General features: G+C 46.5%; 3 protein-coding genes across 13 annotated transcripts in view; 2 read left to right on the forward strand and 1 right to left on the reverse strand.

Annotated features, from left to right (window-relative positions):
- The first annotated feature begins 6,849 nt into the window (after window positions 1-6,849).
- Window positions 6,850-29,864, forward strand: ZNF662 (zinc finger protein 662). 11 transcript variants are annotated; one of them, XM_045776113.2, is made up of 5 exons: window positions 6,851-7,160; window positions 8,725-8,851; window positions 9,475-9,591; window positions 11,462-11,563; window positions 12,537-29,864. In XM_045776113.2, the coding sequence occupies exons 1-5, from the start codon at window positions 7,071-7,073 to the stop codon at window positions 13,565-13,567; spliced, it is 1,467 nt and encodes a 488-aa protein (XP_045632069.2). In that variant the 5' UTR covers window positions 6,851-7,070; the 3' UTR covers window positions 13,568-29,864. The 11 variants fall into 11 exon arrangements, with proteins under 11 accessions (XP_087726260.1, XP_045632069.2, XP_045632072.2 ...); XM_045776110.2 differs by lacking the exon at window positions 6,851-7,160 and adding an exon at window positions 7,183-7,470; XM_045776112.2 differs by lacking the exon at window positions 6,851-7,160 and adding an exon at window positions 7,183-7,470 and having other exon boundaries at window positions 9,478-9,591.
- An 8,105-nt stretch (window positions 29,865-37,969) lies between these two features.
- Window positions 37,970-115,631, forward strand: GASK1A (golgi associated kinase 1A). Its single transcript, XM_087870131.1, has 5 exons — window positions 37,970-38,048; window positions 96,748-98,043; window positions 113,786-113,908; window positions 114,428-114,531; window positions 115,148-115,631. The coding sequence occupies exons 1-5, from the start codon at window positions 38,013-38,015 to the stop codon at window positions 115,356-115,358; spliced, it is 1,770 nt and encodes a 589-aa protein (XP_087726257.1). The 5' UTR covers window positions 37,970-38,012; the 3' UTR covers window positions 115,359-115,631.
- A 9,541-nt stretch (window positions 115,632-125,172) lies between these two features.
- POMGNT2 (protein O-linked mannose N-acetylglucosaminyltransferase 2 (beta 1,4-)) overlaps window positions 125,173-143,434 on the reverse strand; it is a 20,062-nt gene continuing 1,800 nt past the window's right edge. The window contains exon 2 of the mRNA XM_045776131.2: window positions 125,173-127,153. Within this exon, the coding sequence (XP_045632087.2) occupies window positions 125,306-127,048 (1,743 nt within the window). The 5' untranslated portion in view covers window positions 127,049-127,153 and the 3' untranslated portion in view covers window positions 125,173-125,305. The remainder of the gene's footprint in view (window positions 127,154-143,434) is intronic.

Here is a 143,434-nt window from a genome sequence, read left to right on the forward strand (position 1 = left end):
GTATTGGGCTGAGGCTTAGATACCAGCGCGTATAGTGGGAGAGGATGGAGGAAAGGGGGGAATTGGATTGATTGACCTTGAGCACCTATCCTGTTCATGGCTTTGTGCTGGTCATCCCCATTGTCACTGTAATCATCACTATTCTATTTTGAGAATTTACCATGAGCCAAGTATACCAACTGCATTACATGTATTAAGCAATCTAATTCTCATATCAATCTGTGGGGCATCCCCAAGACCACCCTCACATTCAGAGATTCCCTAGAAGAACTAATGGGACTCAGCATATAGTTGTACTCATGGCTAAGATTTATTACACTGGTGTATTAAGGATATATAGCCAGATCATAAGGGATAAAGACACACACATGGAGTCTGAAAGAATCCACGTGCAAGCTTCCTAATGCTTTCTTCTTCAAAGAAGAAAGCACAAGAGAAATTAGAAAACAACTCGTGATGGATGAAAATTAAAACCAACATTCCAAAATTTATGGTATATAGTGAAAGCAGTGTCCAGAGATAAAATTATAGCTGTAAATGCTTACATTAAAAAAGAATTATCTCAAATCAATAATCTAAGTTTATACCTTAAGGAATTAGAAAAGAAGATCAAGCCAAACCCAAAGACAGCAGAAGGAAGAAAAGTGTAAAGATTAGAGCTGAGGCAAATGAAATAGAGAATAGAAAAACAGAAAATCAGTGAAACCAAAATTGGTTATTTGAAAAGTTCAAAATTGACAAAAGTTGAGCTGCACATTGACTAAGAAAAAAAGGAGAGAAGCTGCAAATAACTGAAGTCATAAATGGGAGTGGAGACATAACTATTGACCTTTATAGAGCTAGAAAGGATTATACGAGAACGCTTTGAATAACTGTATGTCAACACTATGGATAATTATACATAAATAAATTAGACAACCTAGAAGAAATGGACAAATTCCCTGAAATACAAATAACCTAAACTGACTTAAGAAGAAATAGAAAATCTCAACAGATCTATCACAAGTAAAGAGATTAAATCACTAATTAAAAGCCTCCCAACAAAGAGAAGTCCTAAACCAGATGGTTTCACTGGTGAATTCCACCAAATATTTATTTTTTTAAGTGTATTTTTTTTTTTTAGTAATCTCTACACCCAATGTGGGGCTCAAACTCGCAACCCCAAGATCAAGAGTCAATCTGCTATCAGTAGTACCATGATACCAAAGTCAGATAAGAACACCTGCAAGAAAATTTCAGGCCGGTATCCCTTATGAATTTAGATGTAAAAATCCTCGACAAAATATTAGCAAATAAAATCCAACAGCATAGTAAAAAGATAATTTACCATAACCAAGTGGGTGTATATCAGAAATATAAGGGTGATTGAACACAAAATCAATATGATACACTAAGAGAATGAAAGAAAAAAACCTACATGATCATCTCAAACAATGCAGAAAATGCATTCGACAAAATTGAACATCTTTTCATAATAAAATCTTTCAGAAAACTAGAAATAGAGGGGAAGTTCCTTAATATGATAAAGGGTATTTATGAAAAACCTGTAGCTAATATCATATTCAATGGTGAAAGACTGAAGAGTTTCCCTTTAAAATCAGAAGGCCTACGACAAGGATACCCACTTTATTGCTGCTGTTCAACAGTGTACTTGAAGTTCTAGCCAGGGCTATTAGATAAGAAACTAAAAGATCCAGATTGGAAAGGGAGAGAGAAAACTATCTCTATTTGCAGATGACATGATCCTATATATAGAAAGTCCCAAAGAATCCACAAGAGAACTACTACCGTTAATAAATTCATCAAAGTTGCAGGGTACAAGATCAACATAAAAATCGGCTGTGTTTCTATACACCAGCAGTGAACAATCCAAGAAGGAAATTAAGAACACAGTTCCATCTACCATAGCATCTAAAAGAATTAAATACGGAGGAAAAAATCTAGCCAAGTTGGTGAAAGACTTGTATATTGAAAATACAAAACATTACTGAAAGAACTTAACATAAATGGAAAGGCATTCCACATTCATGGATGGGGAAGGTATAACATCGTTGAGAGGTTAATACTACCCAAAGTGATCTATAGTTCCAACACAATCCCTTTCAAAATTCCAACAGGTTTTTTTTTTCACAGTACTGGAAAAGCTGATCCTCAAATTCGTATGGAATTGCAAGGGGCCCCAAATAGCCAAAACAATCTTGAAAAAGAATAAAGTTGGGGGGGTCCACTCCTCCTGACTTTGAAAAACTACAAAACTACAGTAGATAAAACATTATGGTACTAGCATAAGGATAGACGTAGAGACCAATGGAATAGAATAGAGTCCAGAAATAACCCCCACTTATATGGTAGATTGATTTTCAACAGGGATGTCAAGACCAAGGGGGAAAGGAAGCCATTTCAACAAGTTGTGGCGGGGGGCGGGGGTGGGGCGGTGAGGGGGCACTGGGTATCACTTGCAAAAGAATGAAATTACCTTATACCACATACAAAAATTACCTGAAAGTGTATCAAAGACCTAAACAAGATCTAAAACTGTGAAACTCTTAGAAGAAACCATTGAAGAAAATCTTAATGATGTTGAATTTGGCAACAATTTAAAGTATATGACATCGAAATCACAGGCAACAAAAGAAAAATAGGTAAATTGGATTTCATCAAAATTAGCTATACAAACCCCTAACAGGGTAAACCTAAAGAAATTCAGGTCCAGACACAATAATCAAACTTCAAAAAAAATCTAAAGACAAGGAAAGATGTTTTGAAAGTAGCTAGAGAGAAATAGCATATCACCTATAGAGAAACAACTCAAATGACCATGGATTTCTTATCAGAAACCATGAAAGTCATTTGCAGGTGGCACAAATTTTATCAAGTGATGAAAAAAAAAAAAGAACTGTCCATTCAGAATTCTATGCCAGTTATAATATCCTTTAGAAATGAAGGTAAAATTGACATGTTCTCAAATGAAGGAAAATTAAGAGGAATTGTCACTTGCACACCTATCCTCAAATGATGGCTAAAGGAAGTTCTACAAACAGAAAAGAAATAGTAAAAGCAGGACTCTTGGAATATCAATATAGCAGGAAGCATACAGAGGCTTGTGTTGAGTAGCAAAGGAAACTGGAGCACAGAAATAGGGGTATCAGACCTGGTGAATCCCGGCAAATAGACTGTATGGATTCCCTCACCTTCATATGAAGAAAACTGCTGGGCATGGACTACAGCAGACACCCTTTCAGGCTATAACACTACCATCTTCCACACAGCATATGTGGACCATACTACTCAAGGATTCTTAGATGCCTATGTTACACATTTAGCTTCCCCTAACACACCCAATAAGATAATAGTGCTATTTTTATAGCTTAATGTGCCAACAATGGACAGTGACCTGGGACATTAGCTGGACCTTTCATGACCTGAATCATCCCCCGAGAAGGAGGTGCTATTAAGAGAGAGAGTGAACTCTTAAAAAAAATGAAAAAGATAACTGGACAACCAAGGTTAAGCTGTCAGTGGTGTACAAATTAAGATAATTTGGGCTCCAAATGTAATAATTACCTAAAAGTGTACCTTCCATTTAAGTATAATATCTAATTATGAGGTTCAGGAGTGGGAGAAAGCCCTAACTGGCTGCAGGAAACCCAAACCACATAATTAAACCTTATCACTCTATTTTTTCCCTTGTATGCCTATCCCTGGAAAACTGGACTACTAGAATTTACAAGTAGGAAAAAAGAGCTGGGGGCTGGGAGACTGAAACTTAATGTATCTCCCCACCCCAGCCATGCTTGCTGGCTTTGGGCAATTACGGAGAATGATTATAATCATGAATTATGTGGTGAAAACTCAGCCTATGGTGTGGGTTAGACATGGAGAGGACGAGAAAAAGGTGAGAGACTAGTCATAATTGTCATGTGGCTGTGGAAGAACAGGAACAATCCTGGTTGGTAAGGATTGGACCCTGGGAAGTCAGGGGCAGAGGGAGGGACCATTACCCTCTTAGCTTTTGTCTGTAGGATATCTGAGCAGCAACCAGGTTTCCATCACCACTCTCAGTTTTACAACTAGCCAATAAATAATCTTCATTTAAAAACTCTCAGAATCCTCCCCATGGCCACTGACTCCAGAAAGACACAGTCTCAACAAGAAACAAGAGAATAAGATTAACTTCCTGGACATTGAAATTATTCCCTTTAGCCTCATGCTATTGTTGGACTTCTGGTACATTTTTCACAGACCACTGATTGTTCTAAATTCTCTAGCATGAGTGGTAATGGACAATTGTACCACCCTGGAATTTTTGCTGGCCAGTTTAGGTGGGGTGTGTTTCATTGCCAGTATCTCTTGCCTTACTTGGACTAATGACCTATTTAGCTGGATTGGCTTTGGACGAGGAGCCTTGACTATGGTCCAATCTCCAGTGGGCCTGGTTATACTACTGCGTGTCCCTATCATGGTCACTTTTTGTCTGATGTTGCCTAGAACACATGGAATGTATTTGACCCAAGCCTCTATCAGTACAACTAATTAGAGTATCCAATGACCTATGAGGTGGTTCACGTTCCTGAGAATTTTTATGTGTAAACAGTTGGGAGGTCTTGTTGTAGGTGAATGGCTCCACCATGGTGTGCTGGCAAGTTTGCACATCGATAGGCCGTGCAAGCAAAACCTTGAACAGCAGCCACTCTGAGTCATGGCAGATCACCTTGTGATCCTTCTAAACATGAAAGGATGAGAGGAGGTTTACAGGCCTTCAAGCCCATCTTCCACTCCCTTCCCTATATCTTGTGGGAGGCGGTCATGAGACAATTTCTCATTGCCTCTCAGATTCTGAAGAGGTATGAGGCTTTCTGGATATAACTGCTGACTGCAACACTGCTTAGCTACAGTCTAAAATGGGCTCCTCACCAAGGATGTTGCAGTCCTTGAGCTCCTTTTGTTTTGGTGTCATTGTTTTTGGTGCGTGGGACAAGGATGTGGGGACTAGCATATTTGGATACTCTTCCTTTTGCTGTTTACATAAGTAATACATTGTATGAAGCTAAAAGTGGCTTATTGTATCTTTGCTGGTCCAGTCACTTAGGACATGGCCTTGATCTTGCCTGCTGCTGTATGCTTAACAGGAAGAACAATGGAAAGAGTAAAAATATATGGGTAAATATGGGTCAGAATAGACTATCCCTCTCCTCTTTAGTTTTTTTTTTTAAGATTTTATTTATTTATTCGACAGAGATAGAGACAGCCAGAGAGAGAGGGAACACAAGCAGGGGGAGTGGGAGAGGAAGAAGCAGGCTCATAGCAGAGGAGCCTGATGTGGGGCTCGATCCCACAACGCCGGGATCACACCCTGAGCCGAAGGCAGACGCTTAACCACTGCGCCACCCAGGCGCCCCTCCTCTTTAGTTTTGAACCAAAACCCTGGTCAGAACCATAAGAGACCTTCCTTCTGGTGGACCATGACTTAATAATCAGGCATCTGAGGGCTCCTTGTGTTCTGAGCTAAAACTCCCATAATTATTTTGCATCGAGTGCAGTTTTCTCCATCTTGTCCCTAAGAAGATCCTGGAAGCGCTTGTTGTGTGCTTGTCCTCCTAGTGATCTTTCCCAGGGTAAGACTCACTGCTTCCTTCTCGGTGTTCAGTAGCGTCCATTTATGAGCTTCTCCAGTTCCCTCTTAGAAACAAACAAGCAAACAAATTGGGAAGCTCATTTGAAGTCTCCTTCGTTCTGTGATTTTTCACAGGTATGGTATCCGTAAGCTCTCAGTACCTAGGGATCTAAAAGGAATCTGAGCCTCTGGACTGAAAGTTCTGTGAAGTGGACATCTTCCTACTTTGTTCACCCGAAGAGACTATAACTACAAATGGAAAATGGCCAGACCATGTAGAAAAATAGAACTCTGACCCACAGTCTGCAGCAACAGTCCAGGAAGCCAAACCAATATCTGCAGTAACCAGTCTAGGAAGTCAAACTACTATCTTCAGCAACCAGTCCAGGAAGCCAAAACAAACCCTGTAGCAATCAGCTCCAAGCAGCCAGAATTTGATTAATATCCTCCCCCCAAGCACGCATATAAGATGCCTTGCTTCTAGTTAGCCCCCTCATGCCAACAATCTCCAGTCAGGGCATCCCTGAAGTTTCTCCCCCCACCTTTTTTAAACTACAAAGCTTTCCCACTTCTCTCCCGGACTTAGAGTCTCTGCCAAATGCAAGTGATGGCTTATAGCAAGCTCTGAATAAATAGTCTTGGCTTGTTCTCGTTTTGGTGGTCTTCTTTTATTTCCACAATTTCGTTTAAAGGTTTCACTTCCCGGCATGCTGTGTGATGTTAGGTAAGCCATTTCCTCTCTTTCTCCGACTGAAAAACTGGTTCAACATTTGTTCATTCCTTTATTGAACAAGTATTCCTTGGCACCTAAAGAAACCAGGCCGTAAGAGGTGCTAGGCGTTGGGTGGAGATTAGAGGCACAAAGATGATCTGGGCCCTCAGCTGCTCTCTGGGAATGGAGAGCCCAGTAAAGGGATGGAGATCTCTGAGCAGGCGTTGCCAAGAGCAGTTATGTGCTATTTCGTACCAGCATCCATCCGTGCAGTGCCGGGCAGTAGAGGAGAAGGGAGGTCAGTAGGAAGAAGAGGGCTGGAAAAGGATTCCCAGAGGGAGCCTTCTCCCCAACCGCCCGCTCCCCCGCATTCGCACGGCGGCCCCCCGAGGCCACCAGTGCTTCTGGGAGAGCCGGCCGCGCTCTCGGCTCGAGGTTTCTTTGCAGGGCACGAAGCGAGGACCACAGAGACGTGGCGCCCTCCGCCGTCCTAGAGAAGCCGGAGTGGCAAGAGTGCAGCGGCCTCCACCGCTCCCGCGCGGAGCTCTGGCTCGCGCCAAGCGTGGGGAGCAGGAGTGGGGCTGGCCCGGCTCGCGGGGCGTGGAGCCTGGGACTTGCACCGCCGGCTCCTGGGCGCAGGTCCGCTGTCTCCGACCCGCCCCGGTCCGGAGCGTCCCTCCCCGATCCCGGGCAGCCCCCGGTCGGCCTGGCGCGCGCTCGCTGCCCGGCAGGGCGGCCCGGGCCATGGCGGCTGCGGCCCTGGCGAGCGGGGCCCCCTTCGGCCCTGCCCTCGAGCTGCTACCGGGACAGCCCGCGCCGGCCCGGGCGCGCCCGGTGAGTGCGGGGCCGGCGCCACGAAGCTGGTTCGGCTCTGCCCCGGGCTCTAGGCCCACACGAGGGGCGGCGGGGGCAGTGCGGCGACCGGGAAATCGGGGTGCAGCCCAGAGTGGAGGGGCCGGAGGAACAGGCAGGGAGCGGAATGGATTCGACATCCCCCAGACTTGCGCCGGCAGGGGAAACACGCGTGCAACTGTACAGGCACGAGCCCAGCGCTGGCGCAGAGGTGTTCACAGAGCGCTGTGCGCCGCGACGAATGTCCAGCATTTCCATGTCCCTGGTTTTTACAGAGCTGGTTATGTTCGAGGTGGGTCTTGAGATGACTCTGAGTTTCCCGGCGCCGGAGGGAGGAACTGCATCTCCAGGCAGGGGGAGCTGCAGGTGCAAGGACACAGATTTGGGCAAGGAAAGAATTTGGGTTCCTAACAGGACGGTGACAGGACAGGGGGTGAGGGTGGTGGTGCAGGTAAGCGGGGTCTCTGAATAGTGAATGCGATTGTCTGCGGTGCAGAGGATTTGGACGTTCTGAGGTGCAGGCGTCGGTGAGCCAGCCAAAGTCTTTGCGCCCTGGGGTGCTGGGTAAGTCGCTGTGGGGACTTTGTAAGGCAAGGTCTGATGTGAAATGCAGCAGAATCAGCCTCACCATGGAGATTGAGATCCTGAATGAGGCGGTAGCTGGGAATGACAAGCCTTGATGGCTCTACGTTAGCAGTGTTTGTGTTTCTTAAGGGAGAAGGTAAGAGGGGGTGCAGAAGCTTGGGCTCCTAGAGATACAGGAAAAGGGGACATTAACACTGGCAAGTGGGGAAGAAAGAGTAGGGCGGGGTGTTTGAGAGAGAGTGCTGGAGTGGCAGAATGCAGGGAGTCAAGTCAGAGTTGTCTCTGCCTGTTGGAGGACAGCCTCTCTGGTTGGAAAACAGCCTCCAGAGCAGCCCCAGTGTTCTGAGGTGCCCTTAGCTGCCTCTGTGGCTGATGACAGTGAGGGGGAGGGACAAGAGAAAGAGCCTCACACAGGGGCAGCAGGGGTGGCAGGAGTGAGGATAGAAGGCAGTGTGGCACAGTAAAGAAGAGCCAGAGAGGCAGACAGCCCTGAATTCTGTCTCCATTCTGTAACTCTGGGGGCAGTGTCTTCTTCTATAAAATGGATCTAATCCCCTCCTTGTAGGCTGTGAGGCATTTACAGAGTAATAGAGGTAAAGTGCCGGCGTAGGCTCAATAGTTGCACTTGTTTTCAAGGGTTGGTGACCTCTGACGGAGAGTCCACTGTGGGGAAACGAGGGCACCTAGAGTGCAGATAGCTGTTCTGGGCATAAGGATGAGAAGGGAAAACTTGCAGAGACTCATGAGAAAGATGAGAGGATGAAGAGACGTGAGAAATTGATGGCTGATCCCTTATATCTTTGTAAGTAGGGGGTGCAAATGGGCGGAGAGTTCCTGGAGACATTCAGGATCCAGAGACTCACTTGGCATCCCCTCTAGTACCTCTTAGTGCCTGGTCTACCCCTTACTCCAGGCCTGGGTCTGAGATTGTCCTAGGCCATTTAAACACATGTTGTTTCAGGAGTCAGTGACCTTCGAGGATGTGGCCGTCTACTTCTCTGAGAACGAATGGACCGGCCTGGCCCCCGCTCAGAGGGTCCTGTACAGGGACGTGATGCTGGAGAATTATGGGGCTGTGGCTTCCCTGGGTAAGGGTCTTTCCTTTTGGACTCTGCTTCTGCCCTTTAGAATTTCCCGGCTACGTCTTCCTCAGAAGCTCAGGAGTCTTTGATAACCCCACCTGAGGGGCAACCTCAGGCCCTTGGATTGTTAATGACCCAGCCTCAACGGTTGCTGGGAAGTTGGAAAGTCAGACTTTCTTGCCCCAGGGTTACCCAACCGTATGGGTAACTCCCAGTGCTATGGGTAGAGTAGCAAGAGAGCAGATTCCTAGAGCCCACCAAGCCCTCAGTTTCCCACTGACTCGGTTTGGGAGACCCAGCCCAGTACCAAGCATCCTCATGCAGATGTCTGAACTTGAGGGCTCTAAGAGAGGGAGAGAACAAGAAAGCTCCATCTCTCAATGAGTGGAATCATCCACTCGCTCACTCAGACTGTTACTGAACACCTCTCACTCTAATTCCTGACCTTTGTAAGCCTCCTGGCCCCGCTTCCCTGGGTCTCCTGTCCCTTCCCCTGGACTTCCTTTTCTTGACCTCCCTAATTAATTCCCTTCTTTTCCCTCTGCCCCTAAAGACAAAGCCTGGGGGGAGCCCTGGGATTGCTCTCTGTCACCGCACTCACCTGCCTGTCCCATTTCCTTCCCCTCAAGCAGCATTTCCATTTCCCAAACCGGCTCTGATTTCCCAGCTGGAGCGAGGGGAAGCACCCTGGTGCAAGGCTCCTCAGGGAGCTCTGGATGGAGAGGGCCCAAGGGGCATCTCCTCAGGTGAGTGAGGACAGTGCCAGTCATCTGGCCAGTTCCCTTGTCTTGATCTTTAAAATGTAATAGGTATGCATCCTCTTAACCTAGTGCTATAGACACCAGTGGGATTCCTTTTTTTTTTTTTTTTCTGTGTTCCCATGATTTTCCATCTTCTTGAGTCTGTTTATTATTCACCCTGGCTCCTCTTCCTTCACCTGTTTTGCCTCTTCCCCATTTCCGCTGTTCTTATCATGGCCACCATTTATCTGTACCCTCTAACTTTTCTGTTGACACACTGGGGTGGCCTTTAGACATTCCCCGCCTCCTTACAGTCTTCCAGCAGAAGATTCTGACTGCCGTTTGGGGTATCATGGCCACCTTTATTAGAAATCAAGAAGTCTCGATAACCCTGAGCCATATAGTTCCAATTCAGGGATTTCTGGTGGGCAAAGCCCTGGAATTCCTTTAGGCCCAACACAGGGCTTTCCTGTTCCTAATTTCCTGGTGAGAACTGTGTCCCCTTTTTGCCTCCCTGGCCCCATTCCATCTTCTTCCCACTGGAAGAAGGTAGGGTGCAGGTACAGCTTGATCAGATCTTCAGTCTCTGCTCTTTTCTATCTCCTTGTATGTTGGCGTTGTCTACAGTCTGGCTCCTCTTGTGGTTGTAAGATGATTGGTAGTTATAATCAAGGCTCTGCTTCTTTATACCTAGGGAGAGAAATAGGTCAGGTCTTCCTCAGGCTTTTGCAATGTACCATCTTAAGTCTTATGCCAACTCTAAACCAATCACTATGGCCAGGGAAATAGTATGCACTGATTTTCTTGGCCTGGACTGCCGATTTCTGAAACCGTCTCTCATGTAGTGAGTGGGATAGGTTAACCTGCTTGGCTTAGACCAGTGAGGGCTACAGTAGGAACTGGAGTTGGGATCACTCCCCTCCAAAGGGCATGGCTACTTCATAATGGCGGAGGTGGTGGTGGTGGGGCTTGGTGGTGGTAGATTGGTTGTAGGGAGACAACTACAGTGTCCTCTGCCTTCTCTCAGGATCTCAGTGCTTACTGTCCCACCACGCAAGGGAATTTCCCATTTTGGCTCTAGGCAGAAAGCCAACAGCTAAATTATTCCTTGAGTAAAACCCTAGCTCCGTGATTTGCAGCAAACTTCCTTTGAGTACATGTCCCTATTCAAAGTCTGTTTTTGTCTTAAAGAAGAGGTTATCAGGGGACACACAGTCCTTGGCTTCAGCAATATACAAGGTGGTCATTTGGAGGGTGAGGGATTGCTCTGTTTCTTAGGAGGCTTTGGTTGGGAGTTAGAGAGATCTTAGATAAGTCTGAAGAAGAGTTCATTAGAGTGGACCTTTGCGATTAGAGGTGTCTGTCATTAGAATAAGAAGTGACTTCTGGAAATGGCTTAGTGAGGCTGTGAGTCCGTTTCTAATGGATGCCATGGAGAGACCCATCGTTGATCCTTTGTAGAAAGAGAAGGCAATAGATAGGTGGATAGATAGGAAGGAAGCTAAGGGACTGTGGTTTCCCAACATAGCCTTAGGAACAGATCTTTGCAGTTCTGTCTCATCCTGATTCTTTTCCATGTCAGCTGGCTTTTGCCTTCTAGGGGAGGTGAGGAAGAGACCTTTGTCTCTCCTGTTTCTTCTTGATTTTTAAAAACGAGTGATACATTTTCATGTTTTGGGGAACTGGTGGAATCACAACTGCCCTGTGCATCTGTTTTCTGTCCTTTATATTGTTATCTTCCTCGAGTTTCAGGTCACCTATGTCCCAATCTTCCCACCCACCTTCATTCTCCCTTACCACTTCCATCTCTGCTCCTTTCCTAATGGGCCCTGCTCCTCCGACTGAGCCAGCCTTATTTATATCTTGACCCTGGCAGGATGTCCATTTCTAAAGCCTGCTGGGATCTCCCATCTTGAGCAGGTGGAAGAGCCGTTGAACCCGAAACTGCAAGGAGAGGTTCCAAGCCTAGTCTGTACTGGTAAGTGAGGGAAATGAGCGCTTTCCTCCCAGGCACGTGTTTTCCGCTGTCTTTCTTTTGTGAGCTGTTAAAATTCCATTTTTACCATTTATGTTCTAAATAAAATCCCTCTGAGAATCCCCAAGTCAACCATTTAATGAAGAGCAAAATTAAACTCTAAACTTCCAGCTTTCATTTGGACATGATCAATTAATTCAGGTGGGTCTTGCGTCTTAGGCTGTAACGGAACAGATGGCCTACGGGCTGCTATGGTCAACCAAAATTTTAAAAGCAAATGCTGTGTTTTATTCATTCTGTTAGTTTTTAGGGATCAGAAAGCAAGTAATATATGGCCCCTCCCCTGCAAGGGCTCACAGTCTAATGGTACGTTATACGTAAATGTATAATTACAGCCAAGTGTGATGCTGTAACAGAGGTGTGAATAGAGCACTGTGGGAACAAAGAGGATGCAGTCTTTGCCCAACTGTGTCTGAAGTAGTTAGGGGAAGCGCTTTTCATGGTGGACCTGGCAACTGGATTGAATGAGAAGACTACATTTCCTTTTAGTGTTGACCAGTATGAGAAAGATTCTCCTTATTGCTTCCCACTACATGTGACAAGTTCATATTCCCCAGGTATACCACAAAGGATTCGTTATTTCTGAACTGGTCCTCTGCCCCAAAACCTGGCTTGTTCTTCTCATGTTATATAAACTGGACTGCCTAGAAGAAATTCTGACTTGTCTCCCTTAGATTCAATTCAGCTATTTCTGGAGAGCTCCCCTCTGGACTCTGTCTCGTTTTTGCCTTTCTGCGGCATACACTTTGGTTGCTTTCTGTGCGATAGCCCTTTTGTGCCATTTTCAGGTAGAACAGGGCCGCTGAGACACAGGGGTGACACCTGGAGTGAAATGGACACATTAGTACCACTTGGTGGCCTTATTCACTCTGTCATGGATAACGATGACATTCGCAGCTTTGATTTCTTCTTTCAGAGGGTGTGTTGAAGAGTGAGAAAGAAGAGTTTATTCTGAAGGAGGAACGTTTTGAGGAGGCAAAGGATCACATGGTGCTATCAAGCGGACCCCGGTGGCGTGGCTCCCAGGAATTCTGGTTTGGAAAAACCCGTGAGGAGGAAAAAAGCAGGTTAGGGAGGTGGTCTGACTACTCCAATGAGAGAAGTGTGGAGAACACTGCAAATGATATTATAGAAGTGATTGTCAAAGATGAGATGGTCTCAGGAGAAGATAGTTCAGAGAATGCTGATGTTAATACCCACCTTGTTATACATCAGAAAATTCTCAGTGAGCAGGTATTCTATATATGTGAAGAATGTGGCCAGTGTTTTGATCAGAATGAAGACTTTGACCAACATCAGCGAATTCATAATGGAGAGAAGGTCTATGGATGTAAGGAATGTGGAAAGACTTTCAGTTTTAGATCACACTGCATTGCACATCAGCGAATTCACACAGGGGTGAAGCCCTACGTGTGTCAAGAATGTGCTAAAGCCTTCGTTTGGAAGTCAAACCTGATTCGGCACCAGAGAATACACACTGGAGAGAAACCCTTTGAATGTAAGGAATGTGGGAAGGGCTTTAGTCAGAACACAAGCCTTACACAACATCAGCGAATCCACACAGGGGAAAAACCATATACCTGTAAGGAATGTGGGAAAAGCTTTACGCGGAACCCTGCCCTACTTCGACATCAGAGAATCCACACCGGGGAGAAGCCTTACGAATGCAAGGACTGTGGGAAAGGCTTCATGTGGAACTCTGATCTTGCTCAGCATCAAAGGGTCCACACGGGGGAGAAGCCTCATGAGTGTACTGACTGTGGGAAAAGCTTCATCTGCAAGGCGCACCTTATCCGACATCAGAGAATCCATACTGGGGAAAGACCCTATAAATGTAATGACTGCGGGAAGGCTTTCAGCCAGAATTCTGTTCTGATTAAGCACCAGAGGCGCCATGCTAGAGAGAAACCCTGTAATTGTCAGTCCTCTCACCTTCTTGAACATTAGAGAGTGCGTAACGGTGGTACTTGCTTATAGTTCTTATGCTACAGGAACCCCAGAGACAGAACAAGGTGATTGCCTGCAGTTTGTTAGAATGCGAATAGCCAGTGTTACCTTGCCCCTTCTGAACAGATACCCTGTGCTCTAGCAGGACTGGTCCTCCCGTTCGACCATGGACATGCTAGGCAGCTTTTAGTTGAACATCTGCCCTGTCAGCTACTGTGCTAACCACTTTACGTGCAGTCTTTAGTTTTTCTTAATCCTATTGAGGTAGGTACTCATCCTCATTTTACAGATAAGAAATCTGAGGTTGAAAGAAGTTATAAAACTCTTTCAAGGTCCCTTAGCTAATATGTTACAGAATTGTGTTTGGAAGCAGGTCTGTCTGACTCCAGAGTCTACTGTTCTTTATTTGTGCACATTTCTGCTTCGCTCATTTCTATTTGCTCACGTTTCCCTAGGCTAAAAATGTCCCTTCCTCATCTAAGACTCAGCTCCTTCAACCGAACGGACCTCTCTTCCCCTTCTACTTGTAATCAGTACTGTCCAAATTGGTATTTAACTATGTGCTGTCTTATATTTTTCTAATGTCTTATGTGTGTTAGTCCAACTAAATGGCTCTTTGAGGACAAGCAACACTGTATTTCTTTTATGTTTTTCAAATTTTGAAACTTATTTATTTTTGACTAGCTATAACATGCTCATGATAAAGAAAAGTTGAAATAGTTAAAAAAGGTGTTCAGTGAAAAGTAAATCTCCTTGTCACTCCTGTCTCCCAGTCTACCTCCTCAGAGACAGCCACTGTTACTGGTTGTGTGTCTTCCTGGATATATTCTTTCTGTATAAAGTACTCAGATTTTCTAAGTCTACCTCACCGAAAACCGTATTTGCTGTAGATGACAGTGTGGTTACATTGCCAACTCCAGAACTTTCTCTGCCTCTGAAGTTGTCGTTCACCTTGAGGTCACAAAGGTAACTTAAGGGAAAGTAGTGGAGGGTAGTCTGAGTTGTGCAGTCTTGGGAGACCTGATTCCCCTTGTGTTAGAAGATAGCACTTTGGGACTGGGAAAATGTAAACCAAGTGGGAGGCTTTATTTTGTTCTGTTTTCATAAAAATTTGTATAGCTACAACCCCTCTCATCGTTCCACTATCCCAGATCCCCTTACAGTCTTTTCCTTCTCATCATCATGATAGCCCACATTCTAAAGTAAGCTGGAGCTTCCAGTAGTAAGCTATTGACAATTTTCAAGAATATAGAAATAAAGGCCCTATTCAGAGAAGAGTGCTGGCCAAAACAGATGAAACATACATTCCAGACTTTACCTTTAGAGCCATTTTTCAGATTGCAGTTTGCCTCTCTGGTAATTAGGCTTTCCACTTTAGAAGCTCCCAGCCAGGTAATGTAATTGTTGACTAAGGAGCAAGGAAGAGAAGCCAGAGGCTGGCTTAGACTAAACTTATGCTTCCTGAGAATTACAAATGTACTATCTGATTGCTGAAGCCTAAAGCCATGTAGCAAGAAGAATTTCGCTTAGCATAGTCCAGTTAGAGTAACCTCTAATAAGCATTGACACTTTTGTACTAAGCAGAACCAAGAAATGGAAATGAGTGATGTGAACAGGCATTTGGGGAAGTTTATTAAGCAAATATCACTGAGCACCTGCTTGTATGCAAAGCACTGTGCTAGGTGCTGCATACACAGTGGTAAGTCAGACCTGCTTCCTCCCTTTCTGGAACATTCATCTAATGAGAGACCAAACAGAAAAAAATCAAGTAGTTTATAAAAAATTGCTAAGTGTCATGAAGGAAATGAATGCTACAGAGAGAGGGAATGATGGAGAGGGAACCTCTTTATCTAAATGGTCAGGGAAGGCCTATCCTAACTGGTAATATTAAAGCTAAATCTCAGAATGAGAAGAAGGCACATGTATCAAGAATTGGAAGAACAGCAGATGGAGGGAACAGCTCTGCAGACTCTGATGTGTAAAAGGTTTGGCATGTTCAAGAAACCAAAAGGTTTGGGATATAACATAATGATTAAAGGTATGAGAGGCACAAGTTAGATTTGTAGCTAGAGCTGGGCCAGATCATTCAATTCCATCCTAAGTGAAAAACCATTAAAGGGTATTCAGTGGAGGAATGACATGTTTGAGTCACATTTTGGGATGATTGCTGCCTGCTAAGTAGACAATGGTTTGTAGAGGGAGGAAAGTGAAAGGAGATCATGTTGGAGATTGTTAACCATCCAGGTTGGAGATGATAATGGCTTGGAGTGGGTGGTGGTAGTAGAGATGGAGAGAAAATGTATTTAAGATATAGTTTGGAAATAAAATCAGTGACCTGCTAACAGAGTGGATACAGGAGTAACAGAGGAATTAGGGACAGCTTCCTGGTGTGTTTGAGCAGCTGAATTAGACAGCACACCACTTATTGGAATGAATAAGACTGGAATGGGAATAGGTTTGAGGAAGGAGAAACTAAGAACTCTGTTTTGGATTAACATTTGAGATATGTGTGAGATGTACAAGTAGAAATTTCAGATGGTTGTATATGTGAGCTAGAGCTGAAGGTTAGTCATATCTAGAGCTCTGCATCTGAGAGGCATCGAAAGAGCGGAAGGTATTTAAAGCAGTGGGAAGAAACGAATGAAATCCCCTGGAGCTGCACTACCCAACACAGTAGTATAGCCACTGGCTATATGTAGGTATTTAAATTTAAAATTTAGGTTCTTATACTGGCCAGATTTCAAGTGCACAATGACTATATGTGGCAGTTGGCTACCATATTGGATAGTGTAGGCATAGAACATTCTCATCATTTCAGAAAATTCTATTGGACGGTACTGCCTCCAGAGAGCATAGCAAAATATGACGACCCAAGATAGAGTCCTATGAAACACCAATTCGGTATTTAGGGAGTTGGGACAGGAGGAAGTGCCAGGAAGAGATACTAAGAAAGAGCAGTTGGTGGGAGATTGGCAATGTTACCAGTGGACACATTACACAGGCAGAGTTGATATAGAGTTGAATACTTGGACTAGTGCTAGAAGGAGGTAATCATTAAGATCCTGAATATTAATAAGCTCCCAGAGTGAGGATGATATGTATGCTAGATGACGTCAGTATCTTAAAATGGGAGAGAGACAGATAATGAATAGGAAGAACAACCCATAGAAATGGAACCGTGAAAGAGAAGAAACAGTTTGGACTTATGGAGGAGCACCATGGAAGTTGATCAACCCTGGGAACTCTTTCCCTCCAAGATGGAAATGTTTGTAGACAGAGTGGTAGAATGGCAAGACAAATTTTAGGAGTATCACAATGAGAGAATTATCAAAATATGGCAAAAGATGCGTATTTCAGATGGATTAAGAAATAGCATGTAGAAATGGATGGCCCCCACCAGGAGAATTCCTAACTGTTCTTTTCCTTACCAGCGCCCCAGAGACAGGTACTTGAAAGCCCAGAGCCTATATCAAAGATGGTAGTCTGTGATGAAGGATTCATAACATGGAAGACCTTCCAATTTGTAATGACACTTTCCACACATCTCAAAGAAGAGGAATGAAATCAATACTTCCAAAATTTTGGGGAAATTTAAATACAAAAGAAAAATTAGAAATTTAAGATACTTTCTGATAAATTGCAATTAGAAATATATTAAAATCAAAATTGATTATGGTAAACTTTTGTCTTCAGAATTTTCAGAAGTGGGATCAGAAAGTGAGGAAATGTAAAAATAGTGTATAGAGTCATTCACATAGTGAAAATTAGCTGGCCGGCCCAGAATCTCTTGGGGTAATGAATTATGAAATCCTTCCTGTTTTACAACTCAGAGGTAGTTACAGAGTTGTCTTAGAAGCACCTTGGTTGCAAACCAGTATCTGCAATGCTGAGCATGTCTTTGTCATGGCCAAGTCAGGATTCCATCTTATTCATCTCTTACTGGGTTCCCAGCATCTATTCTCTATGGGGACAATAACCCAAACAATCTTTGGGAAAACATCCTTACTCAGCCATGTGGTTTGGCCTCACCCCCAACTTCATAAGCCTAGGCCCATCAACTTGTCCTATTTGGCCACAGAGCCCATGAGATATGAGGAGATATTTACCGGGCCTTCTGAAAGAGAGACGCCTTTCTTTGAGAGCAACCAAAGAAGACGCTTTCTGTCCTCCTCTATGTGATATATAGGAAGATATGAGGCCTTGAACTAGGGCAGTGCTTTTTTTTTTTTCTTGTTAAAAGGGCAGGTCGGGGGGAATTTGGAGCTTCCTGGCATTAACACGTGGAGCCTGAAGGTGAAGCCAATATCAAAGAAGATAGTGGCAAAGCAGAGAGAAACTGGGTCTCTGGTGACATTGCTGAGCCACAGCCCAAGCCTTACCCGAGGTAGACTTACCTCAGAACTTTTCAGCTATGTGAGCCAATACCCATCTTTCGTTCAACTAGCTAATTTGGGCTTTCTATTATTTGCAACTTAGTCATACTGATACTTGGTAGTTGGTAGTTGGCTTGTAGTTGAAAGCACTGGTTTCTAGTACCACGCCTTAATGTTACATTTTCTCTTGGTTAGTAGTCACACAAACTGCTCATTTGTATCTCATCTCAGTTGCTTGGAGTTTGAGTGGCCAGATAAGCACCTGTCCAGCCCTAAACTTCATCTCATGGGTACAACCAGACTGGTACTTTTCATACCTTAGCATACTTCCAAATGTGAATATAACACTCAGTTCCAGATTCTCTAGTGGATAACTTCCTGTCTCTTTGATGTATTTTCTAGACCCCCCCCACCACCCGACTTACGTGAATTTGGGGTTTGCCATGTCACCTATATTTTAAGTTGGATTCTTGTGAAACAACCAGATAGTTTTCATATCCACTAATGCGTTGTTTTATTGAACAGTGTTCCAATACTATTGAGAGGTTCAGAGCCCCCTAGAGCATGTTCTCTGAAGTTGAAAGTCATTTCTCTGCCAAGTGATTGAGAAGTAAGCAAAAAGCTACTTTGCTTATCTTAGCAAAAAAAGAAAACAAAAAGAACTGACTTTGAACTTTTTTTTCCCCCAAGAGAAGAACTACATTTCTGGTGTAAGTGATACAAGCGTGGGAGTTAAGCCACTGCATTTTTCAGTTTCCACCCCCATTTCCAGCATCCCCCATCCAGGCTGGACTAAAGTGTGTGTAGTACGAATGAAGCAGGAGACCCATTCTGATCTCTAGTATACTGAGCCCACTAAAGTTGATAAAAAGGTATTCACTTATTTTCAAGTATATAACAAAAATTTCATTTTGTTGATAATACAAAAAGAAATGAGAAAGAATTGGTGTGAGCAAAGCAGCCAAAATATAAATTTGCCTATCAGACAATCAACTGTTGTCTCAGGTGGTGTCCTACACTGTAGATTACTCTTCCCTTCAGATGTGTTTCCTGCCCACCAAAAGCAGCCTATGGAGAGGTTGACATAGGCTTTTGCCTCTGCCCTGTTCCCTTTGAAAACATAGTAATTCTATGGGATTATTACTATTAGTCATAGTAATTCTATGCATGGGATCTAACCACCAGGCCCCAAGTTTATTTTATTATTTTCCTGGGAGACTCAAAGGATACTCGTGCAAGTGGGCCTAAGCTCCTCTGATATGTCTGTCCTGGGGGTGGCAGATCAGATTCTCTGATGTTCCTTTGAAAAATGCAAACCTGTGTGAAGAGGAATCTAGAAGGAGGGGAATGGAATATGATGGAAACTGGTAGCAAATAACACAAATGACCAAAAAACCCAGGATGTCTACAGTGAAAGTATTCTGAAAAGGTAACAGACATACCCGAGGGAAGCCACCCATGACGAGGTTAATATGGAAACTGAAAATCAACTCAAAGCATACATAAGACATAGGCATGACCCATTCATTCCTTTCTACCTCCTTGACTTCACATAATTACTCTCTCAGAGTTTGGTGAAAGCTATTGTCTTTTTAATTCTCTCTCTAAGATCAGGAAGATGTTCTTAAAATGAAAATCTAATTATATAAATCTTTTAATCATTTTCTGTGGCCTAAAAAAATCCAGGGGCGCCTGGGTGGCTCAGTCGTTAAGCGTCTGCCTTTGACTTAGGGCGTGGTCCCGGGGTCCTGGGATCGAGCCCCGCATCAGGCTCCCTGCTCTACTGGGAGCCTGCTTCTTCCTCTCCCACTCCCCCTGCTTGTGTTCCCTCTCTCGCTGGCTGTCTCTCTCTCTGTGTCAAATAAATAAATAAAATCTTTTAAAAAAATCCAAGTTCCTTAGATCTTAGATATTCTAATCATTTTCTGTGGCCTAAAAAACAAAATCCAAGTTCCTTAGATCTTAGATATTCAAAACTGTATTGCTGATTTGTTTTAATTGATGGTTAATTGATGGTTTTACTGTCTCTCCCATCAATCTCCAACTGAGGTCTCTACTATAGCCATATTTCTCTGCTTCTAATTTTTAACCATGTTTTGCTCTTTCTGTATAAGTCAGTGGTTCTCAGCTGGAGGTGATTTTGCTCCCCTTTACCCGCACAATTTGGCAATGGTAGAGAAATATTTTGTTGTCACAGTTGAGGAGAGGGCTGCTGCTGGCATCTAGTGGTAGAGACAGGCATGCTACTAAATATACTACAATGCACAAGGCATTCCCCCACAACAGATTATCTGGCACCCAGTGCCAGTAGTGCTGCCATGAAGAAAATCTTGTACAGGCCAACCTCATCTTGACGTTTGTTGATCGTTTCTTTGAGCCTTTAAAAACTTGGTACAGGTAAGGGTTAAGTTTCAACTTAAAGAGAGCACTAGAATAGAAACACAGATTTATTAAGAGGAAAACTTTTTGCCCAGGGTGGGTGATCAAGTCAGTTGCCAAAGCAGCTGTGTTCTGCCAGCCTGCAAAGCCAATCTTCTCCCCTAGGTCAAAGAGCGCAAGAACTAGAAATGAGTAATAGGTGACGTAGTGGACTTGATTGGTTGCTGCTCTGGCCTCCATCCTCCCCTTTCCTCTCTTTAATAGGCACTCACATTTCACAGCCATATAGGATGGTGGAACTACACTAGCGGCTAGCAGCGTGGACCCTGACTGGCTTAAATCAATTGGAGTAATGGCATGTCCTTTGCTACACTTCATGGTTGTGACCTAGGTTGACCCAAACAGAGCAGAGCTCAGGACTTTTGAAAATCGTTTCGGGAGAGATACCCTCTCTTTAGTCTTGAATTTAAATTGAGAAGCATATAGCGATGGCCACCACCAGCTTATATAGTGCCTTTGTGCAAACTAGAAAGAAGACATTCCTGTGGACAGATGAAATCCAATGTATTCGTCTTTTTTTCATTTATAGTTTGTGTTTTCATGTGTCTCATTTAAGAAATCTTTGCCATAACCAAGGTCATGTTTTTCTGGTTTCTTACATGTTTTATGGTTTCAACTCTCACGTTTAAGTCCATTTCAAGGCAATTTTTGTATAGGGAGTGAGGACTGGGTTAAGATTAATTTTTTGGATATAGCTATCCAATTTTTCTAGAACCACTTGTTGAACAGATTATTTTTCCCCATTGAAATGCAGGATCAGAATTCAATATGTGAATCTATCTGTGGACTCATTGATTTCTTTGTCTATTTTGATGCCAATACATCATCTCCATTGCCATTAGCTTTATAACTGTCGAAATCAGGCAGTGTAAGTCTTCCAAATTTTCCCCCAAGGTTGTTTTGGCTTTTCTCATTCCTCTGCATTTCCATATACCTTTTAGAAGCAATTTGACAATTTCTACAAAAAAAACACCTGCAGGGATTTGGTTGAATATAGGTCAAATAGGCAGTAATTGACATCTTAAAAATATAGATTTTGACCCATGAACATGGTATATCTATGTATTTTAATTTTGTAGTTTTTCTGTACAGGTGTGGCACATCTTTTGCCAAATTTGTCTCTAAATATATATTTAGAAGCCATTGTAAATAATATTTAATTTTCAATTTCCTCTTTGCAGAATATAGAAATAAAATGGAATTTTAAATATTGATAAGTATCCTAAAATATTGGGCTATCCGCCTAGGCAAACCCATCAGCCCCATTAAAATTCCCCTGCCATGACCATGAATTTTCTTCTAGGTGCAGAAGGAAATTGGTTGGGAAAGGAACTGGACCTGATGGAGGCTGGGGGGTGAGCTCAGCATGTGGGCCCCGCTGCTCATTGGCCTGGTTGGACACCGCCCCTTCACCCGGTGTCCAATGAAATGAATAGCCCCACCTCTTACTCTTGTTTTAGACTGCTTCCACCGCCCTAGGGAAGTCAGTTAAACACCCGGGTCTGGGTTCCTCGAATCAGAACTGGGAGACAGGTAGGAAGATGGGAGGCGCACACAGCACCCGCTGTCTCTTTTCCTCCAGTTAGTCTCCCAGGATCTGAAGGAGGAACCACCGAGGTGTGGGGTCTCCACGGTTCCTAAGAGAGAACCCAAGGGAGGTAATGAGCAGGCAGGTCATGGTGACAATGCACTTCTGGCACAGCGTGTTTTTCTTTGCGGGGGGGGGGGGTTGTTTTGTTTTGTTTTGAAGTGCGAGGGTACCGTTTGAGTGTTGACTCTTGTTGACCACAACTTATGTCGAGAGAAAATCTGCAGGGGCCGAACGGAGCCCACAGTGAGCGGGTCCGGTTTGGCCCTGGAAGGACTGGAAGGAACCCATACAGAGCCCGGTCCAGAGGTCCAGAGCCCGACTCTGGTAGTCGCTTTGGTCGCGACTAGAGGAGATGTAGCCAAGCCTGGAGTGTTGGCCAGACTTCCACCCCATCCCCCATCCCACCCCACTTCCAGCTTTTCCACCACCCTCATCTGTTTTCCTGTAAGGCGTCATGACAGGGAGCTATGCCAACAGCCCCACAAGGATATCACCATCCGCCTTCTGGGCCACTCTGGCCCTGGTGGACACGCTTCTCCCCTGTTTCCTCGCTTGCTTCTGGGCCCTAGGAACACCCAACCCTTTGCTCTTAGGATGCCCAACTCCAGAATCCCCTTCCTTTTCAGGTGGACCTAGAAAATTATAAACACTTCATTCGATAGGCATGGCTTTTAGCCCAGACCAGAAGCTTCTAACTGTCCATGGAGCAGCCAAAGGGTCTAGTACGTTGCAGCTGGGGAGTTTTACTCCAAGATGGAACTTGCTTCCAAATTATTGGGGTGACGTAAAGAATTCTTATTTTCCATGTCTGTCCATTCACCTTTTTCATTACATTCTCTTTAACCTTGTGTCATAACATTAAAATTCTGAGGATTCCAACTTGACAGGGGTTTACAATCAGTCTCTGTTCATGAAGTAACTTGGGTGGCAAAAGACTTATTTGGTCCTCATATCAATGCTTGAGATTATCTTCTGGCTGACATCAGATGCTAGAAAATGTTTTGAGTTATTTAGGAGAACCTCTAGGTCTACAATATTTCAGATAACTCACATAGGGCTTTAATAATTTTGAAGCATATGTTTTTCAACAGCTAACTACTTGATCTGACCTTTTTGAAGCCTTCTTGTTTGAAGTCCCAGTCTCTGTGAAATACCTCCTATATTGGACAAATAGGTACAAAGATCCAACAACACCTTGATTTAAGAGAAACAGAACACCCATGTCCAAGGGGTACCTAATTACTCATTTTGTAAGGAATCACTACTTGTGTTATATCGGATAGAAAACTTCTTTGAAATTAGCTTTGCATGTGAGGATTTATGTTGTCTTTTCATGCCCTTCAATTTATGCTTTTGACTATTCTGTCCTTAATACAGTCTTTATAATCACAAAGATGTCATGTCTAGCATCATCTGACAACTTTTCCCATGACCCACATGCCTGGCTTCCTTTACCTCCCTGAAGTGCTTTAGCATCAGAATGCCATGGACTTGGGAAAACAGAATTGTGACTGGGTTGTGGGATTTGTCTTGTCTGTTCATGCATGATGTGTGAGCAGAGGGAGAACTGGGTATGGTGGTAGCAACCATTTTGTCTCAAACCAAACCAGTTAAAGTGTAAAGATCTACCAGCACATAGAGTTTTGGTATGTATGGAATCTCTGGTCTACGCAGTGGTACCTGCTGTGTTACAGGCATTGTCTTTAGTATACCTTGCAGAATCAACCCACTGTTTTCCAATGATGAACAGAGTGAGATTTGTAAATAGTTTACAAATATAATACTATAATATTTGAGATATGCCTTATAACTTGGTATGTAATTTTAACATGGCTGCAATTCATTTTTTCCCAATTTACCTTCTCCCCACCTTTGCCAGAGCTCTACAATTAATGAGGCATCTTAAAATCAACCTATATATCTTAGAAAAAAGTAGTATTAGGGAGTCATCAAAACCTTATTGGTAAACTATCTCCAAGTCTCGTTTTGGTTTAATTCATTTGAATGGTTGGCTTTTATTGATGAAAAGAAATTTTGAAGTTGCCTAATCCAACTGTCTTATTTCTATAGAGGAAAAAAGCAGAGGTTGAGAGTTAAGGACTTTTTCAAGGTCTTCCAGTGTTGTGTGCATGTATAGTAAACATTTTATAATCTGTGGTATGGGGATTCTAGGGAACTTTATTCACAGTTTGGGGCTCCATTTTTCTTTTTGGTGTATAAATCCTCTATCCATAGCTCCCCCGCCCCATCTCCTCTCCTGGCTGCTTTCCTGTGATCCCGTGATTATGGATCTAGATTCCTGGATCCTATAGTTTTCCCAGGCTCCTTCCTAGAATGATGTCTGCTTTGTCTCAGCATTCTGATCCGTGCCTATTATCTTCCTCTTGTGAGCAGAGAATCATGCCGCCCAGTATAAATAATGTTAAATATTAAAGCAGGACCTAGGGGTAGAAGTTCTATACAAGGAATTGTGGTCAGTCCCATCTAGCTGAGGTATCTCTCTGTGCCTTAAGCTCCTGAGAGATTTTCTCTGTAAGAGGAATTAAGGAAGCTAGAAGATGACAGGTATATTCCTAATCGCCTGGCATCATGTGGGCTTTGGTTTCTTCGTCCTTCTGCCCACTTGAGTTTGGAGAAAAACCAATATAGGCACTTCACTGAAACTGAGTCTGAAGGCGAAGATCCATCCATCTGTATTTACCAGCAGGGTGACCTCTGAGAGGTCTCAGATAAGATAAGAAAGATAGGAGAAGAGGTACACCTGGCCTGAGAGGACATGATGAATCCTGGGAGCTGGGTGGTGGCAGCAAGCATTACCCTTGGGACATGGAAATAGCGTTAGCCCGAGAACAGCACAGGGGTTAGGGGCACTGGTCCCTGCAGTCAAAAATCCGTGTATAACTTTTGACTCTCCCAAAACTTAACTACTAATAGCCTACTATTTACCAGAAGCCTTACTGATAACGTAGTCTATTAACACATATTTTGTATGTTATACATATCTATGCAGTATTCTTACAATGAAATAAGCTAGAAAAAGGAATATGTTATTAAGAAAATCATAAGGAAAATACATTTACAGTACTGTATTTGTTTTAAAAAATCCATGTATAAGTGGTTCCATGCAGTTCAAACACCTGTTATTCAAGGGTCAACTGGACTTGAAGCGCAGGCGTAAACTAGTTATGGAAACTCAATCCCTTATTCTATTCTACTATCCTATTAGCCGACGTTTGAATATACTGGCATAACACCAAAAATGTGGGAGTACTTTAACCAACATTTATAGATTGTGCAATTGATGTTTGGCATCCGTTGATCACAAGGCCAACCTAACGACCAGAGTTGTTTACATCTCCCCTGTTGTCTTACTTTCGTGGGTGTGCAAAAATCGTATTACAAATGCCCCAACTACAGACCCCAACATCTGTGTTTTGCTTCCTGCCCAGTAGACCATCCCCACCTGACAGCTTCCCACCACCATAGTAATAAAGGCTTTTGCCTATGTTTTCTGCTCACTCTTCTGTCTCCTAGCCCTGTGTGGTGTGGCATGCCCCCATCTTTCCAGGAATTATAAATAATAAATTCTTCTTTCAAATGAAGTTATCTCCTTGCCTGTCACCTTACCATACCTGGTTTTTAAAAATCCTCAGTACATTTTAAACACAGGATGAACCCCACAATATATAAATTTTCATGCCAAGCAATGGCAAATGCTATGAAAGACAATAAAACTGGAAAAGGGTATAGAAAAGGATAGATAGAGTGATCAGGGACAGACTCCAGTGAGGGAACATTTGAACAAAGAGACCAGAGTAAAATAGGGATCCAAAGGTGCTGATACTTAGGAGCGTAGCATTTCAGGCAGAGGGAACAGCAAACACGAAGGGCCTGAGGCAGGAGAGAACATGCTTGGAGTGTGTAAATAGGAAGACAGTGAGGCAGCATTGCTGAAGAGTAGGGTGGCTTCAGGGTATGGGAGGGGGACTGATTTGTGTCCTCCCCAAATTTCTCTGTTGAAGCCCTAACCCCCCAGTACCTTAGAATGTGACTATATTTGGAGACGGAGTCTTTAAATACATAATTAAGTTAAAATGAGGTTGTTAGAGTTGACCCTAATCAAATCTGATGGGTGTCCTCATAAGAAGAGGAGATTAGGACACAGATACCAGGAGTGCACATGTACAGAGGGACAAGCATGTGAAGAGGCAACAAGAGGATGGCCATCGACAAGCCAAGAAGGGGCCTCAGAGGAATCCAACCTGCTGGCACCTTGATCTTGGACTTCCAGCCTCCAGAACTGTGAGAAAACAAATTTTTGTTATGTCACCCAGTCTGTGGTATTTTTGTTATGTCCTATAACTAAACCATGATGGCAAAATGTTGCTATCTTACAATGACCAGTAATTAGTCAGCGTAGCTGGCACGTTTGACCTGTTTTCTCCTGGCCCAATGTTGTTTTCTCTAATTTTGTGTGTTACTTACGTTTCCAGATAACAGGCAAGCTTCCTGATAGCATTAATGAGTTTACACATTGTTCACGTACCCCTCACCTGGACTAGCCAAGTTATTTGATTTTTTGTTTGATACTTGATTAAATAATAAGAGTCTCACTTAATTTTATCTTAATTTTTCTTGCTTCTTTTAAAAATTTTTTTTAAATTTTTTAAATTTATGTAAGTAATCTCTACACCCAATGTGGGGCTCAAACTCATGACACTGAGATCAAGAGTCATATGTTCTTACAGCTGAGCCAGCCAGGTGCCCCTTTGTTTTCTTCTTAATTGTTAATCTCCTTATTAATGCATTCAATTTGTACTGCCCCCTCCCCCAAGACGGTAGCTTCTTCACTTTCTCATTCTGTTTTAATCTTCTCAGGCCATTCCCAATATGAGATTTCTGTTATCAACAATGTTACCTTCTCAGACCAACCATAATTTTCTTGTGCTCTTTGCTTCTCTCTCCATAAAATCAGACATAGGCCCCTTCCGTTTTTGGTCCCAGGACTTTTCCTTGGCTCTTTTCATCCTCTATTCTCTGTGAAAAAAATCTGTAAATATACAAAAGCTGCATACTTACAGGATACAGTCATATCCTTGATGATGCCGTTCCCTCTCTAACATGGCTATGAGGTGAAATTTACATTTATGTATGTATGTATTTATTTATTTATTTATTTTTGGTCAGCTTGTGAAATCAGAGCTGAATTTGAGCTTTTGGCCGCAAAGAAGACATTTCTGAGAAAAGCAAGTCCTGTGGCTTAGTTTCAGGAGAACATCTAAGAGACCTTTTCAGGGACCTAGCTTTCAAGTCACTTACGAATCAGAGGATAAGACAGGCATTCAGGAAATCTCAGAGTGGATAGAATGAAAAAAAAAAAAGAGTTTCAGCAAAGAAGGGAGTAGATAACAAGAAAATTCCTGTGGAAAATAGATGTCATCCACATAAGAAAAAAAAAATCAGTTTGTATCATGTAACACATCTGCGGTTTCTAGGTGAAGAGATTTCCTATAAACTGTCTCTGAAGGAGGAGATGCGTCCACCTGTAACCAGCAGGGTAACTCCTGAGAGGACCAACAACAGGAGAGCAGTCCTACGTGTGCAAAAATTGTGGCAGGGCCTTTAGCTGCAGCTCCCACCGCTCTGCACACTCAGAGAATCCACCATGGGAGAAGCCCTCTGAGTGTAAAGAGTGGGACAAAGACTTTAGCTTCCACTCAGCACCAGCAAGCCCACCCCGGAGAGAAGCCTCTCAGATACAGGGACTGTAGCAAGGCCGTCAGTCGAAGATCACCTCTGTTCTACACACTGGAGAAAAATCCCGTGCAGGTAATGCATGCGGTGAAGATTTTAGTTTGACTCACAGCTCATTTGCCACCAAGTACTACACACTAGGGAAAGGTCCTACCCTTGCAAGGAGCGTGGGAAAGTCTTCACTCAGAACTCACATCTCCCCCAGCACCAGAGAAAGCTTATCAGCGGAAGGATGGCAGCAAAGCCTTCAAGCGGAAAGTCAGCTCCAATCTGCATCAATGGAGCCACCCTTAGGCAAAACCCGAGGAGTGGGAGAAGAGTTTCCCAAAGAGTTCAGGATGAGGCAGGACCAGAGGCTCCACGTTGAAGAAAAACACTTCGAATGTCAGGAATGTGCGAAGTCTTCATTTGGAACTCCAATTTGATTCACCATTGGAGAATTCCTCCTGGAGAGAAAGTTTAAATGTAATTGTTGGTTTATGTATCCCCTGAGTGCCAGTTAGCAGGCCCTCCTCTTCTTGGCCTGATTGTCCCAATCCAACTGGACTTCCTGCCCCGCCCCGGAGTGCTCCCTCGGCTCCCGCCATTCCTCTCCGCTCACTGTCTGCGCTACGTACTGTTTCAGAGTCTACCTCTGCGCCCTTGCCTTTTCCGCTCGCAGGTTCCTCTACCCACCTCTTCCCCTTTCTTTGACCCTGTCTACCCGTAAGGCCTTTTCAAACTTATCAGTTTGATGCTGCCTTTCTCACTAGAGCCTCCTTCCTCTCTGTTCTCTTGAAGAAAGCCTAATTCTATTTAAAATTTACGTGCTGGGTTTTTATTATTGTTGTTTTGTATTTTCTTTTTTTATGTTCCCTCCAGTTTACTCAGTATCATTTCCAACTCTGCAGTGGTAAGCTTCTTCAGAGCAGGATAGGTCAGGAAGTTGTAATATCCTCAGAGGAGATAAATGAATGGAGTTGTATAGTTGATACTGTCGAGGATTGTATCAGTTTGTGTCCAATTAGGAGACAGACACCAACAGAATTTAAACAAGGGAAGTTTAATAAAAAGAATTATTATTATTATTAATTATTATTATCTTAGAGGAGGAGAGACAGACAGTGAATGGGGAGCGGCAGAGGGAGAAGGAGGGAGAGAATCTTAAGCAGGAGCTTGATCTCACCATCCCGAGATTATGACCTGAGCCGAAATCAAGAGTCAGCTGCTTAACCGACTGAGCCACCCAGGTGCCCCAATAAAAAGAATTATTAAGCTATGATGAAAGAATAGCCTATAAGATGTAAGAGGATGCTATATGGTACCTTAGGACTGATGGAGATACCAAAGGAAGGACAAACTTGGAAGGGAGGTTTCTCCCCAAGGCTGAGGTTCAAACCTTGTTAGAAGGTATAGCTGTAGTCCACTAGGTGGCAGAAAATGATCTCGTTTGCTCAGGCTAGAGCTGTTTTATAGTTGCTGGGCATGTGGGAAAGAACCTTCTAGGGCATGAGTAACCTATAGTCAGGAAACAGGTACACAGATGGCAACATTGTGGGCCAGAGCACATTGTATTCACATTGGAAGAGTCACTAGCGACAAAGCTGGGGTGGAGATGTTTACTGGAGATTGACATGCATATTAATGAGTATGTGGAATTAGGATTTAATACACATAGAAGTAGTTACGATCACCAGGCTTATATGCAAAGGAGAAAGTGGCCATCTGGACTCACTAAAGGTTACACTAATATTTGCCAATGATCTGTGTCATTAAATGAGTGCCTTTCAGATTTATTTATCTATGACATGTGGCTTAGCCTTCAGAGATTGTTCACATGGTATGAATTTTCTTAAATACCAATGAGAAGAATTATCACAGAATTGCACAAATTATGAAGGCAAAATGTTCCTGTAAACTCACTATCTCAGGAGATCATACTTTCATTTTTATATGTCTCCTTTTACTCCTCGTCCCATATGTATACACAATTTTTATAATCTTAATCATAACAAATTAATTTTTTAATAACTGTTATCTTAAGCAACTTTGCTCTCTCCCATTTCCATATGATTTTCATGATTACTCTTTGTCAGTGAGTAGACTTACCTTTATTATCTATTCCCCTCATCAAATGTTAAATTAAATTTTTGAGCAGTGACTTTGTCTTAGTTGTTGTTTTTTTAATTCAAGATATCCATCACAGTGTCCCGCACCCTATAGGCAGTAACTTCTTGTTATTTGAAATTATTTGGTGGACATTTAGGATAATTCTTGTTGTTAGCAGTTAATAATAATGTTGCTATAATCAACTAGGGGATTGTAGCTCTTTTCCTTCTTTTGTATTATTTCCTTGGGATCAATTGTCAGGAATGAGAATACAAATCCAGAAGCATGAAGATTTTTATTTTTGAAACGTCATAAAATAGCTTTTATAAAAGTTCATACCAATTTGTTCTGTTTCCCAGCAATGTAGTAAGTTTGCATTTGCTTGCAACCAGCAGTGGATATTACAATTCAGTTTTTTTAAAGATTTTTTTTTAAATTTATTTGAGAGAGAGAGAGCACAAGCAGGGGGAGCGGCAGAGGGAGAGGGAGAAGCAGGCTCCCCGCTGAGCAGGGAGCCTGATGTAGATGTAGGGCTCCATCCCAGCACTCTGGGATCATGACCTGAGCCGAAGGCAGATTCTTAACCAACAGAGCCACCCAGGCGCCCCTACAATTCTTTTCAGAGATTGTTATTTAATAAGTGTAAAGTGGAACCTCAGGGTTTGAGGGTTTTTAAAAATATTTCTTTAATATAAATTGTAATATTGATTTTTTTCATGTTAGGCTACCAATGCTATTTTTTATGGTCAATTAATATCATGTACATTTTTATCCACTGAATTTTAAATATTTTTAAAAAGGACTTAAGATCTTTCAAAAGACAGATGTCGTCCACATAAGAAGTTGGAGAAAAATGTTGATATCAACGTGACTGTCTTTGCTTAGATTTTAGGTAAATTGTTTGCCCTGAGGTTTCAACTCTCTAATATATTCAAAGGAAATTATCAGATAATCCAGCTATTTTTTGTTATAAGGGTTGGACCATCCTCTTCAGTTTTCTACCTCTTGAGAAGAGATGGATTTCTTGATTTTTTATTTCTCAAAGTGGACCGCGCTTAAAAAAAAAAAAAAGAACACTAACCAACTGTTTGCAGATATTCCATAGCAACTAGTGCAATGGGATGATTTTTGAGAAAGAGGAGGCACTTACCATGAATTTCACATTCACCCCGACTTTCTCCCTGAGAACATTTGCCTAGTGACACAGAGTTAGGGCCTTTTTCAGTGTGTGGAGAAGGTAGAGATCAGACCTTCTATATGTTCTGTGCGTGTGTATTAATATGGGGAAATGTGTAGAAAAAGCACCAAATGGTTGACAAGGGATTGGAGTGTGTGACATTACTGGTTGACTGACCTCAGAGCCATTTTCTGGAACCACATGTCGCTCATGTCACTCACAGGTTGAATTCAGGGCTCGGGTCACTGTAGCTACATGCTAGCCCTTGGGTATGAACTGCATTTTCATATAGGCTAGACATTGTCTACCTGTCATCGATGTGTCACGACAAGAGTAACTGGCCTAAGGGGCAACCGGGGAGTTGAAATCTTGCCTTCGTTCCACTTGGCATGTCACACATCCATGAGTTTGTATCTGTGTAGGTGATGCTCTTTCCTAATGGGCACTGAGGTGCCAGATGGGCTCTTCTGGCTATTCCCAGAAGAATGGTCACCTTTCTCTCTTGCTGTCTTTCACTATATGATATGGAAAAGCTAAATGTTCAGTTTTCTGGTCTTTCATCCTAACTTACCATGATTTTGATATAGACTGTTACTCATCTCCTAGTCTCCATTCTCCTTTGCTCTTATAGAAATTGCTAAATTTCCCAGTTTCTCCTATGGTATGTTTGGTCATGTGACCAACTTCTGGCCTTTGTGATGAAATGGTTTGTGCAACTCTCTGGCCATGCACTTAAATACATGCCCAGTACCACCATTAGGCAGAGGAAAACAGGGTCCCACCTCAGGGCATGCAGGGCTTCTTACACTTTGGTGTTCCTTCCTCTACATTTTTATGTCACCCGCTGGTTCCGGAAGGTGGCTGGGTCCAATAGTGCTGTTAAATGGGATACTACAAGGATAAATTGTGACATGTGTGAGCCCTGGGTTCTGTTTCTCCTCTTTGGGACACTCTCTGACCTTTTACCCAGTGTGTGGAGTTGACCAGGTACACACGTATATGGTTGTGCCAGGGTTCTATGACTGGGCCTCAGTTTTGGGAGGGTGGCTGGCATGGTTTTTCTTTCACAAGATCACGAGACTGGGCCATCAGAATGATGGTGTCAGTGATTTTGGGCGCTGACAGTGACTTGCTCTGTCACTCACAGGTTGAATTCAGGGCTCGGGCTACTGTGGATCCCCTGCCAGCCCTTGGGTATGAGCTACATGTGGGCCTTTGCGTCCGCTCTTGTTCATCTGTGTTCCTACTGCAATGCTGTCTATGTCTGCAACACCCAAGGACAATGGAGGCAGCAGCAAATGTCCTTTATTTTGTGTCCCCCAATTGCTGGCATCCAGGATGGTCACTTCCCACCCTCTACAGGCTCTGGAACCACTTGTCAGGCAGTTCTGTGGGAGTAGCCACTCCTATATCCTCTGAGGGCTTTCAACAGGCTTTCTGATAGATGTCCTCTCATCTTTAAATTGGTGTAGTGTTGGGCACCTGGGTGGCTCAGTCGGTTAAGCATCTGCCTTCAGATCAGGTCATGATCCCAAGGTCCTAGGATTGAATTCCTCATCGGGCTCTTGTCCCTCTATCTCCCCTCCTCCTGCTCATACACACACACTCTCTCTTTCTCTCTCTCAAATAAATACATTAAAAAAATAAATTGATGTAGTGTTGCCATGTTGTCCTGGGTCTGTCTTAAGCCGTGCTGGATGGGGATGGACATTCTTAGGTAAATTGAACTGCTCTTCTTACTCTGCTTATGGGTCCACTGATTATCCTCCCCACTGGTGGTGGTGTGTGGAAAGGAGAGGTGTGATCAACATCGAAAGACGTCATGTTCTAGGAACACAGTGATTATAGCAGTTGCTGTGGTTTGAATGTTTGTGTCTCCCTCAAGACTCAGATGTTGAAATCCTAATCCCAATGTGATGGTATGAGGAGGTGGGGCCTTTGGGAGGTGCTCAGGTCATGAGGACGGAGTTCTGATGAGTGGGATTGGTGTTCGTATAAAAGAGACCCCACAGACTTCCCTAGCTCCCTTCCACCATTTGAAGAAACAGTAAGAAGACCATGTCTGTGAACCAGGAAGAGGGCTATCACCAGAATTCAACCATGCTGGTCCCTTGATCTTGAACTTTTCAGCCTCCAGATGGCGAGAAATAGAATTGTTTATAAGTACTCGGTCTCTGGTATTTTGTTACAGCAGCCCAAATACATGAGACAACAGTTCAAGAGAAGTCATGACCGTAAAACATGTTATTTAATGATTATGCTTTAACATTCCAAATGGTAGATTTAACATGCCCAGAAAATGCATTACAATTCACATTTTCCTCCATATTCTTTGTAAGACTTGTATTTGCAGTCATTGGAACCAACTTTGAGAGTATCATTAGAAGCCAGTATTTCTGGGTGGCATGATGCTGCAATGACATTAGTCATGATGTAGTGAGTGTTAAATAAATGGTATTAGAGAACTGTAGAGGCAAAACGATCTATATTGTTTCAATACCATGGTAAGTTCAGGATTTCAGGGCTTATCAAGAAAGACAAGAGAAAGAAAGGAAGGAAAGAAAGAAGGAGACAAGAAGACCAGGAGATGGCATTATTGTTCAACAAGCTTTATTGGGTAGCACCTGCACTGGGAGAACGGGACTTCCACCAGGAAGAGGAGAAATCCTTACAGAAGGGGACTGCCCAACAGGGAAAGAGGGTAAGGGAATTCTGAAGGGGGGAGTGGGGGACAATTAAAAAGGAGGCTTACCTGTCTAGGCAATGTAGCTCAGAAGCAAGGTGGGAGTCTCTGGGTCAGAGAGCTTTGAAGGGCAGCAGTGGTTTGGAATCTTTTATGGCCACAGGGTTTTTCTCATCTATGGCTAGCTGATGTTAGGTACAGTTTCATGGTTTATGCAAAGCAGGTAGTCTCTAAATGGCTAAAAATATGCTCTTTTGGTTTATATTTTAAGCAATTGGATGGGTAAGAATTTGCAAAATGTGTAAAAACAGTTAGATATGTGTGTTCTTAAAGTTTGATATAAATTCCTTATGTTTATAAGTTACTTAGACAATTGTAACTGAACATTCAAATTCAATATTCAAATTGCATTAATTTAATGTTAGGGACAGTGATGTTTTGCTGAAACTAAATTGCTTTTCTAAATGAATATTATACTAACCACTATAGTATAGGTACTTTTGATTTTGCCTTGGCATATCTACCCAGCCATGTACCTTGTGATGACTCAGTTTCTTCTGAACAGGAAGTGGGATCCTAACCCTTGCTCTCCCATATTTAAAGATCTTTTGGAAGTGATTAGAGGAGCTCTTATAAAGGTCTGGGGTTATGCTAACCATTGAGGACTTGAGATTAAATTACCTTGAAGAGATGTGATCTAGGTTCCACACAAGCAAGGTTCTCATCAATTCTAGGGAATTGTTGGCCTTAGTAGGGTATGGCTGAGAGCTGGATGTTCCTCTGGATCCAGCCTTCTTGGCAGTGTGGTCGTTTTGTGGGAGACAATGGTTGAGCGTGAGTGTGAGGTACAAGGCTTGTAAACTTTGAGTCCCATGTGGGCATTACAGTAGCCTAGGTAGGAACTAGGTGAATGAGGACTTCCAGTTGTGGTGGACAAATGAAACTTGCCGAACCAATCAAGATAGTCTAAGAAAGGTACGCAGGTATGTAGTCTTCTATCTGGGGCCTAGACTCACTTTGTCCTGCTCCTGACCCTCCCTCCCTCATGCAAGTGGCTCTCCCTATTATGCAGGACCAAAAAGCACCGCCTTCTTGACATCCTGAGGATCTTCTAGGTACACAATAAGATCACTACTCTATTTCTCAACTTTCATTCAGCAAACGTTTTGGAGGCTCCTCTGTTCTGAAGTCCCCACCCCATCCAGGCCAGCCGGTAGCCTTGTTCAGATTCCCCCACCAGGCTGACTGCTCTTCCAGGCTCTGAAGAGACTCACCTCCAGGTGGGAAATCTGCCAGGCAGAGGCGGGGCCCGTCTGGATGGGGAACAGACTGCTCATTGGCCTGGCTGGGCCCCGCCCCCTCACCTGATAGCCAATGGAATAGTACCCTGCTTCTTGCTTTAGCCTTAGGCTCCGCCTCCTTCTGGACAGTGAGTTGGATGAACTCCATCCGGGTTCCCGGGCTCAGACCAGGAGGCAGGGAAGGAGCCTACCTCTTCGCCTGCCCTCCATTTTCCTCAGGTGTGTCTCTCGGAAACTAGAAGGGGGGAACCACCAAGATGTGGGATCCTCCAAGTTTACTAGAGAGAATTTCAGAGACAGTATAGCTTGGTAGGCCAGTGTGATGACGCACTTCCGGCGCAGCCATTTTTGTCTTTAACGCGTGAGCGTTTGGTTTGTGAGGACCAGGAATTGTACCTCAAACCTGTTAGCTAGAAAGCTGTAGAGGCCACCCCGAGCCCACGGTGAGCGGGTCTGACTTGGCCTGAGGGGGATGGGAGGGACTCTGCGGGAAATGGGCGCGGTTACTGCTGCTACTGGGATCCTCACCCAACCCGCTGGGCTTGACTCAATTCTGTCTAGAGCGGCGCTGACAGTCCCGGAACGCTGGTGTTGCCCGCCGGTTTCTCGTCGCCACGACAGCTTGTGGCTTGTTCAGATTCTGGCACTGACACAGATTCGAGTGTTGACACCAAGGTCCTCAAAAAGTTTTAAATGTCTTTGCTATCAATAGAGAGCATGACTTCACTGTCGTTCCAGCCCCCTCTTGTCCCAGTTGTGGAGACCTCAGGCCTACCCCGCGGCCTGTGTACATCTTAATGCACTTTGTCTTTTCAGGTGGTCCTTCACTTACTTTACCTGCCTGGCCTGGGTAAACCCAATCTGGAAGCTTATTACTCCGCATAGAGCAAAGTTTTGAGAATTTGAAATAGTTGGGTCTTTTTACCCCAGGGTCGAGGCTATTTACTTAGTCCACAAATTGGAGAATGTGGAGCCCGGGATTTGGATTGTCCCACATGAATGTTTAAAACCCTCATGAGGAGTCCTATCCACTAAGCACCTGGTAGGTGTCCAGTGTTCAGCATACAATTTCATATATACAATATTGAATATACGGAGAGATTTCTTGACCTTTTCATATCCTTTGTCACTCTTCTCATTACATTCTCTTAACTTTCTGTCATTGTCATAACCTAATTGTTAGGGTTTCTGACAATCAGATTAAAAAATTGGTCCCCCCTGTTAGTGAAGTGTGTTGGGTTGTGATTTGTTTTCAACCCGAGCTTGTTATCTATGCTTCAACTCCATAGTTTCGGTTTTCCTCATAGGCAAGGAGGAGGGAGTGTTTTGTAGGGTGGTCTCTGATGCTGTTCTACTTCCAGAAGATTTACTTTTCACAGATTGTCACCTGAGCAGATCAGACCTTTCTGCTTCAGTCCTTTTGTTTCACATGTCAGTATTATTAAGTATCCACTGTAAGGGACATTTATTACAAAAATAGAATGACAGCATGATTTAAGGGAACTAGAGCACACAACTACAATGGGCACCTATTTACTCAGTATGAACCACTTCTTTTTGTTACCCTGGGACAAAAACCATCCATGAATTTAGCAGTATTACTTGTGTGGGTTTGCATTGTGTTTTCTCATACATCCTGCACTTATAACTTCTCTTTTTCCTTATTGAAATCCCTATAATTTCCAAAATATGGTTTTTAGACTCTCCTGACAGCTCTGTTTCTCTGAGAGCCTCAGCTTCATCTACCTTCATGGATGACTTTCTGGATTCACTAAGAAGAGTCAGAGGAGGAATGGGCAGTATACTGTTTATCTGAAGTCTTTGTCGGGTGCTATTGTAGTACCCTGAGACTTATAGCAAACTGCAGGAATGGAGTTGAAATGGAAGTTGTTTTTAAGGTCTACAAGTGCATGCACTCTTGTGTTTGTTAAATAATTCTGACCTGATAGCTATTTGAATTTCAGGTGTTACCTTTAATGCTGATTCATTCTACTAAATGGCAGAAGGCTTACTTCTTAATGATGCACTATTAACTGACCCAGAAAGGGAGTTGGAACTATTTTAGAAATGAAATTGCTTTGCTTCCCTTATACTATAATATTTAGAACTTGGAGTATTTGAGATATGTCATGAACTTGATGGATTATTTACTATGGTAGTGTGTTTCTTCTCACCACCTACCCCCAACACATAAACTTGAACGAAGATCTTATAATCAGTCTGTGTATTTAGATAGAAAGTAATAGTGGGGAGACACAAAGATATTCCTAATAAACTCTTTTCAAATTCATTTTGCCTTATTATTTAGGTAATAAAACTGTCCTGTTCTAATATTTTAAAGAACATAAGAGGAGGGGCGCCTGGGTGGCACAGTGGTTAAGTGTCTGCCTTCGGCTCAGGGCGTGATCCCGGCGTTCTGGGATCGAGCCCCACATCAGGCTCCTCCGCTATGAGCCTGCTTCTTCCTCTCCCACTCCCCCTGCTTGTGTTTCCTCTCTCGCTGGCTGTCTCTATCTCTGTCAAATAAATAAATAAAATCTTAAAAAAAAAAAGAACGTAAGAGGAAAAACAGATCTGGAGATCTTATGGTGCTTGATGGATTCCTTGTACATAACACATTCCTAACTGTACTGTGTGGATTCTAGAGATCTTAACCGGACCCCCAGCTTTCTTTTCAGCCCATCACATTCTATCCACTGACTACCCTAGTTTCCTTTTCTGTCCTTTTTCCTATGATATCTTTTCTGGATTACCAAAAATTATAGTTTTCTCAGTACACCTTCTTATCACACATTCTTGGGAAGATTTCTGTTTCCTTACTGTGTTCCCCTCTATGCCTGCTATTTCATCACTGTGAGATGAGAATTACCACTGATACAAGGTAGTAACTGATGAATAGTAGTAGTTCACGTAGTATCAAATGGGGGTCAGATGTGTGTACAGATTTGTGGTCAGTAGGGTTACTGTTACTAATGCTTCTTTCTTTACCGTCAGCTCCTGAGACTTACTATTCCCCAAGATGTGAATAAAAGAAGGCAGATGATGACAGCAATGTTCTTAATAGCCAGGCCCCAGGTAAGCTGGGTTTCCTCTACCTCTGCACATACACATGTGTATATATACAAATGTTTATTTATATATGCATGTGTACTTTCATGTATGAATATACAAACGTACATTTAATATAAATATACATTTATGTAAGTTATATGTGCATATGTAAGTAGACATGCATATATAAAAATATATGTAATATACTTTTATATGTGCATATATAAAAATATATAAATTTACTTTCCCATTGAGGTATAACTTATTTACGACACAAATCTGAACTGTATAGCTCACTTTTTAGAAATACATACCCTTGTATTACCATCACTCATATTAAGACATAGAACATTACTGGTATCTCAAAAGACTTACCTTATGCACCACCCTGAAGTTGACCATTTTTCTGACCTGTCATCATAGATGAGTTTTATTTGTTCTTGAATGCATATAAATGGAGTCATTCAACATGTACTCTTTTGTATCTGCCTTCTTTTGTTCAACATTATGTCAATGAATTTCGCCCCTGTTCACACATAGCAGTACTTTGTTCTTTTTCATTGCTGAATAGTTTTCCATTATATGGTTATACCACATTTTATTTACTCATTTGTAGAACGTAGCTGGACATTTTGGTTGTCTCCAGATTTTGACTACTGTGAATAAGAATGCAGTGAACATTCTTGTATATGCCTTTTGGTGGGTGCATGCACTCATTTGTCTTGGCTATACCTTTGGGAGTCAACTTGCTAGGGCACAGGGCATACATATTTGGTTAGTTTGAGTAGGTGCTTCCCAACAATTTTCTGAAACGGTTGTCCCAGTTTATAATTTTACCAGCAATATATGAGATTTCCAGTTGATCCACATCCTTGCCAAAGCTTCTTGACATTTATTCTTGATAGCTCATTGACGTTTTAAATTTCCTTTTCCCCAATAAGCAGTGATATGGAGCATTATTTCATAATGTTTATTGGTTATATGGATATCTTCTTATGTGAAGTCCTTGTTCACATATTTTCCCCATTGTTTATTACGTCGTGTGTCTTTTCTTTTCTCCACGTTGTAGTCCTTTATTATGGATATGAATCCTTTGTCAGGTATATGTATTATGAAATGTCTTCTCCCAGTGTGTGGCATTTTCACTCTTTTCATGGTATTCTTTGAAAAGCAGATTTTCTCTAGCTTATCCCAAATAGGCAGTATTTTCCTATGCCTCTCTCTCCTCACTATCTTTGCATGGGGATGGGGGGTGATAGACAGATCTGAGAGCTTTTTACCGAGGATAGTGGGGCAAGGAGACAAAAATGAGGGAGGCACTGGGACAAAAGCAGAATTGGGAAATGCAAGTAAAATGAGCAGCCCAAATAATTATCCAAATACATTGCAAGGTGGGGAGGGACTTAGAGCTAAGGTGACGGCCACATCCAGTTATATGTTAATTCTCCTTTTATATAAGTTCTTTCAGACCCAGGCCCAAGTCCAGCTCATATATAGTAATGTATTTTGGGGTCATGTATGTTTGGAAGCTCATAATGAAGATGTATTTGGTTCTAACTGGAGAAGTGTGCTGAACTCTGCCTGGCTGTCTGCCTGTTATTCTGTATCCTCTGCCTCCACACCTTTCAAATTTCACACAAAAACCCCTCTGGCCCATGAGGGACCCAGTGCTAAATACTTATCATTGTAGATGCCCTTCCTATGCCTCTTGGCGATGGTTTTGACCATCACCAAAGTCCTGAGGCCTGACACAGCAGGAACTTGTCTTTTGGGAATCAGTAACTTTTGAAGACATGGCTGCGTACTTCACCAAGAAGGAATGGGCCAGCCTGGAGCCTGCTTATAGGGCCTTGTAACAGGGGTTGATGCTGGAAAGTTATGGGACTGTAGCCTTCTTAGGTAAGGCCTCTCTGCTACTTGTGTCTGCCTAGGCCCTTAGAGGTTAAAGGGTTTTCTTATAACTATTAGTTGACCCTGAATGGCAATGCCAAGGGTTGCCAGGCAAGGAGCCCTAAGCAAGAGGAGCAGGAGAGCTGGCCCCAAAAGGTAAGTTAAGCAAAGGATGCCCTTTATAACTTTTTCTCTTCCTTTGTTTTCATTTCATCAAAATGGAAGATGTGTGTTCTCTGTGCCTAGCATCAGGGAGTATATTGGGATACTTGATCACACCCTTTCTGACTGGTCTGTTATTCATTGCTTCCTGTCCCTTTAAACACAACAACCTGCTTCAGTTTTGCACACACTGGGATGCTTTCATCCCTCGGGATATATGGAAAAATTTTTCTAAATACTGGTTATGTGTGATCACGATTTTCCAGTTTCCCCAGTTTTACGAAATTGATATGCTCTGTGCAGTATTATCTTGTCCATTAACCAACAGAACATACAAAATTTATTTTGGCTTTTCGTGATAATTAACATATTACTAATTTAAAATAATTTTTTGTATTGACATACTTTAAGGTAGCTTACAGATATTAGGGTTTTCCTCCACTTTAGGGTACATCTCAAAAATAAGAATATTTTCCTACTTAGCTAAAATAATATTACAAGCAATAAAATTTAAAATTCCTCAAAATCAATTCTGGGGAGACAGGAGAAGCCTTGATTCTTTACTTTTAAACACCAGTTTTCAAAATAAGGATTGAAGAGTCATCTTAAAAGCTGTTAATTGCACATTTTCTTTTTCTATGGACTCATGGGTTTCTATAGATTTCATGGTTTTTGATTCATTAAAATTATGTACGAAACTGGCTCTCATGTCCTTTTTTAAAAAATAGCTTTATTGAGGTACAACTTACAAACTATACACTTCACCCATTTAAAGTGTACAGTTCAGAATGGGAGAAGATTTTTGCAAATGATATATCCAATAAGGGGTTAATATGCCAAAATATATTAAGAACAACACACACACACACAAATAATACAATTAGAAAATGAGCAGAAGACCTGAACAGACACTTCTCCAAAGAAGACATACAGGTGGTCAACAGGTGCATGAAAAGGTGCTCAACATCATCAACCATCAGGGAAATGCAAGTCAAAACCACGATGATATCACCTCACCCCTGTCAGAATGGCTAAACACACACACACGCACACACACCGAAGAAACTACAAGTGTTGCTGAGTACGTGGAGAAAAAGGAACCCTCTTGCATTCTTGGTGGGAATGGAAACTAGTACAGCCACTGTGGAAAACAGTATAGAAGTTCTTCAAAAACTTAAAAATAGAATTACCATGTAATTCAGTAATTCCACTACTGGATATTTAACCCCCACCCAAAGCAACACTAATTTGGAAAGATGTATGTCTCCCTGTGTTTACTGCAGCATTATTTACAGTAGCCAAGATACACAAGCAACCTAATTGCTTATCCATTGATGAATGGATGAGGAAGATGTGGTATGCATATACAATGGAATATTACTCAGCCATAAAGAGTGAGGTCTTGCCATTTGCAGCAACATGGATGGACCTAGAGGGTATAATGTTAAATGAAATAAGACAAAGATGAATACCATATGATTTCAGTCATAGGTGGAATTTAAGAAACAAAACAAATAAACAGAGGAAAAAGACAAAAAAGTAGACTCTTAGATACAGAGAACAAATTGGTGGTTGCCAGAGGGGAGGTGGGAGAGAAGGAGGGCTAAAATAGATAACAGGGACTAAGAGTACTCTTATCTTGATGAGCACTGAGCAATGTATACAGTTGCTGAAACATTATACTGTACCCCTAAAACTAGTATAACACTATGTTAATTAGACTTCAATGGTGTTTAGTATGTTCATGGACTTGTGCAATTGTGCATTACCACAATCTACTTTTAGAACATTTTTGTCACCCAAAAAGGAAACCCTGTATCCATTTGCAGTCACTCTTTATCCCTCCGTTTCCCTTTCCCTCCCTTTTAGAACATTTTTGTCACCCAAAAAAGAAACCCTGTATCCATTTGCAGTCACTCTTTATCCCTCCCTTTATCACTTATCTACTTTCTGTTTCTATAGATTCGCTGATTGTAGATATTTATTTATTTAAAAAATCTTTTACTTATTTTTTATTAATTTTAGAGGGTGAATGGGGGGGAGAGTCGAGGGGGAGGGAAAGGGAGGAGGGGAAAGAATCTTAAGTAGACTTTGTGCTGAGTCGAAGCTGACATGGGGCTCTATCTCATGACCCTGGGATCATGAACTGAGCCAAAGCCAAGAGTCGGATGACTGAGCTATCCAGGCATCCCTATTTATATTTATATTTTTATTTTAAGATTTTATTTTTAAGTAATCTCTACACCCAACATGGGGGTTGAACTCACAACCACAAGATCAATAGTTGCATACTCCACCGACTGAGTCAGCCAGGTGCTCCCTGTTGTGGATATTTAATATTAATGGGGTCATACAATATATGGTCTTTTGCTTTTACTTCACATGTTTTCAGGGTTAATCCATTTTGTAACATGAATCAGTACTCCCATGCCTTCTTATGTGTGAATAATATCCATTGAATGAGTAATATCACGTTTTGCTTCTCATTCATCAGTTGATGGGCATTTGGGTCGTTTCCTCTGTTTGGGCATTATAAATAATGCTGCTATGTACATTAGTGTACAAGTGTTAGTGCAGACACATGTTTTCATTTCTCATGGGTACATACTGTAATTATATACTTGCTGGATTATATGTTAATTCCCTTTTAATATTTTGAGGAATGGCAATTTTTTTTTTCCGAAGTGGTTAAGCCATTTAAATTTCTCTGGGGCGCCTGGGTGGCTCGGTTATTAAGCGTCTGCCTTCGGCCCAGGGTGTGATCCCAGGGTCCTGGGATCGAGCCCCACATCGGGCTCCCTGCTCTGCTGGGAGCCTGCTTCTTCCTCTCCCATTCCCCCTGCTTGTGTTCCCTCTCTCACTGGCTGTCTCTCCCTCTGTCAAATAAACAAATAAAATCTTGAAAAAGAAATAAGTAAATAAATAAATTTCTCACACAGCAGTGTTTGAGGTTCCAAGAGCTGCACATCCTTGCCAATACTTATTGTTGTCTATCTTTTTTATTATAGCCGTCCTAGTGCGTGTAAAGTGGTATCTAATTGTGGTCTTGATTTGTATTTCCCTAATTACTAATTATGTTGAGCATTTTTTCATGTGCTTATTGGCCATTTGTGTATCTTCTTTGTAGAAATGTCTATTCACATCTTTTTCACATCTTTAAATTGGGTTATTCATTTTTATATTTTTGAGTTGTAAGTACTCCTCATATTTTAAATACTAAACCCTTACCAGATACGTGATTTGTAAATATTTCATCCGTTCTATGGATTGTCTTTTCACTTTCCTAGCAATATTTTTTGAAGCACAAAAGTTTTTAATTTTGGTGAAGTTCCTTGGAATTTTTTTTTTTAAGATTTTATTTATTTATTTGACAGAGGTAGACAGCCAGCGAGAGAGGGAGCACAAGCAGGGGGAGTGGGAGAGGAAGAAGCAGGCTCATAGTGGAGGAGCCTGATGTGGGGCTCGATCCCATAACGCCGGGATCACGCCCTGAGCCAAAGGCTTAACGACTGCGCCACCCAGGCGCTCCTCCTTGGAATTTTCTATACACAGAATCATGTCATCTGCAAATAGAGTTTACTTTTTCGTTTACAGTTTGAGTGTCTTTTTCTTCTTTTTCTTGCCTAATTACTCTGGCTAGACCTTCCAGCAAAATGTTGAATATAAGTTGCAAGAGTGGACATCCTTATCTTATTTTTGATCTTAGGGGGAAAACATTTGGTCTTTCACTATGAAGTATCATGTTAGCCGTGGTTTTCTCATAAATGTTCTTTATCTGGTTGTGAAAGTTACCTCTATTCCTAATTTTTTTTTAGTGTTTTTTAGAGTCTGTGAACTGATTTTCTGTGTCTATTAAGGTGATCATGTGTTTTTTGTCACTTACTCTATTAATGTGATATGTTACATTGATTGATTTTTGTATGATGAATTAATCTTGCATTACTTGGATATTGCAATTAGTCATAGCATAAATCCTTATATGTTGCTAGTTTCAGTTTGCTAGTGGGTTTTTTTGGAGGGTTTTTGCATTTATATTAATAAGAAATATTGGTCTGTAGTTTTCTTATAATTTTTGTCTATTTTTTTAAAGATTATATTTATTTATTTGAGAGAGAGAGAGAGAGAGCAGAAGCAGGGGGAGCAGCAGAGGGAGAGGGAGAAGCAGGTTCTCCAGTGAGCAGGGAGTCTGATGCAGGGTTGGATCCCAGGACCCTGGGATCATGACCTGAGCCAAATGCAGATGCTTAACTGACTAAGGCACCCAGGCGCTGCTGTTTTTGTCTGGTTTTGATATCAAAGTAATAGTTGGCCTCATAGAATGCATTGGGAAGTATTCCTTCCTCATATTTTTGAAAAAAATTGTGAATAATTAGTATTAAATCTTTAAATGTTTGATAGACTTCACAGTGATTATGTTTTTTTAAAAAAAGATTATTTATTTATTTATTCTACAGAGACAGAGACAGCCAGCGAGAGAGGAAACACAAGCAGGGGGAGTGGGAGAGGAAGAAGCAGGCTCATAGCGGAGGAGCCTGATGTGGGGCTCGATCCCAGAACGCCGGGATCACGCCCTGAGCCGAAAGCAGACGCTTAACCGCTATGCCACCCAGGCGCTCCTCACAGTGATTATGTTTAAATGTTTGATAAAATTCACTGCCATCTGGGTCTGGGTTTTGTTTGTGAGAATTTTTGAAAGTATTAATTCAATCTCCTGTTGAGGTCTATTCTGATTTTCTAGTTAGTTGTGGTAGTTTGTGTCTTTTTAGGAATCAGTCCATTTCGTTTAAGTTACCAGATTTGTTGACAGTTATTCATACTATTTTCTTACAATCTTTTTTTTTTTTCTGTAGTGATGTTACTTCTTTCATTTCTGATTTTAATATTTGAATCTTCTCCTTTTTCTTGGTCAGGCTTGTAAATCTTTCTCAGTATTGTCAGTCATTTCAAAGAACCAACTTTTGGGGTCTTTTTTTAATTTCTACTTCTTTCCTATTTTTAAAATTTCATTTCTTTCCTCTTTAACCTTTATTATTTCATTCTCTTCTTTTGCTTTGGGTGTGGCTTGCTCTTGTAAATTTGCTCTTGTAAGTAGTTTGCTCCTGTGCAGAACAAGTAATTTTCTACTTTCTTAAGGTGGAAATTAGGTTATTGATTTGAGACTTCTCTTCTTTTTTAACATAGGCATTTACATTTATAAACTTTCCTCTAAACACTGTTTAGCTGTATCCCATAAATTTTAGTATGTCGTGTTTTTATTTTCATTCATCTTATATTTCTAATGTCACATAAGAATTCTTCTTTGATCCATTGGCTATTTACTGAAACTTGCTTCACAGCCTAGCATTAGGGTCTGTACTGGAGAATGTTTCATATATGTTTGATGAATGTGTATTCTGTTGTTGAGTAAAGTGTTCTGTAGATAGCTGTTATATTCGTAATGTTGTTTAAGTTTTATGTTTCCCTCCAGATCTTTGGTAAGTATTATTTATCATTGAAAGTGGGGTACTGACATCTTTATCTGTTATTATAAGTCTTCCTTCAATTCTGATGGTATTTGTTTCATATATTTGGGACCTTTTTTTTTAGGTATACATATGTTTATAATAGTAATCTTTTTCTGATAGATTCACCTTTCCGTCATTTTAGTATATCCCTTTTACCTCCAGTAACATATTTTATCTTAAAGTCTGTTTTCTCTGATATTAGTATAGCCACTCCAGCTCACTTACAATTGCTGCTCTCATGGTATATCTTTTTCTATCTGTTTACTTTCATCCGGTTTGTACCTTTGAATCTGAAGTTAGCATGTAGTTGGATCTATTTTTGTATCTAGTCCTACGGTCTTTGCTTTTTTATTAAGTTATTTAATCCAGTCACATACTGTTACTGATATGGCTGGATTCATGTCTGCCATTTTGTTTTTTGTTCTATATATATGTCTTACGTGTTTTTTGTCCCTCTGTACCTAATTTACTTACTTCTTTTGCATTAAGTGAATATTTTCTAGTAGGTCATTTTAATTCCTTTTATGATTTTTTAAACCATGTTTTGAGTTATTTTTCTAGTGGCTTGCTCTAAGACTTACCATATACATCTTATCAGAATTTACTTCAGATGTGTATTAGCTTAATTCCAGTAAGATAGAAATTTTACTGATATATTTTCTATTCCCTTCTCCCCCAAGTGCAGGTTATTAGGCCCTTCCACTTTTGGCCTGGTCACACCAATCCAGTCCTACCTCTTGCCTCCCCCCAAAGGGCTCCCTGTGTTCCAGACAGTTCTTTCTCCCCACTCTACACCACACACGCACTCACTTCCTACCTTAAAGTCCTTGCTCTTTCTGCTTTCTCAGATGCCCTCACTTCTTCTCTCTCCTTTCCTTTGATCTTTCCTGGACTTTAATAGGCCTGTTGAGTTTGCAACTTTGATACTGCCCTTTGCACTATCTTACATGCACCCTCCTCCACCTTGAATTGTTACCTTTTCTGTAGATGGCCACACTTACTACTCAATCATATGCGGGAGGTTCCTCCCACCCCGACTCAGATTTGTATTTCATTGCAACCATGTTGTCACTTCTCAAGAACAGGAATCACATGGATAGATGAAAAAGATCAGGAAGTTTGGGTATGTTTCCACTGTAAATGAATGTATGGCATGACCTTTTGAGTGTAGGCTATAGGAATGATAGAAGTGAGTGATTTCACTCCACTCAAGAAGGGAAAGCTTTCAACAGAAACTGAAGATGTTGCTTTAAGAAATGGACCTTGTAGAGAGCTGTTTATGGCTTGACCATATAAGAGGCTGTAACTTAGTAGTAAAGGGAAACTGGTCCTCAGTTGTACTTCTTCAAGGGGTGATTTTATCAGGGCTATCCCATGCAGTGGGATACTAGCCACTTGCTTCATGGGACATTTCACAGGAGATTGATCTATTAAACAAAAAGTCAATTTGTTGTTTTTCTATATGGTACATCTTTTCTAGGTCCAAAGGATTATTTGCTATCTGATTTCCATCTGTCTGTCTCTCTCTCCCTCCTACCATAACAGAGTAGAGTAGCTTCATTATGAAGAGGTATAATCCTTTATAGGTTGGCTGCTTCTAGATGATATTTTTAGGAAATAGTGTGATAGGTTACCTCCCTTTCCCTTGTTCACTCTTATTTGTATCTTGCAAATACTACATTCTTTTGTTATGACCAAAGGTTATGCTTGGTTGGAAGCTGTGGTTTAGAAAAATACAAATGAGCCAGATGTTGATGACCTTGAGCCAGGAGAATCACAACCTATTGAGAGACCATTTTATCCAAGGGTAGAGAGTGTGAACTCAGAACCTAAGGTCTGGTAGCTGAAAGCAATAATGCCACTAAGAGAGGTGGTGTAGGGGACAGAAACTGTGAACTAAGAAAAGAAAGAGCCTGCTAGTGGAGTTTCCAGGTTTATTTAAACAGTGAAGAGGTTTGGGGATCAAAGAATAGGGAGCATTAATCCACAGATTCATCTCTGGAGGGCTATATTGCTGCCTGGACTGTGGTGCTTGTGGCCTGAGTGTATTATCTGGTAACTACATTGGAAGTGATAGATGATAAGTAATTTAATCTATGTACCGTTCCTGGGTTTCTGATGAGAAGGGAGCTTATCCTTAATATCCGCATATTGAGAGGGAAATAACCAGACCAAGGAGGAGATAAAGAAGACCTGTACCTTAAGCTAGTCCCACTGAGTTCTGTTAATCTCATGTATTTGTAATTACAAGCCTGCATGGAACTCCTTATGTCTGGGGCATATTGGGTCATTTGAACATGCTAGGGAACTGAAAATGATTAGCACAATGCTTGGAGTTATCTCGAGAGTTAATGTTGGAGGGGTGAACAGCATCCTAGATCACTGAGAAACTGGTATACCATGCTAAGGGTCCAAACTTCCTGGAGAGAGGAAGCAAGGTCACTCGGGCATTGGAGGAATTAAGGGTCAATGAAACAGGAGTTAGGAAAACTAGATAGACCAGTGCTTCCTAAATGGGAGTCTGTGGACCAGTGCAAGTCCATGACAACATTTCTACCAGTCTGCGAAAAGAGGACTATGTAGTGGAAATCTCCATGTATAGATGGAGCTGTATGTGTTCACACATGATGGCTCACAGTTCTTGATAACTTACACTGAAGTTGTCCTTTCTCCTTTTTAGCATTAAATTAGTCTTTCTTGAAATAATCGTGAGGACTATAGACTTCTGATGTAGTTCTGCTTTGTTTTTTAATGCTCTTTATTGAAAAATAAAAAGATGATTGTGCTATATTTCTGCCTTTTCTCCTGACCATTCGTGTTTTTTAAACTTTTGTGAAGTCAAAAAGATAGCTAACCAGTGTTATAAGCTCTTCTGGGTCAGCTCTGGAAAATTTCTTTGAGAGGTTAGACTGGTGCTTTTCAGACAACCTGTAGTAAAGGATTAGTTCTCCAATCCCTCTGCCAATCTTACATTGATGAATAAATGCTTCTGCAGTGGCACATGACTTATGCCACAACTCATGCTACATGCGATTCATTTTATGAGCTCAAATCTGGTGTAAACCCTGTATGAGGTGACTGATCATATGTTCGGATGTCTTGGCTCTGTCAAATTGCTCTATTCCTTTTTAAAACATTTATTCTCAATTTCTGCACTTGTGGGCCTGTAAGAAACAGTTCACAGTTGGCCACCAGTCCACAAACTGCCTTTTGGTTGCAGGGCATTAGATTGCATCTTTATGGATGAAATCAGGAGCCTGTCAGGTTAGTGGGCCAAGCAATTGAGGAAAATTGGTCAGTCCTGTGGTCAAAATACCTTAAGTGAAAGTCATTCCTTTTCCTGGGACCCTGGAGGCTAAAGGGGACTCTATGAGACCTTGGAGAAAGAAGTAGTGTGACTGGACAGAGGGTCAGGAGTTAGAAGCTGGGCTGCATGTAAAATTTTCAGAGGGGTGATTGCAACCATTAAGGGCTCTTCTTGCATAACACCTGTGCTGATTGAGATTGTGTTATTGTGCTTTATTTGAACTGTGTAATTTGTATCTCCTAGATTGTTACCATTCAGTAAAGATATGCTCTTAAATGAACTGTGAATGTGTTGTGAAGGGGGTGCTATAAAGACGGGCTGCTTTAGAGAGTGAGTCAAGGCACAGGTGGCTGGACAGGGCTAAGTTTGGGAGCTCCCCTGGAATGGCCTCTGGTTATGTGGCTGCAATGTCAGATGTCCATTTGTGATGGAATCAGCAACTCTGCCTGCCATTGGTAGCCTTAAGTATCCTTGCGGGGTGTAGTGCATAACAGGCAAAGGGGAGGTGGAAGGGCATGTTTGGAGAATGCTCAGAACAAATTGCTAGCATCCCCTACCCTTTCCTACTGAGGCCCATATGATGTTATGATGTCTCCCTTATGTGAATAAAGGGCCTTTTCTGGAGGACAGGGTTGTGCAGGAAGTCTTCTTCTCAGCAATAATTGAAATATTAAGCGTTTATCATGAGCCAGGTACTATGTTATGGATTTGTATGCTTCATCTCAATCTTATAATTGTTCTGTGAGGTAAAGGGTTATTATTGCCACCATTTCATAGATGAATACATTGGGATTTATTGATAAGTCGGAATTGAAACCCAGAAAGTGAGACTCCAGAACGTTTGCATATGGTCATGGTTGTACCACCTCCTTTATTCATGTACCCCTATTGGTGCTTTGTGCCCCAAGCTAGGTTCTTTGAGGTCAGGGATCCCAAACTTCTCTTTTCCCTGCTCCTGGACCCATGCCACTGAAACACCTCCCTTGATCCAGCTCCCACATATGGAACCTACAGAAGGGCCAATCATAGCCTCTGTCTACCTTCCCTTCGGGACTGGGAGCAGCTGAAGATCTTGCTCAAGGGCCTTTCTGGTTCAGAGTAGAACACTTTAAGAAAATAATGGAAGTAAGAGAAATAAGGGTTGGGGAAAGCAGCTGTAGCCCTGATCACAGCCTGGGTATGAGGAAGAAGGTTATAGAGCACTGTGTTGGTTGGAAACTGATGGTACATAAGTGAAAATACATGTGAGGATCTGAGTGTGTATGTAGCAGAGCCAACTGTTGAAATAGGCAAATGTGCCAATGAGATGATAGCTACTTGGACTTGCTAAAAATGGAATTGATTTGAAACAGTACACTTGGGTCTCACTTTCATTTGATTATGAGACTGTTGTTCATGTATTATGAATATTATCATAGGACAGTTTAAAAAGTTGCTACACTGTTTTCCAAATAAATTATAACTATTTTAAGTAAAATGTAAAGGAAAATGTACCTCCTAATTTTTATTTATCTATGTTCATCGTTAGCCCTTGTTCATACATATATATAATTGAATTATAATAGATAAAAGGTTATATTCTGCTTTTCTTCCATTATTATTGTCTTAGCATTTTCCCTCTTCCCCAGATCTGTATACTCTTCATGATTACTGTTTGTCATTCAGTGAGTGTACCCTTCCTACTCCCCTCTCCAAGTTGTGAATGTTTTTAAGGTAGAGACTATGTCTTAATCATATTTTCCTCTCTAGCATCCATCCAGTAGGTGGTAGTTCATTTTTATTGAAATTCATTAATGAGCATTAGAAAATTTCTGTTTGTGAGCTTTGTAAATGATGTTACTGTCAACAGAGCCATGAATATAGTTTTTCCCCCTTCTTTTGAATGATTTCCTTGGGATAAATTCTCAGGAATGACACTAACCAAATCCAAAGACATGATCAGTTTTGTTTTAAAAACATGCCTTCATATTGTCCTAAAAGATTGTACTAATTTACTCTGCTAATAGAAATGTATAAATATAGTACTTGATTTTAATCTTACCAGCAGTAGGTAAAGTATTTTTAAAATACTTTAAATTTAATTGACATAAAATGTGACTTGTTTCTTTTTTATTTATACATTTTATATTTTGTTACTATAGTTAGTAGGCTGAATGTCTTTCTATATTAGTTTGCTAATTTTAATTCCTATTGTGAAAAACTTGTTTTTACATCATGTGCCTTTCAATCCACTGAGTTCTTTTATGTTTTTTTAAAGATTTTTAATGCAGTATATAAAAACTCATTGTTATTCAACCTCTGGAGAAGTGATACTTACTCATTTCTACTTTATTAATTTCAAAATATTTTTCTAATTTATATTGTGATATATTCTTTGACTTACGAATTATTTAAAAGTATATTCTTCAATTCCTGAATGCATGAGAATTTTTTCATTATCTGTTGTTACTGATTGCTAGCTTGGTTGAATAGTTGTCACAGAATACACTCTGTTTGATTTCAGTCCTTTGAAATATCTTGATACTGCATACTGGATACTCAATTTTGGGAAATGTTCCAGACTTCAAAAGAACATTTATTTTATAAATACTCTGCAGTATTATATATAGATCCATTAGGCCGACTTTGTTTTTGTATTCTTCAGATATTTTATTTTTTAAAATTTTATTTAAATTCAATTAGCCAACGTATAGTACACCATTAGTTTCAGATGTAGAGTGTACCTTGACTAATGTTTGTCTCTTTTGTCCGTTATTGAGAGGCATATTTTAACATTTCATACTGTGCTTCTGGATTTATCCACTTTCCCTTGTTTGCCTACTAAACTTTGAGGTTTTATTTCCAGGTGTGTATAGGGCCTCAAGGGTCTGGATAGGCATTATTAATGTGTGGGTGGGTACACAGACCCAACACCACTGTGGTCCTGAAATAGTGCACTCCAGGTCCTTTTTTTCCTCTTAACCTGGGGTAGCAATACTTTCCTATTGACTCTTGCAGGGATTCTGAGACTGAGCAAGGGAAAGTTGGTTAGAAAATAGAGAGAGGAGACAGAGAAACAGAGGAGGGGTCAGGAAGGCATAGCTGCCAAAAGATTGCCAGGGAGGAAGAAAAGAGGCTGTTGTTTTGACAATGTTTTCAAATATTCCCAGTTGCCAAGAAAGAAATTACTTTTTGGGGGGAGGACAGTTTTGAAGGCTTTTCCCTATTACTTCCTGCCATGCCTCCATGCAGATGGGCCTTTTGTGTCCTTCAAGTCTGACACAAACACAATTTTCTGCTCTGCGAAGTACAGATCCAACGCCATACACATCATTCAGTTCCCTTTGACTAGAATGCCTTCCCTTCCTCCATTGCTCACTTGGAGAACTGCTACTCATCTTAAACACTCAGCTGGCCACAAGTCCTGGAAGTATTAGCTCATCTGTTCAAGCAGGTTTCATTCTTCCTCCTCCATGTGTCAAGAGCAGTCTGCTCATTTCTTTTTGATAGTTCTAGTCATATTACTCACTTCCACACACTCTCTCTGTCATCTGGAGATTTTTGTGGGCAGAGGACTGTGTTCCAGTTATCTTTGTCACCCTGGCCCCTTACACAGTTCTTGGCACCTAGGAGATAATAAATATTGAATCAAGAAGTGAGTAAGTGGGGCGCCTGGGTGGCTCAGTAGGTTAAGCATCTGCCTTTGGCTCAGGTCATGATCCCAGGGTCCTGGGGTCGAGCCCCACATCGGGCTGTCTGCTCAGTGGGAGGGCCTGCTTCTCCCTCTCCCTCTGCCTGCCAATCCCCCTGCTTGTGCTCTCTCAGTCTCTGTCTCTCTCTCTCTGTGTCAAATAAAAAAAAAAGTGAGTGAGTGAAGGGATTTTAGCAATCAGTAGATATGGTATATATTGTACAATTCAAGAACTTTAACATTAGTTCACCCAGGAAACATTTATTAAGCTCATTCTCTGTACCAGGATTACACCTGTGAATAAGTGAGTCCTGGCATCTGTCCTCATATTGCTCAGGAAAACTACAAGAAGATAGGCAACCATCTCTGAGGGAAAGCAAGGACTCTGGTAAGAAATATAGTTTCATGAATCTCACACTGAGAGATCAGCTGGTAGTGAAAAACAGTGGGGTGGGGCTTGCTCAGGATAAGGTTTATGAGATGCCTATGGCAAGGGGTTGGTTGAGTTAGAGCCTGTCAGAAGGTAGGAGGCCCTAAAGACACCATAAGCACACAGCCATAGATCTTTTCAGTGAGGTAGACTGTGGGATCAACTGTACTCATTGCCCTAAATGTGTCTTGGTTCTGTCTCCACCCTTGTGAGACCAGGATATTATACAGTAGCTAGGAAAAACCCAAGGCTGAATCAATGCATAGAACAGCTTCCACATGGAAAATTGATCATAGAGTAGAACTGTTTTACTTCTTCAACTACTCACTATTTAAAATATATCTCTCTTACTTTTGATTCGGGGACTAACCTGGATATGTCAAATCCTGCCTGCCAGCCTTGGAGCTCAGTGCATTGCCTCCTTTGCATTCATTCTGAGGGGACTGCTGTCCATGATTGGTGAGAGAAATTCAGGATACCCATTACTATGAATTCTCAGAATTCATCTTCAGATCTTAAATGGTGTGGTCAGCTAAACAGTATCTCCTGAACTTGAAAGAAGTGATCGGCATTAGGAGACATGTTGACATGCCCCTCATTCATTCTCTACATTGCTGCTTGGGTACAAGAACAAGGTATAAGAGAATCATCATTGTTTTATTGAGGGCTTTATGAGCAAGGCCTTGGTGAGTGTGGAAGAAAAGAAGGCCGTCATTCAAGGGGCATCTGGGGGGCTCAGTCAGTTAAGCGTCTGACTCTTGGTTTCAGCCCAGGTCCAGATCTCGGTGTCGTGAGGTCGAGCCCTGCCTCAGGCTCCATTATCAGCAAGGAGTCTACTTGAGATTCTCTCTCTCCCTCTCCTTCTGCCCCTCCCCCTGCTTGCATGCTCTTTCTCTTTCTAAAATAAATAAATAAATAAATCTAAAAAAAAGAAAAGAAAGCTGTCATTTGATGAGCACCTATTAGGCTTAAGCTCCTTCCATTCATCATTTAAGACTTTATAACAAACTTCACAAGGGAGGCGTTATCCCCATTTTAAAGATGGGGAAACTGAGGCCAGATGGGTACATTTTTTTGGTCCAAGGTTACATAGCCATCAATGACACAATTTAGTTTTAAACCTAGGTTTGACTATCTCCACAGCTCTAAGTTCTCTTTTGTCATGTGATCTGTGAGATGAAGCTCCCACACCTGTAGCATTTATAATTTACTTAGAGAGATAAGATTCCTAAAATTATGTTTAATTGAAAAAAGGGACAGCAACTTAAAATAGATAAAACAGAGCTACCGTGTTGACAACAAAATGTTCATAATATATTGCTAAGTGAGGAAAAGCAGGCTTGAGAATAGCAAGGTAGTCTTCAGTGGAGGCAAACAGTGAGATGGATTGTGCCCAACCCAGATCCAGATGACATAGAGGCTTCCTTGTGGTTCTTACTGGTCAACCTCCTCCCAAGGGTTAACAATTCTAATGATTTCTATTACTGTAAGTTAGGGTTATCTGTTCTCTATACAAATAACATAATTTAGTATGTACTTTTTAATGTTTAGATGTCTTCACCACAGTGCTTCAATAAACATAGGGGTGCAGATATCTTTTTCCATCAGTGTTTTGTTTTCTTTGGGAAGATCTTTCCTTCAAAAGTCAACCAAATGTTTCAGACAGGTCCTCTGGAAAGCTAGTTAATGTCTATTGCAGCAATGAACTCCCTCTTACACTTCCATTTTTTGACCAAACCTCTTGAAATAGTGTGTCAACCCTGGCTCTCAGGAGGTTGACAGCATTTGTAGAAATAGACACAATTTTTTCAGGATGGCTGGCGGAGTCATTGATACCAGGTGACACCGCTGCATGTTGAGATGAGGAGCGTGTTTCTTCACGAAAGCAGCAAAGCCAGATGTGTTGCCAAGCATCACAGATGCTCTGTCTGAGCCCACAGTGCCAAGATTTTTATTCTGCCTGAGTTTGGCAAAGAAATTCTTCACCATGTTAAAGACATTGACTGCACATTCTAAAAGAAGTTCACAGAGCAGCAATTCTCTGTTGATTGTAAGAACTTGTAGACAGGAGTTGGCTCTGGCTATGCAAATAGGGGTATCTCTTTTTATTATATGCAAAACTGAGATATTAAATAAATGTCAGAAAAAATAGCATTTATGAAACAAAAGTGAATAATACATAATTTTTAAAGGACACCAATTTCCATATTTTTATGTTGAGGTGAAAACACATTAATAATAATTTATTATATATTATGGGATTTGGGAATATAACATGGCACTTTTTTTTTTTTTTTGGCCTGGCAACCTTTTTGTCCTGGATTGGCTCTCTAAAAGCTTAACCATCCTACCTGTGTCACTCAACTTTTATCACAATAATGCTCTGTAATAAACCTCTCCAAAACTCTTCCAGCCATAAGCACTTATTCTCATGCCTGTGGGTTGACTGGGCTTGGCTCCAGGCAGTGAGTTGAGCCTTAGGTCTGTCCCCCGTCTCTTGTTTTGGGGCTCAGACTGGAGGGTAGTGGCTATCCAGGCCTTATTCTTTATATGGTGAATCACGAGAATGAAAGCCATGTGGTACAGCGTAGTGTATATGGTGCCTCTGTTTGCTTACATTTTAGTGGTCAAAGTGCGTCCATGGCCAAGCCCAACAACAATGGAGCAAAAATACATGCTGTGCTCACAGTAGAAGGAAGGTGAGTGAACATTTGCTGAACAATAACCTAAAGGACCCCACCCCGTTTAAGAGCTTTTTGTGGGCCCCACCCACTGACTTCCATTTATTCCTCAGTGGCTGTCCCTTTTTGCAAGGGAGGATGTGAAACATATAATTTTTCTGGCTGAGTACACTGCTGCCCTCTAAAAGATAGGGGTTCCCTGAATGAAAAGAGAGGAGGTAAATTGGACGCTTACATTCCCTGCTGCAAAAGAAGTTTCTTTCTCATTTATTCATTCATGGATTAAACCAATGTTTTTCAAAGTTTACCATGAGACAGGTAATGTTTGGATAATGTAACTTATATGAACATGTTACATGGTTGCAGGAGCCCGGGAAGTGGGGCTGGATAGGGATGAGGGTCCCTCTTTGTCAGATAAGGAAACTTGAAGCCAGTAGGAGGGAAGTTGCTTTCCTGAGTACCTGTGCTTTATGAGCAGTGGATTCAGTATTGAACCACGGTATTCTGTCTTATATATTCTTTCATTTGGAAGCATTACTGAGTAACTACTTGCTCCTAGGCAAATGGAGGCAGAAGGCCCCAGAATGGTCCCTTCCTCTAGGGAGCTCAAGGTCCGTGAGAGAGACTAATGAGATCATATCTGCAATAGAGTAACTTCAGGAATCATGCTATATTGGGTCTTCAGGATAGAGAAGATGTAGGGGTGGGGGTGAAGGGGTTAGAGGTGGAGGTATGTCAGTCGAGAAAAGGCTTTGAGAGGCGGAAACCACTTAGAAGATTTAGAAATGTGTAAGAGGCCTATAGCGGTAGTTAGGAGTCAAACTTTGAAGGCCCTTGAAAGCCATGCTGAGGAATTTGCAATTAATCCTGACAGTTATGGGGAATAGGCCAGTGGCAAGTCCACATTTCAGCTGTGATGTGCAGGATAGATTAGAGGGAGTAAAAGTAGAGCCTAGGACACTAGTTCTGGGGTCCCTCCAAGAGTATTGTGAATGAGACAAAAGTTTGGGCCAAAGAAGTGGAAGTGAGAATGGATAGAAGGAGAGAGATTCCAGGGAGGGTCATTTAGAATGGCCATTTGGGCATGAGAACCAAGGAAGGAAGTTGCTTGGCTTAGCAGTTCTCAGCCCCAGTTGTGCTTTAGAATTAAGTATGGGATGGGGCGCCTGGGTGGCTCAGTCGTTAAGCATCTGCCTTCGGCTCAGGGCGTGATCCCGGCGTTCGGGGATTGAGTCCCACATCAGGCTCCTCTGCTGGGAGCCTGCTTCTTCCTCTCCCACCCCCCTGCTTGTGTTCCCTCTCTCGCTGGCTGACTCTCTGTCACATAAATAAATAAAATCTTAAAAAAAAAAGAATTAAGTATGGTGCTTAAAAAAATACAGATTCTCAAGCCTTGGAAATTTTGATTTAGTAAGTCTGGGATAGAGCCAGACAAGGACCCATAGTAAAGAGTGAACCGGTTGGGCAGCTGCCTGGGTTACACATTTACAAGGAACCTAAAACATCATTAAGGCAGATTGGAAATCTGACTCCTTAGAACTGGTGAAGGGAAAGTTAGACTCAATCCCGATGGAGCAGGAAGGGCCCTCTAGTAGAAATAGTAAAATATTCCCCACTAGCACCAACCTGTCTCACCTGACTGTTTACTACTTGCAAAGTCCACTGTGTAATCAGATGCCTTGCCAGCACCCTGGGAGCAGCCAACTGCCAAGCAACTTAAATTCTGAAAGAAAATAATACAGGAGTGCTGCTTTCTGGAGAGGAGGAGTTTATTGGTTATCTAAATTTAAAAACTCTTTTAACATAGCATCCAAAAAGTGTCCAGCTCAGAAAAAAAAAAATCACAAGATAAAACTGAAGGGGGATGAAGTATGTAGTCTTAAATACAACAGTCAGGGAAGGCTTCATGGAGGGGGTGACACTTGAGTAAAGATCTGAAGGAGATAAAGGAGCAAATACAGGGCATTTCAGTCAGAGGGAATAGTAAGTGCCAAGATTCTGAGGCGGCATAGTGCCTGGAGCATGCGAGAAACAATAAGGAGGAGAGTGTCTCCTGGAACACAGGCAGTGAGAGAGTGCAGGTGGTGATGATAGACAAGCCGAGTGTGGAAGGACTTGTGAGGCTCCTGTAAGACTTGGGATTTTTTATGCTGAGGGGATGTGAAGCCTCTGGGAGATTCTGAGCAGAGGAGTGACAAAATCTGATTTATGGTTATTCTCAAACAACCCTTCTCAAACGTAATTTTATTCATGTGATTAGGATGGATTAAGTTATGCTATAGGAACAATTTTTGAATCTTGATGGTTAAACATAAATTTATTTCTCATTCACTCTCATCCAATGATGTCTTGTGGAGGCTCCGTTCATCATAGTCCCCAGAGACTCAGGCTGATGGAGGCTCCATCTTGAAATAAGCTTTTCAGTTACTGCATAAGAGAAGGAGCCTGGCCAGTCAAGCACGGGCTTTTATAGCTTCCACACAAAAGTGATGGCACTTCTACTTAACATCTCATTGGCCAAAGCTGGTAACATGACCACACCAAACTTCAAAGGGCAGGGAGACATACATCCTGCTCATTGTCTGAAAGATGGGGTGCTAGATGTTTGTGAATAGCTCTAGCAGCTACCATAATCCAACTTCTTGGAAACACAGCCTTACAAAATCTCCCTTTCATTAGAGAGCTCTGCATGACTGAGAGCTCCATGGGTACAGACTTGTGGGTACAGTGCGTGCGTGTGTGTGTGTGTGTGTGTAGAAACATTTCAATTTCTACTTCTGCTGTATTAATCTCACCCCTTCAAAATTTTGTTCTTATTGTACATTTTGTGAGAGGTGAAAAATAAGGTGGAACACTTAAGTAACTTGTAAATATGTCATGCGCAGATTGGGGAATATACTCAAAAACTTATTGCTACTGAAGTGAATAATTTAAAAAGTTTGGAACCTGCTAGAATAGATTATGAGTCCTTTGAGGCTAGAGACAGGATGTTCTCATTTTTGTTCCATGTAGTTTTTTTTTTTAAGATTTTATTTTTTATTTATTTGAAGAGATAGAGACAGCCAGCGAGAGAGGGAACACAAGCAGGGGGAGTGGGAGAGGAAGAAGCAGGCTCATAGCGGAAGAAACTGATGTGGGGCTCAATCCCATAACGCCGGGATCACGCCCTGAACCGAAGGCAGATACTTAACGACTGCACCACCCAGGCGCCCCTCCGTGTAGCTTTGTACTGAAGTTTAACATACATACAGAAAGGTGCACATATCCTAAGTATCACAGCTTGGTTTATTTCATCTGTAATTAGTACTCAAATTAGTAGCCAGATGTACAAAACACTAGCAGCACAACAGCCCTCTTCGAATCTTCTTCCCAGTCATGACTTCCCCCTCACCTGACTTCTAATAGCAGAAATCAGCATTCCCTGTTTGTGCGCTGCATATAAATGAAAGCATATGTAGGCCTATTTTTGTGGCTGGCTTCTTTCCCTCCACAGAATGGTTGTGTGTGGCTGTAGTTCATGAATTGCCATTGCTGTAAAACACTCCATTGTGTGAATACACGACAATCTATTTATTGTTTCTACTATTGATGGATGTTGGGGTTGTTTCTAGTTTGTGACCATTGCAAACAATTTGCTGCTAATGGACTTTCTTGTATGTACATGGATTTGATGCACATATGTAGTCATTTCTGGTGGGTCAAGGTCTAGGATTTGCTGGGTCCCAGGGCACATGTATATTTAGCTTTAGTAGGTAGCCAGACAGTTTCTAATGCAGTGCTACCTCTTGCTTGTTCTTGACATTAACACCAATCACAGAGTATGCAGCAAAAAATGCACGGAGAGTAAGAAAGCAGAGGGACAGGGAACAAAAAGGTACATGTCAAAAATCATCGGCACGCAGTCCTGTTGAGTCACAGGGCCACAGCCGCGGTCGTGGCCCTATGCAGGAGGACATTATTAGGGAACGCAGTGATTACATCTGAGATATTGTGGACCAGTGGTCTGAATTATAGCACTGCAGAGCCGGAAGGAAGTAGGAGGTAATAAAGAAGGGCGAGTTGCTTTTTCTCGGCAGGACTCTGTGAACAGCAGGTGGAGTCATTGCCGATCCAGGTGTGTCCTCAGTTCGGCAGTTCCAGAACTCAGTTTTATCTGCTTACCCAGCTGTGGTCATTCCTGGAATACTGAGTGCTCACTTTCAATCTGGGTTACAAAGTGGCAGTTGTTCACTTAGAAATGGAGTTCCTACACTCACCATCCCGGCACCGCCTTAGCTGAGCCGAGTATCAGGTGAACAAAATGATCGTCTGGCTTCAGAATGTAGGATTTTGACTCTCTGTTCTTACGTTGACAACTCACCTGGCCGGGCCAGGTCCTGGAGCAGCTTTTTCCAAGTGCGTCCCATGAGTCCTCAGAAAAAGAGGTTAGCATCCAGTAAATCTGGAAAAAACTGGGCACTTTCCAACTTTCTCAGGAAATCTCAATGCACATTAGCACTGACGTTTCTGACGAGTCCTACTGCTAAAAAGGAAGAGAGAGGGGGAGGGAGTCTGTTTAACTGTGTTCGGTGTTCTCAGACTTGGCCAACAGAATCCCTGCCTCTTAAACTCTTTTTATACATAACAGATAAATTCTGCAGAATACCACAAAACCCTTTGAAAACATTAATTTAAAAAAGATATGTCTGCTCCACTCTCCAGTGTAGTGTTTTTCAAAGTACTTATTCGTGGATATTATGAAATAAACTTAATGATTTGAGAACACCATTACAAATAATTAAAATGCAATAGAATAGAAAATATCAGAGTGCATCACATGTAATAATGTTTTATAAAACTTGGTTTTAGGGACATTTGGACATATATGTTTGTGTAAAGGGTCACAGCATACAGTGTACATTTATATGGGTCACAGTCAGAAAAGGAGACTCGGATGTCTCCTGAGTTTCCTCAGATGTCTGAGTGAGACAGTCTGCAGGATCCACTCCCCATCCCCAACAGTCCTCATGTTTTTCTGTGCTCTCCCTACACCCTAATCCCAGGCAAGCTGCAGTTCTTAGCACTGCATTCTGCCTCCCATTCCTTGTTTATCAATTTCTTCCTCTTCCTCTCATGTTCTAATGAATAGGCTTTTTGGTTTGCTAAAAACTATTTACTGTCTGGCTTCAGGAAAGTCACTTCAACTCCCTGTTCCTCAATTTCCTCATTTGTAAAATGGTGATAATAAATATTCTCTCTTAGGATTGTTTGTAATGATGAAACGAAATAACCTATGGAAAGCATCCAGAACATAGTAAGGACTGAAGAAATACTTTTCCTTCCATCTGTCTCCCCATCCCTATACACAATTTAAGGAGACCTCTGGATATTTGCCCTCCTTTAGAAGTACTGTCATCAGTGACAACCTCAGAGCCTTCTGTAGCAGGTGACTCCTGGGAGGATGGTTTCTGTCCATTTAGTGATGATTCTTGTTAATTTCAACCTCAGAGGGTGATTTTTCAGCCCAGATTCTCTCAGGGCACCCTGCTGCTGACTCTGCCCTCACCTCTAACTTCATGCCTTTAGGCTCTTAAGAATCTTGAGATCCACACATTGGACTACTTAGGGACATAGGTCTCAAAGATGTCCAGGCACTGGTCGAAGGTGACTCAGCTGTTAAATGGCACTCAACTGTTAACAGAAGGGCCAGCCCCCAATTCCAGGATTATGGACTCCAAGCCCAGCCTTCTCTCCAGCAAGGAGCATGCAGATTCTTAGGTCCTGTCTCGACTGTCATAGCCTACTATAGGTGACCCAGGGGACACAAACACTCTATCCATCCATAGCAGAGGGGTGGGTATCAGCCACTTACTCCAGCTACTTAAACACGGGTTAATTCTCAAGGGGGGAAAATGCCCATTGTGATTGTCCTTAAGTGGTAAAAGGATTTTCCTACCGTATTTTCTTCCAAACCGCCCTTGGAGACTGAGCCCAAATAAGGTTAGGAGATGCTAGGGAAAGACTTATCTTTCTGTGGCTTTGCTTGGGAGAGCAAAGATTTTGGCGACCCTCAGCGGCCGGCCAGGCCCCTCCTTCCCTCTCTCCGTCCCTCCTCCTGCCTCTGACTGCCCAGGGCTCACGGAACGCCCTCACACCTTGGAGGCGGGATCGGGGCGATCTGCCCAGACCCTGCTCCGCGCTTGCTGCCCAGCCTCAGATCAGCACCCCGCGGGCGGGACCCATTCCTTCCTAGCACCTGGGCCCCTGCTTTAGGCGGCTGTGGCTGCCTGAGCCCGGGGAAGGGCTTTTATTGTGAAAGGAGCTCCCCCCTCCTTCGCTTTCGGGGAAGTGGGGAGGCTGGGCTGGGACGCGCAGCAGGGACTTCGCAAACTCTGCAAACGTCCCTAGCTGATCGCGGAGGCTCGCGGCTGTTGGAAGGCTCCTGCAGAACAGCAGATCCTCAGACACGCAGATCCGCCGTGGTCTGGAGATCCCACACCTCCTCAAACAACCCCACCTGCAGAGCATCCCTGAGCGCATCGCACACCCAGGAATTGTGCGGCCCTTGGCCGCTGGGAAGCTGTGGACCTTCGGTCCGGGAAACCCGCGCCCAGGGAAGCCTTGGAGAGTCACGGAGCAAGGGGCGGCCCCTGGGGCTGTGGGATGAGCTGGAGAGCCGGCTAAGATCGTGGAAGAGCAGGTCCAGCCACACAGGGGACATGGTAGGAGTCTCGAGAGGGGACGCTCGGGTGGGCGGATGGGGTGGGCACTCAGACAGGTGGCTGCAGACAGTGCGCGCAGCTTTGGGTGCGCAGAGCCTGCGCGGCCTCCGGGAGCCGGAATTGTTCTGGAAGGTTGCTTGGGGGCTGCAACAGCTTTTATCTCTGCACCTAGGACTAAGTGTGGGGGGCGAGGGGTAGGCAATCAGCTTTGCAGCTTCCCTTGGCAGGGATGACCAAGGGCACTTTCATTACCCACCGTACACCCTGGCTGAACCTTAATCCACGTAGAAATAAATTGGGTGTGGGAAAGGTCCAGTGCCTGGCTCCATCTCCTGGACCAGCAGGCAGGTGTGGGAGTGCTGGTTGGTCTGGGATGTTATTCAGGAAGTTGGAGAACTTGTGAACCGTTGCTTTCCATTGTGAAACCTCAAAGACACCAACACGCACGAAAGATAGACCCTTTGAGCATGAACCGGCTACATGTGTAGCCTAAGGAAAGGGGCTTCTCTCAGGACTGGCTGCTGATGAGCTCTGCTTACAGGTAGAAGCTACCTGCAGCCCCCTCCCACTGTTCCTACAGTTCACTGCCCTACCCTGGGTGGGTGGAGTGGGGGGAGGGTGTTAGACACCAGAATGAATTTGAAATCTGAAGGAGCCTATAGGGCTCTTCCATCTGCTTCTATGACCTGCTCCCTCTCCCCACTCTTAAGCTCACAGAGGCCAGATTGGGACTCACTGGAGATACTTCTCCGGGAGCTTAGCTCTGGGCCTGGAGTTTAGAAGGGTGCCTAGGGATTCTCCTGTAGGATGGAGGGTCTCTGGGAGAACCTTGTGCATAGGTTCCTTGTGCATAGGTGTTCTGGCTTTGTGGGGACCAGAGGCTACGAGCTGGTCAGTAAGAGCTGGGGGCTCAGGGAAGGGTACCAAGAGGCTATGTGTGATCGGGGGTACAGGATGTGAAACTGGAAAGTACGGAGATTTTTTTTACTACAAAATTCCATGTTCAGGAGCAAGAATATTGCCAGAGAGGGTAGGGGCCAAAGCCATTAACCCAGAGGGTTGTTACCTGTATGCAGGAGTCTCTTGATTTTTTTATTTTTTTAATTTTTATTTTTTTATTATGTTTAGTTAGCCAGCATATAGTACATCGTAAGTTTTTGTTGTAGTGTTCAGCTATTCATTCATTGCCTATAACACCCAATACTCATCCCAACATGTGTCTTCCTTAATACCCATCACCCGGTTACCCGATCCCCCACCCCCTCCCTTCTGTAACCCTCAGTTTGTTTCCTGGAGCCCAGAGCCTCTCATGGTTTGTCTCCCTCTCTGATTTCTTCCCCTTCAGTTTTCCCTCCCTTCCCTTGTGGTCCTCCTCACTATTCCTTATGTTCCACATATGAGTGAAGCCGAATGATAATTGTCTTTCTCTGCTTGACTTATTTCACTTAGCATAATCCCCTCCAGCTCCACCCACGTCGATGCAAATGGTGGGGATTCATCCTTTCTGATGGCTGAGTAATACTCCATTGTATATATGGACCACATCTTCTTTATCCATTCATCTGTTGAAGGGCATCTCAGCTCCTTCCACAGTTTGGCTGTTATGGACATTGATGCTATGAACATTGGGGTGCATGTACCCCTTCTTTTCACTCTTGATTTTAAAAGTGTCTCTGACAGTGTCTCAGGCCTCCTGCAATGGAGGTGGGGTGCATAGAGGGAGAAAGTACCTACCTTCTGCTCTAGAAGCCTAGGGGTATATGGATGTGTTTGCTCTACTGCCAGTGTGGGCTTCCTGTCCTGGTGAGCCTGCAGTCTCCTGGCTCTTCATCCTTAGTTCTGGTGTGTTAGGAAGAGGATTTGAGTCAGAATTTCACTTGTGTCAGGGTCCACTTGCCAGAGAAAGGGGCTGCCTGATAAGCAACCTCTGGCAGCAAAATGGCCTTGGACGTCTCAAGGTTTCCTTTGCTTTTCCCTCTGAATGAAGGGTCCTGTGGTCCAGAGGCCTGGGGGCCCAAGGGACAGCCGGGCACTGACTGGAACCAGCATAGGAAGAGGTGGGGGGCTGGGAATCCTTGGGGGGCTTCAGGTTCTTCCGCTGTAAAATGAGAGATTGAACTAGTCCTTTGACATTCCATTTAGCTTCAGAAATGGATGATACATGAATAATTCTGAGGTTGGACCCCAATCTGGTGTTGACTTCTTAGTATGGACACCATTATAATGGTGTGAGGAAGAAATGGTTCTCAGCCCTGGTTCTCACTGCTCCCCAGACCAGATCCAGACCCAGACCCAGACCCAGACCCAGACCCAGACCAAGGGATTAGTTGTTCAGGCTGCGCAGGTGACCCCAGTGTGCATCCAGGACTGAGAACCACAGGATTAGAAGGTGGAAGGAATAGGAACGGCACTTCCCCAGATACCCCTGAATCTGTCAAGCTGCCATCCCTTGAGATAGTCCTAAAATAGAAGGTGTCAGTGAACTTCATCTGCAAATGATACACCTCATATGCCCCTCTTGCGGGATCATTTCACAGAGAAACCTCTCTTAATTCATTAAAACTGAGCTACGAACTTCCCCGACTTGTTTGAATATGGTGGCCTTTATCCAGTAATTCCTTAACACTGCTGTATTACTGATCTGAGGCACATAAAATGAGAAACCTGGGGTTAGGAGTATAAAGCTAAAAGTCTGGAATGCTTAGATGTCTTTGTGCAAAAGTGAACACTGAGCTGCAGGAACTGTGAAGGTATTTTTGATCATCCTGGAGGGAGTGTGGGCCTCTGACAAGGCTTGGTGTATGTAATTCTGAAGCTAAGATTGGGACACTTGCTACCTTTCCTTACAATCATGGCAGGACACTTGGTGTGTGCCAAGACTCAGAACTCGGATGAAGAATCTGGGTGGCTCAGTTGGTTAAACGTCTGCCTGTGGCTTGGGTCATGATCCGAGGGTCCTGGGATTGAACCCCACGTGGGGCTCCTTGCTCAGCTGGAAGTCAGCTTCTCCCTCTCCTTCTGTCCTTCCCCACTGCTCATTCTCTCTCTCTCTCTCTCCCCCGAATAAATAAATTATAAAAAAATATTTTAAAAAATGAATATTGATAGAAGAAGTTAAGACTATTATTGCCAACTTTAAAAAAAGTTTTCTTCCTGATTCTTAAGAAAACACAAAGTTTTATTCCTGATCACATATTTGGCCATACTGCCAACTTCTATAGGTAACCAAGGGTATCATTTTGGCATATATCCTATTCCCTTTTAAAGAGTTGAGATTATGCCAAACATGCAGTTTTCAGTCTGATTTGTTTTACTTCACTTTTTCTCAAAGCATGTTCCATGTCTGCATCTCCAGAAAATATAGCCATACTTCTAATGCTCAGTACCATGATTTTGATAATCATCTCTCTGCTTGTGAACTTTAGGTGGTTCCCACTTGGGAGCTGTTTTCAGTGGCATGTGGCCAGCTTCTGATTATCCATGGAAATGGGGATCTGAGTGCCTGGCTAAGTGGAAATCAGACAAGCTCCCAAGAACAAATTGCTTCAGCCTCTTTATAAAAGACTTTACTGCAGTTACCTTTGAAAGCCCAGAGTGTGGGTGTGGGAAGGGTTTCCTCTTGTCTCTCTTCACTCTATGCTGTGGGCATGTCATCAGACAGGCAGCCATGCAAGGAAGGGGATCCCAAGAGAACCCACACACAGGTTAGTTATTCTCAAAAGAACCAAGAGGTTAAAATCCCTGGTGGTTAAGATGGAGGGGAATCTTCAGAAGGAGCTGAAATCAGAGAAGGGATGTGACCTTCTCGGGGTTAGAGCCCAGGTCTCCTAAGTCCTCCCCCCGCCGCGTGTAGGTCCCATCACAGACACTGTAGCCTCTTTATATACTGGAGGCATTTGGCGCAGCTTGGAGTGGCGAAGGAAAGGCACAGGGTTCAGGGTTTGAAATTAGAATGAGGTTTGTGCCAGACTAGGCTACCACTTGGCTCTGGGTAAGCACTCCAGTACTCTGAGTGTTGGAACCCTCTGTAACATGGGGTTGTAATAATGGATTATTATAAGGAGCAAATGCAACCACGGAGGTGAAAACACTTGGTGCCCCAAAGGTGCTATAAGAATGGGGGCTTTACAGAAGCCCCACCAAATAGGTTTTCTTTTTGTCAGAACCGAAAACAAATGGTAAGGAAGTCACTGATGCATTTTCATTCACTACCAGTCAAGGGGGGGGGGGGGCTTCTGGGACTCTCCTCTAAGTATGGGTCACATGCAGACAGATCGTATTGTAAAACAGTTTTTTTGTTCCTTTATATATTTCTTCTCACAGGCAGGAAATACCCAGCCTGCAGGAGGTGTTTGCCCAGTTTGTGTGCTCTGGGCCTCTTTGCTAAACACTGGATGAGGATTCAGCCCCCACTCAGCCACAGGCCCCTGAGGTCTAATGCTGCGGTGCTCTACCCAATCACCTTGCCCAAGTTTCTCAGGCTCAGCTGAAGAGAAGAGGCTCAACTGGTTTTGGAATCAGAACTGGGAACCATGACATCCAGCCCTTGGAGTCCATGGGGGAATTTGATACCCTTTTTCTTATGGGCACCCCCTTGACCTGCTGCATACATGAGCCAGGCTCTGCATGGGGCTGGCCAGGGAGCAGAGGGTTTTAAATAATCTACTGGCCCTAACCGTCCCAAGGAGAGGTTGGTTCAAAAAGCAGTAGGTAGGGAGTTTGGGGGGGTTGGGGGGGGTGGGGAATAGGCCTCAAAAAGAAATGAGTTGCTTAGCTCTTGCAGGGGCTAGTAAAAGAAATGTGCTTCAGATGGGCTTCAAAGATGCTGACAGCCCCCTCAGAACAGACCTGGGAGACCCAGCTCTCCCTCCCCACCCAAGGTACCAATTTAGAAACAGAGTGCATCAGGTTTCCTTGAGGTCCAGGTGCTATGAGCAACTTGGGTTATCTTTGCTTGCATCCCTTTTTGATGTGACTATGGAAGTGTTTCCATCTGGGGAGTTTGGGGTGGCACCCCTGTATTGTCTGGATGTGTCTACCCAGGTCTGCATCTGAAGGACCATCTGGCCCAAGAGTGATGATGAAACAGTGGTTTGTGGGTAATCCCCAGGCCGCCCTTCTCTGTGTGGACCCCCACCTCCAACACACACATATACAGATACAGACACATAGTCTTGGAAGTGGCCTAGGATCTGGCTGTATTCCCAAGGGCCCAGCCTGGCGGCCCTGGAACTGCTCACTGAGTGGAAGCCAGAAGGTGCTTCTTGATGGCAGCTGGTGAATTCAGTGGTGGTAAGAGTGAAAGGGAGGGAGGAGGGAAGTGGAGGATGAGCAAAGAGTAGGAGCCTCACGCTGGTCTCCAGGCCTTGACTGGTTCTGAATGAACATGTTTCTCTTTTAGGCAGGGCTTGAGTCTACTCCCAGTGGCTTTGGAATTCTTGAGTGACACATCTAGAAGGCCATGAAAGGGGAATTCACAGTCTGTGTATAAGGGTGTATTAGCGCCCTCTCTCTCTCTCTTTGCCGCCTTGCTGTTTATCCATCCATTCAGAAAATACCTGCTTTAAGCCAGACATAGTGCTAGGGCAGGAAATACAATGATAAGTAACAGAGACCCTGCCGCTGGGGAGTATGCAGTCTAGTGATGCCATCTGTGTGGGTGTGTATGTGGGGCGGGCCAGGTGGTAGGTTCAGGGGAGAGGGAAGCACAAAGAAGTGTGTCTGTCCTGTGAGGTAAATGCTCTGATGAGGATGTAGAGAGCGGCGCTTCTCCTACTGGATGCCCCAAGCAGTACCTGAGGAGTGAGGAGACACAGGGATGTTTGAGGACAGGGAGTGTCAGAGGATGGCTTAGCTTTTGTCAATTGAAGAAAAGAGAAGCCACTACATGTCTGTTAAAGAGCTAAAAAACAAAACAGCCTGACAAGATCAAGTGCTGGCCAGAATGCAGAGTAACTGGCATGCTCATACATTAAAGGTAGACACGTCAGTGATAGAGCCACACTGGAAAACGGCTTGTCAGTTTCCTGTGAGTTAAACACAAACTTGCCATAGAACCCAACGATCCTATTCCTTCTTATGTCTTTCCGAAGAGGAATGAAAGCATATGTCTATGCAAAAACCTGGATGCAAATGTTTATAGTAGCTTTACACATAATCACCCCAAACTGGAAACAAACCAGATGTCCTCAACTGTAGATTGGACTAACAAGGTGGGATCTGGCCATACCGTGCCATGAAGACAGCAGTCTACTGATACACGCAACAACACGGAGGCTCAAAGGCATTTTGCTGAGTGGAAGAAATCATCTCAAAAGGTTACCTACTGTGTGATTCCATTTATATGACATTCTGGGCAAGATGAAGCTACAGACATCAAAGAACTGGTGAGGGTTGCCTGGGGGTGGGGATAAAGAGGCTGTGACTCTGCAGGCGGGGCCCCAGGGAGGCTTTTGGAGTGATGGAACTGTCGTATCCTGGTTGTGGTGGTGGTTCTATACGTGCAGGTGAAAACTCCTAGAACTGTCCACCAAAATTTTAGTTGTACTGTATGTAAGTTAAAGTAATACAACAAGAAGAAGGAGGAAAGGCAGTCTAGCAGAAGGAACAGCACAGGCAAAGCCCTGGAGGCAAAAGTGAGCTGTCAAAAGTTGGCTGGGAAGGGAGTTAGGGGGAATCTCCTGGAAATGGGGCTGGAAGCAGAGCCTGGCTGTGGGGCATGGGTGGTTTCCCCACCCACTTGTGGATTCCTGAGGGCAGTGGGGCAATGGAAGGGTTTTGAGCATGGGGAGGTGGGATGTGTTTGCATCTTAGAGAGCAGTTTCAGAGGGAGGGGAGGCTGCAGGGAGTGGAGGGGAGTGTCTGGGCAATGATGGTGATGGGGGAATGGGCTGGGTGACTGGCCTGGCTAGAAGGAGCAGGTGGGAGGGATGTATTTGGTCAGGAGAACCTCTAGTCCTTGGTAACCTCAGATAGGGAGCCTGGGCAGGTCAAGAGTGACTTGTTTCTTGTTCCGACATGTGGGTACACGAGACCTCTGTCTGCCTTCCTCTTCTGTCTTCATCTTCATTTTTATTTATCTTATGGTGTCTGTTAGTCACACTTAGAAGGAATCATGCTATAGCAGTAACTTATTTAAAAATGATTCTAATCATTTTAATTCTATAAAATAGATTATTATATTATATTCTTAAGAGCCACAGTGAAGTGTTTGACATTTCTCCTGTAATCTACATTGGTTTTGCCCTTGTTATCATAAAAAATCAGTCAGGTATAATTGCAATACTAAATGAGGATAGCGTTGGTTATGTTACCCTAGCCACCTTGCCCGTGGCCCCTGGTGCTGTCTGCCAGCCGGCGTGCGGCTCCTGCATCTTCGCCCCCGAGTTCCTTGCTGCCATGGGCTTTAGTTTGGGTTTCTGCTAAGTGGCTGCAGGAAGGGGCTGTGTCACATGCTGTTTACTTGTGGGCAGTTTTTGTTTGGCTTTCGAGGGTGTTTGCTTGCAATGAGCAAACAGCCTCTTCCAGAACCACCTGGAGAATTCAGATCCTTTCATCTTAGCTCAGGCAGCAGGTTCGTGGTTCCATGTAGAGGAGCCAAGTTGGGTAGGGGTTTTTTCAGAAACCTTATCAGCCAGGTGGAAGACATCAGAGGGGAGAGAGAAAGGGAGAGAAAAAGAGAAGAGTCAGAGCCAGAGGTGTATGGATGCAAGATAAGGGGACTAAAGCTCAGGGACAAAAATGACTGGCCCCGTGGGGGCCCCATCCCCGCACGGGCACTGGTGAAGAAGCAGGCAGGAGCTCCTCACAGCCTGTGATCATGGCGCTTGGGGGACCCAGGGTTCTGGGGCTGTACTGGGCACAGTGTCCTGGGCTGGTGTCAGCAGTGTGTTGCCCTCTGGCAGAGCAGTGATGTTTTCCACCGGCCTGTTTTCCACCGGCACTGCCACTGCCTCTGTGCTTCACATGCCCTGCGTCGGCCCCGTGCTTCTGCTGGAGTATCAGCAGAACAGACTTGGCTTACCCAGTGACTGGCCTTGCCTGTGTCCAGACTGGTTTTGCACCAGGCTATGAGGTCACTTCCAGTGCACCAGGCACTGGCGAATTGTCAAGATGTTCTGTCTCTTATATCTCATTTTCCACATTTCCTGGAAGGAGATTACCCGTGTGAATCTACTCCTTCATATACATAAACAAGCAGCATATACCCCCTTCACTAATTTCTGCAATCCCTCGAAGTACTTAGGTGGACAGTGTTGTCTATGGCCGTCTTCCCATGTGGACTGTAAACTGAGGGCAGAGGCCATGCCTCTCTTCTTTGTGCTGCTTTAGTACTTCTGAATGCTTGGTGCCGGGCTTGAGATGGGAATGGAAGACCTGTACATAGTCACACTTGTAATATCAGAGGGTCATAATTTCAAAAAGTATGGGACCCACAACCCCCTTCACTCTTTTCCCCAAAGGAGATGCGTGAGCTCCAGCCCCAAGGATAATGTGATAACCCATGACCATGCAGATGGAAGGAAGGGAGTGGGGGGCGGGGGGAGGGAGAAGTAAAAGGCCCAAGCTGTGCCCAGGCTGGGATGGGGCTCCAGGTCGTGCTGCCTGGGTTGCCTGAACCCATTGGAGGTGGCGGCTGCAGGCAGCGTGAGGCTAGAGGCTGGGCTGGCTAGTGAATGGGCCATTTGGATGTCCATCCCTGTGCTCTGAGGAAGGCAGGACACACAGGCTTCTTTCTCTAGGACAGAGTGGCTCTGTTGTCTGTCCACACAGAGGCTCAGTGTGTACCTCCTGGGGGAACTGGACCTCAGCTCAGGGACTGGCTGGCAGCAGGGGTGGCCTCCTGGACAACACGAGCACTCCCTCCCGGCCTCCCCGTACACCCGGCCACTGTCTGCAGGCCTCGGTCCCAGTCAGCTCATACAGTCAGCCACCGAGTTCTCTCTCCCCCTCCTCCCCCTAGCTACCCTCACTTCTCCTGGCACTCCAGAGATCCTGTTGCAGCTACAAAGATGCTATTGTAGTCCTTTTTTTCAGAACATTCTCTCTTGAACCGCTAGTTAAAATCCCTTCATTTCCCCCTGGGGAGGGGGTGTGGATGGCTGACTGGGCAATGCCACTCTGTTTAGTCACCTCGCGGAGCATCAGGAAAGGCTCCTGGCTCCTTGTTCACCTGCACTAATTGCCCCGGCGGTGGCACTCACTCCCAGGGTGAATGGGTTTAAACTCTAATTGTCAAAATAGCTTACTTGGTACAGTTTCAAAGCATGAAGTGTTCAAAGGGCGATTTGTAATCAGAAAGAAATTCAAACCCTTCTTACTACCTTGGACGAGTCACTGAACCTTTAACCTCAGTTTCCTCACGAAGATAACACTGTGCCCTTGGGAGGCTGTGTGCTCGATGCTATCATGAGCATAAAGCATCTCATACAGTGGTCATCAGCGTATACTAAGTGTTCAATTAATGGGAGCTGTCCCCCAGACAATAGACAGGGCTGCAGGTGCAGCAAGGCCTGAGTCTCTAAGATTGTTAGTGGCAACCTTCAGTGCATCAAGGGGAACAGGAGTTGGGGTAGCCTTGGACCCTACCTCCTATGCATAAGATGTTTTGGAATCGGGGAATACATGCTATAAAGGGGCTCTGTTGTGTCAACCATGTGGATCTATCCCTACACTGGTGAACTAGAAAAAAACAGAATAAAATGGTAGAGTTCAAGAGTTCTTGACCTGGAGTCCCTATGTAAAATCCAGGGGAGCCCTCAGCTTGGTTGAAGAAAAGTTACATCTTGATTTTCACTCATCTCTCACTGAAATGCAGTGTTTCTTTAATAATGAATGTAGGCACTAGCCACAGTAGTGTTAGCAGGACATGTGACTTTGTCATCAGCAGGAATCATAGATATGTCATTTCATTTTATTTTTTTAAAAATATTTATTTATTTTAAAGAGAAAGAGAGTTGGGGTGGTGGGGTGCGACAGGGGGAGAAGGAGAGAGAGTCTTAAGCAGGCTCTATGCTGAGCAAGGAACCTGACACGGGCCTCGATTTCATGACCCTGAGATCACAACCTGAGCCAAAACCAAGACACTTAACTATGTCACCAGGCACCCCAGAAATCACAGGTATTTTATATCATAACAGTGGAAACACAGACTTTGAAATATTATCTTTACTCCTTACTACTTTGAAAGTGTATTTGTTATTAGAGGTTCTGTTAGATCTTATTATTTAATGTGTTAATAAAGAAGCATATGTATTATTATACCATAAATTTATTTTTTAGGATATTTTCGTAACAGTATTTCAGTATACAATATATTCGGTACAATGCAATGTATTCAACGTAATTAATTGTCTTTGGAACCCATGTCTTCTATACATTTTTAAAAAGCATCCTGAGAAGGATCCATGGCTTCACCAGGTGGCTGGAATAGTCTTTGGTACTAAAAAGATCCAGGACCTCTGCTTCTGTGTAGGTGTTCATCTGTGTAACCTGATCTTTTTTTTTTTTTTAAGATTTTATTTATTTATTTGTCAGAGAGAGGGAGAGCACAAGCAGGTGGAGCAGCAGGCAGAGGGAGAAGCAGGCTTCTTGCTGAGTAAGAAGCCTGATGTGAAACTTGATCCCAGGACCCTGGGATCATGACCTGAGCTGAAGGCGGCTGGCTGCTTAACTGACTGAGCCACCTAGGCGTCCCTGTGTGATCTGATCTTGAGAGCATGCCAAAAGCCCCCTTTGCTAACGGGTCTTTCCTCAGCCTCTACTCCAGGATCATTTAAAAAATAGTTTTCAACAAACTTCTAGTGTGTGGTAGGAACTGTGCTGGGTGTCAGAATATAATTTCCCCTTAATACTAATAACAACATGTATTTGCATTGGGCTTTGTGGCTTTCTTATCTATTATCTCATTGAATCCTTAATCCTTCAACTGTTAAGGCTGGTGTCATTGAACCGGTTTTAGAGATCAGTAATACAGTAATTTAGAGATCACTGATGCTGAGTCATGGCCAGGGCACACAGTTAAAAATATGAAGGACTTCAAGGTGGGCCCTCCAACCACAAATGTGATCCTCTTTCCAATCAGCCTGAAAATTTTCACAACTTAGATGTAGCCCTTTCATTTTGATATCTAGTCTTTGGAAATCTTCTGTTAAAAGTAAATATCCTTGGGGGCACCTGGGTGGCTCCATTGGTCAAGTGTCCAACTCTTAATTTTGGCTCAGGTCATGATCTCAGGTGAGATGGAGTCCCGCGTCAGGCTCCGTGCTCAGTGCAAAGTCTACTTGTCCCTCTCCCTCTGCTCCTACCCCTACCCAAATAAATAAACAAACAAAAAAGAAACAAACAAATAAATAAATACAATCTTTTTTAAAACAGTAAATATCCTTGGAAATCAGTTCGTTGTGTAGAGTGTTGTCCTGAGGATCTGGGTCCCAGGTGTATCCTGTTCAGATATAGGAGCGGGAAGGGCAAGGAGCTGGAGCAGGGAGCCCTGGAAGTGGGCTGGCTGTGGATTTGGGAAGCTCTGGGAAGAGGACAGCCTTGGGGAGTGGTGCATGGGGGCAGGAGGGAGAGGTGGTGGGGTGTGTTGGAGCAGGGTGTGGGCGGATGGGGAGGCCAGTGCTGATGGGAGGGAGAGCTCTTAAGCCCAACTTGACTTTCTTTGTGTATTTTGCTTGAGGAGCCTCAAAACTGTGGGGCTGAGCCCCAGATACCTAAAGCAGCATCTCTGGAACTGGGTCAAGAGCACAGTGTGATAGACAAGCAGAGCATTTTCTTTGTATCATGAAAACAGAGACCTGCTCATGTCCTTGGACTCTTGAGAGGGTCCTTGTGGCAATATTGGGCACCTCCCATTGTCTCTTGTCTTTGTCTACAGGTTTCTGCCTTTTTGTGAACCCCTGGAAGACAGCAGCTTCCCCACAGGGCCCAGTGTAGATGCAGAGGACATGCTCAACAGGTGTTTGAATTGGTTGGTAGCCTCCCAGATCTTATATTTAAATCTTTCTAGAGCTGTCCAATATAACTTTCCAAGATTATGAAAATACTCTATTTCGTGCTGTCCATCATGGCAGCCACTACTCACAGGAGGCTACTGAGTACTTGAGATGTGGCTAGTGGATCAGGAATGGAAATTTCAAATTGCAATTAATTTAAATGTAAATAGTCACATGTGGATGGTGGCGCTTATATTGGATGGTACAGCTCTGGATCAAAAAGTATAAACTGAAGTGTTGATGGAACCTGGGCTGCTGGCATAGCGAGTGGAATAAGCTGGATATAGTGGCGGGGGGGGGGGGGAACGAATCTGTGTTTTGTTTTCTCAAGTTTTATTGAGGCATGGTCAAAGAAATGTTTATCTTCTATGAAAAACAGTCATGCTAGTGAGATCCCAAAGGCAAATGTCTTTCCTCCTCAGCGCTGGGAGACAATAGGGAGTGGTGGGGCCTGTGATGAACTGGAGAGAGCATGTTGTTAAGAGAGAGCCATACTCTACTCCAGCCATGTGAGAACATGGGCCCAAGCTATGGGTAGAACTTCCTTTTTTTACAGGAAGCCAGAAATCTGGATTTTTTATGTGAAATATCCTGGTTTTTAAACATTGCCTTGAATTTATTAAAAATATTTCAGGGCAAGCATACACATCTGTAGGCCAGATTTGGCCCATGCTTCCAGTTTACAAACTCTCCTCTAGGCCTTATCCTAAAGAAGTCCATGCAACCTGCTATAACTGACGTGGATTTCAGGCAAGACTGAGGGGGAATCTTCCCTCAATGTCTTAATTGGCTCAGTTTCCCCTGTTGTCATGGGCTTGGTCAGAAGAGGAGAGAAGTGTGTCTGGAAGACCGGCTCTCCCCCCAACCCCGGGTCTTCTCTGGGGTTGTATCTTGTTCTCTGAGCAGCCAGGGAGTAGAGTACTCTGGAAGGCTGGAATGAAATGGCCCAGAGAAAAACTTGTTGTATTTTTTAAGCAGCAGTCTCTACTCCTTTCCCACCCCAGCCCCACTCCTGGGCCTGAGAGCAAAATATATGGCTGTTAATACAAGGGCAGGCAGAGAAAATTTCCAACAAATGACAGGGTCTCCAAAATTCCATCTGGCCTGCGGCGTTCCCACACTGGTGCTCTTGTGAGCTGGAACAAAATGGTAATTCAGTTATGGATATAGAGAGGGCTCCTGGGGCCAGAAGGGCTGCAAAAGCCCCAACGTATAATCAATGTAGAGACGGCAGCAGCGCAACCAGCAAGCAGGGAGGGAGAGAGAAAGGACATATGTTTAACTCCCTCCCATCTCAAGAGCAGGAAGAGGGTTCACATGCCCACCTAAAGGGCATGCATTCTCAAAGCAGATTCCAGGAGTCCTACCATGGAGGTAATCCCACGGGTGTTGCTAGAAAAATAGTAGGCATACTGATGCTCATTGAACGTAACTATATGTCAGGCTCCGTTTTGAATGCTTTACCTACGACAGCTCATATAACTCTTGCAGTACTTAGTGGAGTGTTCTTATTTTTATGAATGACAAGTCACATTCTTTTCCCACCAGAATGTCACCATCACAAGGGTAGTGCCTTTTGTCTGTTTTGTTCCTGGTGTATCTCTTCTGTCTGGAGGGGTGAGTGCTTGGCCCAGGAATATCTGCTAAATGAGGCAATGAATACTCCACCTTATGAAGGAGGTACTCTTCTTATTGCCATTGTACAGATGAGGAAATTGAGGCCCAAGTTCACACAGCAAAGACACAGTGGAGCTGGACTCAACATCCAGGCAGCCTGACTCTGAGGCCTTGTGTTACTAATGGGCTAGTGATGGTAGGCAAGCCTGGCAAGCTGCTGCCTCTCTCTGGCCCAGAGACGAAGCTTGTCAAACAGCTTGCGGACTAGAGAAGGGTTCTGGTGAGCAGGTTTGTCTTGGAGGCTGGTTCTGTAGTCAGAGCTGCATGGGGCTCTCAGGGGCCATTGGATGTGGGGTGCTCAGTCCCTTACTTAGCCTATGCCTGTGGGCTGTGGCCATCCATACTGAGCTTGAGGACTTGTGGCCTCCCTGGAGGAGGTGCGCAAACCCTGAGAGATGGTTTGTCTTGCTGATGACAGAGAGGTCACTCTGTCCCTGGAGCGGAAACACGATGGCTACATGTGCTGGGACCCTGCGGAGAACCACACGTTCCACGCTCCCTTTGTTTGCTGAGCAGTGAGTTGGAGCTGAGGTGGGAACTTGGGCTAGAATCCTGTCCCCTGTGGGGCAGGGCTGAGGGCCCCTGTGATGGGCAACTCCATGAGCTGGGGTTCCTTGCCTGGGGCAGGAGGCACAGAAATTTTCCTTCCTGCCCACCCTCCACCCTCGGAGACCCATACCTTGGGTGACACCTGCAACTCCCCTTGGGAGAATCACAGGAAGGTAGTTTTGTGTGTGATCTTCAGATTGAAAAACAACACATTCTTTTCCAAAAAATACCTCCCTCAAGCTTTTCTGACTGTGCAGACTCTTCCCTCTCCAGCTGAGCCTCACGGGACACTGCCTAGGGAAGTCTCCTCCTAGCTGACATTTATTGAGCATCTACTAGGAGACTGGAATCTTTGTAAACATTTGACATTTGTCTCATTTAATTGGCCTAACTGCCTTATAAGGCTGTGTCTTAGGTTGGCTTTTCCCAAAAGCAGACCCTGAGACAAGGATTCCAGTGTGAGTAATTTTTTTGGAAGATGTCACTATAAGACAGCAGTGGGAGGGGCTGGGGTGGAGTTGGTGGAATAGAAAGTGAGCCCAGGAAGGCAGCTGACGCAGGGTGCATGAAGGAGCAGCTTTTCCACTGCGGGCTGGAGCTCATTCCTGCTGGGGACTTCAGGGGGACTATGCAGAACACGCCTCAGAGTTGACCTACCTGAGGGGTAAAGCAGATGCAACCTGTACCCACCAGCTCCTGTCTGTCAGGGGTCAAGGGTTGATCTGAGGGTATTAACTTCTCAGCAGGCATACTCCAGCATCAAAGCCAGACTGAAGGCCTAGAGCCAAAGCAGCTTGTGGGAGGAGATATGGGTGGGGCACAAAGAGCACCCCACTATACGTAGGTGTGTCTATTTCCCCCAATTTACAGGTGAGGAAATTGAGGCACATTCCATATTACTAGGTCACTACCGGATTATTTTAAGAGAGGGGAAAGGAAGAGAAGGAAAGAGAAGGGAGAGAGAAAACATGAGTCATTCCATCTGTTAAGGGTATCATTTCATGAAGCTTTAACTCCAGTTACACACACACACACACACACACACATGCATCACAATGTCAAATGCATTCCTGTGCATATTGGTAAAGAGAAAGTTTGAAGGCCAGTGATTAAATAACATAGCTGTGGGAGTCAGGATTTGGTGAGAAGCAAAGAAGGTAAGTAACTTGCCCAGGGTCATATACAGCAAGTAGATGGTATTGCTGGGATTTGAACCCAGGTAGTCTGACCCCAGAGCCTCTGTGCTGAACTGCGGTGCTGTTATTGACCACTTCCGCAGTCCTTTAAGTGGTTCTGGTCATCTCCTGGTGGTTCATCTGTATGGGAGGATGCCAGCTGTAAGCAAAATTCTGTAGGAGTATCTGGAGGAACTCAAAACTTAAGGGGTCCCTGCCCAAGAGTTGGTGGGATGAAGGACCAGCTGCACGCTCTCCTGAGGACCTCAACCTCAGCACAAGAGGAGGCTGAAGGAGAAGAGGTCGGAGTGGGGGTGGGGAGGGGCGGGGCAGCAGGGCAGGCATGCTCAGAACCAGTCCTCCTGAAAGGGGTAATGGCTGGTGCACGGCATCTAGGGGTTGGGCCTACAGACAGCTCCTCAGCCCAGTTTGTCCTTTGTTGTAGTTCACTCTTCACAGGATAACAATAATGGCAGCTACAAGCATTTTTTTTTAAGATTTTATTATCTATTTATTTGGGAGAGAGTGAGAGAGAGGGAGAGAGAGCGAAAGCCCGGGGGAGAGGCAGAGGGAGAGGGAGAAACAGACTCCCCACTCAGCAAGAAGCCTGATGCAGGGCTGAATCCCGGGATCCTGGGATCATGACCTGAGCCAAAGGCAGACACTTAACCGACTGAGCCACCCAGGTGCCCCAGCAGCTACCATCTTTTGAAGAGTTGCTATATCCCTGCAACTTCTTTAGAGTTTTATGCACATTAACTCATTAAACACTTGCATCAATCCTAGGAGGAAGGTGCCATTATTTCTACCATTGTAGAAACAAGTGAAGAGCTAGGACGCCTGCCCTGGATATCTCCCCCAGCTGGGCCTGAGGGCTGATGTGATGGGCATGGCCCAATAGGGTGGCCCTTCTACTAATGGCTCTTCCTCCCTACTGGTTCTCTACCTTCTCCCCCATGACCTTTGTGCTAACCTGGGGTTTGCTGGTGCGAGTTACCTGATACCAGCAATCTGGCCATGGCTGGCACTGATTTGGTCTCTGTGGCCATTGATGATGCCCAGATCTGTGGGGAGAGGACTCTTCTGTCAGCTTTCTTAGGATGCACAGTCAGGGAAAAACCTCTGGTTTCTTATCAGGTCCTGACTGCCACAACTATGTCACTTAACCCACTGGCTTTCAAACGTTCTTTTACTGATGTGCTTAGCAATACATTTTGTATTGTGACTCAATATATGTATGTGCATGTAACTCAAAGATTTCATGAAATCATACTTACCCCTATGAGGTACAGTAACTCTGTTTTCTTTCTCTCTTCTCTTTTCTCTTTTATTCCTTTCCTTTACTTAAAAAAAAAAATCTGATAGTGACCCAGACACTGCTAATGGGTTTCAACCCACAAGGTGACAATCTGACTGAACTCCCCCCTCATTGTTTTTTTTAATTTTTTATTATGTTATGTTAGTCACTACACAGTACATCCTTCGTTTTTGATGTAGTGTTCCATGATTCATTGTTTGTGTATGACACCCAGTGCTCCATGCAATACGTGCCCTCCTTAATACCCATCACTGGGCTAGCCCAATCCTCCACCCCCCACCCCTCTGAAACCCTCAGTTTGTTTCCCAGAGTCCATAGTCTCTCATGGTTCATTCCCCCTTCTGTTTACCCCCCACCGTCATTCTTCCCTTACTTCTCCTACCAATCTCCCTGCTATTCCTTATGTTCCACAAATGAGTGAAACCATATGATAATTGTCTTTCTCTGCTTGACTTATTTTACTTAGCATAATCTCCTCCAGTCCCATCCACATTGCTGCAAATGTTGGGTAATCGTTCTTTCTGATGGCTGAGTAATATTCCATTGTATATACGGACCACATCTTCTTAATCCAGTCATCTGTTGAAGGGCATCTTGGCTCCTTCCACAGTTTAGCTATTGCGGACAATGCTGCAATGAACATTGGAGTGCATATGGCCCTTCTCTTCACTACATCTGTATCTTTCCCCCTCTCATTTTAATAGAGCTGTTCCCACTTCTTGAGCTTGGTTCATTTTCCTAGGAGTGAGGCCAGTTTTGGAGGCAATGTGCCTGTTGTTGCATTTTCAAACCACTGTGCCACCCTGCCAACATGCGTTCTGCATTCTGGACTGAGCTGCTGAGCGCTGGTGCTCCTCCATGGGCCAGTGCCCTCCACAGCCTGCCAACTCCAGGGTGAAGGTGCTCAGGAGCCCCTGACTAGACCAGCTGTCAGCCCCAAGGCTGCCTCCCTACTGTTCCAGCGGGGGTAGGGTTCAGGGGAGGAGGTGATCCTTTGAGTCTTCCAGGCTGCCTCCACTGACTGCCCCCCCCACCCCTGACACACACACTCAGATTCCCAAGGTGGACGTGCTGGACATGGCCTTCTTAGAACCCTTGCTGCCCAAGGACTTCTGCAGTGGGAAGACATCTAAAAGGAGGCCATGCGGCCGATCTCTGCAGCAGCCAGGGTAGGGTTGTACTAGTTTCCTCTTGCTGCTGTCACAACTTACCGCAAACTTGCTGGTTTAAAACACCAATTTGTTCTCTTACGGTTCTGGTCAGAAGTCTGAAGTCAGGGGCGCCTGGGTGGCACAGCAGTTAAGCATCTGCCTTCGGCTCAGGGCGTGATCCCGGCGTTATGGGATCGAGCCCCTCATCAGGCTCCTCCGCTATGAGCCTGCTTCTTCCTCTCCCACTCCCCCTGCTTGTGTTCCCTCTCTCGCTGGCTGTCTCTCTCTGTCAAATAAATAAATAAAATCTTAAAAAAAAAAAAGAAGTCTGAAGTCAGTCTCACTGTGCTAAAGTCAAGGTGCGAGCAGGGCTGCTTCCTTCTGGAGGCTCTAGGGGAGAACCCTTTTCCAGCTTCTAGTAGCCACTGCTTTTTTGGCTTGTGGCCCCTTCCTCTAACTTCAAATAGCATTGCTCCAATCTGCTTCCCTCATCAGTTCACCTTCTCCTCTTCTGTAGTGAGATCTCCCTCTGTCTCCCTCTTATAAAGACACTTCCTGTTATATTTAGGGCCCACCAAGTGATCCAGCATAATCTCAGGATCCTTGACTTAATCACATCCACAAAGTCCCCTTTCCACATAGATTTCACACTTTGAGGGATTAGGTCCTGGATATCTTCGGAGGCCATTAATCAGTTTACCGCAGGAGTCATTCAGCCTCTGCTTTGAGGACCTGAGTTACTGGCCGTCATCAGCTAACCTAGTCACGTGAGGTCAGTCTAGGGCTGTGTGCTCCTAAGGGTTGAGTGAGACCAATGTGACCTTCAAATGCTTCTCCACTCCCATCTAGTGAAACAAGGCAAATCAGTAGCTATTAATTAATTAACAAATAACTGCTGTGTTCTACCACATCCAGAGTTAGGTTTACGGCTCTTCGATAAGTTTCTTTTTGGGTCTGTGGAAATACAGGGAGCTGCAGAATCTCAGAAGTGGGAGGAACTTAGAGCTCGCATAAACCAGGGGTATCAAACTAGGCCAAATCACCTAGATTCTCCAGGCTTGGCCCTTGATGCTAAAGAGAGAGAGAGAGAGGAAGGAGTCTGGGAACTCTCTCAAGACAGCAGCTATGCATACAAGTTCATGAATTTCCATAATTCTGTTTTGCATGTCAGAAAGTGACCATCGGTCTAACCCACTGCGTCTCTTTTGTAACATTCATCTGTAACACTCCCAAGTAGGTGGATAAGCTTCAGCTCAGGGTCTCGGGAGTGCAAATAGGAAAGCACATTAATACTTTGTAAATTCTGCTCTTCCTTCTTTGTTGTTTTATGCTGCTCCTCCCATGAGATTAACCATATCATCGTCCAACAAGTAGCTGGGGTTATGGACAATTTAGTTTCAGTTATACAGCGGGGGGCAAGATGGGGCATAGAGGACAGTGAAGACTATTTTCTTCTACTTCCTAGTTTTGCCTTTTTTACATTTTCTTTTTTTACGTTTTCTTGAAGACAGGGAGATTTTCATTCTTTTGGACCCCCACAGCACCACAGTGCACCCCTAGAGGTACTCATTGGATGCCTATCCCAGGAGGCAAACGAGTTTAGTTCACATTTCCCTGCCTGGGTGAATTCTCTCCTTGGCTCTTGTTCTCCCTTTTCACCCCTGCCCCTCCCCTGTGCACTAGATACGTCATTCCAGATTTGGGAACACCCAGCACCAGATCTTCACCTTGGCAGAACTCTAACTAGATCGCTGACATTGTGGGACTAGTCCAGAAAGCCTGCCCTGAGTCATATGCAGAAAGCAGTTGCACTTCATGACACAGGAGAGAAGCAGAACCTTTCCAGCTTCTTTTCTTGGTGGAACTTGGTGATACATAGTCCGGAATAAGGGATCATTCCTTCTAACACTCAATGCAACTTAATCCAAACAGCATGTGGTCACATCCCGCCTGAAATGGGTTTGGCCCAGCCAGACCAGGGCAGGAGGCCAGAACAGAGGAAAAGGAGCCAGATGTTATGAAATATTGTTCTGTGCTCAGAGGGCGCAGAGAGCCCTTAGCAAGTATGCGGACAGGGATGCAGTGCTTGCTTATTTATTCGTGAACACAGAATCGCAGCTGGGGAAATGTTGATTGACTTGATCCCTTTCAAAAATGAAGAACTGAGATTCAAGGTGGGGGGCTAGAGCTGCTACTTCCAGGAATACCTAATTTTGCCAAAAGCCTCAGTGAGGAATTAGAGGAGGTGAGGAAGGTAGGGGTGAAGGTGGGGGCAGGTGAGCTTCTGGGGATATAATTAGAGCACTGGCATTGGACACCTCTGGGGCAACAATACATGTACTTTAAAATTTTTGTGTGATGAAGAGAGGGCCATCAAACTCGCTTTGGAGAAAGAATTTCTGAGAGCTAGGGAGACTTTCTGCTCACTGGATCCTTGACTCACTTCTTCCCTTACCCTACAGGCCCAGGGATCAGGCCTGCTTCCTCTCCCCTCACCCACCTTCTTTCCCACCTGAATTGCGTTTCCTGCTGCACTTGATGCAGCTCCCTGACCTTTTCTCTCATTACACACACCCTCCTTTCCCTTTTGGATTCTTTTTACTACTAGAAACTTCGCTGATTAGAAGTCTGGTGTTAATTATTGCTAATCTCCTTCTAAATGTTAATGGAGCTAGGTAGGTCTGTGTTCAAACCTTCCTCTCCCCAAATCCCTTGTTAGATGGTCTGATGTGTTTCTCAAGACTGATAGTTTCAGAGGCTAAGTGTGCTAGAAGAATTTTCCAACTCGACACAAAAGACAACATCTGTTCTAAGGTTGGAGGAAAAACTGATGTGTGTTAGTTTCCTTCTTAAGGGACTTTCAAGGGTAATTTTGATCAAGACTTATTTTTTGCCTCATTTGCTCTATTAGAATCTAACCTTCCTGTAAGTTGGAGCTGCACTGTACTATCATTGCTATGCTTGCCTTTGTGTTTGTACTTACAGTTGTATTCATCTAAGTGATCTGGTGCCATTTATCCTTTCGTACAGCATTTCTCAAACACTGTGGACTCCTGAGGTTCCAAGAATCTATGCCTCAGTTTAGATCCGAGCCATTCAGGATAGTAGCCACCAGCCACATACTGAAACGTGGCTGGTCTGAGCAGTGATGTGCTGTATGTGTGAAATACACATTGGATTTCAAAGACTTATTACAAAAAATGTAAAGTATCTCAGTACTTTTTATATTAATGACGTGTTGAAATGATGTATTGTGACTATATTTGGCTAAATAAAAAAATACTGTTAAAGTCCATTTCATCTAGCTTTTCCCTCTTTTTAAAATGTGGCTACTAGAAAATTTAAAATTTCGCATGTGGTTAGCATTATATTCTTATTAGTCAGTGCTGAGTTAGATAAACACTGGCTCAGAGCAGAGCTGCATTCTTCAGTTCTTTTGTTCTTAATAGTCAAGCTCAACAATTCCCCATTTCTTGTTTCCTGACCTTTGTTCTGATTTTTGTTTCTGAACATTTGGGGACTATAGGTGTTCGTTAGACTCTGATTTTCTCATTCAAATGTACCTGGACTCTATTTGATTCATTTGTTTCTGAGAAGAGTCTCTAGATTGTTGACCTCAATATTGATGATTCTCCTAATTTACACAAGAAAATATTTATGTTATTCAGTCTCCTGTCCCCTTCAAATCCTCTTCAGCACATTGTGCTACCCACAATGCATTTTTAAAAATAACAGATGAGCACAGTCAAACTCAGATTATTCCCTGCCAGAGTCATTTTGTGTATCAAGAAGCAGACTGTTTCTAGGTTAAAGGTCTCCAAAGCAGGACTCACTGGCCTCAGAGGTACACTAGACAGTCCACTGGGTTACAGTATAAAAAATATTAGAACTCTTGTTTTAAGTTTTATTTATTTGAGACAGAGAGAGAGAGCACAAGAGGGGGGAGGGTCAGAGGGAGAAGCAGACTCCCTGTTGGGCGGGCAGCCAGATGTGGGGCTCGATCCTGGGACTCCAGGATCATGACCTGAGCTGAAGGCAGACGTTTAACAGACTGAGCCACCCAGTCACCCCTAGAACCTCTGCTTGCATTTGTTTTACCCAGTCCTTTTCTGACTTTTCATTTCTTGTTCATGCTTTATAATGAACATAATCATTTACAATAACTTGTAAATATTGGGAAAGATGATCTATAAGTATTAGAGGGATGTGCTCAAAATTTTTACTAATAAGGGAATGTCATCAAAAGATTTTGAGACTACTGGTCCAAAGAAGGTAATTTTCCCTCCTAGTGTAAATTGACTCCCATCACTGTGTTAGTTACTCTTTTGAATACATGCAATTCATTCATTCATTCATTCATGCATTTTTGAGGATCTACTAAGTGGCCGTTGCTTTGGTGGCATTTACCTGACCTGGGAGCCTGGATTCCGAATCTGTTGTTTTCCTGCCCGCCTCATGGCTGGAAGAAGTTTTGGCAGGCTTGAGGTGTTTGAGGGTAGAAGAATGAGTGATGGGGGCCTTTTTTCTTGGACTTGCCAAGACAGCTTTTAGGACTTAGCATGTCTTCACTGAGGAGAAATGTCTGCTGTCTGTAGATTTAACATTCTTCTCTTTATTGTTTTTAAAACTTGTATTTTCTGGAGCTCTTCTCCCTTTTTCAGTTCTTTTCCTAGACTGAGAACCATCACTTTTTAAGACTTCTTTGGTCTTCATTCCCATCCCAAGCACAAGCTATTGCCATTTGTTCAACCACATCCCTGAAGTTATGCTATGGAAACTAAGCAGCAGAATCTGGCCAGACATTCATGGAATCATTTGCTTGGGATAAATGAGAGTCAAATCTGAGCCTCAGGAGAACTTCAAATGACCCCCGGCCATGAACCTTCAGTCCTCATTTCTGCCATATATCCCCCAAGGTCAATACTTATAGACTACTCTCCTTCAAATGTGCCAAGGAGAGCATTTACTTGGGCAGGTTAAGGAGGGGTGGGGGGCAAATGAAAAGAGATTTTCATTTTCAAGAAGGACTTTTCTCCATCCTTAAGAACCCAATGTGTAGACCACCATTTACAAGACTAAACTGGCTTCTTGGACATACCACCCACCGAATTGCAGCAAGTAAAGACCATGTGAAGCCATAGGAAGTTGTTGAAAGGGGCAGCAAAATCCCGGATTCCTTTGCCATCTTTCGCCCCTCCCTAAACACACCTCTGTCTCCCAAGGCTTCCTTCAACATTCTGTGATAGAGTGAGAAAGTACATGGGCTTTGGGAACAATGTCAAATCCTGCCTGCCACTGACCAGCTCTGTGATCTTGAGTAAGGTACTTCTCTAAGTCCCTCTATACAATTCTGTACAGTTTCTGTAATTGTAGAAATTGTCATAGTAGTACATACCTTGTGGGGTTTTGAGACTGCCTGGCCAGCACATGGCATGGGCTTGGTAAGTGGCTATTTTTAAAAGGGATCTACTGTATCCATCTCTTAAGTCAGGTATGTTCAATTTCCTGGCTGGAGTCTTTTATTTTTTTACTTGAAGTATAGTTGACACACAATGTCACATTAGTTTCAGGTGTACAACATTGTGATTCAACAAGTTTATACCTTATGCTTTGCTCACTGCAAGTATATTCCTGGCTTCCCTCTTAAGAATGCTTGAGCTGAAAGGAACTTGGGTACCATCTGGTTCTGGAAGGAGCAGGAGGCATAGCACCTGTCTGGTTTTGAGATCAGGCCCTAGACCTAATTTGAGGATAACAGATCATAAGAAATTGCTTCTCAAGTTACCTCTCAAGTATGCCCAGATTTGAGTGGGCCAAGTGGCAGCATTCTTTCATTGTTATTCTTTTATTTAATGAAGTAGAACATGAGAGAAAACAGTTATTTTCCTTTTGAAAGAAAAATAAATGTAGCCCGAAAATGTTTTTATTTTCCCTCAATTTTCCCCATTGCAAAAAGGCTGCCACCTACCCTCGATCTCACGCAACCTTCATTTTCCAGATGAACTGACCAGTCCCAAAGAGGTAAGCCTTCTTTGAAGGCAGGGCCTATCCCTGAGACCCAAGAGCAGTCTTTTGCAATCAGGGCTGGAGCAGGGGCTTTGGGTGGCAGCCCCTTCCAAGGGTGCCACAGCGATTAGGTCACTGACTCTGGAGCCAGACTGTCTGGGTTCATGTCTTGGTGCTTCCCTTGCTAGCATTCTCTATGCCTCGTTTCCCTTACCTGTAAAATTTAGTAATAATACTAATAGCTATCTTATAAGACTGGCATATAGATAAATGAGTTAAGAGAAGTAAATTTCTTCAAACAGTCCCAGGTACATGGTGAACACTGAGTAAGTGTTAGTTATCGTTAGCTATTGTGTGTGCATGTTTTTCTTTTTCCTGGAAATTGTCTGGGCTAGAAATTACAGCAGCAAAAGTCCTTCTTGTCTTGAAGTTGCTGATGTGGAAGGAAAAATCTCAGCTCTCCAATGAAGCTGAGCAAGGGGGCCTGGCTAGGTGGTGGGTTAGAAGACAGGCAGCCTGGGATTCTGCCCACAGTGGAACAGACAATTCCAGCCTCCCAGGATCCAACAGATCTTACTGGGAGAGGGGCACTGCATGCCTGGAAGTTCTAATGGGCTGTGCCTGTCGCCTTTGCCCACCAGCATATGTCAGATCAATTTCCCCTGCCTGGAACCTGACTCAGGGTTCAGCCAAAGAAAGCAGAGTTTGACCAGGTCTAGCATGCAGTGTTACTCAGAGGACTGACATGTGGTTTTAACCCAGCCCTCTGAAAATATGCTTATGTATTCCCTTTCACTCTAGTCATGGTTTTGTTATGAAAATTTTTTAACTGATCTTTAAAAAATGGAACAGAAACTCCAAGTTCAAAATCTGTGCCAGTCTCAATCAGAGTCTGAGTAGTGATGAATCTGTGATCAGCCAGTGGAATTGTTTAGTTTAAAAGAGAGCAGAGTTTGGGGGACAGAATGGAAGGGCCTCTGATACCTTTAATGATGACTTCAGAACCAAGCCCAAACATGAGTTTTATTACACAATTACACACACACACACACACACACACACACACACACCCCAGATGGCTTCCCTCTGCCCATTCTCCTACAGAGAAAACTCCCACCAAGAAACAATTTACAAATGCTTTGTAATTTTATCTGTTTTGATAGGGAGAGGAACCTGTGACCTCTGTCTTCTCTCCACCTCCCCTGCCCAGCATGTTATCCCATCATCCATGGCAGTTGAGTGGAGGTCCAGGGTTTTGTCATCTTTTTCTGACACCTGGTTGTTGAGAAAAGATGGCTTTGCTTCTGTCTCTGCCGCTTGGTTCCTATGCAGCAGCCAGTGGGAATCATAGCTGTTAAGCACAGGGGATGTCAGGGTCCAGAGCAGGGCATTCTGGGAAGTGGTCTGGGGAAGGGAGAGCTAGGGCCCAAAAGTCAATCCTGACTAGATTTTCCCAAAGTAGACGAGCATTCCTTTCCCTGTGACCCTTTAGAAATGAAAAAAGAGTCTCCTGCTGGCTGTTACAATACAAACTGTAATCGAGTCCTTTCCTCCAAGTGTCCTTGTTTCTGAAATTTTCCTGGTGCAAAGGCCGCCAGATTTGTGTTGGAGTTCTTCAAAAAAGTCGTTCTCAAAAGACCTCTCTGGTTTCCATTTAACAGAAGTCTCCCTCGATGCCTCTGCCCATCTTATGAAAGTAACTTGTTCATGGGATATGTTTGTGATCAGTGTACACTATTATTATCTCCATCATCATAGCCTGAGCCCATCTGTAGTGACAGCACTAGGCCCTTATTTAGTCAAGGGAAGGGCACTATGTTTCATTACTAAACTGCCTTACTGTTATCTGACCAAGGGCACACACTGAGCCCAACAGAAGCCACCAAAGGATCTGTATTAGTTAAGCTCTGCTGTGATAATGCCACGTGATAAACAACCTCCCAGTCTCAATGGCTTACAGTGTACACCTGTGTCGATGTGTGGGCCGGGCCCAGTGGGGGTGGCTGGTTTGGTTGCAGGCTGGGGATTGGATTCAGGTCCCTTCCAGGCGCCTCACCTGGGGCATACGCTCCTCGTGGTGGAGGACAAGTTTGCAAGGAGGCAGGTCACACCATACAAGCACATTCAAAGCCTCTAGTAGGATGTGGCATATGTGATGTTCACTAGCATTCCATTGGCAAAAGTAAGTCAAGTGGCCAAGGTCAAAGACAGTGTGGGTGGGGAGGTATCCTCTAGCTTCAGTGAAACCATGGCAAGGTGAGGAAGAAGGAAGACTAGTCAACAAGTACTACCACCAATGACACTGTCCTTCACTTCATGTTGAAGAGCGGTCTCCCACACTCTATGGGGGCAATGATAGGGAGTTTGGTGGTGGCTCCTGTCCCCAGCCCAGCACAGGTCCCCAGGTTCTCAGTGGGCTGGGCTCTTTTCAACTCTCTTGGCTTTCCTTCCCACAGTTGCTAGGGAAAACAAACCCCAATCTTGTCAAAATCTCAGTCTTTTCCTTCAGTCCCTCCACATATTTCCTTTCTGGGTCTTACCCTCTCTCTCTTCACCTTCCAACATGCTTCTAAGCTGCGCAATTCCTTCCTGTTCCATCCTCGATATCTTTGGATGGAACCTCTGTAGGACAAGACCTTTCCCACTGCCAGGTGGCCTCCTCTTAGCTTACACTTGTAGTTTTATGATGAAAGAGTTTATCATTCTGCCTCTACCTTGAGCTGTGCTCCCAAATATCCCATTTTTTACTCTGACATTACAATATGCCAAATGCAAAAAAAGGGGTGGGTATTTTTCAGATCCCAGAAAGGTAAAGGGAGTTCAGAAAGAGGAGGCAGAAACATGGATCCCACTACTCATTTAAATGTACCAAACCATGTGGTGGCCCCTTTACATATTTTGACTCATTTACTTCTCGTGGCAATCCTTGGAGGGAGGAATTATCTCATTCTCCCCCATTTTATGACTGAGGAAATGGGCCAGAGAGGTTGTGTAACTTGCCCATTGTCACACAGCTCAAAAGGGCAGAAGCTCATCTAGAACTCAGCTGTGTTTTCCCCAAATCCCCTTTTTTCTAGCTGCCCCCCTTTTCGGTCCTCTTCCTCTGCAGCTGTGGGTGGATGTGACTGGCAGGCCAGAAGGCATCTTCTCTGAGGAATTAAGGGGAAGAAGGGTGGGTGGTGGGGGTTAGAGGAGGGCAGGAGAAATGGAGCAGCTGTAGAAATAGGCAGTGAAGGTCACACCGCTCTTCTTTGCTGCCTGCCAGCATCATTGCAGGGCAGAAAAGAGAGAGAGAGAGAGAGAGAGAGAGAGAGAGTGTGTGTGTGTGTGTGTGTGTGTTGGATGGGGCGATTGGGGGCGGGTTCAGCTGGCAAGTGTGTGGCCATGGAGTCTGTCAGGTCCCACCAGCAAACTTTCTAGTATATCATGCATCGTTCCCCTTTCCCCCTCTCTAATGTCCTCTTTGTTATTCAGCTGAATATTTCTCTTCGGAGGATGTTTTCTCAGTTTGATCAAAGCTGCTTTTCTTTTCTCAAAGCTTTACTTGGGTGGCCCTGGGGGGACATCTGCTCATGGCCGTTTTGAACCTTTCTGCACAACTGCACAATTGCCAACTTTCTCCAGGTTGTCTGAAGCCAAGTGAGGTTGAGAAGAGGATCAAAACAGTCTGTTTTCTTCAAACATTTTTAAAAAGATGATTTATTTTTCCCTAGTGGTATCCGAATTTTGAGAATACAGATTATGAATCCAACATGAAAACATATTTCTCTTTTTAGAAGGAAAAAAAAAACAGATTTCTTTTTCTATGGCCATTTCTCCTTTTAGCTTTAATTCAAAATATTGGTATTCTTGCCAGCTGTGGGACCCTGGGCAAATGTTAGCACTCTGGACCTTCCAGTTTTCTCAGCTGTAAAATAGAAATGAAATCATTCCCATTTCCCTCATATGCGTAAGGATTAAGTGAGATAATAACTGATATCTGATGAAATGTTAGTATCAGTAAGGAGTGGGACCCAACGACTTCATCTCTCGATGTCTCCTGTATAGAAATCCTCACAGTTTTCCCCAGAGCTGCGTGTGCTGTGTGTTCAGTGCAGCACTGTTTGCTATAATAAAAATTGGGAATTGAAATATTCTCCCTGTAGAGGAATGTTGAAGAAATTATGGAATATTCCCACTGTGAACTCTTAAGCAGCAATTAAATAACTCTATGTAGACAGATACGGAAGAAGCTTCAGGACATCTTATTATATTCAACAAGCAGGTTGTGGAATGGCCCTCTCTTTTATGCTGAAAGTAATTACCATGTATAGTAGATGAAAAAATAATCCCCCAAAAGACATCCATATCTAATCCCTGGAACCTGTGAATGTTACCTTATTTGGAAAAAATGGTCTTTGCATATCTAAGTTAAGGATCTTGAGATGGGGAGCTTATCCTGCATTATCCAAGTGAGCCCTAAATGCTGTCACATGTGTCCTTGTAAGAGGGAGGCAAGGAGAGTTCTGATGCACACAGAAAAGGAGGAGGCCTTGGGGCGCCTGGGTGGCTCAGTCGGTTAAGCATCTGCCTTCGGCCCAGGTCATGATCCCAAGGTCCTGGGTTGGATCCCCACATCGGGCTCCCTGCTTAGTGGGGCATCTGCTTCTCCTCTGCCCCTCCCACCACTTGTGCCCTGTCTCTCTCTCAAATAAATAAATAAAACCTTAAAAAATAAATTTAAAAATCATAAAATTCCCTACCCTAAACAGTTAAAAAAAAAAAAAAGGCGCAGTGAGCACAGATTGGAGTGATGGAGCCTCAAGCCAAGGAATGCCAGCAGCCACCAGAGCTGGAATATTCTCCCCTAGAGCCTCCGCAGGGAGCTGGTACCTTGATTTTGCTCAGTGAAACTGATAGGGAATACATTTCTGCTGTTTTAAGCCATCAGGTCTGTGGATATTTATTACGGCAGTCACAGGCAATTAATACATCATGACAGATGTGCATGTCTTAATGCAAAGAAAAGAAACAGGCCTGAGAAGATGTATATCCAAATTGTTGACTGTGGCTCCCTCTGGGGAGGGGAAAAGATGTTCACATTTTGTTTGATTTTCTTAACATATTTGGGTTTTTCACTGTGCTTATAAATGCATGTATTATATGTGTGTGTGTCTTTTCAATAGTAATAAATGCCAAATTAAAAATATATCTAAGCAGAACAAAATTTAGAATCTCACTTCAGAAGGATTATCAGGTAAAGACATCTTACGGGGTGACAAGAATCATCTATTTTATAGAAAAGAGGTTCATTTCCATGCCTCTGAGAATTGTCTCTCTGAAGGATGGTGACTGAGCATTTATCCACTGGCTTTTGTCCCCTTTGGGCTGAGGGTTGTCACCAAAGGTATTAACTTCCCCTGTGCCTCCCTGCAGAGCAGGGAAGAAAGTAGAGAGTGAATCAGGCTCTTGAGGTGGGAAGCTGGCAGTGTGCAAAGGGATTGTCCACTGTGGGGACGGCTGGAATCCACTGGAGGCCAAGAGGACCACAACATGGGGCACCAAAAGCATCTTCTACAGAGAGAAAACTCCTGGAGCCCCAAACAGGGAAGAACCCCAGAACTGGAGCCCTTCTCGCCAGCAGATTTGCAGTGCCCTAGGCCAGGGAGTGGTGTTTGTCCCTCTCTGAAAACCCCTCTTACCTGAGGGCTTGTTTCATATGGAGCTTCCTGTGTGGCAGGCACCGTGATAGTCCCAAGACACAACAGCAAGTGAGCCAGTGTTCCACCTGTGTGGATCAACAGACTTTAAATGATCAAATGCAGTGAAGAGTAAAAGGGTGTGCTCAGGGTGAAGCAGCGTGTTATGGAGCTCATAGCTAGGGCATCCAGCCCACTGAGGCACCTCTGTGGAAGGCTTCCCAAGAGGACCCAAAGAATGAGACTGGGGAGAGAGGGATTTCCAGGCAGAGGGAACAGCATGTGTGAAGTGGAGATAGAGAGGATCTGGCACTGTCCAGGAATTAAAAGCAGTTCAGCATGGCTGAAGCACTTCAGGCATTTAGACTTTCTCCAAAGAGGCTTTGAGGGATATAACCGAGTGTGTGGAGAGTGGATTGTAGAGGAGCAGGAGTAGAGGGAGAGACCAAATAGATGTCCTAGTAAAGAAGGGGGTGCCTCAAGCCCAGGTAGACACAGAGTGGCCAATGAGAAATGAACTGATTCCAGAGATGTATAGGAGGAAAAATTTGCAAGACTTGGATGTATGGGGCAGAGGGAAGGGTGGAATGGAGATCAGGCCCAGATTTCTGGCTTGGGTATCTGGGTGGATGGTGCTACCTTTCAGCAGATTGGAAACAGAAGGAGGGGCATGTTTAGAGGTGGGGGAGATGGTGAGAAACCATATGAAGTATGAGAACGTCTGGTTGACCTAGTGATCCCTTCCCCTCTCTATGACTCCTAGAAATCCCACTGTGATAGGTAGGCCACCTCTCTTGCGGCTCCATGACACTCTTGAAGGGTGGTCTCTTGGGGGTGTTAAGTGGCCAGCATACCTGGAGGCTGCACTCAATTCCCACAAAGCTAGTGAATAGATCTTATGAAAATGTACAGAGGGAGGAAACTCTTAGACTTCCCAGAGCTGTTTGGGTGCTGTGGCTCCAGACCACAGAAGTTGGAAAAAGTTGGTTGTTCTGTGGCCTGGCCTAGTCACTGCATTCTGTTAAGACATGTTCTTTACTTCTTAAAAATGTGCCACTAAGGCTGTTACTATGAACATGGCCACATCAACTCTGCATTCTTGCCACCGTCTCCAGGAAACCATCTGAAAGCAACAAAGAGAGTGGAAGACAAAATGCAAACTCCTTTTTCCTTTTTTTGAGGCAGAGGAGAGGATACACGAAGAACCTACTCACAAGCCAGATTTGCAGGAAGCAGCCTGGTCACGAGTTCATATTCACCTCAGGCCCCTCTATAAGCACCTCTTCCAATTGACTTGTCTAACTCATAAAAGGAGTTCAGCCTCCATACAGAGACACTGTAAGGAAAAAAGGGAACAGTGAGCAGCGAAGTTGATGAACAGATTAAGGTCAGTCACTCTGAAATAGGTGAAAATTTTGAGCAATCGCTTCACTCTGAATTTTTGAAGCTTAATGAAAAAATACACTCTATGAAGAAACACTACAAAAGAAAAATGCAAGAACTCAAGAAAAAATGGTACGATAGCAGGAAGAAGTGAAATACAAGCTGGAAAGAAATAGGGAAAAGTAGAAATTAATAGGTAAAAATTAGAAAGTACACAAGGATGAGTGAATATTGGGGGAAAACACAATCAGCCAAATAGAATATAGAAATAAGAAAAATGAACAAACTGAAATGAAAATGGTTAGAAAGGATTAGAAAGAAGATAAAAGATATACACAGGACAAAGGAGATCCAACACATATGTAATTCAAGAGCCTAAAGAAAAAATAAATAAAATAGTGGGATGGAAAACATATTTAATATTCAGTCTAAGAAAACCTTGCTGAAATGAAGTATTTAAATCCACCTTTCCTAACAAGGTATATTTTGCCCAGAAAAATTGACCCGGGAAAGTCAACACTGAGATATATTCTATTAACATCACTGGACTTCAAAGAAAACAAAAGATCACCTCACAGCTGTCAGAGTGGCTCTTGTCAAAAAGACAAGAGATAACGAGTGTTGGCGAGGATGTGGAGAAGAGGGAACCCTCGTGCACTGTTGGTGGGAATGTAAATTGGTGCAGCCACTACAGAAATCAGGATGGAGGTTCCTCAGAAAACTAAAAGATGATTCAGCAATCCCACTTGTAGGTATTTATCTGAAGGAAATGAAATCAGTGTCTTGAAGACTTATCTGCACTTCTATGCTCATTGCAGCATTATTCAAGATAGCCAGGATATGGAAACACCCTAAGTGTCCACTGATAAATGAATGGATAAAGAAAGTGTGTGTGTGTGTGTGTGTGTATATATATATATATATCTCACAATATTATTCAGCCATGAAAAAAAGAGAAGGAAATCCTAGCATTTGTGATGAAAGGAATGAACTGTGAGGGCATTATGCTAAAGGGAATAAAGCGGACAGACAAATACTATATGGTACTATATGGTTATCACTTGTATGTGGAATCTAAAAAAAATGTCGAACTCATAGAAACAGAGAGTAGAATGGTGGTTGCCAGGGCCTGGGAGGGGGCAGGGGAATGGGGAGATGCTGGTCAAAGAATATGTAGACTTTCAGTTATTAGGTGAATAAGTTCAGAGGATCTAATGTACAGCAGGTGACTGTAGTAATGATACCATATTGTACACTTGAAATTTGCGGAGAGTAGACCTTAAGCATTCTCAACACACACACACAGAGGTAACTAGGTGAAGTGATGGGTGTGCTGAATAAATAACTTGATTGTGGTGAGCATTTCATAATGTATACACAGATCAAATGATCACATTATCTACTTTAAATATATACAATTTTATTTGTCAATTATACTTCAATAAATCTGCAAAAATGTAAAGAAAAAGAATTCTTATGGCAACCAGGCAGGATACAAGGTCCCATCTATTCAGTGGAGTAGGACCCACAAGATGTTCGGAGAAAGAAGCTGTGCCAAAATTTTCTTTCTAGCCAAACTTCCTTCAGGTATGAATAGTATAGAAAAATAGTTTTGAACATGCAGGTACTCAGAGAGTTTTGTTCCCATGGGCACTTCTTGAGAAAATTAAAGGATTTTTGGCTTTAGTCAACCAAGAAATAATGAAAAACTAGGGCAAAAGGAAAGGAGTATTCAAAGAATGTACTTCCCTGAAGAGCTAAGACCTGAACAAGTATTGGACTGATGGGATAGACTGTACAAGTTTTATATTCTAACAATATAAAAATGATACAAATATACAAATTTAGAAGGAGAATAAGGAAAAGGTGGGAGAAAGAATAAACATGCTATTGATTAATAATAGTGGAGAACCAAAGAATATCATTTAAAGCTGCCAAATATAGGAGAAATGTAGGCATATTTAATTGTACAAAGGCAAACATTAAAATGAGAATACAAGTGATTAATATTGAATATAATGTTGAATAGCACAGGAATGGTAGGGGACAGGGAAGAGGACAGGTGCTCATTTTATGATTGTTCTTACTAGGGGTTCAGAGCGACTGTTTAAAGAGCTAGACAACTAAGGGCATACAAGCATCAGGTATATACCACAAACAAAATAAAGGTAACTGAAAACATAGTGAAAGAATTCCAAATTATAAATACAAAAAATATGCCATAAAATTTAATGACAAACAGACTAAACATGTATAGCGTATCAACTAACATAAATGGACTAAACCTACCTAGTGAAAGAACACAGAGCTATTTTGGTGGAAGTGTGTGTGTACATATGCATATGTGTGTGTGTATACGTGTGTGTGGGTGTGTGTAGGGAGATACAGAGAGCACGAAGTCCTCTCTTAAACCTTTATCGCACGGTAGACCATGAAGCAACCCTCTGGGCAGATTTGAAAACCATTGTTCCGGCCCATCTCCAGCAAGCAGGAGAGAGATTCCAGATGAAATCCAAGTTTTCAGATCCCACATTTACAGGGAAGATCTTTTCTAGGCTTTGTCTCCCTGCCCCGTGGCCCTGGGGGCCTTGACTAAAGAGGGAGGAAGTCAGAGCCCCGTCCTCGTCTGAGCTGCCCATTGCTGTTCAGCATACTGGCCCCCACCCTACCCTGCCTCAAGCAGGGTGTTCAGGGTTGGGGCAGCACGGCCCTGGGACATAGACCCACCTGCTGGTTCCGGCAGCGTAGGCACCTCAGAGTCTGGGGACGAGGGGTGGAGAATTTGCTCTTCTGACAGGTTCTCAGGTGATACCGATGCTACTGGCCAAGGAACAACATGTTAGAAATCACTGCCCCAAAGCGTGTTCTTGCCAACACACGTGGAGCTGCTGCTACCACATGTGTGCTAAGAAAGGCCGGGGCACCCAGCTTCCACATGAGCAAGTGGGCTGGGCAAACGTGCCTGGGCAAAGACTTAGTCACATGGCCACAGAGAGGCTGGGCAAGGTCGTCCGTAGCTGGGCAGGCCTGTGCTTGGACAAGGGAAAAGCCTGTCTGTGGGAGACAGTTGGAGATCTACAGAGTGGGCCCTAGGTCTCACACGGAGATGAAGACAGGGGCCAGCACTCAGGAGTGAGGGACAGATGTGGAAAGAGAAACTTATGGTGCTTGGTGACTGGTGTCATAATAGCGGTTTATTCAAGGGCGAGAAGCCGGGGTCCGACTGCAGGCATCAGCGAAGGCTACCCTGGGAGGCAAAGCGAGCTCCGAGCGGGAGCGCCGCTGGCTGTGGTTGCTCGTTCCTCCCTTGAAGGCAGCGAGGTGTACTCCGCCATCTCTTCCCTCTTCATATACGCAAGATGTTCATTCACTGTCCCTATTGTTTTGTGGATTGGGTCTGACATTTCCCCAGGTCTCAAACTGTCTTTTTCTGTCCATCCCTCAGGCGTCTTGGCTCTGGAGAAAGCTGCGTGGCAAGAGGCGGTTGGTGATGGCATTCTGCCTCTTGATGACTCTGTCTGTGGTGACTGTCACCCGGTTCCCCCCACAGCATCCAGCTACTGGCCCAGACCCTGGTCCCATGGAGCCCCAGGAGGTCACTGGAGCCCCTGGCCCCCACAGCCGGCAGGGTCTGAGCTCCAGCTGGAGGCAGCGGGCAAGAGACCTAGGGTTCTGGAGAGGCTGGGCCTTGCCTAGGAATCCCATCCCGGTGTGTACTGAGGGGCAAGGCCACAGAGGGACAGTGGGCAGAAGCAGCAAGTCCCTGGGAGAGGACAGCAGGCATCCAGGGAGGGTCAGGAGGGACATTACTTTGGCCTCTCTAGGAGATTTGAGACTCACTACCTCACGTCTTGTGCTCCTGAGGGACGGTGAGGTCAGGGGTCCAGGAGGCAAAGACTTGGGTCCCCCCTGGCATGAGGATCCCATCGGAGAGGCACAGAATGAGACCGGCACCCTGGTCGGCCCTGTCACAGGACGTGGCATGATCGCTTTACAGGCTTGGAGAGCTGCTGCTGGACTAACCCTCCGGCCCCACCCAGTGGAAGGCAGGAATGTGCCAGGAGCTAGGAATGGAGCCGTGACTGGTAGGCGACAAGCAGGGAATCCCACCCCAGCTACAGGGGCTCGTCGGTGGCCGGGCTCTGTCGAGGAGCTGCAAAGATCTGTCTGGTGTGGTGCCGAGACCCCTGAGCTGTTGAGCAGCTTGAGGACCGGTGGGCAGGTTCCCCCGTGGCTCACAGAGCATGATGTGCAAATGCTCCAGCTGTTGGCCCAGGGGGAGGTGGTGGCCAAAGCCAGGGTCCCTGGCCATGGGCAAGTGCTGCAGGTTGGCTTCTCCAGTGAGGGTGATCTTCAGAACATATCTTCTGGGCTCAGCCATCTCTGCTCCCAGGGGCTCTGCGGCCTGATCAAGAGGCCTGGGGACCTGTCTGAGGTCCTGTCCTTCCATGTGGACCGTGTGCTGGGGCTGCGCCGGAGCCTCCCTGCTGTGGCCCGGAACTTCCAGAGCTCCCTGCTGCCCTACCGATACACGGATGGTAGCACCAGGCCCGTCATCTGGTGGGCGCCTGACGTGCAGCACCTCGGTGACCCAGACGATGACCAGAACTCTCTGTCCTTGGGCTGGCTGCAGTACCAGGCCTTGTTGGCTCATGGCTGCAGCTGGCCAAGCCAGGCCCCCTGCCTGGGCATCCACCACACTGAATGGGCACGCCTGGCGCTCTTCGACTTCCTGCTGCAGGTGCGTGGGGCTGGACAAGGCGAGGGTGGAGAGCAGTGGAAGTGTGGGATTTGGGATCCATCGAGAATTGTCCTCCTGAGGATGGGTGGCAACTCCCCCCCCCCCAATCCTTGTGTTTTGACCACCAAGCACCTGTTTTTATTATTTTTCTGCCTCGGTGTTTATTCATCCAGTGGTGTGCTGGAATCAGCTCATATGGGCTCATAAGAGCCGATTCCCAGAGTTTTCAGGAATTTTGTGACCCGGTTGAGAAACACAGGCATTATTAAAAATGAGATAATATCAACTAATACTATAATAAGTTATATTAGAAGAAAGATAAAAAATACTCAGAACTCATTAATTCCTAATGATTTCACTATATTTTACTGTTACCTGTACTTTTTAGGTTATTTGCATCTGTATAGTAAGTCTTATGTAACAGGGAGCTACTGCACGTCTCCTGTCAGCTCGGTCTTCAGTCATGCTGGTTGCTGGAAATTGGCGGGGTGGGGGGGCCGTATTTACACCATGGGAGTCAGCAAGTGCTGCAGGTCAGGACTCCCCACTACTTCTGAGAGCTAGTTGTTAAACATTTATCAGCACATCGCTGTTGATAACATCATATCCTTGAATCAACAAGGATTCCAGATGGTTACCTAGTTTAAAAAAGAAAGTACATGTGGAGAGAGGGAGAGACACATGAGGATAAAGGGATGATTCTTGGGCACTGAAGAATGAGAAAGAACTCCAGCCTCAAGGTCATCTGAGGTCCCTGCTCTGCCAGAAGTTAACCCTGGAGTTTCTGGGACCCTAGGGAAGGATTGGGCAGTCAGGGCACAGGGTTAACAGGGGGGACTGCAGGCACTGGCTAGCCGTTTACAAACCGTAAATAGTGTGGCTGTTCTCGGGCCTGTGCATTGGATGTCAGCTGTGGAGACACATGTGTGGAAATGTGTCCAGAAATTAAGACCAAAAAAAGTAAAAAGCTCAAAATAGGCGGATTTGTGTACTAAATGCCAACTGAGCCAGCCACCATTTCTGTAGGGATGCCTGTTGAGGAAAGACACCAACATGAGCCAACTGGGGTGAGTGGATGAACCACAGGACAGGGTTCAGGCAGCCACGGGCTGATATACTGTATTTGGTCCATACAGGGTTGGGTCACAATGTGTTTTTAGAAAATTCTTAGATAACATGGAATACTTTGGAGATTTCCCATAAAAATTCAGCTTCCTTTGAAACACTGGCTGGTTTAGTAGCATTGGGCATCCATTCCCAGATGGCAGTAATCAGCCTGAGCTGAGGAGCGATGCCTGCTTCAGAGGCTGCCTTGCCTGACTTTTGGGCGTAGGCCCTACCTCCTTATTTTCTAACATACACCTAGTGCCCCACCCCCAGAACCGTGAATGCCACCTGTCAGCTGGTGGATGTTTGTTTCCAGTCAGTGGGCTAGCTGGTCTCCTGAGGTACTTCCAGCTCCTCCTGTCTGTGTCCGCAAAGGCTGCTTTGTGGAAAGAGGAGTGCTGCTAGTGGTCACATGGGCTCTGGCATCAGACAGACCTGGGCTTGAACCCCCCGCTCCCAGACCCCTTCCTGCTGTATGACCCTGAGCAGATACTGTGCCTCTTGGAGAGTCACTGTTCTTACATCTAAAATGTGACTGGATATCCTGACCTCACCCCCTTGGGTCTGACCATTATAATACGCGGTAGTTTCTAAATGCCAGCACCTGCACCTGTGGGCTTGCCCTGGGTGACATGTGACAGGCTAGATGCTGGGGCGCTAACACTCTCCAGGTAGTGTGACCAACCACCCAGGTTGGGAAGGAGGAGTTGCTCAGACCGCAGGACCTGTAGTCCTGGACAAACAGAGAAGGCCGGTTATCTGCTTCCGGGAGCAGCCTCTGGTGACTGACGGGAGCCGGGGTATAAAAGCCCCGGCTCCCTGGCTGGGGTAGCTCTGCAGTGCGTGGTCTACCTGTCTCGCAGAGTCCCTTACCAGGATGGAGCCCTGATTACTCACAGTGGTCATTGCTCACCCTCTGTGTCCCACGTCTCTGCTTCCTGCTTGTGTTTTTGGATTAGCTTGCAAAAAACAAAAAAAAACACTGCTTTTGCTTAAATCTTTGTCTCGGGGTCTGTCTCTGGGGGAGCCTGGCCCATGTCAGATGATAACAGGGACCTTGTGTAGTTTCTGCATGCAAGACTGTTCGCGTCATACAGTGCCTGGAGGGTAGCTCGTGTATGATAATAAGCAGGCGTAGTCCCCGAAACTTTATAGAAATTAACTCATCCAATCCTCATAGCAACCTTACAAGTGAGATACTATATTTATCCCTATTTTAAAGTTGAGAAATTAAGGTCCAGAGAGGTTAAATTACTTGCCCAAGGTCATCGCTGCTGGACCAGAGACAAAGCCTGTATGGTCTGACTCCAGAGCTCACCCTCTTAATCACAGAGTTACTATTCAGCTGGTCATGAATGAGTCAGGAAAAGGGGACTCTTGCAGGAGTTCCCTTGGAGCCTCGAGATTGGAGGCACCTCCTTGCAAAGCCCCAGTCCAGCTGATGTGCACACAGCAGTTTTCTGCTCCACACAGAGCCCCCCTGTCCATCTCCCAGAGCTGCTGTGTGGGACCCTTCCTCAGCTGCCAGGCCCTGTTGTGGAGACGGAAGCCTCAGCAGCCGAGGCACACGCAGGCTGGGTGTGTGGTCAGACACTGGTTGGCTGGCCTTGTGCCACCTCTTCCTTAGTTTGCTGAACACCAGTCAAGTCAAACACCCCGTCTGGCTGGTGCTGCCTTCCTAGAAGCCACTAGCAAGTCAGAGGTGAGGTTTCAGGATGTGGGTTTCCCAGCACAGGATTCCGAGGTGCCTTCTGACTGGGAACTGAGTACTCACTCCATATACAGCCCACTCTGTGGTATGCTTGCTCGTTTGTTTTGTGTTATCCAGTATAAACCCTTGCTTTTTCGTGTTTGTGTATCAGAAATACCATTTCCCCAACACAAAATACAGAAGCACCACACACATACACATTCCTTGTACTCCCCACAAATCATGCCCGTGCTTTGCAAATCCCCTCTAACACCTTGTATTAGTTAGTGATGGCTGAAATGCTAACAAACCTCTCCAAAACTCCATGGTTTAAAATACCAGCTCTTTATTTCTTGCTCCAGGGTCTGTGGGTCAGTTGGACTCAACTGAGCTTAGCTCCAAGCTGTGGTTTGGATTCAGGTCTGCTTGCCTTCTCATTCTGGAGCCCAGGCTGAAGGGGCAGCAGTACCTGGGGCAAACTCTTCTCATGGGACATGGAGAAGCCCAAGAACTCAACCAAACTGCTAACGCACATTTAAGGCCTCCACCAATGTCACTTTTGCTAGTGCTCCACTGACCAAAGCAAGTCAGTGTTAGGGAAGGGAAGTACAGTCTGCTCAGACTGGAAGGGGGAGAGGAGCAAATCTTTGTTGGACAATAATGAAATCAGTTACCTACACCCAAACACACACGTTGCACACTTATACACGAACCTTCTGTGCCCCCGTATGCCACAGCCAGCCACACACGCATACCGTTCGCCTGAACCATATGCCCACGTGTACTCCATATGATGCCCAACACTGCTGTGGGCAAGTGGAGCTCAGTCCTGCTGAGACCATCGAGAGGGTGTGTAGAACATACACCAGAGTTGTCTCACCTGAGGGCCAACGCTGGGTTATTTACCCACTAGCTCCCAACCGTCAGTGACTGAGACTGCTCGGGAGGGCATTGACCTCCCGGCACTTGTAGCCCCGCCCGTGTGCTGGCCAGCCAAACCAGATCCTTCAGCCAGAAAGGGGCTAGGGCAGAGAGCTGCAGCACCTGTTGTAGAGAACCATAGGTATGCACGCGAATCATGGGTGCCAGGGGAACAGGGGTGGGATACTAACCGCATCGGCAACTCCTACTGAGTAAGTCGAGAGCAGGTTTCGGCAGGCCGGTGTGACCAGGACAGCGTTTGCCGTCAATACGCTGGTTTCTCTACGAAAGATAAAGTACTAATTGTGAGTACGTACCATCCCACCCAATCCAGGCTGCGTCACAGGAAGAAGTAGGACCAAGAGCGAGTCCCCCACTTCTGAAGAGATCAGTGAGAAGCTGGTTCTACTCAGGTGGACAGAATGGGTGGGAGAGTATGTATGTGTGTTTGTTGGGTGGGGCTCACAAAACTCTGCTCAGTGTCCGGGTCCACTTGCAACCACGGTTGCATTCACTCTGGTAAAAGGTAGAAAGTCTTTCTCTTGGGATGGTGATGATGGCACAGCCCAGCCACGGTCAGAAAGAGCTAATGACCATCACATTCACTGAAAGCCAAATCCAAGCTGAGAGGAGTTGTGCCTGGGACCCAAGGGGGCCTTCAACCCAGAGGCCAGAGTGAGGGCAGGAAGTGCTGGGGGGGTGGGCACATTTCTATTTTTTCTCTTCTATTTTATTTTTTTAAGATTTTTATTTATTTGACAGAGAGACAGCCAGCGAGAGAAGGAACACAAGCAGGGGGAGTGGGAGAGGAAGAAACAGGCTCCCAGTGGAGCAGGGAGCCTGATGTGGGGCTCAGTCCCAGGACCCTGGGATCACGCCCCAAGCCGAAGGCAGGCGCTTAACGACTGAGCCACCCAGGCGCCCCAGTATATTTTCTCTTTTAAAGGGGCTCTTTTCTCACACCATGCTTCCTTTTAGAGGGCGTGTCATTGGCTAGATGGTGGGTGAGATGTGAAGATTTCAGACAGACTGGGAGTTGGTAATGTTGGCTCATGGAAGTCTTTCTGCAACTTCTGCTTACAAAGGGCCTTGACATCCCCGAGAGTTGAGATCCCAGGAAGCCTCACCTGCCACCATCCTGGCCCAGATCATCGTCTTTTCTTACCTGGACTAACACAACAGCCCCCAGATGTGTCTCCCTGCCTCCACGTATGTCCCCTCCAATCCAGTCTCCTTACAGAAGACTTCCCCCAGGCAGACCCTGAGTCCAGGATTCCAGTGAGGTGGTTGATCTGGGGGGATGATCTCAGGAAACACCTGAAGGGAGGTAGGAAGTGACATGGGAGGGCAGATAGCCAATAAAGGGCATGATAGCAGGCAGGTCACCACGTGGGTGACTGGGGCTTAGTTCCACAGGAAAATTTCTGAGAAATGGCATAAAATACATGCTCAGAATCAGCCTACCAAGAGATAAGGGACTCAGGTATTTATAGCTAAATATTCCATCAATCTTTGGTTGAGGGCTGCTCTTAGAGGGATGGATTCCCTGGAATTTGGAGAAAGCCTCCACACAAAGCCATATAGCAACTGGGAGTTGGAGAGTGAGCTCTGAAGTTCATAGAGATGTGTTCAAACACAGAGAGCACGCTTCTTCTATGATCTTAAATCAGATCGTGTCACACTTCCCCATTAAAATAAGGTAAGGCCTTCTCAGTGCCCTCAATATCAGGTTCTTCAACGGCCCATGTTCTTTGAGGATCTTCAAGGATCTATCCCCAGCCCCATCTCTTGGCACCTGGCCTTGGTCAGTTTCAAACCCGGCTCCTTCTGGTGCAGGGCCTCTTGCTTGGACTTGCTTCTGACTCCTCCTCCCCAGGCTTTAGCTCTCCAGACCACCCCTCATTGTTAATTCTCTTTCTCTTTCATGGCATCCTGTCTACTCCCTTTCTGATTCCCAGCACAGTATGTAAATATTTTATTTGTTCATGTATCTATCATATGTATCTGTCTCTGTTCTCTTCATCACCACATCCTTAGCACCTAGCGCAGAGCCAAGCTCTTGGTTCAGTCCTAGATAAGCACTTGTTGAATGAATGAATGAGTGGTGAATGAACTTCCAGGGTCTCTGTATGATTTCCTGTCTAGGTGTTGCTGTGTTTTGCTTCCTCAAACACCACTTCTTCCTCTAGACCGAAAAGAATCCCAAGGCTTTCTACATAGGCCTTTCTTAGAGGGTCCAGAATAGAATCACAAAGGTAGAAAACAACTTTTGTCTTGCTCCTGTCTCTGGCTGTTAATTAACTTACACTTCCAGGACAGATGACAATGTCCTTGACTACTGTTTCAGCACCTTGCATGTGCTAATTCATAAAAGCCCTTGTAGGAAGTAAATATTCTTAGCTTCATTCTACACATGGGGAAACTGAGATTTAAAAGAGCTAAGGAACTTGCCCATGGTCACAGCCTTGTTTCATCCAGTGCAGTCTGGCCACAGAGTGCAATGTCTTGCCCTCTTTGCTATACCTAGCTGGCTCTAGAAAAAGTATTTATTGAGTTTTTTCTTGGTGGGACGGGCCCATTTCCTTCCCAAGGAGCCTGTTTTCAGTTATTTGTGATCCTACGTGCGTTCCTTATTTTGAGTCCAAATCTATGTGTATCTCCTCTGGTTTAGTCTTCCTGGGACATCAGGTGTTCTGTCCGTTAGAGAGGATCTCAGATCTGTCATCACTGCCGACCTTTCAGGCTTCCAACCAGAGACATGACATATCAGAGTAGCTACCATTTATGAAATACCTACACCTTTCTGGCAATGTCTGACCCAAACCACACACACGAACGTCTTTAAGTCCTACAACAGACCCAAGAGATGGAAGCTGTGTTCCTCCCCATTTCACAGACGGTGTAGCCAACTGTGGAGGACTGAAACACCTGCCTGGACACGGGTGTTTAAAGAGTGACATTGAGTATCTTTACACATATTTAAAAGCAGGACCTCAATCAGGGTGAGGTGTGAGGGACAGACTTCTAAGATGATCCCCACAGTTCCCACCCCATTGGCATTAACTCCTGCCCTTCAGTATGGGTGAGACCTGCAAATATGATGGACTAGCACTCCAATGATTAGATTACCAATCACTTAACTTTGAGTTGATCAAAAGGAAGATTATCCTGGATGGGTCTGACCTAATCAGGGGAATCTTTCAAAGGAGATGCGGTAATCTAAAGAATTTCCTGCTGCCTTCAGAAAGCAAACAGCCATGCTATGAACTACCTGGCGGAAGGGGAGGCCTCTAGGAGGACCCTGACCCCGGGACCTAGTCTTACAACCACAGGGAGTGGTTTCTGCCAACAACCTTGAGGAGCTTAGGGGATGACCCTAAGTTACAATGAGAGGCGGCTCTCGGCTGACACCTGGAGTTCAACCTGGTGAGACCCTGAGTGGAGAACGCGACAAAAATGTGATGGACTCCTGACCCACAGAAACCATGACATAATAAATGGGTTCTTTGAAGCCGCTAAGCCCCTGGTGATTTGCAATGCAGAAATAGAAAACGAATTTATGAGCCCAAGGTGCAAACATTTTAAGGATGGTCAGCACCTGTCCTGCATGACCTCCCTCAGTTTTTTCAGCCCCACCCTAGTCCTGTCTCTGTTCGGATTTTTTAAACTTATTTTTTCTTTAATTGCGTGTTCATAATCTTTGCCCCATTTTCTTTTGGGTTGTTGGTCTTTTTCTTAATGATTTTAAGAGCTTTTTATAGATGAAGGCAATTAGTCTTTCTTTTTACTGTATTGTAATATTTCAGGTTCAGTTGCATTAAACTTTGTTTATAGCCTTTCTGCTATGCAGAAATTTTTTAAATGTTATGTTGTTAAAATTAGCAAGCTTTTCTTTGATGACTTCTAGGTTGGTGTACATTTTAAAAGGCCATCCTCACTTCAGGGGTATTTTTAAAAGTCTCCCATGTGTTTTCATCTATCTTTGATCCATCTGGAAGTTATTTTGGAGCAAGAGATAAGATGCAAAACAACGATTTTTTTTTCAGATGGCAACCCAAATGTCTCAGCACATTTGTTGAATAATCAACCTTTTCCCCAATCTGAAGTGTTGCCTTTACATATAGCCAATTTCCATATGTATGTAGGTCTATTTCTGGATTCTTTTCCGTCCCAGTAAAGGTTCTGTCTATTTATGTGCCAGAATCACAATTTTAATTGCTGTGCTTTATGTTTTATGTTGATAACTAGTAGGGCTTGGTCTTCCTCATTGCTCTTTCTTAGAAGTTTCCTGACAGTCTTGCATACTATTCTCATAAGACATATAGAGTCAGCTTGTCACTCCTTCTCCTTCCCAAGTCCTTTTGGGATTTTATTGCGATCAAATTAAATTTGTGTGGACTATAGAGAGAATTTACATCCTGAAATATGAAGTCATTCTAGCCAAGAATTGGATATTATTGGTTCCCAACCCACTCTGGACCTTCCCAGGCATAATCTGAAACTGGCCCCTACACGCAGAGGGCAGTGCGAGACTGAAGAAAGAGACTGACTGCTCCAGGTTGGTAGGTGGTAGGTTTAATAAACAAAGAGAACTGATATCCAAGGCTTGTCTTGGCCAGCAGCAAGACAGTGGATCTCTGCACCCACCTACCAGATCTTAGAAGTTTATAAAGAGGCCTTAACTGGGTTCAGTCACATATACTGTGCAGATGTTCTCAACACCACATCACCATCTCAAGACTGTGACCTTGGAGCAGCCTCTGGGAGTAGGAAAGGCCAGCAGAACCCACATTCCAAGGACTAGGGAAGGGGCGAGAGGCCTCCAAGTGCCCAGGTCCAGCTCTTGGGTCAACCAGCAGTCACGTCTTTTCAATGACATTCCCCAGCAGATATGTGTCTCCATTTATTCACGTTCCTCAGAAGCATCTTGATGCCTTCTTCACTTTCATGTGGAGTTATTCCCAAGTAGTTCATCTTCCTGTGACCATTGAAAACGGGATCTTTTCTTCCATTATATGTTCTGGCCAGTAGCGCCCAGTCTGAGTGAAGGCTATTATTTCTGTGTATTAATGTGGTCACTGGGCACATGCTAACTTTGTGTTGCTTCTAACAGTTGCTCAGGGTTATATATCCTCTGGGTTATACCAGCGTTTCATCTGTAATGAATGCACTTGGTCTTCTCATTGCCTCTCCCCTCATTACATTTGCTGGCAGCTCCAGGGCAATGGGAAATATGAATGGGCTGAGGGACACGCATTGTTGCTACAGATTTGGGACGGCTTCTGCTACTTCGCCATTAAACATCATACTAGTTTTTGACTGACGATATAATGAGAAACTATTCATAATTCTTGCTTTATTAAGAATTTCTCTTGTCAGGAATGGAGGCAAAATTTTATGAAATGTCTTTCAAGTATCTGTGGGAGAGGTCACAGTATTTGCCCTCTAATGTGTTGTGTGGGGACTCTTGCGGAAGGTGTTCCAACGGTGACTCATCCTAGCTTTCTCGGTTGGAGACTTTTTGCTGTGCTGGATTTATGTTTTCATGGCTGTGGTTTCTGTGCTGACGTTAAAATCTTAGACCGATCTACAGATGTGTTTTGAGATAAGATCTAGCTCTTCCCAGTGCATCTCCTCCAAGCCCAGTAGCCAGTCTGTTCACCCGAATCCTAAACTGGGGCCACATCTTCTGGCCTCGGGCTTGGGGCAGATGCGGCGTCCAGATGTTCCTCCCCGAAGCCTCCAGGAAGATTGTCCTTTGTCAGGATGTATCGGGAACACTCCAGGGTGAGTCCTCAGAGGAAAGTGGGAGCAGTGCCCGTTAACCCACTCCTCTCCCACTCTGACCTCCCCAAAGTAGCCTCAAGAATTCTCTCACCGCCAGTTGGTCGGGGCGGGGCCAGACCATTGCCCTCTCTGGAGAGAGATGCTGCCACCCTGTGGCAGTCTGGTCCCCAGGCAGCGAGTCGACCCTGACAAGAGCCACCCTTTCCACCCAGAAGGACCCAGGCCTGTGATTGCTCCCAGCTTGGGAGAAGGTCCCTGAACGGGGGCATGCGCCTCCAGGGACAGCAGGTGGCCCTTCTAGAATCCACCAGACCCAGATCAGGCATTGGCTGAGGAACCTGTCTTGGCCCAGGAGCCTGATGGGTCAGTTAGAGGATTCTGGCCACCCTTCCTATCCTGGGCTGCCCGTCCCTCAGACCTCTCCTCTCCCACAGCTGGACCTGCTGTCCCTCCTTGGCAGACTGCAGTGTCTTGTCTCACCCAGATGTCCTGTGTGGGGGCCACCAAGCCAGGCCTCCCCTGCGATACTTCTGGTGTTGGCATCCCGGGCAGGGAGGTAGACTTCGAGTGATCACAGCCTCCGTGCTGTCAGCCAGCCACGCCCTGCTCACTCGTTCTTTCACTCAGAAAAGCCTCAACGAAGTCTCTGGTTGTGCTAAACAAGTGCGGGGCGCTGGGCCCAGACCGAGCCAGCTCGTCATCTTCGCCAGCAGGGAGCTCGGTAACTCGGGCCACAAAACACGGGTGACACCACCCCCTGACTGGTCAGAGCCAGACTGCTCGGGTTTGACCACCTCCTTGCTGTGGGATCTTCGGCACATGACCCAGTCTCTGTGACTCAGTTTCCACATCTTTGAAGCGGGGATAATAATGGTATTTCCCTCTTGGCTACCAGGAGGGAGTAAACGGGTTGTCGTGTGTAAGGCACCGAGGGGGCTTTACAACGGCTTCAGTGAAAGTGCACAAAAACTTCAGTCCACATCATGGCCATGCAACGTTGCGGGGTGGATCAGAAAAGCAAAACTGCAAAAGTTTATCATTTTTTCTTGGTGACTGCTCATTTTTTCCAAAAGGAAAAAAAATCAAATCCCGAAGGAATGTGGGAATGAAACTTAATCTTGGTCTCGTTCGGCTGCTAGCCTGCTGCTGTTGAAACTGAATTTCTCTTCGGTGGAAAAAAATAAGCAGACGGTGTGGCAAAATAATCAAACTGACAACCGGGCCTGGCCAGGCCCTTCCTGTTCAACATTCAAATGGGTATAGAGTTTGAGAAGCCAGGAGTATTGGATGGGCCAATATTCCATGTGGCTTCCTCTGGAAATAGATGGCGCTGCAAATTGAGATCTGCACAGAATGGCCGGGAGACGGGGTTGGGAAGGGTTTGGCAGGAGGAAGGGGGCTTGGCTGGCTGGGCGTCGGGCATAATGTGAAATCCAGAGCAGTTACCACGTGTCAGTCTTGCCAGAACTACCCTGGCATTCACTCTCCTGGCCAGAGAGAACCCAGCAGGTGCTGTCTGTCGCCCAGATCTGTCCAGAAATGAGGCATACCCACAAGAAGAGAGTGGCTACCCTGTTGTAACACTCACTTTATTTCAGACTCTGGTTCTCTGACCTGTAGCACCGGGTGAGGCTGGGGCTTCCTGGTGTGTGTGGGGGCGGGGGAACCCCTGAGATTCCTGGAGGTTTTTGGGCCTGTCACTCCCAGGGCAGACACAACAGAAGGCCCTTCCACAACAACCACCCCCTGCCTCGCATGTATCGTTATCCTGTGTGGGCCTCAGCACAGTCCCATGGGAGGGGAGTGTCACTGCCCCATTTCGTTGATGAGAAAACTGAGGGGTATCGAGCTTAAATAACTTCGTCAGGTCATATAGCTAGGACATAGTGGAGGGGGGCATGATACAGGCTTCAAGTGGGTTTAAAACCGGTTGGAAGGCTGAGAGGTCTGGAGGCAAGCTGCAGGGCTCTATCCTCAGCCCTGTCCTGGTCAATGCTTTTATTAGCAGCCTGGGTGAGGGCGTTGCCGCTAAAGTAGACTTTCACACGGAGCCCTGATGTGAGTCACCTGCCCATTCCTGGGTCTCGGGATCAGCGCATCGCCATCTTCCACTGGCCACTCCTGGTCCAGGGATGTGTGTGACCTGACTTGGTCCAGTCAGGCTAAAGGGAAGGTTGTTGGAGGAGAGGTTCCTTTCCCCTCTGTCTCTCTGTTTCTGTTTTTCTAATTTGTCCTCTCCCTCCTCCTGCCCCACCCCTGTCCTCCTTCTCTCTGGACATGAACAAGGAAGCACATACCCACAGTGGCCACCTGCAAGCCTCCAGAGACAAGACTGGGATGTTAAGGTCATGGGTGGTGAGTGGAGAGCAGAAAGAAACCCGAGTCCTTACCATGACAATACGGAGCTGCGGAATCTCCAGGCTGCCCTATCTTGGGACTTGCTGCCACAGATGATCTTCATTTTCCTTATGGTTGAAGCTGTTCTGAATCAGGTTTTTCTGTTACTTGTGGCTGTTGTTATCCAAAGCCCAGGCAGCCAAAGCAATGATGGTCCACGTCAGCGGTCTTGTTAGTGGGCTCACTTCATGCACAGGGCGGTGGTTGCCACCCTGACCCAGCTGGACCAGTCCTCTGGGCTTTGTGCATTGGTCTCAGTGGCGCCTGTGGGTGTCTCTGGCTCACCACCCCTGGAAATACTACCTAATGTGGCCTCACAGAATTCAGCCTGTTTGGGGCGATGGGTCTGGGCCCGACGTGCGACTTCTCCATGTTGAACTATTGCAAAACAGAACATGTCTGAGACAGTAGTTGGGACCGTGTAACACTCCCATTCCTGGACGTCTAGTTTGGTGAGGTGAATTGAACCATTTTCTTGTTTGTGTTGGAGGAGATCAATTTTGTATTTCTTCAGAACTTATGTGAGTTTTCCTACAAAGGGATATGGAAGTGGAACAAGACCTTTGGCCAGCGCTGAGCTGGGCTGAGGTGATTGGAGGGGGGGGGGGCTTTGATGAGTACTGCATCCTGGAGGTGACAGATTGTCCCCCTCACCCCCATTTGTGGAGAGAGGTGGCTGCCAGTGGGCAGAGGGAGGCAGGATGGTGGAGCTGGCTCCAGTTGGTCACCATGGCGACCACAGAATAGAGACATGGACCATACCTGCTGCTGCCTCAGTTGTCATGGAGGATGATGGGCTCTGTGTCTTCTTATTCTTCCCCTTCCTCCTTCATAGTTTTGAAAGCTCTTCTCTAGGTTTAATTAGCAAGGTTGAGACCAAATTAATTAGTCTCGTGAAGAGTAATGATGGAGACCTCATTTGACCTCTGTAACTGGCTCCCCCTTCCTGATCTTCAGGGAGGCAGGGCAGGATAACTCAGAGAGCTGGCCTTTGAGCCACGCAGTCCTTGGTTCAAATTCCAGCTATATTACTTTTACATTTGGGTATGTCTGGGGTCAGTGTCCCCATGTGTAAAATGGGATCCTAGCGTCTCCCTTGCACAGCTGCAGTGAGCAGTGAATGAGCTAGGGATGGATGGCAGTGATGATGGTGATGTTTTGTTTTGACACCAATTCTCTACCACCAACTGGGTGTCCCACAATGCAATTCAATTCTGACACTGTGTATCTGGAGTCAGTGTCAGATCCCACAAGTTAAGGGGCTCAGTCCTACAAGACTGTCCCACTTTAGATACCAGTCAAAAGTCCTGGGCTACCCACACTTCTGACCAACTGGCCGTAAATCGAGGGTTCTCATGACCCCCTCCTCAGGTTGGATAATTTGCTACAATGGCTCAACAGAGCTCAGGAAAACACTTCACTTACATTGACAGGTGTATTGTAAAGGATATAAATGAACGTCCTGATGAAGAGGTATATCGGGTGAGGTCCAGAAGGGTCCCAAGCACAGGAGCTTATGTCCCTGTGGAGCTGGGATGCGCCACCCTTCTGACACAGGGATGTGTTCACCAACCCGGAAGTGCTCCAAACCTCATTGTTCGAGTTTTTATAACCCAATCTCCAGCTCTCCTACCCTTCCTGGAGGTTGGAGGGTGGGGTAAAAGTTCCTATCCTCTCTTCACTTGTCTTTCTGGTGACCAGCCCCCATTCTGAAGTTATCTGGGCTCCCCTGCGTCATCTCATTAGCATAAACACAGAGGTGGTCGAAGGGGCTCATTATGAATCCCTCGGGGAAATGCCAAATGTTTTAGGAGCTCTGCGCCAGGATCAGGGGACAGAGACCAGATATATTTCTTATCATACCACATCATCATCATCTCTGAGGGAGACCGTGTCATTGCTTTATGAGATTAAAATGGCCACCGCATTTGCCGTAAGCCTGTGGCTGTTCTGCGTCCTCACCACCACCACGGGGGAGGGAGGTGCCCCAGATCTTGCCAGAGCTGAACCGTGTGGTAGAGCAGAATCACAGAAGGTTCCCAAGGACTGAGAGAGGAAGCAGACCCTTTCGTTCTGTGGGGTTCATCACCAGCTTAGTGCCGTCTGGCTTCCTGCTTCCTCTCCCTGACTCACTCACCTCCACCCTGACTCTGTCCCCTCTGTCCCCTTGGTCTGGATGGTTGCCCCAACCAGAGTATGTTACCTGGAGCTGATTTCTAGATTCCCGGGCTGGCACCTGCCTCTCCAGTGGTGTTCCCAGGCTTCCTAAATTCGACTAGCCATGGGGACCTGGGTCTCTGTTCTGGGTCCTGCACACACCAGGCTCTTTCAGGAACTGAATTCCCTTTGCGTCCTGAGAGTTAGCACCTGTGTGATTCATCATCCTCGTTGGTAGAGCCTAGGGGTCCCTGAGCCTTCCCTCTCCTGTGACCCTGACAGCACCTGGGGATTTAAGATGACTCACACCCTGGGTCCCACAACCCGAGAGGATCTGGAAAACTTCCTAGGATTTGGGCAAATCCCAGGCAGCTGACTGCTGCTTCACATGCCTCGATTTGCCCCACACCAAACCTGAACTCAAAACTCAGCCCCTTTCCCCAAGGCCAGCCAGCATTTCACAAGGGTGGCCACTGCGCTGGAGGATGGAGGGGTCACGGAGGGCACATCTCACACCCTCAGCCTCCTGCTGCTCCCTGCTTCACTTCTCTCTTCCTCTCCTCTCTCTCCTCCCCCTCCCACAGCAACAAATGGATTTTTCCTCTTGTCCCAAGCAAAGCAAGTCCTCCCACACCCAGACCTCTGGAGATCTCACCTTCTGTCGTTAGCACTCATCAAGGTATTGTATCAAACCGGATTTCCTTCCTACGAGGAAAAAGGGTGCACCTCCTCCAGCTCGCCCACCCTGTGACAGCACTGCCTGCTGCCCCCAACCTCACCCTCTCATCCACTTCCTAGCACATCCCAACCTTTTCCACACCACCTCCCCCTTCAACCTATTCCTTCCTGCCTTTCTCCCTCCAGCAAGACCCTCTAACATCGCCCATCCCAGAGGGCTCTGCCACTTCTGTTTTTAGGCCTCTCCGTTCTGGACCTCTTTGCCTTTGCCGCCTACGGCACATAACCTCCTCACGTACGTAGGTCGGGGCTGGGGCGGATCCATGTTTCTATTTAATTCCTGACTCGCAGGCTGTAGCTCCTTCCTTCCGAAGAAAGCTCCTGGAAGCAGGTGAGTGGGGTATGTTATTATGAGAATCCTAGGACATTCTAAAATGTCATGTATGTCATCTACATGTGTGTATGTAGTGGGTGGGAGGCAGAGCTCCCCAGAATTGACCCCACACCATGCTTGAGAACTCCCACTGGAGGCACCCAGTGGAAAACGAGCCTGTGAGGGGAATGCCCTCCCCCCTCCCTGACTTCGAGTCAGGCCTCGCCGCGGGTGGAAGAGCGGTCCGCTCAGGAGCTGTCTAGACGCTCATTAAAGCACGTTTAGTGCCAAAGAGGGGAGGAATCCCTGCTTAAAGAAAAAGCGGAGTCCTGTGTGGATTGCCCGGGTGGACAGAGGGTCAGCACGGGGAGGCCCGGTGGCCTCGGGCCAGGGTTCGGGGCAGCGCCGTAGATGAAGCCGTGGGTACCGGTGGGAATCCGGGTATGGTATCGCACCTCGGTGCTGGCCCGAGGCGGGAGCCCCAGCTCCTGGCGGGCAGGGCGGGCTGGCTGGAGGAGCGGCGCAGAAGCTCCCTCTCTGGCTGAGGCCCCAACAGCCGCTGAGACTGCCCCCAGCACCAGCCCCCCGGGCCAGGCCGGGCCGCACCCCTCACCGCCTGGCTGTCCTCGTAGGTGCATGACCGCCTGGACCGCTACTGCTGCGGCTTCGAACCCGAGCCGTCAGACCCCTGCGTGGAAGAGAGGCTCCGCGAGAAGTGCCGGAACCCGGGCGAGCTGCGGCTGGTCCACATCCTGGTAGGAGGGCTGCCTCGTGAAGCCGCTGGGTGGTAGGAAATCTCCATCTCCTGTCCTCAGCTGCTCCCCTCTTCCCTGGTAAAAGGCAGTCACCCCGGGGAGCTATCATTTACCCCTGGGGGCAGCTGTTTCACAGATCCCTTAGGAGAGCAGTTTTTGGAGGGAGGAGTCATTAGGCATCAAGAAATAGATGATCCCTGATGTATAGAGGAGGGGCGAGGGGGAGAAGAAACAGAGAGAGGGAAAGCTAGGGTCCTGGAGGCAAAAGTTCATAAGTTAAGCCTAGGGTGATGGAGAGAATTATGGGAAAATACCATGGAACCCTGGAGAATGTATAGGAATGAGGTGCACGGCGGCGGGAGAAGGGAGTAGAAGACACGGACTCTCATTCCCAGCCACACCACATGGTGGGACTGTCAGCTCAGGGCCCCCCAGGCCCCTTAACCCTGATAGAATCCGTGGGTGCCGGCTAGGCTGCAAGCTTACCCACCCCTGTCCCTGTCCATCTTCTTGCCTGAGGTCCGGAGCAGTGATCCATCCCATCTGGTCTACATCGATAATGCCGGCAAACTTCAGCATCCTGAGGACAAGCTGAACTTCCGGCTGCTGGAGGGCATTGACCGGTGAGGCTCAGTGGGGTTGGAAGGAGGTTTGGAGACTGAGGCCCGAGAGCCCTGCTGTAGACCGCGGGACCTTGACTCGTGCTCCTGAGCCGCCTGCGGCCTATTAGACAAAAGCTGCTGGATCTGAGCCCTGGGAGGAGGTGGGGAGCTCGGGGAAAGCGGAGGGCACACAGCCAGCAGGCACCCCCGATATCCCGAGGGCCTCCTGGCCCTGCCGAGCACTGGCAGCCTGCTAGGGTCTGGGGAGGCTAGCCCTTCTCTCGCCCCAGAGGAGCCAGCCTGGGGAGCCTGCCTTCCCCGCTCACGCATGGCAGGCGGCGCAGCCTTCTTTGGGCTCTTCCTGGCATTTCCCCTGGGCTAGCAGAGCTGATTCCCCAGCTCCTCTGTGGGAGGGGACCCATCCAGAAGCTCCGTGCCCCACCTGCTTTCACAGCAGAGTAGGTGCAAGGGCTCTCCGGTAATAAGTCAGCCGGCGGGCCGCGGGCACTCTGCAGGACAACTGTGCCGGGTTTGTCAGCCAAGCAACGTCTGTCCGTCTGGTTCCCCCGTCCTGGACGTTTTCTGAGGTCACTTTCGCTTTTCCCCTCTGTCCTGGGGCCCGGGGGACCTCCTGCAGGTTTCCCGAGTCTGTCGTGCAGGTCCTCGCCTCAGGGTGTCTACAGAGCATGCTGCTCAAGTCCCTGCGGATGGACCCCGTGTTCTGGGACAGTCAGGGCGGGAGACAGGGCCTGGAGCGGGTTCTCCGGACCCTGGCACGGCGAGGCCGGGTGCTGCTGGAGCACATCCGGAAGCACAACCTCACGCTCTTCAGGGACGAGGCCTCGTGAGCTCCCCGCTGCCCGGCGGGGGCCTCGCAGCACCACCTGACTGGAGGAGCACCCATCCTGGGGGCCACATTCTCTCGGGTCCCCCCAGCTTGAAGACAAAGGGAAAAGCCAGAAGAAACCAGAGGATCCCGTGGATGTCCAGATGTCCCACCTGCTTGGGACAGTGAAGGTGGTGGGGGGTGGTGCGTTTTCCATCTTCCCACCCTCCTTTCTGCCTTTTCAGCTCTGGCTGTTTACTCCCTTGCACCAATAAATATATTCAAGAATGTTCTATGAACCGCTCCAGATACCATAAAATTGTGCGTCCCACATGCATATGTAGAGTGGACGTGTGTGCGCATGCGTGTGTGTGTGTGTGTGCGCGTGTGTGTGAAGGTTCCCCCTGAAGACACCAAGCCAGAAACTTGTCAGTAAGCAAGGCCCCAAGCTTCCAGCAAGCACTTCTGTGTCCCGATGTGAACAGGTCTGCTCAGCACAGAAAGGCGGACCCATCAACAGTGTGTGGCCGCCCAGCTAGCCCAGAGCACGTGGACCACCCAGGGCACGGGAGGGCAGGGCGCAGCGCTCTGCTCAGCCCGCTCAGCAAAGACATGGTTACCAGTGCTGCCCTCAGCGCAGGCCTCTTCCTACCCCTGGGGTGGTAGCGGGCGGAGGGAGGCTCCAAGCCCAGCTCTGCCCCGTCCTCAGAACCCAGGGTTGAGCCCCGCCCTCCTGGGCTCCAGGGGCCCGCAGGCCTCTCACGGTGCCGGTCCTCAACACGTAGCCCTGCCCTCCCTGCCTCCTGCCTCAGAGGGCCTTTTGGAATGTAGGTACCCTTGCGGTTTTGTCTCTTCTGATTTTCAGAGGACTGGACTTGAACGAAGGAGCTCTGAGTTCAGATCTGGCCTGGGCCACTTCATGGTTAGCCAATGACAAATGTTTACTGAGCACCCGCCATAATAACTGGTAACATTTCCCGAGCGATGACGATGCGCCAGGCACTGTGACAGCGGTTTGCGTGGATCAGAGCATGTACCCTCCCCGCACCCCGATGGCTACGTGTGGTATTAGCATCTCCATCGTGCGGATGAAGCACAGAGGGGCTAAGTAACTTGTTCAAGGGTTCCCAGCTTGTAGGTGGAAGGGTCAGAATTCAAACCCGGGCAGCAGTTGTCCTGAGCATGTCTTGAGCCCAGGAGCACCACGACAGGGCGTGCCCCCAGCCCTCCCCGGTCACTCTGACAGCTTCTCTTCCTCTAGTCCCCTTGGATTCAGAGCTGATGAAGAGGCAGGGCCGATTCCCTGGAACGTGGGGCTGCACACCGCGGCTCCTGCCAAGTGCAGTCACGTGCATCTGGCTCCCTGCCCACGGCTCTTCGCTCGTGAAAGTCGGCTCAGTCTCTGAACCGCGTCTTTCCTGCGAACAGCCACTTCCTAGCTTTTTCAATGAACACTCCGCCGCAGGGCACGCCGCTTGCCCTCTGCCTCCCCCAGCCACTGCCTCTGGAATGAGAAGGATGTGCCAAGCGAAGCAAACAGCTGGGGTGCTGAATTAGGACCTTCCCATCAACCTTAAGAGGCTTTGGGGGCAAGAGCTGTGAGGGGTCTGCGGTGCGGGGGGCTGCTCACCTGCACGCCAGTTCTTAAGAAACCTGCTGGCCACAGGGTCCCGTAAGGCCCTCCCAGTTGCCTGCTGTCATGCTGCCTGAGTCACCTCACCCGAGGCGCAACCCTGTCTCTTTGTACTTCATTACAAAAGGGCCGCTCCAAGGAAAATGATGGTGTTTCCAAAGGGGAGCGGCTGGTGATCGTAACAGAGGTTCACTGCCCTCAAGATGCAATTCCAACAATGCCCAAGCTCTGAAATCAAAAGCCTTTTCGTACGTTCAGTGCCAAATCTCGGGTCCCACTCAGCGCGCACATTCATACGTTTCATCGCAGAAATACCGGTGTGTTCGGTTATCGGGTGTAACCTCAGACCCCGCTGAGAGTGTAGCACAATACACGATCTACGTACCACACTACCTTTCTATATCCGAAAAATTCAGAATTCGGAACGACTTCTGGCCTCCGGGGTTTGGTTATGGGATTCCAGATCTGTAGTAACTTACTACAAACCAGGCGTGGCGCTCAGGGCTCTATACAGGTGATTTCCTGAAGGCCTTACAATCCCAGCTGCACCCTCCTCACTCCACAGATAAAGAACCTCGGCTGGGGAGGGAGCGCAGTGCCCGAGGCCGCACAGATGGAGGCGGCGGAGTCCGCCCCTGAGTCTGGGGAGCACCACCTGGCAGGAAGTGAGTACAGACGACAGGCTGTGCTAAGAGCTTTACTGTGTTCCTCACTGCAAACCTTCGGAATAATTCCACGAGGGAGGCATCGCTGTGCCCATCTGACAGAACAGGAAACGGAGGCTCAGAGAGTTTGAGTCACTTGCCCAAGGTCACACAGCAGGTAGCTGGTGGAGCTGGGATTTGAACCCAGGCCCGTTTAACCCCGGCTCCCACCACTATAGCATCCTTCCTTCTTACCTTCATTCATTCACTCATTCAATAAATCTTACCGAGCAGATTTTCCACACAATATAGAATTTGGAAGCAATCAGTATGTGCGGCGTGCCATGGTGGCCACCTGTCGCAGATGTTTGGAGACATGTGTCGTCTGGCCATCACAGCGTGTGTCCTGGTGTTCTGTTGGTGAGCAAGTTCCCCGTAGCTGAGGGTACGGGATGTGTGAGGGCAGCATGTGGGCAAGAGGGGCTCACAGGGGCTCTGCCTGAGTGGGGGGGGGGGGCACAAGGAGACGTGGGAGGCGAGACCTCTGTGAATGTTGCCAGAAGGTTCCGCCTTGGCCAGGGCCCTCAGATGAGTGGGCAGGCCCCACCTGAACCCCTGAGCCCCGCCCTCCTGCTCAGGCAAGACACTTGCCGAGCTCCCCGCTCCTGGGCCAAGTAAAGGCAAGAGCCGGCTCTCTGGGCTTTGGGCTCCGCCGGTCCGCCTCTCCTCAGACACTGGCCTTTCTCCCCTTCCAACCCACCCCTACTCCGCCCCAAGTCCCCCTCAGTGGGGAGGAGGCCCAGCGGGCAGGAGGAGGGCGCATTTCTTATGATCCCTCTGAGGGAGTCCTTCTGCTTCCTCCCCCAGCAGCAGTGCGGCCTCTCCTGGGGTTCTGGTTAGCACGGCTCAGGGGATGCCCGTTTGGGGAGTGGGGTCTGGGAGGCCATTTGGGTATTATAGGGGCTGGAGGCCTTTGGGGCAAGAGGTGGGGTAACCTCTGCCACCCCTGGCCTTGTCCAACCGATGAGACAGGAGTCCCTGAGCCTCCAAGGAAGCGGACCAGAGTGGAAGGCGTCTGGAGGTAGAAAGTCGGGTTCCACGCAGCCCACACAGCAGCAGAGGCCGAGGCCAGTTTCCGTAGGAAAATAGCATGGGGGGCCTGGGTCGGTCCGGGGAACTGGCAGTGACAGACTGGGGCATCCGGACTGCTGGTCCACCCGGGGAGACCTCAGGGGCGAGGAGGCAGCATCCAGCAAGGAGACGGAAGCCCAGGGAACCGAACCGCAGAGGCGGGAACCGCAGAGGCGGTGGGCTTTGAGCGCGGGCATGCGGGGGCAGGGGGAGCTTGGCCCCTAAGATGAGCCAGGCTTGCTAGTCGGTGGGGAAGGCCGCACGCGTGAGCTGTGACCTGAGGAGTGCCCCCTCTGTTAGTGTCTACACTTCCACTGCAGGACGGGGCTCCTGCTTGAAGATTTCTGGGCAGCATTTGGTTTTCTGCGGGGCGGCTGCCTGGAAGCACGCCCCTAGAGAGCAGGCAGAGGCGGGGTGAGCCCTGGCGTTCCTAGTGCAGGCGGTGGCGGGAAGTACAGGTCAAGGGCACCTTGCGGCGGGAGGCCCCGGAGACAAAGACGCGAAGTCAGTCACTTAAAGCTGATGGGTGCGAGACTGGATTTTTGTCGAGTTTCTCATGTGCTGTATCCCCAGTGGACCCTGCATAACACCGAGCAGCAAGGGCCTCACCTCCACGTGCCCCGGGGGCGACACCGAGCATGACCCGGGAGGCTCGTGCATAAGTCGGACCCTGCGGCGACGGCTTCCTGCACATCTGACCGCCTTGTTCTCGTGACTCCTGCTTCACGGAAAACACGCACTCACACTCGGGGCGGCGGGACCCCAGGTGCCTCGCTGACTTTCGTGCTGGGAAGGACTAGAGGCATTCCTTCTCTGCCCTGCACACTTGGAAGCTCTGTCGCCAAAGACACATCTAGTCTTGGTGGGTGACACGGTGGTTGTGGGATTGGGACTGGGTCGTCCGACCCCCGCCCCACCCTAGGAAGGCTTCCTGCCTGGCCCAGGTCAGAAAGTGGCCCAGGCTCAGGGCGCAAATGAGATTCCATGGTTTGGAGGCACTCAGGGGTCGGTTGGAAGGAGTGAGGGGGAGCACGTCTTGCACCTCTCAGCTATTTTTGGTCACCAGCTCTGTGATGGTTGACGTGGTTGTGACAGAGGTAGGAGCTGTGACAGTGATCCTAGCTCAGCTTCTGGCTCCTGGACCCCTAGCAAAGTAGGAGCCTCCCAGGCTGCGCGGTTCTCAGAACCGCTCCCAAGGCGCAGCCTGGGGCCCATGCCCCTCATCCTCCCAAGGACTTTTAACTTTTCATTTTGACATAATCATGAATTCATAGTAGTTGCAAAGACAGTACTGGGAGGTCCTGTGTACCCTTCGTCCAGTTTCCCCCAGTGGTTACATCTTCCATCATTACAGTACGGTTCCAAAAGCATGAACTGGACATTGGTATACTGTGTGTCATTTTAGCACCCGCGGATTCATTAACCACCACGGAGATCAAGATACAGAACTGTCCCGGCACGGCGAAGCTCTCCCTCCTGCTACCCTTCCCGCCACACTCACCCTTTCACTCTCTCCCATCCTCATCCCCTGGTCTCCATCTCCACAATTTTTGTCCTTTTGAGAATGGTATCTAAATGGAATCACACAGCATGTAAACTTTTTGAGAGTGGCTTTCTTCCCTCAGCACAATGCTTCAGATCCAGCCAAATTGTTGCTTTTACCAATAGTCTGTTCCTTTTTATTAGTTAGTATCCCATGGTACAGAGAGACCGCGGTTTGTTTACAAGTCGCCCACCGAAGGACATCGGGGTCATTTCTCGTTTTTGGCTAATACAATTAAACCTGCTCTGAACATTCTTGTACTTGTTTCTGTGTGAACAGAATATATTCTTTTCTGGGGCAAATGCCCAGGAGTGCAATTTCATGGTAATATGTTTAATTTCTTAAGAAACTGCCAAACGATTCCCAGGCTACCGTTTTACATTCTTCTCAGCAATGCGTTTGAGAGATCCGGTTTCCCTGCATCTTTTCAGGCATCTGGTATCGCTCCGATTTCTTCCTGTAGCGGAGGCACAAGTGAGGCGCTCCTCCCACCAGCGCCTCTGCGTTTCCACTTGGAAAATGGGAGGATGGGGGGATTATTCACTTCGCGGTTATACAACAAACCTTCCTCACTTCACGTCTTCCATTAGCTGGAGAAGGGTAGTGTTTGCCAAATAAGACATGAGATTGCCAAAAATTTGTTATATGAAGTTCAAGTTTGAGTGTTTTGTATTTTGTTTGCTAAGCCTTAGCAATCCTAGAAAAACGCTGACCTCCCCGAACCTGGGAAGTCTGATAGCACCACCTTCCAAAAGAGATGATTGGATTATTCCCACCAGCTGTAAACTCCCAGGGAGCGACTACATCTTCTTGTGCTTTTTCTTCCCCAAACAGAACAGAATTATCTCAAATTCTAAATTAGTTGTGTGGCTTCATGAGGTTTTCTTTGAGAAATGAAACTCCTTTCGGTAAAGGCCCTAGGCTCCCAGAGCCAGCACGGCTCCTGAAGGGAGACCCCGCAGTGCCTTTCCGGTGTGATGCAGCCCTGGGCTGTGCCTCTGGCGCTGACCAGGGGGCTTGGCCAGGCTGTCACCGTCTTCAGCACTGACCGGGAGAGCACGGCGCCACACCCCTGCAGACAGGAAAGGCAGCATGCCTCCCTTCTACCCTCCCCCACATCTGAGGACCATCGCAGACCTGACGGTGCCCTCCTGTGCTGCAGGGTTGGGGCCCTGACGAAGGGCCCTCCATCAGCTCTGGGGTACGTGCTGTTGGGCAGCACCTGGGACAGGGGAGGGGCACCCGGAGTGCTGACCCCACAGGGACGGCCGAGGGGGGCGGACAGAGGCTACGCAGTCAGGGGCTGAGGAACACCTCTGAGGTGTTTGCTTTGGGCTGGGGGGTCCCTGTGTGCTCCCTTTCCGGTGCCCTCGGAGCTGACTCGGGGTGCAGAGGGAGCCGCTGGCTCGTCTCCTGGGCACCCCAGATCCCAGCTCCCAGGCTCTCCTGCCCTTATCTTCCCCCTGATTCTTTGATGGGGCTGTGTTAGGACGCAAATTTAAAACAGTACCAACAAAATGTGAATACCCTTAATGTTAAATGCAGCTCTTTAAACTCCTCTACAGTAACAAAAACCAATTCTTGCCTGCTAAAGTTCCAAAATTAAAGAAAACTCCAAATACAGGGATGAAGGAAATAATCTACATCTTCCAAGGCTGTGGGGTACAATGAAGTATGTCGGAGTGAAACCCACGGAACTCTACACTGCAGATCTGCGCAGGGCGCTAGAAATTAACCAAACAGCAATAAAAGAAACATGATAACAACAAAAAGCCGCAGCAAAAGAAGAAACACTCGGTGCTGTCAAAGGGCCTGGGCTGGGCTGCCGGGCGAGGAGCCAGGCTCCTGCCCCTTAACAAACACGCTGACCTGGGGAAAGGGTATCAATTTCTTTGTGAGTCACGCAATGGAATGTTCTACAGCCAACCAGAGTCTCGTTTTCAAAGAATAACTTTCAGTGACATGGTAAAACGTTCATGTTATAATGTTAAGAGGGGAAAAAAAAAACCAGGACAAAGTTTCACAGGATTACAAATTTGTAAAAAGCAGTTTGGACATAGGCAGAAATCCATTGTTTCATGGAACGAATGAACCACTCATGGGGTTCTTCGGTGTCACGATCCGCACACATAAACGCCCACACTGAGCCTCTAGATGGTGGGCAACCCCTTGCGGGAGCAGAGTACCTTCCAGAACACGACAGGGTGGCAGAGCTGGGGTTTGGGGGCTGCGGCGGGCCTAACGCGCAGGGAGCTGGAGGAGACACACACGGTTTTCCAGACGAGTTGCCCCTTGAGCCGTTTTCGTTTCTGCTGAATTGAGGTCTGACGTACACTGAGTGCAGCAGGTGAAGTGCACTCACTTCAAGTGTAAGCTGGTGATCGCTGACACGGCTGGTCACTGTGCAACCACCAGCCAGGCCCAGCCACTCCCAGCCTCCCGAGCTCCCTCGTGCCGAGCCCAGCCGCGACCTTCCCCGGAGCGATTCTGCCTTCTCCCGCCGTGGACTGGTTTTCTTGTCCTAGCACTTCGCGTAAATGGAATCAATCAGTATATACCCTGTCACTCGGTATACATGCAACACGCCGAGATTTACACTGTGGGATGTACCCATAGTTCATTCTTTTCTAAAAAAAGAATGTCCTGGGGTGCCTGGGTGGCTCAGTCAGTTAAGCAGCCGGCTCCTGATTTCGGCTGAGGTCGTGATCTCAGGGTTGTGAGATGGAGGCCTGTGTCGGACTCTTGTGCTCGGCACGGAGTCGGCCTGGGATTCTTTCTCCCCTCCCCTCTGCCCCCCCCCACCCCATTCGTGCTCTCTAAATAAATAAATACAATCTTTAAAAAAAATTGTGTCCTTTGCATGACTATACCTGTTGGTAGAAATGTGGGTGTTTAGAGCTGTATTTTATACATGTCTTTTTGACGACATTAGCACTCCCTTCTCTTGGGTCTGTATTCGGCGGTGGAATTGCTGACACAGGGTAGCTACGTGTTCAGCTTTGGTAGAAACCACCAAGTGGTTTCCAAGTAGTTTTACCCCCTCCCCAGCGTCTGAGACTTCCAACGGAACTGAACCGTCCTGTGTGCGTCAACGTGGCCGTCTGAGAAGGTGGCCGACAGACGGTACAAAGATATTCTGGGTAAAAGGAAGGTCATGGAGGCCCCCGGTGACCCTGAAAACATGCCACTCAGATCTCTTGCTCGGAATCTGCCACCGACAGGCGCCGAGGCCCTTCTGCCCACAGCCCCACAGCCAGGGCCCAGCTCCTCATCTAACAGACCACTTCGGCTCAAGAACTGTTCAGCTCGGTGCGACGGTCTTCGAACTGACCTACAGCCCGAGGCTCTCTCTGCTGGACCCCCTTCCTGCTCTCCTTCCCAGGAGTCAGACTTGGAGCAGGGTCTCTTCTCCAAGGGCGAAGCTGACCTTGGTTAACGTTCTAGCTCTGTTTCCGTGGAAGCCAGACGACGGGGCAGTGTCCGGTGTGCCATTCAGCAAAACTGACAGCACAACTGACCTCTGACGGATGAGCCGCACCTGCACTGGAAGGGCAACACGTGAGCCAAAATGCAGGCTCCTCTGAGTGCGATGTTCCCGGAGGGGCCCTGGGAACCAGGACTTGTTTGAAAGACAATGGCTCCTATGGGGCTTCTAAGCCAGTGGCCCCAACTACTGAGCAGAGACTCGCAGAACAGGGCAAGAATAGCCCCTGGGGGACGCCTGGGTGGCACAGCGGTTAAGCATCTGCCTTCGGCTCAAGGCGTGATCCCGGCGTTACGGGATCGAGCCCCACATCAGGCTCCTCCGCTATGAGTCTGCTTCTTCCTCTCCCACTCCCCCTGCTTGCTCCCTCTCTCGCTGGCTGTCTCTATCTCTGTCGAATAAATAAATAAAATCTTTAAAAAAAAAAAAAAAAAAAGAATAGCCCCTGGGCTGGTGTGAGGACTCCTCCTGCAGAAGAAAAGTGCTCAGCGTTGTCCTGCTCAATGTCCTGCCCTATGTCCTTCTAAGGGAACCCGATGGCAAGGGCAGGCTGTTCTGGTCTTGGGTGCCTAATGTCCTCTTTAGCCTGAGCGCCCCCTGGTGGACACTGCTCTTCCTCACTGCAGCCCTGTCCCTCGCTTCCAGACTTGGACCCCACTTAGATGGAAATGTGATATTCAACCTGCGACTTGCAAGATGCAATCCAACCAGCCTGCCTCACTTCGCGGTCCTGGCCACTTGCCCATCGCCACACCTCCTTGGTTGACAGCTGGGATGAAAGAGCATGTGGGTATCGACTACCAGCCCCGCTTCCAACTACCCAATAAAAAGACTGAACCAAGGGATGCCTGAGTGGCTCAGTCGGTTAAGCGTCTGCCTTTGGCTCAGGTCATGATCCCGGGGTCCTGGGATTGAGCCCCACGTTGGGCAGCCCCATGTCGGGCTCCCTCTCAGTGGGGAGCCTGCTTTTCCCTCTACCCCGCCCCCCGCTTGTGCTCTCTCTCGCTATCTCTCTCTCTCTCAAATAAACTCTTGAAAAAAAAAAAAAGACTTGACCAAGATGTTTATAATCATTTAATGAATGTTCCAAACACACCTTCACTGTGCTACAGGTGAATTTCATGATGATGGAAGCTGATGAACCACCCACCCAAGCAACCACATGATTTACTCACAGTCTCCAGACACCTGGATATCAACCAGAGGGTTCGGTAGGGAACAGCACAATCACTCAGCCCGAGGCTCCTTCCGATTCTTACTTTCCTTCTTCCTCCTCCCACCAAGGGCCTTCCCCAGGGCATGGATGCTCAGGATGGGAGAAGGGGGCTGGGAGGGTCCCATCATACCAGCGCAAAGAGTGCAGGGAACGCCACACTGCAGATGCAGGATGAAGACACAGAGGCACAGGGCTGGGGTAGGCCTGCCCAATAAATAAATAATTCCCAGAAGCCACCACAGGGGGCTAGTGGGCCAGGGACACTGAGCTGGAGGAGCCACCCCCCCCACCCCCCCGAGGCCTGGCCACGGCCGCTCGCTACGTGTTGCACACCAGCACATCTGCGAAGGGTCCCAGGAGGGTCTTGTTGAAGATGCAGCGGACCCACACCAAGTAGGTAGTGAAAGGCTTGATGTTCTCAGTGAAGGTGTGGTTCTGCAGACCCAGGATGTAAGGCACGTAGGTGTTCTCCCCCTGCTCCTGGAGCCACACCTCGTACTTCACCTCCCTCACCTTCAGGTACTTGAGGTTCCAGGGGATCTGCCAGGAGACAGTGAGCCGGGCCTCAGAGGCGCCCTGCACGGACGCCTGGCACCGCGCCTCCCGGACCTTGCCTGGGTAGAGGCCGACGGTCCACTTCTGCTTCCGTGGCCCGGGCCGGCCCTTTACCACACGCCGTATGGTTTGGATGAGAGATGGGATGTCCACCTTGGTGTCCTGGTAGATCCGGAAGAGCCACTCGGGGTTCCGGCAACAGAGGTGCCGCGGGACCTCACGGCTCTGCAGGATACGGGCCTGCTCGGCCCGGTCTAGGTGAGTGATGCCCCCCTGGTCCCAGGGCCGCTCGGGATGCGTGACCGTGTTCTCTGGCATCACGTTCCGCCAGGCTATGTACTGGAGGTCCATGCCGGGCAGCGTGGCCAGCGTCTTATAGGGGGTGTAGTGGTCAGGATTGACGGCATAGGGGAAGAGCTCGACCACGGCGGCCCCGCGGGGCAGGAAGAGGGCGGTGACCAGCTGGGCCCCGTGCATGCTGACCAGCATGGAGGCATTGCTGACCAGCCGCACGACATCGGCAAAGGCGTGGTCCTCCAGGGACACCGTCACCGTCTTCATCTGGAACTCCTGGGCCAGCGCCAGGAGCAGCTCCGCCTCATTCAGGATGAGTCTGTTCTGGGTGCGGCTGAAGACCAAAATGTACTCTTCGCCCAGGGGGGGCGGCGCGTGGCTCACGTTCAGCTTTTCCATCATGAAGCGCGCAAACTGCCGGATCTCGTTGCCCGAGACCAGGATGTTAGCCTTCGGGCCCTGGGGCTGGACGAAGCCGTACTGGTACCAGGTGGTGGTCTTGGAGAGGCCCACGAAGGCGCGGGAGAAGCAGAGCAGCCGGCCCAGCGTCTTGAGCTGCGCGCGCAGCAGCGGCTGCTTGGGGCTGAGCAGCTTGTACAGGTCGAAGTGGGCGCCCTCGCTCCAGCCCTCCATGAAGAAGAGGCGGGCGTCGTGCGCCAGGCCGGGGAACTGCCTCAGCGTGTAGAAGAGCGGCAGCAGGTCGTCGTGGAAGACGTGCATCAGGTTGTCGGGGTTGAAGCGGTTGGCGATGAGGGCCACGTCGGGCACGAACACGGGCTTGGGCATGAAGCGCAGGGCGGCGGCAGGCAGCTCCACGAAGTTGAAGTACTGGGTGTTGTGGTCCTCCACGGTGGACAGGTCGAGCAGGGCGGGCTGGAAGCGCCGGGAGCCCAGGTTAGGCAGCATGACCGAGGCGTTGCCGTGGAAGAAGATGAACTCCTCGGCCTCGTTGGAGTAGCAGAGCCACTTAAAGCGGCAGACGCGGTCGGTGTGCGTGCGGCCCGTGCACACCATATGCGTGCCGCCGTCCATCAGGAGCTGCAGGGCCTTCGGGTAGTCGATCCGGAGCGCGGGGCCGGGCTCGCGGCCGTGGCGGCCGCCCGCCAGCTCCTCCTCCAGGGACGCCGCATGCTCCCGCAGCCGCACGTGCTTCCACAGCACCGCCGCCAGCACCGACACCAGCAGAGCGTTGAACACGGCCGACAGGTGCATCCTACCGCCGCCGCGGGGCGCTAGTGAGCGGACAGCCCCTGGGCACTGCCACAGGCCCCGCGGGCTCTGCCCATCCCTGCGGGCAGCCCGAGCACCGGCAGAAGCCTGCGGGAGAGAAGGAAAGGGAAAGGGGTTGGCACCAACTGTCCGCCCGCAGCCACCTCGAGCTCTGGCCGCGGGCTAGGCGCGGCGCCTGCTCGGTGTCCACGTATTCACGCCCTCCCTTCCCCAGGGCTCCCATGGGGGCGGCACCCATCCCCGCACCTTCACTTGGGCCTTGGCCGCATCACATGCTTTGGCCAGTGAAATGCTAGTAGAGAAAAAGTGATCGGAGGCTGGAAAAGAGCTTGTGTGACTGGCCTTGCCTTCCTCATATCTAGGACATTGCCGCGGGGAGAACGTGTGCAGCCTAACTTCCTGGTCCCAGGAGGGGCGAGAGGTGAGTGGAGCAGGGCTGCTCCTGCCAAGCCCAGTCTAGCCCAGCTGCCCCCTGATTTGTGAGTGACCCCAACACACAGACATCTGGGCTGGTGAGTGCTCATTATCGTGTCACTGAAACCCTGTGGCTGTTTGCTACGAGGCACTGCTACAGCCAAAGCTAACCCACGGAGACCTGTGATGAGAGGCCCCAGGGAGCATCCGGTCCAGGGGCCTGGCATTCCTGGTGCGGCAGGGCAAGGACTCTTCCTTACATGGGCAGAGGCCAGGCTGTACACCAGGACCCCAGAGTCCCCTTCTTAGGACACATGGCACGTATGCCTAGGGGATATGCAGCAATGTCTGCTCTCGCTTAAAGCTCCCATTTGGAAATCACACCTGCTAGCTTTTAGATTCCCAGAAAGGATATCTGCCCCCTCCCTGGTCCAGTAAAACAACTGTATCTGAGTGTCACCACTGACAGGCACGCCTACAGAGAGGCCTGGCTGGGCTGTGGGTGTTTGCTCCATTTTCCTGTGCTAGCAGGAAGGGTAACCTCCTTGCTCTGAAGCCCAGGACTGCTCAGATTTGAAGGGTCTCACTCTCCGCCCTCATTGGAGTGGCCCAGGTAACCCCTGGTGCCTGGCCAGCACTGCACTGGGGAGGGATTAGAGCCGTCCCTTTATTCCTTTGGGGCTAGCTTTGGACTCTTGGGGTCTTGCAACTTCTCTCTCCCTGCAATCACAAAAATCAAAGTGCAGTCCTGCCCAGAAACAGACAGTGGCTTAGGATAGACTCTCTCAGAACCAGGATCAGAGACAAGAGTTTGAGCCAAAATAGTTTGAGAAATTATCCGAAGAAACCCCTGTAGGAGAGTGGGGAATTAAGAGGAAGGAGGAGTGAAGCCAATACGGGACACATTAATGAGCAGGTCACTACTCAAGAAGCCAGGCTATTTGCCTCCCAGTTCCTCTCTAGCACTAGCTGAAGGCCATTCCCGGGGCACCGTCCCTTCCAGCTACCCTCATCGAAGGGTTCAGCACGCACACATTCATACATTTGCATATGTTCTACTGACCCCCCAAAATTTCACGAAGAATTACTCTGACGAGCTGTAATGTACTCCAGTGTTTCCTTTTCCAGTCCAATATTCTACGTTTGTTCTAAAAAGGGGGGAGGGGGCATGTTCATCTTAATTGATTTTACAACCTAACAGGGTTGGCAATTTGCTATTTAAAAAAAAAGTCTAGGGGCGCCTGAGTGGCTTAGTCAGTTAAAGCAGTTCTCTTGATTTCAGCTCAGGTCATGAGGGGTTGTGAGATCAAGCCCTGCACTGGGCTCCAAGCTGAGCATGCTGCCTGCTTAATATTCTCCCTCTCCCTCGGCCCCCCCCATACATGCTCACTCCCTCTAAAAAAACAAAAACAAAAATAAAAACCGGTCTAGCCCACAGAGTCTCAAACCTGGCTGGTTCTTGAACCCCCCAGAGGCACTTGCTACAAGCGCATATCCACAGGCACTAGTCCTGCAGGTTCGGATTCAGTAGTAGGTCTGGAGTATGGCTCAGGCACCTCGTCTCTTGTTCCTCTGTTTCCCCTCTTCTTGCAGATTATCTGAATCCCATTTTTATCTATAGTGTTTGAGTGTATTTCTTGGTGCAGATTTTCTAGTGGTTGCTCTAGGCATCGTTCGATGTAAATGCAGCTTAGCACAGTCTGGTGGTCGTGACATCCACCTCTCAAGTAAGTACAGAGACCTTATCTCCATCTGGGCTTTGACCCTCCTCTCTTTTAATATAATTCTCTTCAATATTTCCTCTACATGCATTAAAATCCACGTCAGACAGTGCTCTAATTTTTGTTTCGACTGTCAAGTGTCATCTCCTCAAGAGGGAAAGGACAGTCTCTTATATTTACCCGTATTTTTACTCTTCCGGTTCTTTCTTTGTCCCTGATGTTCCAGGTTTTCTTGTTAGCATTTCTCTGGAGAACTTCCTTTGGCCATCATTTTAGGAAAGTTTGCTGAGAACAAATTCTCTTAGTTTTCCTTCAGGTGAAGAAAATGTCTTGATTTCACCTTCCTTCCTACAGGATATTTTCACTGGGACAGAACTTTGGGGAGACAGTGCTTTCTCTCGGCACGCGAAAGCTCAGGCTGGGCAGCCTCCTTCTGGCCGCCATGTTTCTGATGAGCTGTATGGGAAGCGCCGTTCCCCTGGGTGTAGTACGTCCTTCCTCTCATGTGGCTCTGAAGAGTGTTCTGTTGTCTACTTTTTAGAAGCCTGGTTATCAGGTGTCCTGGTGTGGGTTTCCTTGGGTTTTCCCTGTGAGGGTTTCATTCACTCTTGAATCTGTAGGTTTTTACCTCTCACCAAATTTGGGGAAATTTCAGCCATTATTTCTTTAACTACTTTTTCAGCCTCCACGTTGTACCTGGAGGTAATGCTAAATTTTTAAAAAGTATTGTCCTATAGGTGTCTGAGGCACTGTTCCATTTTTTTTCCCAGTCTATTTTCTCTCTGTTTAAATTGGATAATTCCTACTGCTTGTTTTCATGTTCACCAATTCTTTCTTCTGTCATCTCCATTCTTCTACTGGGCCCACCAGTCATTTCTTTTTATTTTGGTTACTACTTTCTTCAGTTTTCAAATCTTCATTTAGTTCTTTATATCTTCTCTTTCTTTGCTGAGACTTATCCTGGAGCTTATATTAAGTCTTCCATTTTAGAAGGTTTTTGCAAGAACCACTCTGGTGGGGGAAGGGAGAGCACTGACTATCATTGGGTGAGAGGAAATCCATGTTTCCTTGCTTGGCCTCCACCAACAGCACCCTGGCAGGGAGAGTGAGAGACACGGCATAACCGCTGAGTAGGGGTGGAAATCTAGGCTCCTCAGTTGGCCTCAGCAGGGGTGCCTTATCACCACTGGGTGGGGGTCGAAGTCCAGGCTCCACTGACACCTCAAGGGACTGTGGCGGTGGGGGGGGGGGGGGACAACTTTTTGCCTCTGGATGGTGGTGAAAGTCCAGGCTTCTCATCCAGCCCCATGGTGGGGGGATGGGGTGCAGTGCTGAAGGTGGAGGGCACCCGGTTGATTCCCGCAAAGCAAGGATGGTCATCTAAGCTGTCCATTCAGGCTTTACTAAAGCTGGAAGGGACGGGAAAAGCAGTTTTCCCGGGTGTTTTACAGGAACAGGGTGTTATTGTCAAAAAGGTTTTGCAAGACTGCTCCTCTTCCAGTCCTTTGATGAGAGAAAGTGAGCTTTCCCTGGGGCTTTTTCTGGTCTATGCTCACTGGCACTTCTGGGTTGGCTTCTTATCACCCTGTCTAGGATACATAGAAGGAAAAAAAACCCACAAAAAAAACCAAACAAAAAAACCCAAGGAACTCACCACTGTGTTGTTCCACATTTTTCTCTCCATCTTTCAGTCTTCTCATGTTTCATACCTAATGTCCTGTGTTTTTAGCTGTATGAGTGCATGGTGCATGGGTAGGGATACACGTGTCTACTCCATTTTGATCAGAATCCAAAAATCTCATTGGTATCTGCTTTTTTCCAAGCTCCCAGGTGATTCTGGGGTATAGCCACATTTGAGAAAAACCAAGAAGAGGCTCTTAACCAAAGAACCAGGCAGTGAGTCCCAAAAGCCCCCAAAGTCTTAACTCATTCCAGCATCAATTCAAAATTGCAAGTCCAAAGTCTCATCACCATGGGATATGGTGAACTAGGGCCTCCTGGAACATGGGTACCTAGTGGTTTGCAGACCCTGATCCTTGGGGGCTGCCAAGGCTGGTGGTAGGCAATAAGGACATGAGGCCAGGGTCTTGGGCTTCTATTCACCTCCAAACAAAACCAACCACCAATTTCTTATATTTAGGGGTTCTATAGTGAGTTGACTAATGTAACCCCCCAAATTCATGTCTACCCAGAACCTCAGAATGTGATGTTATTTGGAAATGGGGTCTTTACGCATATAATTAGTTAAGGTTCTTGAGATAAGATCATAATGGATTAGGGTGGGCCCTAAATCTAATGAGAGTATCCCTATAAGAGGCAGAAAAGGACACAGAGGAACAGAGATGGTGGCCACGTGAAGACAAAGACAAGAGACTCGAACGATGTAGCTATAAACCGAAGACCACTCAGGATTACCAGGAGCCACTAGACGCTAAGAAGACACGAGAAAGGATCCTCTCCTAGAGTTTTCAGAGGGAGCATGGTCCTGTCAATACCTTAATTTTAGACTTCTGGCCTCCAGAACTGTGCAAGAATAAATTGCTGGCATTTTAAGCCACCATGTTTGGGGTTAAATTTGCTGCAGCAGCCCTAGGAAACTCATACAGGTGCCGCAGAAATTTATTTAAAGATGGGTTTCTTTCTCATAGGACGGAATTCCACTATTAGGTTAACAACCACTAAGCAAGTCCTCATTTTAAAGAGGTGAGCAATTTGCCCCAAATCACCCCGCAAGTCTGTGACACGGCCAGGATTAAAACTGGAGGTATCCTAATGTGCTGGTGAGTGCTGCCCCCTGAAGGCTGGGGAGAACAGCAGGGCAGGTGCCAGCCGGGCCAGGCAGCCTCTAAATTCAGGGCCTAGTGGAGGGAAACGGCTCCCCGCACAGCCCAGCCTCCACTTCTCCAACCTACCGCTTCCCTCTAGGGCCAGGCCAGGTCTGGTGTGGATCAGCCGCTCTGAACCCCCCTGGGCACAGCTCTGCTAGGGAGGGAAGGCCCAAGTTAACTCCTGTGGAGTTCTCCCCCTGCTAACGCTGCCACAGCTTCTGCTAACCCTCCCCAGGTGGGGCGGGGAGAGATGGGTAGGCCACACGCCTTGGTCTTAGGGCACCGACTCCACCTTATTCCAGTAAGTCTGACCAACTGGTTGGCTCTTCTGGAGACACCAGATCACCAGGAGTTCTAGAATCACACCCTAAACCAACCTGGCTCTGAGTTCCCACTGCGTGGGGTTGACGGCTCCCAGAAGAGGATGTGTGCTGTCTAGGAAAGTTTAGGATAAAAAGCCAGAAGACTCGGGTTCAAGCCTCAGCTCCATGACTTCACCGGGTGGCCTTTCTGAAGTCAGCTTCCCCATCAGCGGAGGTGCGGGTGCAGCCCCCCCCCCCCACACACACAGGGCGGTGGAGAAAGTCAGAAATCATGTATTAGCTGCACCTCATGAATTCTGACAGCCGACTGCTTCTGGTGTACAAAACCAGCAATTTACACAATTAGGTTCGAACGAAGAAGCGTCTAGCAGGGGCGCAAAGAAACAAAATCGGGGCATCAGACGGTTAATAAAGGACCACAGGGATGCGCGATGAAGTCTGGCAGTTTAAGACCTTTCGGACACACTTGGCTGCCTTCATCCGACTCGAAGCCAAAGCTGACCGGCCCGGAGGGGGGACTGTCACTTTTCATTACAGTCACCTGAAACAAAGGATTTTAAATCTAGGAAGGGATTCCTCCCAGAGATGGAGACCAAGACAAGACGTGCCGTCACCTGTCGGCACCTGGGGCCAGGGTCAGCCCCCCACTCTGCTTCTCGGGCTTCCAAGTCAAGTGTATTAGAAAGTGCCAGAGCGGACGCTGTTTCCACCCAGGGCCACGGCCCTCGGCCCTGCCTCATAAAATCCCGGGTTTGGCCAGGGAGCCAGCCCTTCCCCTGAGCCCCACGAGGTGCAAACAAAGCCAAGATGACCTCCCGCCTCCAGAGGGCCGAGCAGCAGAGCGCATGGCCCAGAGCAGGCCCAGAGCAGGACGCTACCTGATAGAAGCAAACGGAGCAAAGAGGAGGAGTCACAGTCCACGCTCCCACCCACCGGACAGGACAGGAGGAGCTGTCCCGGGGCTGCCGCCGGCCATCTGCGGCGCAGCTGGAGAACACAGCCAGGATGCCAAGGGCCGCAGGAAGGAGGAGAGATACAAAGGACCCTACTGACACCTCGGAGCCCCACACCTGCACCTCCTGCTGTGAACTCTCCTTATTAGCGAAGCCAGTTTCGGCTGCGGTTTTGGTTTCTCCAAACCAAGGAAAATTTAGCTGAGGAGAACCTCTTTATAGGTTGTTGTGCTGGGGGGTCCGGCCTGCGCCTTCTGTTTCTAGCTGTGCTCTAACCTAGTGAAGCGATTTGGCATCAGTTTCCCTACGACCCTTCTAACTTGGGGAAACAAAGCCCTCCGAGAAACTCTGGTATTTGCAATTAGAAAACAAGCATATTCGTTGTGGGCCCAAGTGGGGCTACGATTTTCCACACAGGTTCCATGTGGCAGGGTGTGGACTAAGGTAACTTGAGTGTCACAGCATCGGCAGCGGGTGGGGCTCCAGTGAGCCCTGCAGGCTGTAAGGGCCAGACCCCTCTGAGGAAGAAATGAGTCCTTCTGGTTTGGCCATTCCCTGGAGCTTTCAGAGGGACCAGAAATGTCATCTCCGTGGTAGAAAGAAAGGAGGCTGGGGGAGGGGAGGGCGTCCAAAGACGGAGGAGACCACACGGTCCACTCTGGTTAGGTAGATGGTTCACACAGAAAAAAAGAAGAAGAGATACTTAGAAAAATCAGCTAAGGCCAGAATGTCAATGGCCCTGATGCTTGGTCAAGAAATCTGAACTCTACCCTCTTGGCAATGGGGAGCTATTGAAGGTCTTTGAGCAGAGTAGCCTAGAGATGGGGGAGAACAGAGGTAGAACACCCAATGACAAGCTCCCAGCCTCAGTGTCTCTCCATTCACGTGGGAGAGAGGCAAGCCTGGGAGTTAGATTGGGGTGCCTAGAGGAAAAGGAGCTCTGCATGAAGGGGTACAAGGAGCGTGTTCCTTATGGCAATTCAAGTCCCGAAGTCTGCAGATGACTTATTTTACATAAATTCCTGTGAACTCGAAGCTGGTCCTTTAACAGAACTCCCACTCACTCAGTCCTATTGGGCCTTGTTGGTTTGTAGGGAAGAGGATAAAGTCACAGTTATCCTGAGAGCCCATGAACCCCATGTCCTTCAAGCAGGTCTTCAAGGCTTTTACGGAACAAGAGCAGAGAACTTCTGGTCCAGCCCCAGAGTGAGAGGAGAGGGCGCAGGCAGCTGCCTTCCCGGCTGGGTTTTGCCTGTGCTCTAGGCAGCCCTGTTAATCTCCAGGGGAAGGTCTTTGCAAGCGCAGAACACTACAGTCAGGAAATGCGCTTAAACATCAGTGTTTCCCTGTCTTTTCAAACCCATGGGCACACTGACAAAAAAGAGAAACTCTTTCGTGCTCCATACTGACCTGTAAAGTCCCATATCCCCTTCCCCAAGAATCCCTCATTCATAAGAGATTCTCTTCCACAATCTTCTACAATCTTCCCCTAAGATTGAAAGATTTCCTCAACCTTTACCTTCCGAAATTGGTATTTTATATCTATATCTGCATATGTAAAATCATATTGCTGTATGTACTTTTTCAAAAATATGTGCCCCCCCCCAATGAAATTCTCCACCCGGCTCCACCAGCGAAGAACTACTTTGCTATTAGGTTGAATCGCGGTAAACTGCTGATACTTGACCAATTCTGACCAGTGTCCCGTGGTTCTGCTGTGGGTGCCAACTATCCTTACCACCACCGTGGTACAGACAGTACAAGCCTGCTCAGAAGAGAACACCTGCGTCCTCAGTGTGACATGACCACAGCTGCGAGTTCTGACATCTCTCTAGGAGGTAAGAGGATGATTAAAAAAAAAAAAAGACACAGAAAGAAGCCAGGGCCAGGCGGGGGAGAGGGGGGAGAGTTCATTCATCCTTAAGATCAGGAGAGGCCAGAAGGGCAGGGCGTCTCACTGGGGAGCTGGAGAGGCTACCCTGGGGCCCTCAGCTCAGATCTGGGCCAGGGAACTGAAGAGGGACTCAGGCTAGCATGACAGGAGGAATGTGAGCAGGAGAACAGCTGCGGGGCGGGGGGTACCCACATACATACAGCCCCTAGTTCTGACCCGCGGGAGGGCCCGGGAGCAGGGACAGCACGCCTGGCACCCAGGTCCTGGTTCCTAACATCATGCCCTACAAAGGAACCAGGGCTCTGCGGAAAAATCACTGTTTCCGCGGCTCGGTCAGGGAAAGTACAAGGTGAGTTTGGAACGTCCTGTACTACCAGAACGCAAGGAAGTTCTCAAAAAACAATGAGGACATATCAAGAAGGCACAGGGGCTAACCTGAAAGAGCTCGCAGTGGCTCAATCTGGGGCCAGGTAACAAAATTAAAAAGCAACAGAAATGGATTATAACCCACAAAATAAAATAAGCATGCATGAGTCAATATTGATATGAATAAATAAGGAAGAAGGAACAGATCTTTCTTACAGTAGAACTCCAATTAGTAAATGCAGAAGCAACGATGGAAATAGAAAATCACCATTTGGCAAACATCACAGTAATAATGGTCTCCAGCAAGATCCACTGCTGGATGCTGAAATTAGTGGGTGGAAGTACGATGAGAAATCAGATATTTGCATCATCTCGAACAATCTCCCTATGAACTACATATCTATTACAAAGGTAAAAATAGAAACTTTATGGTACAAAAAAAAAAGAAAAGAAAAGAAAAGAAAAGGAACTTTACGATACAGAAGCCTGGCAGACAGCCCCTGAACCAAGCAGTTGACATTAACATCACCGGTAATAATTTCCTGACACCATGTCCCCCTTGATACGGCGCCCTGAGAAGGGCACCTCACTTCTGTCATCTTCTTACCCACAATACACAACCCTCAATCTGTATGTCCAAATGGGGGAACATGGTCTAGCCCCACTTCCAGCTCTGAATATGGTGTATAGATAAGTTAGCAGAGAAAACATTAAACCCAAATTGAAGGACATTCTACAAAATACCTGACCAGGACTCTTCAAGAGTTAAGGTCACAAAAGACCAGGAAGAACTGAGAAGCTGTCCCAGATGGAAGGAGATGAAGGAGACACGACAACCAAGCATAACGTGGAATCTGGGACCAGGAAAAGGACATTCGTGCACAATTGGCAGAATCTGAATAAGGTCTGTGGTTTAGGTAACGGTACTGTGTTAATTTCCTGGTTTTGATCATTGCACTGTGGTTACACAGATTTAATATCAGGGCAAGCCGAGCGAAGCATTTTTGGTAACTTTTCTGTAAGTCTAAAATTATTTCAAAATAAAAAGTCATGAAAGATTAGATAAGGGGTGCCCAGGTGTCTCAGCCGGTTAAGCGTCTGCCTTTGGCTCAGGTCATGATCTCAGGTCCTGGGATTAAGCCCTGCATTGGGCTCTCTGCTTAGTGGGGAGTCTGCTTCTCCCTCCCCCTCTACCCCTTCCCCCTGCTCCTGCTCTCTCTCTCAAATGAATAAAATCTTTTTAAAAAATGAGATAACTTGGGGCGCCTGGGTGGCTCAGCCGGTTAAGCGTCTGCCTTTGGCTCAGGTCATGATCTCAGGTCCTGGGATTAAGCCCCGCATTGGGCTCTCTGCTTAGTGGGGAGTCTGCTTCTCCCTCCCCCTCTACCCCTTCCCCCTGCTCCTGCTCTCTCTCTCAAATGAATAAAATCTTTTTAAAAAATGAGATAACTTGGGGCGCCTGGGTGGCTCAGTCGGTTAAGCGTCTGCCTTCGGCTCAGGGTGTGATCCCAGGGTCCTGGGATCGAGCCCCGCATCAGGTTCCCTGCTCCACCGGGAGGGCTGGGAGCCTGCTTCTTCCTCTCCTGCTCCCCCTGCTTGTGTTCCCTCTCTCGCTGGCTCTCTCTCTGTCAAAATAAATAAATAAAATCTTTAAAAAAAAATGAGATAACTTAAGAAAGAAGAGAATATGTTTATAGATAAAACGACACATACATGGTTTGTTCTAAAACACTCCAGCAAAGGGGCTCCAGACATATAATCGAGACCATGCAAAACAAAAAGCCACTGCCCATGCAAAATGGGCACATCTCATTTTTTTACTTTGCGGAATTTAAAAAATAACCCAACTTTAGCAAATTTCCCTTTTATACTTATCTTCCTACAAGAAGAGCTAGGTCATTCTTCTGCCCCAGATTCTCCTAAGTCCTGTCCGCTGACGGAGGGGATACAGCTCTTCCACTCCAGGCACGAGGCTGCTGGAAAAGGGAGGGCAGAGGCCCCGCTGCCTCCTCCAGCGCAGTCCTGTCCTCAGGACTTGGTTCTGCATCAGCAGTTCGGATCACGCTGTTTTCAGCATGCCTTCTCCCTGGCACCAAGGCCCCGGGGACAGCGAGGGTCTGTCCAGTATTATGCACCAGACCACCCTTGTCTCAAGTTACCTGTCAATCACTCAGCCCCAGACTTAGCCTGGTCTGGTGCAGTGGGCCCTCCAGGAAAAGGAAGGAGCAGAAGAAGGCAGGCGAGGTTCGCATGCTCGTGCAGAACAAGGCTTCAGGGCCAGCAGCCACGGGCAGGGCGCGTGCCCGGAGCTCCCATCTTCAGCAGAGAGGCAAGCTCTGAATACGTACCCAAAAGAAACCTCTTCTGAGAACATCTGCTGAGGCCTGGATCCCTGGCCCATGGTGGAAAGCTGTGCCCTTGAGTCATTCGTGACAAAGGGTCTTAGATTCCTTCCTTCATTCTCTTAAAAACAGGCTTTGGTTAGCCGTGGACAGGCATGACATGGAACTTATTTACCGACCGATCTGGCACAGCCGTGACCACGCAAAACGGCCACCCACTGTCCCACCTCCCTGGTACAGGTGCCACAGCAAGCGCTCCTCGGCTTCCAGCTGACTCCACCCGAGTGAAGGAAGGTGGGTGAGAGATGATCTGTATGAATCTGCATCAGTCCATATGTGTATTTATTCACGAACCTGAGTCCAAAGTCTTAAGAGGACATGAAGAGAATGGGGGAATTAGGCTCTGCATCAGCCCAAATTAGAGTAAACTATGTGCAAAAGATAACAAAAATGAAAAAAAAAAAGTGTCCTCAAGGTCCTCACTGTGGCAGAGGGGAGGTGTTAAAGCTGCCGTGATACCGGTGTCGAGGCAGACCCCTGCCCGGGGGTGAGGTGGGGCCATCACCGCTGGGTGCTCTCCTCCTGTCCCAGGAACGTCAGGAAAGCCACCAAAGAAAGCATTCTGCGCGCACCACAGGCTTTCCTGGTTCAGCCGGACCGACCCAGCTCTTCATCTGATCACCCCCTGGGTCATCCCGATAGACAGTCACCTAGCCTTGCTTAAAATCCCTGCTTTCCCTGGTCTTGCCCAAAGGGCTCCCGAGGGAGAGCACCGTCAGGTGCACAACAGAAGCATGCACTTAGGAAGCCGGAAGCCCCTGGCTGATCCCCCACGCCATGTAAGAGCGCCCAATCTGGGCTAAGTGCAGCCATCGGGACACACAAAAGACTGCAGTGGAGACTTCAACCCTCTTCCCTAACGGTGGTGGCCAAGAATTCTTCCCAGGCCGCACAGCTCACACGCACCGTCCTTCAGACCCCAGGTGTGAACTCAAGCCTCAATTTCCTCATCTGTAAAATGGGAATAATAACCTCCTTAGGGTGCTGTGAGAACTAAATGAGGTAATACACATAAAGTACCTAAATAGGCCTCAAAACACATCAGCTGTCAGAATCACATTTCATCAGGGTTCCTCAAACTAACAATGAATGAAACACGGGTACCAAGCCAGCCACACAACCCCAAACCATTCCTAAAGGAACTGAACCCCCCCGATGGCTTTGGTGGCATATTCACCACCCCTCCCAGGTTCGCTCAGTCTTCCTAATGACTTGTTTCCCTTCCCCTGGGAAGAGGGCCCCCCAAGCAGCCAATCCCCAGCATGAAATTAACAAGTTCAGCCGCTGCTGCCTCCAATGTTGTATGTCGTATGTCGGCAGTGTGCTAGAAACTATCGTACATTTCCTCGTTTCATCCTCAGACCAACACTAAGGGGCTAGCATAGCACTGCCACGGTTTGCCCATCTGCAGATCAGGACACAGAGGCTAGGCGGAGCTAGGTGTCCCAAGGGCCTCAGCTTGTATGGAGTGAAGTCCGGATTTGAACACGGAGCATGTCAACGCTACCAATGCTAACAGCCCAGCACCATTTGGCCCTCATCTTCTCGGCCTGCCAGGGCACAGAAATTCAGGGGATGCAATTATCACCACATTTACTGTTCTCTGCCTTTTCTACCTTGGGCACTCGATTTTTAGGACCCAGCTGGTGTGGGGCACAAAGCACTTAGTGACTCGGCCAGGAAAAGCATGATAGATACCATAACCTCCGGAGAATCCAAACTTGCCGGCATCTTGATCTCAGCTGGCTGGTACAAGGAGGTGGCTGGTACAAGGAGGTACCACCAGGCCACTTTCCTGCCAGGACCTCATCAGCTTGAGCTTTCACCTGGGCACCTGGCCTCCAGGGCACACGGCGCACGCCTGGCTTCGCTCTCCCCATTGGCTCTGGGCTCCAGTGGGCACATGAGTTTGTACCTCCTGCCCTAGGCCTAGAACTCCTGGAGCTTTTACTCCTTCTTAGACCCCGAGGCTCTACTGCATGGCTTTTCTGGGGCTGTGTCTGGAGCCCGGAGCTGGCCAGAGCTCCCAGAAGTGGAACATGCGCCGAGCGCTGGGTGACCAGCCACAGAAGGTGAGCCTCCGTGGCCAGCAGCCTCTTGTCCAGGTGCCCGGGGCCTGTGTCCGCAGGTGTGGCAGCACCGTGGACACCTTCCTCCAGTGCTTCTTGGCACAGAGGGGGTCCTAGAAAGGAGGGTGCACTAAGTCCGTGGGATTCTAATAATATTTAGCTGCTCCAGGAGCTGAGTGAAGCAGTTTTGGGGGGCAAACTGGCATCAACCTTCTATCTGCCTCAGTTGCTATTGGGCTTTTTTAGGCTTTTTATTTTTTTTTTTTAATCTGTTTATTTCTTTTTTCTCTTTCTTTTGAAAACAACCTGACACAGGGCCTTCCTGATAATAGCAATAATAGTGGTAATAGTGGTAATTTGGCAGACCAGAGTCTCCAGCCTCTCCCTGATGCTTGGCTTGTGGCTGAGTGCCCCATGTCCAGCCTGGAAGGGGCCCTCTGTTATGCTTTCAAAATGGAGAAAAGAGGCAACTCTTAGCATTAAGACTGAATCAACGGTAGTCTACCACTGGCAGAGTGAAAAGTCTGATTCTCTGACAGCAGTGAGGACATGGGAAGCCAGACAGAAATGGAAGGATCAATCGCTGTCCTGGCTAGCTCAGGAAAAGAGGATGCTGGCTTCTGGGCAGGAGGTGGAGGGTAATGCTACCACCAGCTTTATTGAGCACCTACTGCATGCCAGGGCCTGTCCTAAGCCCCTTTCCTGCCCCTTTTCCCTTAAGCCTCACAAAAGCCCTCCAATGTAGGTACTAGGATTAGCTCCATTTTCTTTTGATATGAAAAAACCCGAAGTTTAGTGAGATGAAGAAGCTTGCTCTAGGTCTCACAGCTCAAGTGGGATCCCAGGATACAAACCCACATCCGACTCCAGGGTCTTATTTACCGTGCTTCAGACTCAGCGGTACAGTCAGTGACAGAGAAGCAGGGTAGACGTCAGAGCGATGAGTTTTTATCACTCAAGAGCAGAGCAGGTGTGGATGGCTGCAGAAACACAGACCCACAGGCCCTCGACTGTCACTTAGCAACCTAAGGCTTCCCTGGTGTAATTACCCCCAGCCGGCCGGGCAGAGACACCCAGTGGCAGCAGGCGGCTCCAGGGAGCTGCAGCCGTTCTCTCGCCCCAGGGAAAGTCTGGGTAGCACATTGGGGTGATAATTATCCCACCTGCCTTGGTGCTGGGCTGGGCTGAGAGGGTTAATCCACCAATTTAAAATGACAAAAACACCTATTTTTAGAGCTAAAAGAGCCTTTAGAAATGATTTGCTCCAACCCTTTATGTATTTATTTTTTATGGGTGTGTTTCACTTTGTCTTTATTTACGGAGTCACTTAGATTCCTTTCTTTTTCCCCTTTTACAGCATTTGCTGCAACATGGACGGCACTGGAGGAGATAATGCTAAGTGAAGTAAGTCAAGCAGAGAAAGACAACTATCATACGGTTTCTCTCATCTATGGAACATAAGAACTAGGATGATCGGTAGGGGAAGAAAGGGATAAAGAAAGGGGGGGTAATCAGAAGGGGGAATGAAACATGAGAGACTATGGACTCTGAGAAACAAACTGAGGGCTTCAGAGGGGAGGGGGTGGGGGAATGGGATAGGCCGGTGATGGGTAGTAAGGAGGGCACGTATTGCATGGTGCACTGGGTGTTATACACAACTAATGAATCATGGAACTTTACATCGAAAACCAGGGATGTACTGTATGGTGACTAACATAACATAATAAAAAATTATTATTAAAAAAAATGAGAAAACAACCCTTTACTTTATAAAAGAGGTCGAGAGAGGCATGAGCTCTCAAAGGCAGCCAAGATTAAAACAACAGGTGCTCTCAGTCCAGAGCTCCTTCTCCTCATACCCATGGCTTTGGCCGTCCTCCCAAACGCAGAGATCAGGCCCAGAGAAGAACTCTTCCCGGCCTCTAAGCAAGATCACTTCTTCTCATCGTCAAGCTCTCTAGGCCTCACCCGGGTGGCGCCCTTCCCCAGCCCTGCGGTCCAGGGGCCACGGCACTGCCTCTTCCTAACACCTCATCCCCCAGGCTCACCCAGTGGATGCTGCCCCCAGCCTCATCCAACCTCAGGCATGGAGAGCAAACAGGAGCAGCCAGGCTGCAGGGTCCCGCCCCCTCTCCAAGTGGTCAGAGAAGACCCCCTGCTGCAATGCTGGAGGCTGCCCCCCACCGCCCCCGGCTGTCACAGCTGGGGCTCGAGAACTGTGAGGACCACAGGCAGCGGGGTAGAAGTAAACGGCACTGGCTCTGGAGCTGAAAGGCCAGAAGTAAGCTCCTGTCCTGTCACTTAACAGTTGCATGACCCTAGACCAATTCTTCTTCTTCTTTTCTTCTTCTTTTTTTGACAGACAAAAAGTTGTACATAATTAGCATGTAAAACTTGATGTTCAGAGACAGGTGTACACCTGTGACACCCCACCAGAATCTATGCCATAAACCTATCCATCACCTCCAAAAGTTTCCTCCGCCCCCCCTTATTATTTTTTGTGATAAAAATATTTTGCTATCTTAGGGGCACCTGGGTGGCTCAGTCGTTAAGCGTCTGCCTTTGGCTCAGGGCGTGATCCTGGTGTTCTGGGATCGAGCCCCACGGCAGCCTCCTCCCCTGGAAGCCTGCTTCTTCCTCTCCCACTCCCCTTGCTTGTGTTCCCTCTCTCGCTGGCTGTCTCTATCTCTGTCAAATAAATAAATAAATAAATCTTTAAAAAAATATTTTGCTATCTTAGCAAATTTTAAAGTATATAGTACAGTCATGTTAACTATAGGCACCAAGCTGTACAGATCTCTGGGACTTAGTCATCTTGTATACCTGAAACTTTATGCCTTTTGACTAATGCCTCCCTGTTCCCCCCTCATCCCAACCCCTGGCAACCACCATTCCACTCAGTGCTTCTATGAGTCTGGCTATTTTAGATTCAATCTGTAAGTGGTGGCATGCAGTATTTGTCCTTCTGTGTCTGCCCGGGCTAACTTTTAACCCCTGCAAGCCTCATTTCCTGGTCTGAAAAACCAACACAATTATACCTACGTCACAGGCAAAACAATGCCTGACGATTATTTTTATAGTATGATTATTATCATAAGAATGCTCTGCTGCCCATTCAGTGGCTCTTACTCCATGCCAGAAACAGTGCTACGTGCTTTAGACGAACAGCCTCATTCATTCCCTCCTACAAATCTCAGAGTTGTTAAGTGAATTGCCCAGTGTCACACGGCTGTGAAGCGGAGGGGGTGGGATTCGAACCCAAGACTAACTCCAAAGCCTATGCTGACATTTGTGGGCTATGCCTTTCATGGTCATTATTTTCCCCAATTTAAAAAAACCTATCAGGTGTTAGGCAGGTCCTGGGGGAGAGTATCCACTGACAACCAAACTGAGAGTGC

This window comes from Ursus americanus, chromosome 20 (assembly GCF_024610735.1).
Source record: "Ursus americanus isolate L20-20 chromosome 20, mUrsAme1.1.p, whole genome shotgun sequence".
Lineage (NCBI taxonomy): Eukaryota > Metazoa > Chordata > Mammalia > Carnivora > Ursidae > Ursus > Ursus americanus.

Coding starts and splice junctions, on each gene's coding strand:
- ZNF662 (XM_045776110.2), top strand. CDS start 7,306: ATGGATTCGACATCCCCCAGACTTGCGCCGGCAGGGGAAACACGCGTG. Junction 7,471..8,724: donor CAGAGCTGGTTATGTTCGAG/GTGGGTCTTGAG, acceptor ATGTTGTTTCAG/GAGTCAGTGACCTTCGAGGA. Junction 9,592..11,461: donor CCCAAGGGGCATCTCCTCAG/GTGAGTGAGGAC, acceptor TGACCCTGGCAG/GATGTCCATTTCTAAAGCCT.
- GASK1A (XM_087870131.1), top strand. CDS start 38,013: ATGATGACAGCAATGTTCTTAATAGCCAGGCCCCAG. Junction 98,044..113,785: donor TCTTCGACTTCCTGCTGCAG/GTGCGTGGGGCT, acceptor CTGTCCTCGTAG/GTGCATGACCGCCTGGACCG. Junction 113,909..114,427: donor TGCGGCTGGTCCACATCCTG/GTAGGAGGGCTG, acceptor TTCTTGCCTGAG/GTCCGGAGCAGTGATCCATC.